We start from the raw sequence: 131132 nt of genomic DNA on the forward strand, positions 1-131132 counted from the left end.
ATGGACCAAAACATCAGAAGCCTTTAATTTAACATCAAAAAAACCTGCAAAGTCTTCATATTAATGTGCCAAAATGTCAAAAACCTCAATATTCATCTATAAAAATGTAAAACAAAAAACAGAACTACTTGATATTAACATGCCAATATGTCAAAATGCTCATATTAATTTACCAAAAAATCAAAAAACCTTTAACATTTAAAAAAAAACATAAAAAGCTTTAATTTCATTGTACTACAATGTCAAAAAACAGAACATTAATGTATCAAGACATCAAAAATCTTCATATTAACAGGGAAAAAGTCAAAATATTCTATATTAATGTGTATAAAATCGTGAAAAACCTGGATATTAACATTTGAAAATGTCAAAACACTCATTAATGGACCAAACCATCAAAAACATTAACAGCTGCTCTAACAACAAAATCATCAGAAAACACAGAAAATCCGCTAAACAAGCGTCTGTTCTGTTCAATTCTCAGTTTAAGACATCCATCCATCCATCCATCCATCCATCCATCATCCATCCATCCATCCATCATCCATCCATCCATCCATCCATCCATCCATCCATCATCCATCCATCCATCATCCATCCATGTTCTTCCTCGTATCCGGGGTCATGGAGGCAGCAGATGAAGCAGGTCATTCCAGATGTTCCTCCTTTCAGCAACACTTTCCAGCTCTTCCTGGAGGATCCCAAGACGTTCCCAGGCCAGATGAGATATATAATCTCTCCAGAGGGATCTGGGTCTACCCCAGGGTCTCCTCCCAGGAGGACATGTTCAGAAAACCTCCAAAGGAAGTCTCCCTGGAGGATCTGAATCAGATGTCCAAACCACCTCCACTGGTTCCTTTAGAGGTGAAGGATCAGCAGCTCCCTCTTCACCACGACATTTCGATACAGCGCCTTCATCACTGCTGACACTGCACCGATCCTCCTGTCCATCGATAGCTCCATTTTCCCAGACTGGCAGGTCACGTGACCTGCCAGTCTACATGTGTTTTGTGGATCAGTCCATAGAAGAGCAGATCCACCATTCCATGATCAGGACGGAATCATTGCTCCTCCTGAATCTGAGGTTTTACAATTGGTCAGAGCCTCCCTTCCAGCACCCTGGAGTAAACTTTCCTGAGGAGGCTGAGAGATGTGATACTCTGGTAGTTGGAACTCACTCTCCAGTCCCCCTTGTTAAAAATGGGAACCACCACCCCAGTCTGCCACTCCACAGGTACGGTACCTGATGTCCACTGGCACTGTAGAGACGTGTCAGCCACGGCAGTCCAACAATGTCCACAGCCTTCAGGAGATCTATGGAGTCCCCAGGCAGTCCCCCTTCCAGGATCCACCCAGAGACTCCAAGAAGGCCGAATACTCTGAGCTGCTGTTGGGTGCATCAGAACAGACAACAGTCTGAGTTTTCCCTCAGAGAGGCGACCCTCTGGTTCTCCAGGGAGAACTCCAACAAAGCGGCGCTCAGCCGGTGCTCCTGAGTCCAACCCCTCTCCAGGATTCTGGTTCCAGAACACTTGCTGTGTGTGGAGGTGAGCCCAACTATATCTAGCCGGTATCGCTCCACCTCCACCACCTCAGGTTCCTTCCCCCCAGTGAGGTGATGTTCCACATCCCCAGAGCTAGTGCACGCCACCAGGGGGCGGTGTGCCTAGACACCTGCCTGGTGGACACAGCAACTGACCCCGGCTTCTGGCCCTGCAGGTGGTGGGCCTACTGGGTGGTGGCCCCAAGCTTGGCCACCAGACACTCTCTGATGAGCTCCCCCCACCCAGACCTGGATCCAGGGGAAGGCCACGGTTTCCATAACCCAGGCGAGGCAGCAGCTCCTCCTTTTTGTGCTGTCATTGAGGTTTTCTGAATTGCTCCTTGTCTGGTCCCTCCCCCAGGCCCAGTTTGCCTTGGGAGACACCAGGGGCCCTGGACAACAGAGCCTCTAGGATCACAGAGACACTAAAACCCCTCCACCGCGATAAGGTGGCGATTTGACAAGGGGCAGTTGAAAACAACTTCACTATATTCATTAGCATTTATTGTATTTAAATCAGCTAAAAAATAAGATTATTGTAAAGAAAATGAAGCACATAAAGAGTTTGTTTAAACATCTGTTTTAGAATATTTTTGTTGCACTCTTGCTGCCGCATCAGACCAGAGGCTCCATCTCCACACACTGGCTTACATAAAGACATGAAATGACTAAAGTAAGATGCAGCATGACTGTTAAAAGACAGAAAACAATCAAATTGTGATACAAAATTATTAAAAGTGGCACAAAACCAGCACACTGAGATCTCTCTGAGGATCCACCAATCATCTGTCTGACGCTTCATCTCCTCTCAGTCACTTTATATTTTATTTATTAACCTGAAGAGGAGTTTGAGGGAAATCCAAGCGCTGAAGGAGAGAAAACAGTGACTAATGACTGCAGACAAGGAACAGAAGAAGAAAGAGTCTAAAATGAGACAGAAAACAGCAAGGGTGTTTTTTTTTTTTTTACCTGCGATCACAGATGGAGGATGAAACAGCAACAGGAAGCAGCAGCCAGTAAACAGGTTAATGAGCTCCCGTTAATTAAACATCTGACCTGAGAGGAGCAAGTGGAGCTGCTACACCTCTGCTGCCTCCACCAATCAGATTGCTGCAGCAGCAGGAACTTCTTTGGTGTTCCAACATTAAACATCTGAGGAACGTTCTCCTAAATTTAGCAGCAACTTCTGACAGCAGAACAACAATCAGTCCTCTGAAATCTTTAAATGAAACCAGACAGACTTGGTCCTTCTAACCCTCTGAGGAACATCTCTTTTTGAAAAAATACACTAGTGGCAGGTTTTAGAGACAAACCACCACAAAACAATGGAAAATTACTTAAATATGCCACAAAACCACCACAAAACAATGGAAAATTACCTAAATATGCCACAAAACTGTTAGGTGTGCTGATGCTGGCTCTGGATAGGGCCCCTCCTTCCTCTTGTTTTCTTTTTTTCAGGAATGCTGAGCACTGTGGCAACGGCAGGTGAGGGCAATCCGGGATCAATCAGCAGAAGCAGGAGCAGGTGTGCCAGAGCCAATCGGTTGACTTCTCCTACTCAATATAACCTGACTCCACTCTTCAGTCGACGCTGGATCGTGAATTCCCAACAGTCAGTTTTCTGATCACTTCACTCTAGCCATTGTTCCTGTGAACCTCTAGTAAAGCTGTTCTGCTCTTTCATAGTTCGGACCAACCACCTGCTCCCGCTGCTAACCCATTCCTACCCACCAGGATTCATCTACACCCCCGTCCTCTGTCTACATCTCTGGAAATCTCCTGGAACTTCTCCACCACCTCCCAACCTCCGTCTAAGCCTCCACCGCCGTCGCAGCAGTGACCGTCTGACACAGCTCAACAGAACCCTCCTGCCTCGTCTGGTTCTCTGCCTCCCAGCTTCCTGGCTGTCTGCCGTCAGTCAGTCTCAGTTATGAGCAGTCTCAGTCTTAGTTTATTATTATCATAGGTTTGTATAGGTTTTCTGGTTCATTCTAAGTTGTGGAGTAATGTATCTCCGGATTTCTAGTTTTGGTTATTTGCGGATAGTTTGCTAATTCTTGTATTTTTCTTAGAGCAATCTTGTTTCATAGTAGTATCTGTTTTCACTGACTCCTAGTTTCATATTCTGGGATCCGTGTGAGCATAATCGCGCTTTAGTTTAGGAAATTCTTGTAGTTGTTTTCACTGTCCTGCCCAGGTGTTACCTGCCGTGGGTCAGTTCTCTTGTTGGTAAATACTCTTTGTTTTGTCTTCCAGCCACTAGAGGCCCTGTAGTTCTCAGTAGTTGTTACTGTTTCCGTTTCCCCGTTCTGGGAACACACTTCTGTTGGGAGTTGGGGTATTTGTGTATTTTTTGTGGTAAATAAACCATTGAATCTGCAACTGCTCAACTCCTTCTTTTTCCTGTGCCTGAGCCTCAGAGAAAACCTAACAAAAACCACTACAAAACAATGGAAAATTACCTAAATATGCCACAAAACCACCACAAAACAATGGAAAACTACCTAAATATGACATAAAATTATCAAAATATGACATCAAACAAGCAAAACATGACAAAAAACAAGTAAAACGTGGTGCAAAATTACCTAAATATGACACAAAATGATCAAAATGTGACACAAAACCGCCACAAAATGATAGAAAATCACCAAATGTGACATAAAATGACCAAAATGTGATGAAAAATTACTTAAACACTTAAAATGACTAAAATGTGGAGCAAAGCTATCACGAAGGTCATAAAACAAATAAAAAGTGACACAAAACCACCACAAAAATACATAAAATGACCAAAATGTGATGCAAAATTATCTAAATATGACACGACAATCAAAAATGACACAAAAACACCACAAAAAGCCATAAAATGACCAAAATGTGATGCAAAATTATCTAAATGTGACACAAAATGATCAAAAATGACACAAAACCACCACAAAAATACATTAAATGACCAAAATGTGATTCACCGTGGCTGTAAAATGATATAAAACAACCAAAATGTGAAATATTTAGTGAAAACTAAATAAATCAGGCTGATCTCCATGATCAATAAATCCATAGAGTCTCAGCATTTACATGTATGACAGTCAGATCATGTAGTATTTTTATATTAACATGTATGATGGTCAGATCATGTATGTATTTTATATTTTATATTTTTGTAGTGTTTTAATGCTTCATATTTAATTTATTCTGCTAAAATCATGGTAAACTTCCTCTCTGGTCCACTGGACATGTATGAAATAATTCATCACATTAATGGATGATTTATTGATGTGGCCTTAATATGTTCCTGTTTTCATTATTCATACAAAAGCCAACACGGACTCAGCAGCCATGTTCACATGACCTCGGCCATCTTGGTTTAGCATGTTAGTGTGCTAAAAGCTGCAGCAGTAAACAGCTGGTTCTGATGGACACATGTTGGACACGTGTTGATGATATGTTGGAGACATGTTGGAGATGTGTTGGTGATATGTTGGAGACGTGTTGGAGACATGTTGATGATATGTTGGAGACGTGTTGGAGACATGATGATATGTTGGAGACGTGTTGGAGGCATGTTGATGATGAGTTGGAGACGTGTTGGAGACATGTTGATGATATGTTGGAGATGTGTTGATGATATGTTGGAGACATGTTGGAGATGTGTTGGTGATATGTTGGAAACGTGTTGGAGACATGATGATATGTTGGAGATGTGTTGGTGATATGTTGGAAATGCATTGGAGACATGTTGATGACATGTTGGAGACATGTTGATGATATGTTGGAGACATGTTGATGATATGTTGGAGACATGTTGATGATATGTTGGAGATGTGTTGGAGACATGATGACATGTTGGAGACGTGTTGGAGACATGTTGATGATATGTTGGAGACGTGTTGATGATATGTTGGAGATGTGTTGGAGACATGCTGATGATATGTTGGAGACGTGTTGATGATATGTTGGAGACATGTTGGAGACATGATGATATGTTGGAGACGTGTTGATGATATGTTGGAGACATGTTGATGACATGTTGGAGATGTGTCGATGATATGTTGGAGACATTTTGGAGACATGTTGATGATATGTTGGAAACGTGTTGGAGACATGGAGATGTGTTGGTGATATGTTAGAAACGTGTTGGAGACATGGTGATGACATGTTGGAGACGTGTTGTTGATATGTTGGAGACGTGTTGGAGACATGTTGATGATATGGTGGAGATGTGTTGATGATATGTTGGAGACGTGTTGGAGACGTGTTGATGATATGTTGGACATGTGTTGATGATATGTTGGAGACATGTTGGAGATGTGTTGGTGATATGTTGGAGATGTGTTGATGATATGTTGGAGATGTGTCGATGATATGTTGGAGACATTTTGGAGACATGTTGATGATATGTTGGAAACGTGTTGGAGACATGTTGATGATGTGTTGGAGACATGTTGTAGATGTGTTGATGATATGTTAGAAACGTGTTGGAGACATGGTGATGACATGTTGGAGACGTGTTGATGATATGTTGGAGACGTGTTGGAGACATGTTGATGATATGTTGGAGACGTGTTGATGATATGTTGGAGACATGTTGGAGACATGTTGATGATATGTTGGAGACGTGTTGATGATATGTTGGAGACATGTTGATAATATGTTGGTGACATGTTGATATGTTGGAGACGTGTTGGAGACATGTTGAAGATATGTTGGAGATGCGTTCATGATTTGTTGGCAACGTGTTGATGATATGTTGGAGACATGTTGGAGACATGTTGGAGACGTGTTTATGATGTGTTTGAGACGTGTCGATGATATGTTGGAGACATTTTGGAGACATGTTGATGATATGTTGGAAACGTGTTGGAGACATGATGATATGTTGGAGATGTGTTGGAGACGTGTTGATGATATGTTGGAGATGCGTTCATGATTTGTTGGCAACGTGTTGATGATATGTTGGAGACGTATTGATGATATGTAGGAGACATGTTGGAGACATGTTGGAGATGTGTTGATGATGTGTTTGAGACATGTTGATGATGTGTTGGAGACATGTTGATGATGTGTTGATGATATGCTGGAGACGCGTTGATGATATGTTGGAGACGTGTTGGAGACATGTTGATGATATGTTGGAGACGTGTTGATGATGTGTTGGAGACGTATTGATGATATGTTGGAGACATGTTGGAGACATGTTGGAGACGTGTTGATGAGGTGTTTGAGACATGATGATGTGTTGGAGACGTTGATGATACATTAATGATATGTTGGAGAGGTGTTGATGATGTGTTGGAGACGTGTTGATGATGTGTTGATGATATGTTGGAGACGTGTTGATGATGTGTTGATGATATGTTGGAGACGTGTTGGAGACATGTTGATGATATGTTGGAGACGTGTTGGAGACATGTTGATGATATGTTGGAGACGTGTTGATGATGTGTTTGAGACATGTTGATGATGTGTTGGGGACATGTTGATGATACGTTAATGATATGTTGAAGACATGTTGATGATGTGTTGGAGACGTGTTGATTATATGTTGGAGACGTGTTGGAGACATGTTGATGATATGTTGGAGATGTGTTGGACATATTTTATGAGACATGTTGGGGACAGGACGATTTGTTCAACACATGTTGGACACATGTTGAACACATGTTGGGGACATGATTATATGTTAGACACATGTTAGACACATGTTGAACACATGTTGGGGACATGATGATATGCTGGACACATGTTGGCGACATTTTGGAGACATGTTGAGATGGATTGGGGACATGTTGATAATATTTTGAGGACATGCTGAGGAGATGTTGGAGATGTGTTGGAGACATTTTGGACACATGTTGGAGACATGTTGGGGACACATTTGGGACATGTTGGACACTCTCTGAGCCGTGTGTCGCTATGTAAACGCTTGTCCCCAGCACGTCTCCGGGCTGCAGAGGCTCACGGCTGATTAACCCCGAGAGGAGATGAAGACCAACAGACTCCAACAGGAAACTCATGAATATTAATGAGCTGCTTATTGTTCTCAGAAAAGAGTCGCGTTAGTCGCTGCATCACTGCTTCAACTCAGGAAAAACAAATCTGTAGGAAAAATTACTGCAACGTTCAGCAGCCGGGCACCAAAGATGGCGTCTCATTAAAAAAACAACTTTATAGCCTGAATCCTGCATGATGTTTAATAAAGATATTTATTCACTGGAAAAACAACGATGTTACTAATAAATATGTTTTAATGGTGTCTGAATGTAAACTATACACTAAATACTGCAGAGAACTGTCTTTATTAGTCAAGATTTATTTTATAATTTTATGTTTTGTAAAATAATCTAAATAAAGAAAAACAAACTAGTTATTTAGCATCAAGTTGTAAGAATCTGCTGTTAATTATTTCAGTATTATTTCCTATAAACTGAGTTTACGTCAGTAATAATGTGAAACAACAGCTATTGAACAAACAGTAATGATATATTTTATTCGATATATTATAAATAATAAATTATACATTTTAGAATTTTACAGTACAATTGTAAACTCTGCATATATTGTAAGAAATGTGGAAAAAAATCAGGAAAATAAAAAATTCTGTAAAATTGCAGCTTGTGTCTCCTTGTGGTTTTTTGCGTGCCTTTGTGGTAGTTGTGTGTCTCTTTGTGGTAGTTTTGTGTCTCTGTGTGGTTGTTTTGTGTCTCTGTGTGGTTGTTTTCTGTCTCTTTGTGGTTGTTTTGTGTCTCTTTGTATGTGTTTGTTGTCTCTGTGGTAATTTTGTGTCTCTTTGTATGTGTTTGTTGTCTCTGTGATTATTTTGTGTGTCTTTGTGGTTGTTTTGTCTCTTTGTGGTCATTTTATTTCTCTTTGTGGTTGTTTTGTTTCTATTTGTGGTTGTTTTGTGTCTCTTTGTGGCTGTTTTGTCTCTTTGTGGTCGTTTTGCGTCTCATTGTTATTTTGTGAAACTACACAAATCAGATAATAATAACTAACTGACTGTATTTCGACCTGAACAACCTGCAGCAGTCAACAAGTCGTACCTTCATGGTGGTATAAAGTTACAACCATCCAATCTCAATGAAGGTGAAGCAGCTGTGGCCTGATGTCACAATGAAGCTGCAGGAAACCTTCAGGAAAACGTCCAAACACCAACACAGACTGAAGGAAACAGCTTGGTTTGGTTGTTTTGGCCCTTTGTTGGTGATTTGGTTTCTTCCTGTGAATATTTTCCAGCTTTTTTAGTCGTCTTCATTGCAGCTTTTTATCAGAACTCATTTGTGCTTCTCCTCCTAAATGTCATGGTTCTATCTGCTGGACTGATGAAGTTCTGGAAAAGTCCATTAAAAAGTGATAAATCTCGAACCGCCTCCATGGACTTCAAGGACCTGGAATGTTCTAAGTGAGACTAAACTGAAAGACTGGAAGCAGGAAAGGAGAACGTCCCCTGGAGAAAGTTCTAGAGTAGACCTACTGACAACTGGAGAAAGTTCTAGAGTAGACCTACCGACAACTGGAGAAAGTTCTAGAGTAGACCTACCGACAACTGGAGAAAGTTCTAGAGTAGACCTACCGACAACTGGAGAAAGTTCTAGAGTAGACCTACCGACAACTGGAGAAAGTTCTAGAGTAGACCTACTGACTCCATTTTTGATTGTTTTCAGTTGATTTCTTCCCGTTATTTTCCGTCACTGTTTTCTGTTTCTGTTGTTTTCAGCTACTGTTGTTTGTTGTTTTAAGTCACTGTTTTCAGTTGTTTTCTTTCATTTCTGGTCACTGTTTACTGTTGTTTTCTGTGGTTTTTAGTTTCTGTTTTCTGTGGTTTTAGTTTCTGTTTTCTGTGGTTTTTAGTTTCTGTTTTCTGTGGTTTTAGTTTCTGTTTTCTGTGTTTTTAGTTTCTGTTTTCTGTGTTTTTATTTTCTGTTTTCTGTGGTTTTAGTTTTTGTTTCTGTGGTTATTAGTTTTCTGTGGTTTTTAGTTTCTGTTTTTTGTGGTTTTAGTTTCTGTTTTTTGTGGTTTTTAGTTTCTGTTTTTTGTGGTTTTAGTTTCTGTTTTTTGTGGTTTTTAGTTTCTGTTTTTTGTGTTTTTTTGTTTCTGTTTTTTGTGTTTTTTTGTTTCTATTTTCTGTGGCTTCAGTTTTTGTTTTTATTGTTTTTTATTTTCTGTTTTTTGTGGGCTTTAGTTTCTGTTTTCTGTAGTTTTTAGTTTCTGTTTGCTGTTTTTAGTTTCTGTTGTCTGTGGCTTTAGTCTTTGTTTAGGTAGTTTTTAGTTTTCTGTGTTTTTTTGTTTCTGTTTTTTCTGGGTTTTAGTTTCTGTTTTCTGTAGTTTTAGTTTCTGTTTTCTGTGGTTTTAGTTTCTGTTTTCTGTGGTTTAAGTTTTATTTCTGTTTTTTTTTTGTTTGTTTTTTGTTGGTTTTAGTTTCTGTTTTCTTTGTTTTTAGTTCCTGTTTTCTGTGTTTTTAGTTTCTGTTTTCTGTGTTTTTAGTTCCTGTTTTCTGTGTTTTTAGTTTCTGTTTTCTGTGCTTTTAGTTTCTGTTTTCTGTGGTTTTTAGTTCCTGTTTTCTGTGTTTTTAGTTTCTGTTTTCTGTGTTTTTAGTTCCTGTTTTCTGTGTTTTTAGTTTCTGTTTTCTGTGCTTTTAGTTTCTGTTTTCTGTGGTTTTTAGTTCCTGTTTTCTGTGTTTTTAGTTTCTGTTTTCTGTGTTTATAGTTTCTGATTTTTGTGTGTTTAGTTTCTGTTTTTTGTGGTTTTAGTTTCTGTTTTCTGTGGTTTTAGTATTTATTTCTGTGTTTTTTTGTTTCTGTTTTTTGTGTTTTTTTGTTTCTATTTTCTGTGGCTTCAGTTTTTGTTTTTATTGTTTTTTATTTTCTGTTTTTTGTGGGCTTTAGTTTCTGTTTTCTGTAGTTTTTAGTTTCTGTTTGCTGTTTTTAGTTTCTGTTGTCTGTGGCTTTAGTCTTTGTTTAGGTAGTTTTTAGTTTTCTGTGTTTTTTTTGTTTCTGTTTTTTCTGGGTTTTAGTTTCTGTTTTCTGTAGTTTTAGTTTCTGTTTTCTGTGGTTTTAGTTTCTGTTTTCTGTGGTTTAAGTTTTATTTCTGTTTTTTTTGTTTGTTTTTTGTTGGTTTTAGTTTCTGTTTTCTTTGTTTTTAGTTCCTGTTTTCTGTGTTTTTAGTTTCTGTTTTCTGTGTTTTTAGTTCCTGTTTTCTGTGTTTTTAGTTTCTGTTTTCTGTGCTTTTAGTTTCTGTTTTCTGTGGTTTTTAGTTCCTGTTTTCTGTGTTTTTAGTTTCTGTTTTCTGTGTTTTTAGTTCCTGTTTTCTGTGTTTTTAGTTTCTGTTTTCTGTGCTTTTAGTTTCTGTTTTCTGTGGTTTTTAGTTCCTGTTTTCTGTGTTTTTAGTTTCTGTTTTCTGTGTTTATAGTTTCTGATTTTTGTGTGTTTAGTTTCTGTTTTTTGTGGTTTTAGTTTCTGTTTTCTGTGGTTTTAGTATTTATTTCTGTGTTTTTTTGTTTCTGTTTTTTGTGTTTTTTTGTTTCTATTTTCTGTGGCTTCAGTTTTTGTTTTTATTGTTTTTTATTTTCTGTTTTTTGTGGGCTTTAGTTTCTGTTTTCTGTAGTTTTTAGTTTCTGTTTGCTGTTTTTAGTTTCTGTTGTCTGTGGCTTTAGTCTTTGTTTAGGTAGTTTTTAGTTTTCTGTGTTTTTTTTGTTTCTGTTTTTTCTGGGTTTTAGTTTCTGTTTTCTGTAGTTTTAGTTTCTGTTTTCTGTGGTTTTAGTTTCTGTTTTCTGTGGTTTAAGTTTTATTTCTGTTTTTTTTTGTTTGTTTTTTGTTGGTTTTAGTTTCTGTTTTCTTTGTTTTTAGTTCCTGTTTTCTGTGTTTTTAGTTTCTGTTTTCTGTGTTTTTAGTTCCTGTTTTCTGTGTTTTTAGTTTCTGTTTTCTGTGCTTTTAGTTTCTGTTTTCTGTGGTTTTTAGTTCCTGTTTTCTGTGTTTTTAGTTTCTGTTTTCTGTGTTTTTAGTTCCTGTTTTCTGTGTTTTTAGTTTCTGTTTTCTGTGCTTTTAGTTTCTGTTTTCTGTGGTTTTTAGTTCCTGTTTTCTGTGTTTTTAGTTTCTGTGGTTGTCATTTGCTGTTTCCTTTCGTTTTCCCTCCAAACATACAAAAGAACCCCTTTCCACATACATGAAGGAAATGATGATAGTTAATTCCATACAAATACCAAAACTCAGAGTATGTGTTTTCTGTGTTGCTATGGTGACGACACATTTGTGTTTTTTGTTTCTGACAGCAGAAACATTAAAGAGAAACCTGAATGAGGCAGAAGGATCCTTTAAGGATGAGTTTTATCAGGATGAAGACGTCGCCTCTGGGATAAAAACGCTCCGATCACATGAAGGACTGACAGACTGCTGCTGCTTTTAGATAGAATATGATAAAAACGCTCTGAGAAAACAGCCTGATGCAGAAACACCATGTTTAAGATCATATTTAAACCACAGAAAAGGAAGAAACGCTTCAGCTTCAGGAGAGAAACTTCTGGTCACTGAGTAAACGCTACAGTAAAAACACATCGAGCAAAGGTTCTCTCATTGTTATCTGTTATTTTCAGTCGTTTTCAGACACTGTTTTGTGCTGTTTTCAGTTGCAGTAGTAGCAATAATGTAGCTAATATTAGCTTTGATAGTGTGTGTGTGTGTGTGTGTGTCATCAGAGATTTGAGGACTAATGAACAGCGACATCTCCCTCCATCAGCATTTCATCAGCTCCTCCATTAAACAGTGTGTGTGTGCGTGTGTGTGTGTGTGTGTGTGTGTGTGTGTGTGTGTGTGTGTGTGTGTGTGTGTGTGTGTGCTGCTCTGACAGGAAACACTTAAGGATCAACATGTTGTTGTTGTTGTTTATGAGCCAGTAAACAATGATCTGCTGTGACATCATCATCCTCTGACATCACACTACATAAGCTCTGAGGTCAGTTTAAATCACTTCCTGTTTCTAGTTTCAGTCGTAGAAATGATTCTGATTCCAGCTGTTATAGGTGTGTTAACATGTTCTGTTGGCGTGTTCATGTGTTTTGTTGTCATGTTCACGTTTTGTTGTCATGTTCACAGGTTTTCTTGATGTGTTTACAAGTTTTGTTGGCGTTTTTACATGTTTTGTTGGCATGTTCACGTTTTGTTGCTGTGTTCACATTTTGTTGGTGTTCATGTTTTATTGGCATGTTCATGCTTTATTGTTGTGTTCACATGTTTTGTTAGCATGTTCACATGTGTTGGCGTATTCACGTGTTTTTTTGGCGTGTTCACATGTTTGTCTCTGTGCTGGTGTACATGTTTTGTTGGTATTTTTATGATTTAGTGTGTTTTGGGGATGATTTTGTGTGTTTTTATCATGACTTGGCATGTTTTCGTGGTGATTTTGTGTGTTCTTATGATGATTTAGTGTGTTTTGGAGATGATTTTGTGTGTTTTTATGATGATTTTGTATGTTTTCATGATAATTTTGTGATGATTCTGTGTGTTTTTTTGATGATTTGGTGTGTTTTGGGGATGATTTTGTGTGTTTTTATGATGATTTAGTGTGTTTTGGGGATGATTTTGTGTGTTTTTATGATGACTTAGTGTGTTTGTGTGGTAATTGTGTGTGCTTGTGGTAATTTTTTGTCTTTTTATGGTGATTTTGTGTGTTTTCGTGGTGATTTTTTGTGTTCTTATGTGTGTTTTGTGCGTTTTTACGAGGATTTTCTGTTTTTGTGGCATATCTGCATGTTTCTCAGGTGATTTTGCATCTCTTCATTGTTTGCTGTTGTAGCTTCATACTTTAGTTTTCTCTTTCCAGTCCTGATGCTAAGCTAGGCTAATCCCTGCTGGATGTGCAGTGATTGTCTCATCAGACTCTCAGTGAGACGATCATTAATCTTATTTCCTTTGCCTCATTATCAGCGAGTGCCAGAACTGTTTCCTGGGGAGCCGTTTGGTATAAGCCATCAAACAGAACAACAGGAGGAGTAATGGAGCTCCTCTGGTTCAGCCCTGAAGAGCTAAATGAGTTTTAGAGAGCATTTGTGACTCACTGCATCCCAGTAGGGCAGCACCTGGAAACGCCTCCTCCAGGATCATCATCAGGAAGAAGAGCTGGGAGGAATCTGAACTACAGCTGACGTGCAGGATAAAATTGGAGCAAATCAGAGGCAGTAACTGTCAGACAAAAGACTCACAAAGAGCTTCAGAAGATGAAACCTCACACACCACATCCAGGGAGCTTCATCTTTAAAGGAGGACGGTCGTATTTATAGGTCTGACAGCGTTTGACTCCTCAACAAATCAGCTTCATTAGTGGAAGAAGAAGATGTGAGATCCTCCAACACACTCAGACATTACCGGGTCGACTGACTGACGTTATTCTGAACGATTCATCAGGAGATGCTGCTCATTTCATTAAAAACCCAGAGGGTCCAATCAAGTCCTCCAGAGGGTCCAATCAAGTCCTCCAGAGGGTCCAGTAGGTCCTCCAAAGGGTCCAATCAGGTCCTCCAGAGGGTCCAATCAGGTCCTCCAGAGGGTCCAGTAGGTCCTCCAGAGGGTCCAATCAGGTCCTCCAGAGGGTCCAGTAGGTCCTCCAGAGGGTCCAATCAGGTCCTCCAGAGGGTCCAATCAGGTCCTCCAGAGGGTCCAGTAGGTCCTCCAGAGGGTCCAATCAGGTCCTCCAGAGGGTCCAATCAGGTCCTCCAGAGGGTCCAATCAAGTCCTCCAGAGGGTCCAGTAGGTCCTCCAGAGGGTCCAATCAGGTCCTCCAGAGGGTCCAATCAGGTCCTCCAGAGGGTCCAATCAGGTCCTCCAGAGGGTCCAATCAAGTCCTCCAGAGGGTCCAGTAGGTCCTCCAGAGGGTCCAGTAGGTCCTCCGGAGGGTCCAGTAGGTCCTCTAGAGGGTCCAGTAGGTCCTCCAGAGGGTCCAATCAAGTCCTCCAGAGGGTCCAGTAGGTCCTCCAGAGGGTCCAATCAGGTCCTCCAGAGGGTCCAATCAGGTCCTCCAGAGGGTCCAATCAGGTCCTCCAGAGGGTCCAATCAAGTCCTCCAGAGGGTCCAGTAGGTCCTCCAGAGGGTCCAGTAGGTCCTCCGGAGGGTCCAGTAGGTCCTCTAGAGGGTCCAGTAGGTCCTCCAGAGGGTCCAATCAAGTCCTCCAGAGGGTCCAGTAGGTCCTCCAGAGGGTCCAATCAGGTCCTCCAGAGGGTCCAATCAGGTCCTCCAGAGGGTCCAATCAAGTCCTCCAGAGGGTCAAATCAAGTCCTCCAGAGGGTCCAGTAGGTCCTCCAGAGGGTCCAGTAGGTCCTCCAGAGGGTCCAATCAGGTCCTCCAGAGGGTCCAGTAGGTCCTCCAGAGGGTTCAATAGGTCCTCCAGAGAGTCCAGTAGGTCCTCCAGAGGGTCCAATCAGGTCCTCCAGAGGGTCCAATCAGGTCCTCCAGAGGGTCCAATCAGGTCCTCCAGAGGGTCCAATCAAGTCCTCCAGAGGGTCCAATCAGGTCCTCCGGAGGGTCCAGTAGGTCCTCTAGAGGGTCCAGTAGGTCCTCCAGAGGGTCCAATCAGGTCCTCCAGAGGGTCCAATCAGGTCCTCCAGAGGGTCCAATCAGGTCCTCCAGAGGGTCCAATCAAGTCCTCCAGAGGGTCCAGTAGGTCCTCCAGAGGGTCCAGTAGGTTCTCCAGAGGGTTCAATAGGTCCTCCAGAGGGTCCAGTAGGTCCTCCAGAGGGTCCAGTAGGTCTTCCAGAGGGTCCAATCCGGTCCTCCAGAGGGTCCAGTGAAGTCCTCCAGAGGGTCCAGTAGGTCCTCCAGAGGGTCCAATCAGGTCCTCCAGAGGGTCCAGTAGGTCCTCCAGAGTGTCGGACTTTTGTTGTTTGATGTTTTCGCCATTTTTGTCTAGTTTTTGTCATTGTGTGTCTTGTTTTTTTTGTCATTTTGTGTCTCGTTTTTGTCATTTTGTGTCTTATTTTGTAATATTTTGTCTTGTATTTTCTGCTGCTTTTTGTCTTTTTTGTCTCATTTTTGTTGTTTCTCTCTTGTTTTTGTCATTTTATGTGTAATTTTTGTCCATTTTGTCTAGTTTTGTCATTTTTTTTGTCTTGTTTTTGTTATCTTTTGTAACTTTTTGTATTTTTGTTTTCATTTGTGCAGTTTTCTGTCCTTTTGTCAAATTTTGTTCATTTTTTTTGTCATTTTGTCCCTTTTGCTGTCATTTTGTGTCATTTTCTTGTCATTTTGTTCAGTTTCATGTATTTTTATTGTCATTTTGTGTCGTTGTGTTTGTTTTTCTTGTCATTTTGTTCCGTTTCGTGTGTGTTTGTGTTTTTGTTCTTGCGTTCATTGCTGCTCTACATCTGATTGTGTTCCACTCCTCCCATCTGATGTCGTCATGAACCAGATATGTGAACTGATGAACCTGCTTCAGTGTTTCTGGGTCTAATTCTATGTTACAGGTTGGGATGATGGCTTTTATTTCTGTTTTCTTTTTGTTCAAAGACACACCAAGTTATTGTCTCTCTGCATTAATTGTAGATATTATGGTTTGGAAGTTTTCTTAACTGTTGGCTAACAGCACTGTCATCTGCATAACGTGTGATATTTATGTTATAACCTCTGATGGATGCTCCCGGTAAACCTCATATTTTCCTCATGATGTTTCCACTCTACAAGGACTCGAGGTTTTTTTTTTATCATTTGTAAATCCTTCCCATCTATGTTCATGTCCTTCAGCATATGGATTATTGCTTGATCATAAACTCCAGTTAATGTTTTTCTAAGTAATTAATATTTATAATAACACCAGATTTAAACGTTGAGATGACTTGAACAATTCGTCCGTCTTCTGCTGCACCAGTATGCGATCATCAGTTTATTTTCATATCTTTCTCCTGAAAATTCACCTGAAATTTCAGTGTTTGAACATTGTCAGAATTATTTTCATCTATTCAGGATTTCTCACTGACAGTCGATTATTTCCTCATCCATCAGTTATGGAGCAACAAGATCATTTTAATGTCCAATATGTCCTCTTTTTAGGTCAGTTTTTAGTCTCCACCTCATACTTCTGCACAGTGTTGTTTTGTGTCTTTTTGTGGTTGTTTTGTGTCTCTTTGTGGTTGTTTTGTGTCTCTTTGTGGTCATTTTGTGTCTCTTTGTGGTTGTTTTGTGTCTCTTTGTGGTTGTTTTGTGTGTCTTTGTGGTCATTTTGTGTCTCTTTGTGGTTGTTTTTAAATGTTTGTGTTTGTTTTCTGTCTCTTTGTGGTCATTTTGTGTCTCTTTGTGGTTGTTTTGTGTCTCTTTGTGATTGTCTTTAATTTCTTTGTGGTTTGTTTTGTGTCTTTTTGTGTCTCTTTGTGGTCGTTTTGCATCTCCTTGTGGTCACTTTGTGTCTCTTTGTGGTTGTTTTGCATCTCTTTGAGGTCATTTTGTGTCTCTTTGTGGTTGTTTCATGTCTCTTCTAGAACCTAGAACCCGTCTTCATCCTGATCATCACCAGACCGACTGCATGGAGGAAATAAAAGCGTCTGAATCAACCTGAAGAGGAAATTAATTCAACCTTAATCCGACCTCATCGACTCGCTGCTGATTTGTGGCAATTAGAGTCTGATTTTACACAAGAGAAGCGTCTGATTGCTTCGCTTCCTGTTGGACTTGAGTCAGCGTAAAGCCTCGACTTCACCCTGAAGAAGGAAAGGTCTGGAGGAAAGTCTGGACTTCCTGCTAATGGAGCAGAAGATGCAACGACTCCAGAGTAGACAGGTTACCTCCAGACTGATGCTCACTGACAGCTCACATGTTTTATTAACATTCTGGACTGGAGCGTCAATGGGAAGTTCCACTGGGTTTGCACACACAACGACACACAACACCAACACAAAGGAGATGCTGACGGACAACACAAAGACCCAACCGACTGAAAACCAACACAAATAGATGAAAAACATCCACAAAATGAAACACAACAACAGCAAAGACACCTAAAATGACAACAAACTGACGAGAGCCAGTAAAAGAAAGGTTCTACATGACTGCGAGGATGTAAACAGACGACAACTTAAAATAGCACAAAATGAACACAAATAGATTCAAAGCTTCTGCAACGAGATGAAGCAATGACACAAACACACAACAAAAGAGATGAGAACTGAAGGAGAAACAAACTAATGAATAAGAGAGATGTGTAGAGAACACAAATAGATGAAGAAAAAACAACAAAGAACAAAAAGACACTAAACATCACAAAAGACACCAACTGACTTCAAAGAAACACAAAATTACTATAAAGAGACACAAAACAGCCAAAAATAAACACAAACTGACTTCAAAGAGACACAAAACAACCGCAAAAAGACACAAAACAACCACAAAAAGACACAAAACAACCATAAAGACACATTAAACAACCACAAAGAGAAACAAAACAATGACAAAGAGACATAAAACAACACAAAGAGACACAAAACAACCACAAAGAGACATAAAACAACACAAAGAGACACAAAACGATCACAAAAAGACACTAAACAACCAAAAAGAGAAACAAAACAACCACAGAGATACAAAACAACACAGAGACACAAAATGACCACAAAGAGACACAAAACAACCACAAAGAGACACAAAACAACCACACAAAATGACACAAAACAACCTCAAAGAGACACAAAGCAACCACAAAGAGACACGAAACAACCTCAAATAGACACAAAACAACCACAAAGAGACACAAAATGACCACAAATAGAAACAAAACAACCACAAAGAGAAACAAAACAACCACAAAGAGACACAAAACAACCACAAAGAGACACAAAACAACCACAAGGGGAAACAAAACAACACAGAGACACAAAATGACCACAAAGAGACACAAAACAACCACAAAGAGACACAAAACAACAACAAAGAGACACAAAACAACCTCAAATAGACAAAACAACCACAGAGACACAAAGCAACCACAAAGAGACACAAAACAACAGCTGTTCTGTCTCTTTGTGTTTGTTCTGTGTCTCTTTGTTGTTGTTTTCTGTTTCTTTGTGGTTGTTTTGTGTCTCTTTGTTGTTGTTTTCTGTGTCTTTGTGGTTGTTGCATCTCTTGTGTCTCTAATTCTTGGTTTTGTCGTCTGGTGCAGTTTTCTGCTGGTAGGTCGTTTTCCGTTGAGATTTTTGGTCTGTTTCTTGATGCTAATGATGCTAAAGCGAAGCTAAGCATCACATTTTGGAACAATCTGGAACCAGGAAGCTCTGGACGAGCATAAAAATGTTTGTGCCGCTCTGAAGTGACGTGTCTCTTGAAGGAATAAACTCGTCTTGTTCTGGTCCTCTATAAACTGTGTTCAAATCAAAATTTCATGCCGGCTTCATTATGTCGTGCGCGGCGTTGTCTGACATGAATGTGAATCCAGCTGCTGCCGTTTGAAGCCTTGTTGTTGCCTTCAGCCGCCACATTTGCTGTGTCTTTACATTAAATCATGACAAACTGCCCGCGGGCTGCTGGAAGAATGATGTTTTTAATCTTTTCCATAAAGGATGACGGAGGATGAATAAATGATGAGAGCATTGTGCCTACACAGCAGAGAGGATGGAAAGAGTGTAAAAGCTGCTTAAACACTCGCCTCCTGTGAGCCTAAATCATAGATGGAGGGGAGGCGAGCGAACAATGCTGATGTGGAGGCTTGTTGTTCTGACCCTCACCCTCCTCACCTGTCAGCTGCATTCACATTACAGCTGCTGCCACCTGCACATCTGGGAAACAAAACCTGCACATTTGCATGCAGGGAAACAAAACCTGCACCAGAGCCACCAGAAAATGCTCAGAAAACTCAGATTATCTCCTCATTTCTCTGATTTCACACGTTGTGGTTAATTAAGATTCTGTAGGGAGGAGGTTGGGGCGAGTGGACAGGTCCAAATAACATCAGGTTCTCTTTTTAAATCCCCTTTCCTCGTCTGTCTCTGGATCTGAAGTCCTGTTTCTGTTCATCACGTTTGTCTGCCCCCTGATGAATCGCCACCTTATGGAGGGGTTTCAGTGTCCCTGTGATCCTGGGAGCTCTGTTGTCCAGGGCCCCAGGTATGTTCTCCCAAGGCCAATTGGTCCTAGAGGAGGGACCAGACCAGACTAAGAGTGATTCAGAAAACCTTGAAGACAGCAAAAGAGGAGGAGCCTCCACCTCGCTTAGCTTGTGGGGGAGTCGTCAGAGAGTGTCTGGTGACCAAGCTTGGGGCCACCACCCAGTAGGCCCACCACCTGCAGGGCCAGAAGCCGGGGTCAGTTGCTGTGTCCACCAGGCAGGCGTCTAGGCACACCACCCCCTGGTGGCGTGCACTAGCTCTGGGGATGTGGAACATCACCTCACTGGCGGGGAAGGAACCTGAGGTGGTGGAGGTGGAGCGATACCGGCTAGATATAGTTGGGCTCACCTCCACACACAGCAAGTGTTCTGGAACCAGAATCCTGGAGAGGGGTTGGACTCAGGAGTACCGGCTGAGCGCCGCTTTGTTGGAGTTCTCCCTGGAGAACCAGAGGGTCGCCTCTCTGAGGGGAAAACTCAGACTGTTGTCTGTTCTGATGCACCCAACAGCAGCTCAGAGTATTCGGCCTTCTTGGAGTCTCTGGGTGGATCCTGGAAGGGGGACTGCCTGGGGACTCCACAGATCTCCTGAAGGCTGTGGACAATGTTGGACTGTCTTGGCTGACACGTCTCTACAATGTCGCATGGACATCGGGTACCGTACCTGTGGAGTGGCAGACTGGGGTGGTGGTACCCATCTTCATAAAGGGGGACCGGAGTATCACACTTCTCAGCCTCCTCAGGAAAGTTTATTCCAGGGTGCTGGAAGGGAGGCTCCCACTGATTGTTGAACCTCAGATTCAGGAGGGACAATGTGGATTTCATCCTGGTCGTGGAACGGTGGATCAGATCTTTACCCTTGTGGAGCTGCTGAGGGAGTCATGGGAGTTCGACTTGCCAGTCCACATGTGGATCGGGAGAAAGCCTATGACCGTGTCCCCTGAGGGGCTCTGTGGGGGTACTGAGGGAGTATGGAGTACCGGGTTCATTGATACGAGCCGTTCGGTCCCAAAGTACTAGGTACCAAGTCAGACTCCTCCAGGGCTGTCCCTTGTCTCTGATCCTGTTTGTGTTCATCATGGACAGGATCTGAAGGATCAGTCGGGGTGAGGAGGGTCTCTGGTTTGGGGGCCTCAGGATCATATCTCTGCTTTTTGCAGATGATGTGGTTCTGTTGGTTCATCAGACCTTCAGCAGCACTGGAGCAGTTTGCAGCAAAGTGTGGAGTGGTGGGGATGTGGATCAGAACCTCCAAGTCTGAGGCCATGATTCTCTGATGGAAACCGGTGGATTGCTCCCTCTGGGTTTGGGGGGGAGTTGCTTCCCCAATTGAAGGAGTTCAAGTATCTCAGGATCTTGTTCATGAGTGATGGGAAAACTGAGCTAGAGATGGACAGAAGGATTGGTGCAGCATCAGCAGTAATGAAGGCGTTGGACCGAACCATCGTGGTGAAGAGGGAGCTGAGCCTCAAGGAGAAGCTCTCAGTTTACCATCCGTCTATGTTCCAGCCCTCACCTATCTTTTTCATGTTTATTTACGACACCCAGACAAGTCAGATTTAAAACCTTTGTTGTTTTTTTGTTTTTACAAGACATTATCTTATGTTTATCTTTTTTTACAGTGTGAGGGAGTAAAAATTGTTTACAACATTTTATTTTATTTTAATCTATTTTTACAGTGTAGGTGTACTTTTTGTTCTTTTAATTGTTTTTATAAAATTTCATTCTTATCTTATATTTTACAGTGTAGGATGATTTTTGTTTGTTTTTTGTTTTTACATGACTTTTTTTTACATCTTATTTTTTACATTGTGAATGGGGTTTAAATTTTTTACAGGATTTTTGCTGCATAAAGGATTATTTTTACAAGATTTTTAAAATCTTATTTTTAAAGTGTATGGGGATTTTTTTTTTTTATTTTTACAAGGTTTTATGAAATTTTGATGTCATTTTTTACAGTGTAGGGGGATTTTATTATTGTTGTTATTATTTTTGCAAGATAATGCTCTATTTTAATCTTATTTTTACAGTATGGGGGGATTTTTTAAAATTTCCAGATAGTTTAATCTTTTTTTTTACAGTGTATAGGGTTATTTTATTTTTTATGGGATTTTAAAAATCCTATTATCTTACAGTGTATGAGGAATTTTTTAATTTACTGAATTTTTAAACCCTATTTTTACCGTGTATGGGGTTATTTTTATTTTACAGGATTTTTTAAGTCTCATGATTTTACTTTGCATGATTATTTTTAAATGTTCTTACAGGATTTTTAAAATCTCATTATTTTACAGTGTTTGTGCTTTTTTTTAACTTACAGAATTTTTAATCCTATTTTTTTTACAGTGCATGGGTTTATTTCATTTTTACAGGATTATTAAAATCTTATTATTTTACAGTGTAAAGGGTTTTTTTACGATGTTATATCAATTTTACAGTGTAGGGGGATTTTGTTATTGTTGTTATTTTGCAAGATTTTACTCTATTTTAATCTTCTTTTTATAGTGTAGGGGACTTTATTATTGTTCTTATTTTACATTATTTTACTCTATTTTATCTCATTTTTACAGTGTAGGGGGACTTTTTTTAATTTTTGAAATTTTTACTACTTTAATTTATATCAATATTTTTAGTGTCGAGAGATTTTGTTATTATTGTTATTATTTTGCAAGATTTTACTAAATTTTAATCTCATTTTTTACAGTGTACGGGGTTATTTTTATTTTTACAGGATTTTTACAATCTTAGTTTTTTTTTACACTGTAGGGATTTAAGAAAATATTTTTAGAATTATTTTTGCAAGATACCATTACATTTTTGTGTCATTTTTTATAGTGTAGGAGGATTTTTATTTATTTATTTTTGAAATTTTTTCCAAATTTGACTGAAATGCTCATTTTACCTCAGATCTGCATCCAGTGAGGACAGACTGGAGAATTCAGCTGAAGACGAATCATTTATAACAATATCTAATAATCTATAATAATCTGTAATAATAATAATAATATACTATAATAATAATATATAATCTAGAAGCAGGTTGGTGTGAACTCCAGACAGACAGTTTCCAGTCAAACAGACGGAGGGAGGACCCAGACCTCCACCAAAGCCTCCAGCTGCCTCCTCTCAGTCCGACCGGAGCAGCGGAGCTGGGCGGATGTGTGACCGGAGGAGCCGCTCCGAGCCGCCGGTGGATGTGTGAGCGTGAGTCCGGGCTGCGGTGGACCTGAGCCGGCCCGGTGTGGATGGGATTCCCGCTACCGGAGGAGGAAACATGCGGCTGCAGAGCTTCGTGCCGGTCCCGTCGGTCCGGTCCGTCCGGTCCGTCCGCCTCCCGCCGCCGCTGCTGCTGCTGCTGTTCGGGCTCTGCAGCGGAACAAGTTTCCCAACAAACATCAACATCGGTGAGTGTTTGGATCTCTGCTTCTACCTGATAAATAATAATAATAATAATAATAATAATAATAATAATAATAATGATAATAATAATAAATAAATAATGGAAATAAATGTTATAAATAATAACAACAACAACAACAACAATAATCATCATCATCATCATAATCATAATAATAATAACAACCAGCAGCTCTCTCTGACTCTATATTAATGTTTCTATATTTATTTTTGCTGCATTTTAATATCAGATAGTTTGTTGTTGTTCAGGGGACTGGAATATTATTGATTATTATTAATATCAGTTATTAATCTGTAAAATTACTGATTATTATTGATTATTATAATTATTTTCAATAAGTTTCCAATCACAGGAACAGTCATACATAAATATTTTTGATTATTATCAATAAATGTGATTATTAATGAATGGTTGTATTAAAATAGGCATCAGCACCATGGACAGGGCTATAGATGATTATTATTGATCATTATTGATTATTAGAACATACACCTTAGACTTACTCACAATAGATTATTATTGATTATTGCTGTAGTTATATATTATTGCAATCAAAATAATTAGAGACAATAATTAAAGAATCAGAAATTCAGACAGTCACATGACTGTTATTGATTATTATTGATTATTAGTGATCATTATGATTAATAAGGTTCCTAACGCTAGAATCTTATAAATGATCATTGATTTGGATTATTATTGATTATTATGATAAAGAAGAAGATTCCTGAAATCAGTGAATCAGAACCTCAAACAGATGATCAATAATAATTGTAATTGATTATGGATGTAAGGAATCAGCACCATGGACAGAGCTGTAGGTGTATATTATTGATGATTAGTGATTATTATTGATTGCTGTGATGATTGAAATATTAATTTAGATTATAATTAATGCGAGTCACAGAATACTATGACTCACTGATCAGAATAATTAATATTTATTGTTAGAATATAGATATTATATGATCATAAGTCACATTTATTAATAAAATCTGCTTATATTTATGTTTTTAATGTGTTTAAGGTGTTTAGTGGTAAATAATCATTGAGCTGTAATACATGTTGTTATATGCATGAATCACATGAGATTATTATTGACTGTTGTTGTAAAACATATTCTTATTGATGCATCCTCTGGTTGTTTTAAACTGATTTCTGATCCATCAGTGATCAGTTTATTCAATTAAATCTGAGAAACATTAAAAACAAGCTCAGCTGACCGACTTTGATAAGAATTATTTTTTGCCCAAATGATTCCAAATTGTGACGTTTGAGAAGCTGAAACCAGAAAATGTTTGTTTGAAAGATGTCAGAACCTGTCAGTGTCCCAGTAAAAGTGAAGTTAAAAAAAAGATTCACATGAGAAAAACAAGACACGAAATGAGAGAAATGAGACACAAAATAAGAAAAATAAGATGCAAAATTAGAAAATCAGGACAAGAAAATGAAAAATGAGACAAAAATGAGAAAAATAAGAAGAAACGTGCGAAAAATTAGAAAATTAGAAAAGTACGATGCAAAATGAGAAAAACAGCAAAAATGAGACACAAAATGAGGAAAAATAACATGAAAAATAAGACACAAATGACAAAAATGAGACACAAAATCAGAAATATAAGGTGAAAAAATGAGGAAAATTAGACAAAAATGAGAAAAGTAAGACACATATGAGAAAAATGAGACAAAATATGTGAAAAATGGGAAAAATAAGACAAAAATGAAATGAAAAATGAGATAAAATTAAAAAACGAGAAAAAGTGAGAAATTAATGAGATGAAAAAAGACAAAAATAAGACACGAGAAAAGTAAGATTAAAAATGAGAAAAGTGAGAAACAAAATGAGAAATATCAAAAACAGTGAGAAAAATAAGGTAAAAAATGAGAAAAATGAGACACAAAATGAGAAAAATGAGACAAAATGAGAAAAATAAGATAGAAAATGAGTAAAATAAGACACGCAATGAGAATAAAAATGAAAAATGAGGAAAAACAAGAAATAAAATAAGAAATATTAGGCAAAAATGAGAAAAATAGAAAACTAGACACGAATAAGACACAAAATGAGAAAAGTAAGACAAAATGAGAAAAACATGATTAAAAATGAGAAAAATAAGATTAAAAATGAGAAAAATGAGATGAAAAGTGAGAAAAATAAGACTGAAAACTAATAAAAGAGAAAATGAGATGCAAAATGAGAGAAATAAGCTACAAAATGACAAAAATAAGATGAAAAATTAGGAAAAACATGTAATAAAATTCAAAAAATAAGACAAAAACGGGAAAAATGAGATGAAAAGTGAGAAAAATGACATGAAAATGAGAAAAATAAGACAAAAAAGAAATGAAAAATGAGAAAAATGAGAAAAATAAGATTAAATTGAGAAAAATAAGACCAAAAAATGAGGAAAATTAGATGCCAAATGAGAAAAATGAGACAAAATGAGAAAAATAACACTAAAAATGAGAAAAATGAAACACAAAATGAAAGAAATGAGACACAAAATGAGATATATAAGATAAAAATGAAAAAAATAAGAAATAAAATGAAAAACATTTGGCAAAAATTTAGAAAAATAAGACACAAAATGAGAAGCTGAAACCAGAACAGAATGTTAGAACCTGTCAGTCAAGAGAACATAATTAATAAATGAGAGCTGCAGCAGAAATACTACTAGAAATACTACCACCAGATACTGGAGATAAAACAGAAATACTACCACCAGATACTGGAGATAATATAGAAATACTACCATCAGATACTGGAGATAAAACAGAAATACTACCACCAGATACTGGAGATAATATAGAAATACTACCACCAGATACTGGAGATAAAACAGAAATACTACCACCAGATACTGGAGATAATATAGAAATACTACCATCAGATACTGGAGATAAAACAGAAATACTACCACCAGATACTGGAGATAATATAGAAATACTACCATCAGATACTGGAGATAAAACAGAAATACTACCACCAGATACTGGAGATAATATAGAAATACTACCACCAGATACTGGAGATAAAACAGAAATACTACCACCAGATACTGGAGATAATATAGAAATACTACCACCAGATACTGGAGATAAAACAGAAATACTACCACCAGATACTGGAGATAATATAGAAATACTACCATCAGATACTGGAGATAATATAGAAATACTACCATCAGATAAAACAAAAATACTACCATCAGATACTGGAGATAAAACAGAAATACTACCATCAGATTTTTCAGAATTTTGTCATTTTGTGCCTTATTTTTGTCGTTGTATGTCTCGTTTTTGTCGTTTTGCATCTAATTTTTGTCATTTTGTGTCTCATCTGTCATTTCTTTCTCGTTTTTGTCATTTTGTGTCTCGTTTTTGTCGTTTTGTGTCTCATTCTTGTCGTTTTGTGTCTAGTTTTTGTCGTTTTGTCGCTAGTTTTTGTCATTTTGTGCCTCGTTTTTGTCATTTTGTGTCTCGTTTTTGTCATTTTGTGTCTCATTTTTGTAATTTTTGTCTCGTTTTTGTCCTTTTGTGTCTAGTTTTTTGTCATTTTGTGTCTCATTTTTGTCATTTTGTGTCTCATTTTTGTAATTTTTTGTCTCGTTTTTGTCCTTTGGTGTCAATTTTTTTTCCATTTTGTGTCTCATTTTTGTCATTTTACGTCTCATTTTTGTCGTTTGTCATTTTTGTCATTTTTATTGTTTTCGTCGTTTGTCAATTTTTTGAAACATTTTTGTCATTTTGTGTGTCATTTTTGAGACATTTTGTCTCATTTGTGTAACGTTTTAGTCATTTTGTAACTTTTTCATCAAATTTTAGTCTTTTTTGTTTTACTTCATGCCATTTGTACTTTGTACACTCTTTGGAAGTGGAAATGACAAACTGAGGTTATTCTGCTGTGGTTTTACTGGTCCGGTCCACTGGAGGTCAGACTGGACTGGATGTGGTCCTGGACTAAGATTTTTCTGATCTCCTGGTCCAGACGAACCTCCTCGGAGTCTTTTCTTCCCGTGGATCAGAGTGAAGCTTTAATGGGATCGGGTTCCTCTAAGCGAAGTTCCTAATGAAGTCGCTGCTGCAGCGTTAAAAAGCACCAACACTGGTTGTTCCTGTTGCATTAGAGAAAGTTTCTGTCTCAGCAGATGGATTCCTTCCAGCCGCTGATGAATAAATCATCTACTATTCCAATAATGTCGGCACTTTTAGACACGCGAGGTCAAACATGGATAGAACTGGGATTGTTTACCACCGCTGTTTGAACTAATCTGACCTGTTTTTACTTTATTTCCTGTCCTAAAGCTTCACGACGCTCCTCCTGCTGCTTTATCTGACAGATTCTCATCAACCCCCCAAACTCTCTGTTTTAAAATGTACGAATCAAGAAACAGATAAACATCATCAGTGGCTCCTAAAACCAGTTCTAAAACCACAGAAACCACAAAAACAAGAGAAAGTAGTCAAAAATCACACAGAACAAGAAAAACTAGACACAAACCGACAAAAACGACACACAAAAGGACAAAAATGAGACAAATGTCACAGAGCAGACAAAAAACAAAACAAAAATTTAACAAAAAAAATTACAAAGCAACCAAAAAAATGGACAAATGACATAAACGAGACAAAAAATGACTAAAAAGCAGAAAAACAACACAACAAAAAAGCAGTAATACAAAGACAAAAAACCCCACAAAACGACAAATAGGTACACAAAACAATGAATAAAGCAAAAAACAAAATAACAAAAATAAGAAACAAAATGACAACAACATGAGACAAACGACATGAAACAAAACAAAAAAGAGACAAAAAATAAGACAAAAAAGTTCTAAGCGACAAATCAATGGACAAACGACAAAAACGAGACAAAAACTGACAACAGTGAGAAACAAAGCTACAAAAGTCAAACAAAAAAAATCCAAAAAACAACAAAAACGAGACACAAAACGACAAAAGAACAATGAACAATCTAGTATTTTACTTCATGACCAAAACAACTTGTCATGGTCTAGAAATTATTTTAAATTTATAGTTTTACTAATTTACAATCCTCAGAAATGATGCTTTCATGAACTGCTCTGTCGGTGTCACTCCTCCTGATATCAGTAAACCTTCCTCACAGAAACAAACAAAAAGATGAGGGAATTGTCCCAAAGACAAACACAACATCACTAAACTGACAAACAGGACAGACGGGAGAGAAAAAAAATGAGCAAAAAAATACTCAGAACAAGAAAAGCGAGACGTAAAAGAACCGACCAGCTGTCAGTTGTTATCCACGATCTAAAGACTGCATCTGGTTTTTGTTGGGCGCCGTGTTTTCTAGAATCTGGACAGTTTTTATATCAATTCTATGTTTTTCTAAATGTCATTCTGAATTTTAGATCAAACTTTATTCATTGGGAGCCATCTTGAAAATAATTTGCGTCATCATCAACACATTTAGAGTCATTGTTTTATGATTTGACTGATTCTGGACACATTTTAAGAAATTTGGGTAAAACTTTGAGTCACGGAGGTTTGAGAACAAATTTCATCTTCTTTTGAAAGAAAGACGGAGACAGTTTCTTTCAAGATAAGACAGAGATGCTTCATTCCTTCAAGGTTTTATTCTAAACTTCTCTGTAGCTTTAAATGAGCTGCTGCTGGCCCTGCCCCCTTCAGGAAGAAGACTCTCTGTCTGACAGATGAATGGGACTTTCTCTCTGAAGATAATTTTCCAGTTAATCTGCGTGAATGTTTTTAACTGCTGCGTTTGTTGTTGGACGACATTATAAAATCAGTATTTAAATGAAGCTAACGCTGATTAGTATGTTAGCATGTCTGTTTCTCCGTTTCATCCTCATTCTGCTGTCTGACAACAGAAACATCTGGAAATGAGAGCAGCTGCTTAAACTGCAGATAAAATAGAATAAAATCACATAAAATAAAGTACTAATGTGGTCTGAATGTCATCATCTGACGAATGATTTAAGGATTAAAACCAACAACGTTCTAATTAACAAATATTGCAGCTTTTGTCACATTAATGTCATTTTAACAAAGTATTTTCAGTTTTTGGGAACAAAACATTTTAGATTGTCAATGTTGGTTCTGTAAAGGTGTGGCAGACACTTTTGAAATGGAAAAACGACTTTATGAGGAATAAAAACTTTGCTGCACAGAGATGAGTTTCTAGACTCTAAACCAGAAAAGGACTTTAAAATGTTCTCCAGCTTCTGCTTGTTTTCATGTTTTATGTTTAGCAGGAAAAACCCTCAATACCTGAGGCATGATAAAATCCATCCAGGGAGTTCTCTGCTTTTCATTTGATCACATTTCCTGAGTTTCTATTCACGTAAACACCGGAGCTTTTATTTTGAAGGCTCCGTCAGTAGCAAGTGTCGTTTAGTCATTAGCTGTTAGCTGGTTCGTGTTTATCCTCCAGACGACGGTAAAGTTGGAGTGAAACCGGTGAATGATGAAGGTACAGAGTCTGTGACCGTCTGGTGGTGAGTTCTCTCTAATATTAGGCGACAACGTGGCGGATTTTTACGGTTTTAAAGTGACGATGCGGCAGCTAGCACGACGGCTACTTAGCTTAGCCGCTAGCTGCTAGCTCCGGAGCTAGCGGCGAGCTGCGCTAAAAACACAGCAGGATAAACCATGTTAATTTTTTACTTTTGTGGGTATATTTTGTAGTATTGTGGGTATGCTTTGTAGTTTTGTGGTATATTTTGTAGTTTTGTGTGTATATTTTGTAGTTTTATGTGCATATTTTGTAGTTTGTGGGTATATTTAGTAGTTTTGTGTGTATATTTTGTAGTTTTCTAGTATATTTTGTAATTTTGTATGTATAATTTTTTAGTTTTGTGATATATTGTGTAGTTTTATGTGTATATTTTGTAGTTTTGTGTGTATATTTTGTAATTTTGTGTGTTTACTCTGCAGTTTTATTTGTATATTTTGTAGTTTTATGATAGATTTTGTGGTTTTGTGTGCATATTTTGTAATTGTGTGTATATTTTTTAGTTTTGTGTGTATATTTTTTAGTTTTGTGGTATATTTTGTAGTTTTGTGGTATGTTTTGTAGTTTTGTGGGTATATTTTTTTTTAGCTTTCTGTGCATATTTTGTAGTTTAGTGGTAAATTGTTGTAATTTTGTGGTAGAATTAGTAGTTTTGTTTGTAGTTTTGTGTGTATATTTTGTAGTTTTGTATTTATATTTTGTAGTTGTGTGGGATATAAATGTCCTCTATTACAACAGTTAAGGCGTTAAAATGAACAACACACTACTAAATAATTATCCAGCCTCCTAAAGAGATGGGTTAGCAGCTTTTCTTCATCACATCAAGTCATTTACACAAACTTTTTGGGTTTTTTTTAGTCTTTTTGTTGTCTATGTTCAGACGTATTCTTTGGTTCTGTAATGTTTTTGCATCCGTTTTTGAACCAGAAAATCAATTATCTGATCAACTGATCATAAAAGACCAGACTTCTGGAATATTTATTAATATCCATGAATGTTCAACTTCAATCTAATTGTCTTCAGACTGTATTTTAGGTTTGTTTATTTCTTTAAACGTGTCTGCCGGCTGGTCCTGGAGATCTGAGAGGAGCTAAAACTGGAGTGAATTTGTTTCCTCGACGTCTTTAGACCACCTGATTCTGGAGAGTCTCGGCAGTTTTTCCTAAATGAACGCTGGAGTTTGTGCAGAGACAGAAGAGGGTCAATCAGTTGAAGTGTTCAGATCATTTATCTCTCAAAGCGTTGCGCTGAAAATAACTCCAGAGGAGAGGCTTTCAGCAGCAATCACAGCAAGAGAAGAGATTCTGATTTTATTCACAGCCCTGTGGAGACTACCGCACAAACTGAGCACAATATGACACAAAACCGCCACACAAAGACATGAAATCATCACAATATGATGCAAGGTGACCACAAAAAGACATAAAACAACTAAAATGTGATGCAGAATTACCAAAATATGACAAAAACTGACACACAAAGATGTGAAATGACTAAAGTATGACATGAGGTCATCAAAATGTGACACAAAATTATCAAAATCACACAAAACCACCACAAAAGATGTAAAATGACCAAAAGTGACACAAACCAACCATAAAAAGATATAAAACAATTAAACAATGACACAAAACTGACACACAAAGATGCAAAATGACCAAAATGTGACTCAAAATGACCAAAAGTGACACAAACCAACCATAAAAAGACATAAGACAATTCAAATGTGATGCAGAATTACCAAAATGTGACAGAAAATGGTCAGAAGTGACACAAAACAACCACAAAAAGACATAAAATCACTAAACTATTGTGTGTCTCTGGAGGTTCTTCTCAGTGTTTAGTTCCTTCTTGGTTCTCTGGAGGTTCTTCTTGGTTCCTCTGTGGTTCCTCTAACTCTGTGGTTTTCCAACAGGAGGTCTTTTCCCCACCGGTTCTCATGAGTATGAGGTGTTTCGGTTTGCTCTGGCCCAGAACCAGGACGTTCCCAAACTGGTTCCCCAGGTGGACATGGTGGACACCAGCAGCAGCTTCGCCATGACCTACGCCTGTAAGTCCTGCAGCCAATCACAATACAGCTGCTCTGATGTCACTTCCTGCTGCTGACTGGTTTTTTGTTTTTCTCAGTTTTTTGTTGATGTGTCCATGTTTGTCATTTTTTGTCTCCATTCTGTGATTTTATGTCAGTTTTGTGTTGTTTTGTTTGTCTTTGGGACAGTTTTTTTTTCATCACTGTGATCTTTTTTTGTCTCATTTTTGTTGTTTTCTGTCTCATTTTTGTTGTTTTCTGTCACGTTTTTGTTGTTTTCTGTCATGTTTTTGTTGTTTTGTCTCGTTTTTGTCGTTTTGTGTCTCGTTTTTGTCATTTTGTGTCTCGTTTTTGTTCTGTTTTGTCTCATTTTTGTCATTTTCCGTCTTGTTTTTGTCGTTTTGTGTCTCGGTTTTGTCATTTTGTGTCTCGTTTTTGTCATTTTGTGCCTCATTTTTGTCATTTTGTGACTCGTTTTTGTCGTTTTGTCTCATTTTTGTCATTTTGTGTCTTGTTTTTTCATTTTGTGTGTCATTTTTGTTGTTTTGTGTATCATTTTTGTAATTTTTTGTCTCGATTCTGTGATTTTACGTCAGTTTCTTCTTGTTTTTCTCCCTATGGTCGTTTTGTTTGTCTTTTTGTCATTTTCCTTCTCTCCTTTGACATTTTGTGTCTCATTTGTCTTGTTTTGTGTGATTTTGCGTCTCTTTTTCTTGGTTTCTGTCATTTTGTTGTATGAATTCAGCCAAATAACCTCCTTTTTACCCTCGTTCAGCTTCATTTAGTTTGTCTTTCTGCTGGTGTTGGTTCACATTTTAACTATATGGTTTAGTCCTTTACATGAGACGGTAAACTCGATGTTTGGATGTGAGAACGAGGCCGATGCAGGTTTGAAGGGCAGAATGTCGTGATTTCTTCTTATCAGACAGAAAGGTCCTTTAGTTTCCTAACTGTGACTTCTTGTTCTATCCTGAAGCTGTTTTCAGTTACTTCTACCGTCCAGCTGGATGTCGGGTCCAGACCTGAGGTTTTTCCTTTAATTTGTCCCCTTCATGATGCTGCTGGATGTTTGACTGAGCTACAGGTTCAGTCTGTTTGTTTATTCATGTTTAGTGGAACCAGGGTGAGAACAAACCAAACCACGGAGCTTCTCTACAAAAACCACTCACATTTTATCACGTCTGCCTCCAGGATCAACACGTTTGATCTCCTGGTTTGGAAAAACATCTACAGGATGAGGAGACGACATCAGTTCAGTTTAACATCTCAGGAAACATGACGTAAAACAGCCAAAGTGTGACACAAAACACCACAGAAACATGTAAAATGACCAAATGTGACCAAAAATAACCACAAAAAGGTGTAAAATAAAAATTTTAAAATATAACATGAAATTATCAAAATGTGATGTAACATGATTATAATATGACATAAAACAATTAAAATACCATGCAAAATTACCAAAATGTGACACAAAATGACCAAAAGTGACGCCAAACAACCACACAAAGATGTATAATACCAAAAAATGTGACACAAAACGATCAAAATGTGATGCAAAATGACGACGAGACACGAAACCATCGCAGAAAGACGGAAAATGACCAAAATATGGCACAAAGCATTTTGATCAAAGGATTTACAGTTTCATTCGGTTTTATTTTGGTCGTAAATTCATTTTTATTCTCTGAAACTTTACTAAATATTGTCCATCATTTAAGTCAATCCCACGGAGCTGCTTTGGTGTGATCTGAGGATCTCCAGCAGGTGGAACGTGTTGATTATGGTCTGTTTTTGGTCTTCATGAACTGTCAGAATACAGCTCAGGGGATTTACAGTCGACCCTCATATCGCGCTCTTTTCAGTCGTACATATCTGATTTTGTGTGGCGACTTAAGACAATTCTCAAGTGGAACTAGTTGGTGGGTGGAGCGGATGAATACATCGTCACGTGGTTGCTGTACGAGGAAGAGGTTGTACGCCACCTACATGACAGGATATGAGTTCTGACTTAGAGTGAAATGGAGTTCCGTGGCGCCACAGGAAGGGGAAGGTAAAGATCTAGAAGTACTTTTCCGTTTATTTGTGTGAACGCTGTGAAGCTTAGAGGATCTTTATTCTAGTTCATTTAGCGTTTAGTGAAATATTCTGTTGATCAGATGTGTTGGCTGTAAATCCAGCAGGAAGATTTAGTGATGGAGAGGAGGAGGAAGGAACATTTCAAGGTTAAAATCTGGATAAACAGCGATGATTGTACGATAAGGAGAGACCTGCTGGGAGACGGAGGACAGAAGAGTTGAGTCTGAACGTAGAGAACGTCTGTTTCTGCAGAATCAGCAGCTCTGTCTTCTTCTGTCTCTAATTAATTTCCTCCTGAAGCTTCAGCTTCTAGGAGATAACATCTGGACACAGAGGAATGTTCCTCTCAGGTGGTTTTACTCTGCTCAGCAAAATGTTCTGTATTCTGAAAAAAAGCAATCTGTGATGTTGGATCAACAGTTTATCTTCAATTTAGTGACTTTTATCTACAAATAATGTTTAGAAACATGACAGCTTTGTACGTGATGCAACGTGACAAAAAAGACATAAAACTATTAAAATGGGATGCAAAATGGCTATAAAAAGACATAAAACACTGAAAATGTGGTGCAAAATGAACGCAAGTGACACAAAACCAGTACAAAAAGATGTTAAATGGCCAAAATGTGACAAAAAAATAAGCATTAGAAAGACTTAAAACCACCACAAAGACACAAAACTATTAAAATATGATGCAAAATTACCTGAATGTTGCATGAAATGATCAAAAGTGACACAAAAAGATGTAAAATGACCAAAATATGACAAAAAATAACCATTAAAATGACTAAAAACAAAACGACAAAAACTAAACACAAGCGAGACAACAAAAAGACAAAACGACAAAAACAAGAAACAAAACAACAAAAACATGAGACAAACGACAAGAAACAAAACCAAAAAGAGACAAAAAAAATTAGACAAAAAAAGTTACAAAGCCCCAAAGAATTTGACAAATGACAAAAATGAGACACAAAATGACAAAAACATGCAACAAACGTCAGACAAAAAAGACTAAAAACAACAAAAACAAGACAAAATATGATAAAACAAGACACAAAACGACAAAAATGAGACAAACGACAAGAAACAAAACCAAAAAGAAATAAAAAATTTGACAAAATTTGCAAAGCGACGAAAAATGGACAAATGCCAAAAATTTGACAAAAAATGACAAAAACGAGAAACAAAACAACAAAAAAGTAGACCAACAACACAAGCGAGACAAAACGGAAACACAAAATGACAAAAGTCAGACGAAAAACAACAAAAACATGACAAAATATGACAAAAATGAGACACAAAACGACCAGATTGGGTCCTGTGAAGGACTGGATTTGGACTCCGTCTCAGCTGTCCTCAGGTGTCCCTCGTCCTGTCAGAAGACAGAACATGTTGTCGTTCTTCAGGTTTCTCCATCCAGGACCGTCTCCTCCGGTTGTAGTTTTCTGGTGTTGTTTCCATGGAAACCTCTGCATGACATCACCTGGAAACACTGACTCTGCAATATTTAGCTCCTTTGTGAGCTGAAATGTCTTCAGCAAATACCTGGATTTTATCAGGTTTGTTGTTTTTTCCAGATTAAACTGAAAGTCACACGAGACATTTAAGGACTGTTGGAAAGTAGAAAATCTGGCTAGTTTTTCTGTTTTTTTAGTTTCTTTCTCTGATAAATGTTGTCATTTTGATGATTTTTTTTTTTAAACCCGCTGTATCCTGTCACCTCTCAGACTGTTTGGTCTTCAGGTTAAACTAATTCTGGGCTTCTGTTGGTCGGCATGTCGGCTTGTTTTTCCTCCACTGGCTCGTCTCTCGGACTAATTCCTGAGCTGAACTATGCTGCAGCTCTGAGGCGTTTGTTTTTGTGAGTCTCACAGGAGGCTGAGCTGCTTTCCATTTCACACAGCAGCCTGCAGCAAACAGAAAGAGGAGGAAGCTGCAGGAACACCAGGAATCCTCACCTGGAACCTCAAACAACACAACAAATCTGGCAGAAAAAAAAACATTAACCCTCCTCTTGCCTTCATTTACCGGCACAAAAAAATATTGTTTCCTTGTCTGAAAAAAATCCAAAATTCCGCAAAAAAAATGCCCAAATTTTTGGAAATTTGTAAAACCTTCAGAAAGAAAATTCCAATAATTCCTTAAAAGTTTCCCTTAAAAGTTTTATTTTAAAAAAATCCCCCAAATTTGGCAAAAATATTTTTGTAAATAATTTCAAAAAATTTGCAGAAATCTTCCAAACAAAATCCTAAAAATATCAAAAGTGATTCCATATATATCAGCAAAACTTCTAATACTTCAACCCAAATCCAGCGAGTTTCGCTGGATTTGGGTTGATTTTTATGTGAATGTTCTTAAAAAACATTTTTTTTAACATTTCTTTTTTTCCATCAAAAAATGTTGAAAAAATTTCAAAAATGTTCAAGTTTCACTGTGAAAATATATTTTTTTTCCATATTTTAAAATGGGTCAATTTGATGACACAAGGGTTAAGACACAGTTTAGACAGATTTAAGTCATTTAGAACAAATTTATGAGTCATTTTGAACATCATTTGTGTCATTTTAGACTGATTTTACACGATTTATGACACATTTTTGTAATTTTAAACAAGATTTTGCTGTTTTACCTGAGTGTGGAGTCATTTTACACAGTTTCTGAGTCATTTTGAACACCTCATTAAGGCAGTTTTCAACCCATAAGCTGGTCTTAAACTCCTCAGAGGTGAGCAGGAACCTCTGGATTCTGGTGTCCAGATGAAGGGATCATCTCGTGTTCGATCTGGAGGTCAAACCGTGGATCAGCGTCTGCTTCAGTGGACCTGCAGCTCTTTTGTGTTCTGATCGGTCTTATTGTAGCACAAACTGAAAAGCCGCAGATGTTACAGGCCACATACGTGTTCCTGTGAGGTCACGTCTGAACCATGTGCACTGAATCATTTCCTCCACAACAGAGAGGCCCTCAGGCTTCATGCTTTCTGATGTCCATTTCATCTGCAGACATCAGCGGAACCATCGCCCCGACTGGAGGGACTCTAATGGTTCCTACCACCATGTCCACAGGGGAGGTTTTTATGGAAACCAGCCGCTTGGTGGGCGGTCAGTAGTGGGTCACTAGTGGGTCACTAATGGTCAGTAGTGGGTCACTAGTGGGTCACTAATGGGTCAGTAGTGGGTCACTAGTGGGTCAGTAGTGGGTCAGTAGTGGATCACATGACCGCCACTTTAGCTAAAGTCCGGTACAAGGGTCGAACCAACAAACACAAAATTACAACAATAAGATAAAAAAACACAAGAGAGACAAAAAGGAAACACAAAACGGCAAAAACGAGACACAAAATGACAAAAAAATGAGACGTGACAAAACTAAATAAAGAGACTAAAAATTAGACAAAAAAGTTACAAAAAGACAAAAAATGGACAAAAAAAGGAGACAAAAATGACAAAAGCGAGAAATTTACAAAAAAATAGACAAACGACGCAAGCAAGACAAAAACCCACAAAATAACAAAAACACTACACAAAACAATGAATAAAGCCAAACACGGAATGAAAAAAAACAAAAAGCGAGACAAACAGGAAACACGAAATGACACAAAACATGACAAAAAGAGACAAAAAATTAGACAAAAAAGTTACAAAATGACAAAAACATGAAACAAATGACAAAAGTCAGACAAAAAATAACAAAAAGCCAAAATATAACAAAAATGAGACACAAAATGACAAAAAAATCAGTGAAGAATCCAGTATTTTACTTTCTGATCAAAACAACTCGTCATGGTCTAGAAATTATTTGCAGAACTGCACCGTATGTTGTTCACATGTTGGTGTGTCAGCCACAGTTACAGGTATTGGATTGTTTTTGATCTCGTCATAAGTGTACAGGAGGTCCTCGACTTACGTTAGAGTTCTGTTCCTATGGATCTATGGAAGTCGAGTTTCACCATAAGTCAGACGAAAGTGTAACCAAAGCCGTTCCGATATTGATAAGCTCTTCAACAACTTTCATTCATGTATGAATCATTTTACTAGAAGATACCAGAATATGTTGACCTGTTTTTACAACTTGACCCATGTTGGTCGGTGTTTCTTCCTGTTCCCAGCGTTTTATTCTATCTAATTTCACTTCCATGGAGATGGCTTTCCTTTTCTTCCAAGCATCAGAAGAGTCTGACTTACGCTGGGAGCCATAATGAAGGTTAAGTTAGTGAACGTTGCACAATCCAAGGTGGAGTACAACCGGAGAATGGAAACAAAGCCGTCTGATAGTGCCATGTGACAACGTACTCATCTGCTCCGCTTGTCAACTAGTTCCATCTATCCGTTTCTGAAGTAACGATGAAATGCCGTAGGTTGAGGACGTCGTAAACCATGGACTTCCTGTATTCTGAATACATCTGAGCAGAGAAATAATCTGTTAAATCTGTCCTGGTTTTAGTTCAACCACGGCCAGTTTAGATGTTTTATAGAAGTTTCGTGATGCGTTGGACCTCCACACTCCGCGCCTCATTAGCATGCATTTTTGCATCCATTCATTGTCTATTGTGTTGCAGCACGTTGCAATGACTTCTACTTCAATCGACAACCAATCGACTTATATCTATAATAAATTTAGATTTATAATATACTAAATATATATCTAGATATGTTATCTACCATAATGGTACGTACCATTATATATATGGTCTATAATTTATCGAGATATTTATTTAAATACGTTGAAATAGTGTAATTTTACTGTCAAACGTTGTACAAAATGCTCTTTTTTTAACCGTGAACATGTAAACCAGTAGACATTATCTGTGATTTAGCTAAACAGGAGTAAAAGCGGCTGTAAATGGATCCTAGAATCAGCGGTAAACAGGATTTATTTCTGCAGGGAGAAATGCAGATGAAGGTATAAACCCTAAATCCTGCTCTTTTCTGTGCTTTCTGACGTGCTGCTGATAAACTGCAGTGGGATTACTGCGTGAGCTCCTTTAATGAGTTAATCCATCCATTTTTGTGCTGCGCTGCGTTAATTAAATCAATGATTGTGGATTACTCGTGGGTCAGTTAAATTTACCTCACTGGACGGGGGGATGGTGGGAGCAGCTGAGCTCCACTGGGGTTCGCATTTTCACTTCGGCTGCATGAGTGGAGGACAGAAAAAAGGAAAAAAAACAAACCTGCAGCTGCGTCTCTGCAGCAACGCGACAACATCTGCAGCAACGCGACAACATGAGCAGCGACGCAACATCTGCAGCAACGCAACATCAGCAGCAACGCAACATCTGAAGCAACACATCTGCAGCAACACAACATCATTTGCAGCAACACATCATTTGCAGCAACGCAACATCAGCAGCAACGCAACATCAGCAGCAATGCAGCAACATCAGCAGCAATGCAGCAACATCTGCAGCAACGTAACAACATCTGCAGCAACGTAACAACATCTGCAGCAACTCAATATCTGCAACAACACAATAACATCAGCAACGACACAAGAACATCTGCAGCGACGCAACAACATCTGCAGCGACGCAACATCAGCAGCAAAGCAACAACATCTGCAACAACGCAACATCAGCAGCGACACATCAGCAGCGACACATTAACAGCGACGTAGCAACATCAGCAGCAGATGTTGTTGCACCAACGCAACAACATCTGCAGCAACTCAACAACATCAGCAGTAACGCAACATCTGCAGCGACGCAACAACATCTGCAGCGATGCAACAACATCAACAGCAACGCAACAACATCAGCAGTAACGCAACAACATCAGCAGCGATGCAACAACATCAGCAGCGACGTAACAATATCTGCAACAACGCAACAACATCTGCAGCGACGCAGGAACATCAACAGTGACGCAACAACATCAGCAACGATGCAACAACATCTGCAGCGACGCAACAACATCAACAGCAATGCAGCAACATCAGCAGCGACGCAAACACATCTGCAGCAATGCAGGAACATCAACAGCAATGCAGCAACATCAGCGGCCACGCAACATCTGCAGCGACACAGCAACATCAGCAACAACGCAACATCAGCAGCAACGCAACAACATCAGCAGCAACGCAACATCAGCAGCAACGCAACATGAGCAGCAACGCAACATGAGCAGCAACGCAACATGAGCAGCGACGCAACAACATCTGCAGCGACTGTAAAAGTCCTAAACGGCCCAGAAACATGTTCCACATGTTCCACATCGCTTCACATCCAGATCACAGCACAGATAATAATAATAATACTGTAAATAATGTTAACATCCAGACACTGTATGGCTTTAAATAACTCTACAAATAATAATAAAAGAATAATAATAATACTGTAAATAATGTAAACATCCAGACCACTGTATGGCTTTAAATAACTCTACAAATAATAATAATAATAATAATAATAATAATAATAATAATAATAATACTGTAAATAATGTTAACATCCAGGCCACTGTACGGCTTTAAATAACTCTACAAATAATAATAAAATAATAATACTGTAAATAATGTAAACATCTAGACCACTTTACAGCTTTAAATAAGTCTACAAATAATAATAATGATAATAATAATAATAATAATAATAATAATAATAATAATACTGTAAATAATGTTAACATCCAGACCACTGTATGGCTTTAAATGACTCTATAAATAATAGTAATAATAATAATAATAATAATAATAATAATAATAATACTGTAAATAATGTTGACATCCTGACCACTGTACGGCTTTAAATGACTATAAATAATAATAAAATAATAATAATACTGTAAATACTGTTAACATCCAGACCACTGTACAGCTTTATCCATCCATCCATCCATCCATCCATCTTCTACCACTGGTCCGGGTTGGGTCGCGGGGGCAGCAGCTTTAGGAGGGAAGCCCAGACCTCCCTCTCCCCGGCCACATCATCTAGCTCCTCCCGGGGGACCCCAAGGCGTTCCCAGGCCAGCTGAGAGACAGTCTCTCCAGCGTGTCCTGGGTCTTCCCCGGGGCCTCCTCCCGGTGGGACGTGCCCTAAACACCTCACCAGGGAGGCGTCCGGGGGGCATCCTAATTAGATGCCCAAGCCACCTCATCTGGCTCCTCTCTATGCGGAGGAGCAGCGGCTCTACTCTGAGATCCTCCCGGATGGCCGAGCTTCTCACCCTATCTCTAAGGGAGAGTCCAGCCACCCTGCGGAGGAAACTCATTTCAGCCGCTTGTACCCGCGATCTTGTTCTTTCGGTCACTACCCAAAGCTCGTGACCATAGGTGAGGGTAGGAACGTAGATCGACCGGTAAATTGAGAGCTTCGCCTTTCGGCTCAGCTCCCTCTTTACCACGACGGACCTGTACAGCGCCTGCATTACTGCGGACGCCGCAGCAATCCACCGGTCGATCTCTCGCTCCATCCTTCCCTCACTCTTGAACAAGACCCCGAGGTACTTAAACTCCTCCACTTCGGGCAGGACCTCATCCCTGACCCGGAGAGTGCACTCCACCCTTTTCTGGCTGAGGACCATGGACTCGGATTTGGAGGTGCTGATCCTCATCCCAACCGCTTCACACTCGACTGCGAACCGATCCAGTGAGAGTTGGAGGTCCTGGCATGATGAAGCCAACAGGACCACATCATCCGCGAAAAGCAGTGATGGAATCCTGAGGTCACCAAACCGGACTCCCTTAACACCCTGGCTGCGCCTAGATATTGTGTCCATAAAAATTATGAACCGAATCGGTGACAAAGGGCAGCCCTGGCGGAGTCCAACTCTCACTGGAAACGAGTTCGACTTATTGCAGGAGATGCGGACCAAGCTCTGGCACCGGTCATACAGGGAACGGACAGCCTGTATTAGGTGGTCCGTTACCCCGTACTCCCGGAGCACTCCCCAGAGGATTCCCCAAGGGACACGGTTGAAAGCCTTCTCCAGATCCACAAAACACATGTGGACTGGTTGGGCAAACTCCCATGCACCCTCAAGGACCCTGCTGAGGGTGTAGAGCTGGTCCACAGTTCCACGGCCGGGACGAAAACCACATTGCTCCTCCTGAATCCGAGGTTCGACTATCCGGCGGACCCTCCTCTCCAGTACCCCTGAGTAGACCTTCCCGGGGAGGCTGAGGAGTGTGATCCCCCTATAGTTGGAACACACCCTCCGGTCCCCCTTTTTGAAAAGAGGGACCACCACCCCGGTCTGCCAATCCAGAGGCACTACCCCCGATGTCCACGCGATGTTGCAGAGACGTGTCAACCAGGACAGCCCCACAACATCCAGGGCCTTGAGGAACTCCGGGCGGATCTCATCCACCCCCGGGGCCTTGCCACCGAGGAGCTTTTTAACTACCTCGGCAACTTCGACCCCAGAGATGGGAGAATCTACACCCGAGACCCCAGGCCCTGCTTCTGAATCAGAAGACGTGTCGGTGGGATTGAGGAGGTCTTCGAAGTATTCCTTCCACTGATTCACAATGTCCCGAGTTGAGGTCAGCAGTGCACCATCCCCACTATACACAGTGTTGACAGTGCACCGCTTTCCCCCCCTGAGACGCCGATGGTGGACCAGAATCTCTTCGAAGCCGTCCGGAAGTCGTTTTCCATGGCCTCGCCAAACTCCTCCCGTACCCGAGTTTTTGCCTCGGCGACAGCCGCAGCCACAGCCCGCTTGGCCAGCCGATACCTGTCAGCTGCCTCCGGAGTCCCACAGGCCAAAAAGGCCCGGTAGGACTCCTTCTTCAGCTTGACGGCATCCCTTACCGCCGGTGTCCACCAACGGGTTCGGGGATTGCCGCCGCGACAGGCACCGACCACCTTACGGCCACAGCAACGATCGGCCGCCTCAGCAATGGAGGCACGGAACGTGGTCCACTCGGACTCAATGTCCCCCACCTCCCTCGGGACATGGTTGAAGCTTGACCGGAGGTGGGAGTTGAAACTCCTTCTGACAGGGGACTCCGCCAGATGTTCCCAGCACACCCTCACGATCCGTTTGGGTCTGCCAGGTCTGACTGGCATCCTCCCCCACCATCGGAGACAACTCACCACCAGGTGGTGATCAGTTGACAGCTCCGCCCCTCTCTACACCCTAGTGTTCAGGACATGCGACCGCAAGTCTGACGATACGACAACAAAGTCGATCATCGAACTGCGGCCTAGGGTGTCCTGGTGCCAAGTGCACATATGGACACCCTTATGCCTGAACATGGTGTTCGTTATGGACAATCTGTGACGAGCACAGAAGTCCAATAACAGAACACCACTCGGGTTCAGATCGGGGGGGCCGTTCCTCCCAATCACGCCTCTCCAGGTCTCACTGTCACTGCCAACGTGAGCGTTGAAGTCCCCCAGCAGAACTATGGAATCCCCAGAAGGGGCGCTCTCCAGCACCCCCTCCAAGGACTCCAGAAAGGGCGGATACTCCAAACTGCTGTTCGGCCCATAGGCGCAAACAACAGTATGAACCGTCCCCCCACCCGAAGGCGAAGGGAGGCCACCCTCTCATCCACCGGGGTAAACTTCAACACACAGTCACCGAGCCGAGGCGCAATGAGTATTGACACCCCTGCTCGGCGCCTCTCACCATTGGCAACTCCAGAGTGGAAGAGAGTCCAACCCCTCTCGAGAGGGCTGGTTCCAGAGCCCCTGCTGTGTGTCGAGGTGAGGCCGACTATATCAAGTCGGAACTTCTCAACCTCGCACACCAGCTCAGGCTCCTTCCCCACCAGAGAGGTGACGTTCCACGTCCCTAGAGCCAGCTTGTGTAGCCGGGGGTCGGTACGCCAGGCTCCCCGCCCCTGGCCGCCGCCCAACACACATTGCACTGGACCCCTATGGCCCCTCCTGCGGGTGGTGAGTCTACTGGAGGGGGGTCCCACGCCTCTTTTTCGGGCTGTGCCTGGCCGGGCCCCGTGGGAAGAAGCCCGGCCACCAGATGCTCGCCAACGAGCCCCACCCCCGGGCCTGGCTCCAGGGGGGGGCCCCGGTGACCCGCGTCCGGGCAAGGGACTCGTGGTTCCAACGTTATTACTCATCATTGGGGTCTTCTGGGCTGCTGTTTGTCTGGTCCCTCACCCAGGACCTGTCTGTCATGGCAGACCCTACCAGGGGCATAAAGCCCCCGACAACATAGCTCCTGGGATCATTGGGACACGCAAACCCCTCCACCACGATAAGGTCGCAGCCCAGGGAGGGGATTTAAATAACTACAAATAATAATAATAATAATAATAATAATAATAATAATAATAATAATAATAATAATAATAATAATAATAATACTGTAAATAATGTTAACATCCAGACCACTGTATGCCTTTAAATAACTCTGTAAATAATAATAATAATAATAATAATAATAATAATAATAATAATACTGTAAATAATTTTAACATCCAGACCACTGTACGGCTTTAAATAACTCTATAAATAATAAAACATTAATACTGTAGATAATGTTAACATCCAGACCACTGTACAGCTTTAAATAACTCTACAAATAATAATAAAATAATAATACTGTAAATAATGTTAACATCCAGACCACTGTACGGCTTTAAATAACTACAAATAATAATAATAATAATAATAATAATACTGTAGATAATGTTAACATCCAGACCACTGTACGGCTTTAAATAACTCTACAAATAATTATAAAATAATATTGTAAATAATGTTAACATCCAGACCACTCTACGGCTTTAAATAACTCAACAAATAATAATAAAATAATAAGAATAATACTGTAAATAACGTTAACATCCAGACCACTGTACAGCTTTAAATAACTCTACAAATAATAATAAAATAATAATAATAATACTGTAAATAATGTTAACATCCAGACCACTGTACGGCTTTAAATGACTATAAATAATAATAAAATAATAATAATAATAATACTATGCATGCGTACGTTATGCACAGATACCGAGTCACATGACCTAAATATGTAGCGGGTGGCAGGAATCGATGGAACACCTTTCCAGCATTTCAGTTTTTTTGTAGAATTTAAATCAGCCCAACATGTTATTTGAGAGAAGCAACAGATCACAACCACAAATATTTAATCTGTATTTTTTTCTATCAGACGTTCTGAATATCCAAAGTTTATCCTCATATGAATGAACTCTGATGAGAAGTTCCTGTTTTGTTTTCTGATATTTTTATTGATGTTTAATGTGAGATAATAATTCTGCTTTCTGATATTTTTTTTGTTTGTTAAATGTGAGATAATAATCCTGCTTTCTGGTATTTTATTTTGTTAATGTGAGATAATGATCCTGCTTTCTGGTATTTTATTTTGTTAATGTGAGATAATGATCCTGCTTTCTGGTATTTTATTTTGTTAAATGTGAGATAATAATCCTGCTAGCTGGTATTTTATTTTTTTAAATGTGAGATAATAATCCTGCTAGCTGTTATATTATTTTGTTAAATGTGAGATAATAATCCTGCTTTCTGGTATTTTATTTAGTTAAATCTGAGATAATATTCCTGCTTTCTGGTATTTTATTTTGTTAATGTGAGATAATAATCCTGCTTTCTGGTATTTTATTTTGTTAAATGAGATAATAATCCTGCTTTCTGGTATTTTATTTTGTTAAATGTGAGATAATAATCCTGCTTTCTGGTATTTTATTTTGTTAATGTGAGATAATGATCCTGCTTTCTGGTATTTTATTTTGTTAATGTGAGATAATGATCCTGCTTTCTGGTATTTTATTTGGTTAATGTGAGATAATAATCCTTCTTTCTGGTATTTTATTTTGTTACATGTGAGATAATAATCCTGCATTCTGTCTCCACTGCTGACGTCTCATTATTCTGCATCTTCTCCATGTTTTAATATAATATTTAATATCGCTGCTGAGCTCCTGCTTGGTTTTCCGTCTGACTCAGACTTTTCTTTTTCTGCAGCTGCTGCATCTCTTCGCCTCTTTATTTCCTCCTGCTTTATTTATTGTTCATCAGCAGCGCTGCAGGTTTTTCATTACAGAACGTTTTCTTCTGATTTCTGCTCCGTCAGACGCTGCTGCTGATCGACACATTCAGATCCACTGATAATCCAATTATTAAATCCATTAGCATCCACTGTCCTGATAGCTGATTATTAATCCATTAGCATTGGCATCCACTGTCCTGATAACCGATTGATAAATCCATTAGCATTGGCGTCCACTGTCCTGATAACCGATTGATAAATCCATTAGCATTAGTGTCCACTGTCCTGATAACCGATTATTAAATCCATTAGCTTTGGCATCCACTGTCCTGATAGCCGATTATTAATCCATTAGCATTAGTGTCCACTGTCCTGATAACTGATTGATAAATCTATTAGCATTAGCATCCACTGTCCTGATAACCCATTATTAAATCCATTAGCATTAGCATCCACTATCCTGATAGCTGATTATTAATCCATTAGCATTGGCATCCACTGTCCTGATAACCGATTATTAAATCCATTAGCATTAGCGTCCACTGTCCTGATAACTGATTATTAAATCCTTAGCTTTGGCATCCACTGTCCTGATAAGCGATTCATAAATCTATTAGCATTAGCATCCACTGTCTTGATAACTGATTATTAATCCATTAGCATTAGCAATAGCATCCACTGTCCTGATAGTTGATTATTAAATCCATTAGCAGTAAAGGTCTAAATTCTCTTCTTAAATGTGATATTTTTAGTTTTCTTCCTCTTTTATGACAGTAAACTGTAGATCTTTGGGAAACATGGATCAACATTCAGTGTTTCTGGACTGGGCAAAGTCAACGCTAAATTTATTTTAGCTGAATATTGATTGAGATCAATGATCAATAACATCCATCTGTTGTTCCTGTTGTCTTTCTCTTTATTTCCCTCTGAGGTCCAGATCTTAAGGCTTTTTTATTAGTTGTTTTCCAGACTCTGTTTCAGGTTAATCTGTGGCTGCCTGCTAGCTTAGCCACTAGCTGTTAGCATAGGATTAGCCACTGTAGAAGCGGCTAATGTCCTGATTTGTGTTGATGTTTGTACTTCTTCAGTTTCTGTAGGTTGATTTAACAGTGCTAAAGTTAATCTCACTTTAGTACATGCTGTATGGCTACAGATAGCGTTAGCTTCAATGCTAACCTCTCAGTGTTAGCATTAGCTAACCCTAACATAACCCTAACCCTAACCCTAGCTCACTACGGATGTTAGCTAACGTTTAAAAAGTTGGTATTGGGTGGAACTAACGCTGCTAAATGATGTAGGCTAGTTGTTTTGAAAGTGACACCATAGCTTTTTGCTAATGTTAGCTGATTAAATGACTGATTTCAAGGCATTTTTGACTACTTTTGATACATATTGGACAGAATTAGGTCAATTTCTGAGCTTTTTGAGTTATTTTTTGACAATTTTTGAGCCATTTTGGACAAATTTTGATTGATTGAAGCCACGTTTCAAGGCTTTCTGGACATATTGTAAGGTATTTTAGACAATATTTGAGTCATTTTGAACAAATATTGAGACATTTTATGCAGTTTTCGAGTCATTTTGAGTAATTGTGGACAAATTTTAATTGATGTAAGCCAGGTTTCAAGACATTCAGGCCATATTTTGGACAGATTTTAAATCATTTTAGGAACTTTTGAGTCATTTTGGAAAAAATTTGTGATATTTTATGCAGTTTTTTGAGTCATCTTGGACAAATCTGGAGTCATACTGGGAAAATTTTGTCATTTTGGGAATCTTTTGAGTAAATTTGGACAAATTTTGAATCATTTTGGGAAAATTCTGAGTCTTTCTGGACATTCAAGGTTTCAAAATATTCAGTGAATAAAATAAAATAAATGACAAAATAAATGTTATTTTTTTCTTATTCCTATAATTTTCTGTCATACTGACAGAAGACATCTCTGAGTTCTCTCTTTATGATGTTCTGGTTCCTCAGGACTTTAAAATGAACCACAGTGACGAAAAATGAGACAATTAAAAACACTACTTGTGGTTTTGTCTCTGTTCCTTTACTTTGTATCATTTTTGGTCATTTTTTTGTCTCATTTTCTTGTTGTGTCTTTTTTTGGGTTATTTTAGTTGTTTGGAGCGGTTTTGTTTCTTTGTGGTATGTTTGTCATGTTTAGTTTCAATTTTTTTCACTTAAAACTAAACGTTTAAAGAAGTTATTAATCAAAACAAGCAAAGAAATTACATTTTAACTAATTTTGAGTTGCTTTGGACGATCTGTTAGTCATTTTGGATGATTTACTTTGATCATTTTAGACTCATTTCATGTCATGTTGGTGTTCATAGAGGTCTAGATGTTCATAGAGGTCTAGGTGTTCATAGAGGTCTAGATGTTAGTGTTCATAGGGGTCTAGATGTTGGTGTTCATGGGGTCTAGATGTTCATAGAGGTCTAGATGTTAGTGTTTAGAGGGGTCTAGATGTTGGTGTTCATAGGGGTCGAGATGTTGGTGTTCATAGAGGTCTAGATGTTAGTGTTTGTTAATAGGGGTCTAGATGTTGGTGTTCATAGGGGTCTAGATGTTGGTGTTCATAGGGTCTAGATGTTCATAGAGGTCTAGAGGTTCATAGAGGTCTAGATGTTGGTGTTCATAGAGGTCTAAATATTCATAGAGGTCTAGATGGTGGTGTTCAGAGAGGTCCAGATGTTGGTGTTCATAGAGGTCTAGATGTTGGTGTTCATAGGGGTCTAGATGTTCATAGAGGTCTAGATGTTCATAGAGGTCTAGATGTTGGTGTTCATACACAAAAAGAATGATCTCTGATCTGGTTTCTAATCAAATGCTGGGCTCTATAGGGTTAATATGCACAAAATAAATAGGTTCTAAATGGTCTCCTGGTGTTGGCAGCAGAGGTCCTGACCTCCAGATCCGTCCTGTGAATGTTCTGCTGCAGTAATGATGAACATTCAGATGGTGTCTCTGCATCACAACGCTGCATTAATGGCAGCAAACCAGCTGAACTGAGCGGAGGTCGACTGACTGGGAGTGAAATGAGGCAGCATGTAGCCGCGGTCCATCCCCTCCATGACCTCCCGTTAACACCACCCACGGTCCAGGACTCCACCAGGCTCCTTCCACAGGAATGGCTTCATCCATCCGTCAGCAGAGTTGGAGTGAAATGAAACGGGAGGAACAGTCCTCGGAGTGCCGCTGTTATTTTCAGTCCAGGTCATTCCTCGTGTCGTTAAATCGTGACGGCGTGGAGGCAGAATTAAACCAGATGAAGCCTACAGATGTACAAACTCACTGGGGCGGTTTGTTTACTACTTGTTTCTACAAGGACTGACAGACGTTCCTCAGATGTTCTCTTTACGTTACCATCACATATTAAACTAACGCTGTGACTGTCTTTAAAATCAGATCAACCTCTGTAGGGCTGAGGGATTATTCATGGTTAGAATCCTGATTATCACAAGTCTCTGGTTTTACAGCGAAATATTTCATCAAACTTTCACACGGAAACGTACAAAACTTTGCTTCAAAATAAAATTCAATTCAGTTTTATTTATATAGTGCCAATTACAGTCAAATTGTCTCAAGACGCTTTACAGAACCCATATGCCTGAACTTTAAACCTCAGTCTCAAACTGTTTCTGGGTGTTCTTTGCTCAAAACATCTCAGTTATCAATGGATGCTGTAGTTTCCAGATGTTCCCTAAACACCTCACAGTTATCAATGGATGCTGTAGTTTCCAGATGTTCCCTAAACACCTCACAGTTATCAATGGATGCTGTAGTTTCCAGATGTTCCCTGAACGCCTTACAGTCTTCAGTTTTCCGTCGCTCAGATCAAACGGATGGTTTTTCTGTGACTCGTTAAATCCAGACGTTGGTTCAGAGCACCAGCTGGTCCCTGAGGTCTGGACGGAGGACGAGGAGGACGTTAATCAGTTTGTCTTCTGTCTGGCTGCCAGGAGGTCCCTTATCAGGAGGTCACAGAAGGAAGGAACCGTGGTTGTTTGTTGTTTATTATGTTGTTTGTTGTTTATGGTGTTGTTCAAGCAGGAAGCCGGTGAACAGGTGATTGTTGACGTCTCGTCCTTCAGGACTCTTGTAGTTTCTCTGAACTCCTCCGATGTGGAACGAGGAGAAACAAAGACGTTTATCTGCAGAATATAAAGAAAGAGACAGGAAGCCTGAGAGAGAGATTATCTCTAATTAATAATCTGAATCAGATAAACAGCAGCGCTATCAGGTGCTGTTCTCTCTAAACTGAAGCAACAAAGGAGAACATGAAGGAAGCCCTGGAGTAAAGCTGGAGAACAGCCAGCTGGACAGAGTTTAATTTATCAGTCCAGACCTCACAGCTTCCTGTAGGTCCTTTAAATTAGAACCTTCCAGACCGGGGTGGAGAGTTTAGTTAGTGGTTACTTGTGACCCAAAACTAAGTTCTGTAAAATATTTTGAACAGATTTTCAGAATTTTGTGATTCCAGACCTTGAAATTGTCGCATTAGGTTTAATATCTGCAGAAATAAAACCATATTTCTACTAAAATCCAGTCTTTGGTTGACATTTCTCCAACTTTTGAGGCTCTAACACCAGTAGAATGTGATGTGTTAGTTTGTTCCAGTTTTTTGTTATTTTTACTTGAAAGTTGATCAAAATGAGTCCAAATTGGTCCAAAATATGACAAATATTGTGCAAAATGTCTTAAAATCTGCCCAGAATGACTCGAACGTTTCCCTAAATGACTCCAAATTGGTTCAAAGTGTCTGAAACTGGTTCAATATAACACAAATCCTGTCCAAAATGACTCATAATTGTCTAAAATGTCAATAATGGATAATTATTGGTTCTTGAAAATAGCTAGTGGCTGGTCTAGTTTCTCCATAAAGTTCCTGTCAGTGTTTATCTATGGATGGATCCATATTTCTACTAAAATACAGTCTCTGGTTGACATTTCTCCAACTTTTATTTTTCTAACATCAGTAGAATCTGATGGGTTAAAGTTGGACCAGACAAGGTTCCAATTTCACTTATTTAGGTCTGATAAAACGATGAGTCTAATTGGACAGTTCATGAGTTGTTTTGGAGAACTTTAGGTCCTTTTGGAAACGTTTTAAATTGTCAAGGGTCATTGTGGAGTCGTTTACAACAAAATTGGAGTCATTTTGGACGATTTTAATTGTTTTTGACTCATTTCTAGAAATTTTAAACAAACTCTGAGTCATTCTGAACAGATTTTTAGTCATTTTAGTCACATTTCAACTTATTAGTTCATTTAGGACATTTTTACTCATTTTAGACGACTTTCAATCAGTCAGGACACATTTTCAGTCATGTTGAATTTGTTTGGACAGATTTGAGGTTTTCTGCTAGATTAAAGTCTGAATTTTCTGTACGATGCGCAGTCCTGTTGAGTAGAAATTTGAGCCAAAAGTGGGAAAAAAAATCAAACACCACTTCAAAAATCTGTATTTTTACAAGCATTTCTCCAACTGTAGAGGCTCTGACATCAGTAGAAGCTGATGGGTTAAAGTTGGACCAGACAAAGTTCCAGTTTTCAGATATTTAGACTAAATGTTGATGCAGACTCGTTGGTAGGAACCAGAACCTAGTGTTCTAGAGGTCTAGATGTTGGTATTCATAGAGGCTTAGATGTTGGTGTTCTAGAGGTCTAGATGTTGGTGTTCATAGAGGTCTAGCTGTTCATAGAGGTCTAGCTGTTCATAGAGGTCTAGATGTTGGTGTTCATAGAGGTCTAGATGTTGGTGTTCATAGGGGTCTAGATGTTGGTGTTCATAGAGGTCTAGATGTTGGTGTTCATAGGGGTCTAGATGTTGGTGTTCATAGAGGTCTAGATGTTCATAGAGGTCTAGATGTTGGTGTTCATAGGGGTCTAGATGTTGGTGTTCATAGGGGTCTAGATGTTGGTGTTCTAGAGGTCTAGATGATGGTGTTCATAGAGGTCTAGATGTTCAAGAGGTCTAGATGTTCATAGAGGTCTAGGTGTTCATAGAGGTCTAGATGTTCAAGAGGTCTACATGTTCATAGAGGTCTAGGTGTTCATAGAGGTCTAGATGGTCATAGAGGTCTAGGTGTTCATAGAGGTCTAGATGTTCATAAAGGTCTAGGTGTTCATAGAGGTCTAGGTGTTCATAGAGGTCTAGGTGTTCATAGAGGTCTAGGTGTTCATAGAGGTCTAGATGTTCATAGAGGTCTAGGTGTTCATAGAGGTCTAGATGTTCATAGAGGTCTAGGTGTTCATAGAGGTCTAGGTGTTCATAGAGGTCTAGGTGTTCATAGAGGTCTAAATGTTCATAGAGGTCTAGGTGTTCATAGAGGTCTAGGTGTTCATAGAGGTCTAGATGTTCATAGAGGTCTAGATGATCCAGTAATTTCCAGAGTGAATTCTGGGTAAAATCTCTGTGGATGCCTGAAATGTAAATGTAGACATGGAGGCAGCAGAGAAACTGAAACCTGTGTGTCTGTTGTGTGTTTCAGTGTGTCTGTCGTGTGTTTCAGTGTGTGTCTGTTGTGTGTTTCAGTGTGTGTCTGTTGTGTGTTAGAGCTGCGTACTCAGCAGCAGATTATTGCAGTGATGCCTTGGAGGCAGGAGTCGCCTAAATGACTTTACACTCAGTGTGTGTGTGTGTGTGTGTATGTGTGTGTGTAGGTGTGTGTGTCTGTGTGTGTGTGTGTGTGTGTGTGTGTGTGTGTGTCTGTGTGTGTCGCCTCCAGGAAGGCTTCTATTTAATGTATTATTCAGCGTTGCTACTAAACACATTAATTAGAGCCTGAGGTGGAGGCGGCTGCTCGGCTCTGTGGGAGTTTAAATCCTCCAATCAGCTTCTTTTATTCAAACTGAAGCTTCCATCACGGACCTGCTGACTTCCTCTTTGAAGAACCTTTGTTGGACCGTGAGCGGACAGCAGTTTGGGGCTTTTAGTTCAGCATGAGTCACTTATTTTAACATCTAGACCTCTATGAACACCAGCATCTAGACCCCTATAAAGACCTGTCTTCTGAGATATTTTAATAAAATTAACTAAACCACAAACATATTAATTTACATGTTGACTGTGGAAAGCAAACAAAAAAAAAACAAATGGTCTTAACTGTAAACAACATCAATATTCTGTATTTTTATAAATGATTTATTTGACTGTATAACCCGTTTAATCCCAAATTTTTCCCTGCAAAATAAGTACGTGTATTTTACTCCTTAGACCTTCCTAACACATGTATAATTTTTTTCATTTCATGTTGGTTTTGTTTGTGAAAATGTAGATTTTATACTCGGCAACAATTGTTTCCAGTGGGATTAAATGGTATAATATCACAGATTTACTGGATTTAAATCTGATAAAGATCTCCTCGTGTTCCAGATACTTGCGCTTATTTTCACTCTTTTGACTGTATTTGAACGTTCTGTCATTTTTTCTGTATTTTTTGCTGCAATTTTTTAAGTATTTCTTCGTATTTTTCCATTAAAAAGTGAGACGTCAGTGAAACAGTGGCTGAGAATGAGACTGATACCCTGGGTAACATTCAGATAAATGAACGGAGGAGGAGACTCTCTGATCTTCACACTTGAACCGGTCAGACTGGAGGCTGAATCTGGACGTCACTTCAGATCAGACAGAGGAGAGCGGAGATGTCACAGCGGTGGAGGGCTCACAAAATCACCGAAAAAGATCTCGATTAAAAGATGCAAAATCAACACAAAACCATGGAGAAGTTAGTCGAAAAAGACCAAGGAGGAGAAGAACCTCCTCCTGGTCCGGACCAGGAGCAGGTTCTCCTCCGTCCTCCTCCTGGCCTCCAGATGTGGTCTTGGTGGGTCTCAGCTGTGGAGCCGGAGGTCGTGTATAAATAAAGCTCCTTCTAAAGGCCTCCAGACGTCTGAAGGAGGTCGGCTCGGCCTCCATCCTCCTTCAACACATCAGCTGGTGTAGAAGGACGATCACAGGGACCTTTTACATCTCTGACTGTCTTCAGGTTTTATCATCAGAAACTCTGGATGATTAAAAGAGTGTCTGAGAAAATTTAGCTTCACGCATCAAATACTTTCTGAGACAAACATACAGTCAAACCTGAAATTATTCATACCCCTGGAAAATTCTGACTGAACCCTCGTGTCGTCCTGCGGGTCAGATTGACATATTTTAAAGTTTGAAAATGTGGGAAAAAAATACCTTCTGATGTCCACATTTTCAACAGTTTTGGGAAATTTTTCAACATTTTTTTGGTGGAAAAAAATGTGGAAAAAATATGTCTTTATGAACATTCACATAAAAATCAACCAAAATCCAGCGAATTTCACTGGATTTCTGTAGATTTTTTTCTGAATGTTCTTAAAGAAAATATCAGAAGTTTTACTGCTATATATGGAATCACTTTAGATGTTTTTGGGATTTTTTTTTGAAGATTTTTACTCATTTTTAGAAAATATTTACAAGAATTTTGTTGCCAAATTTGAGCTCCAACTCTTTCAGGTTGGAGGGTCTCCTTGCCATCATCCTGATCTTTAGCCTCCCTCCACAGATTCAGGACTCTGACTGGACCACTCCAAAACGTTCGTGTTTTTATAACCGTTTCTTCACAACCTTTTTGGGGGTTTTGGGTTGTTGTTGTGCTGAAATTTCCAGTGGTGCCCAGAGCCAAGTTCCTCTGCAGACTACCTGATGTTGTTGTTGAGAATCTTGATGTATTCATCTTTTTTCATGGTTCCGCTTACTGTGGTTAGGTTCCCTGGTCTTTTAGGTCTCCTGGTCCTTTAGGTCTCCTGTTCCATTAGGTCTCCTGGCCCATTTGGTTTCACCACCGTGTTGGACAGTGGGGATGGTGTTCTTAGGGTTGGAGGCTTCTACTTTTTGACACCAGATGAAGGCTACATCATCGTGGCCAAACACTCAACTTTTGTTCCATTTGCCCATAAAGCAGAAGACCAGAAGTCTTCTGGTTTGTCCAGATGAGCATCAGCAAAGGCTAAGTGATCTTTGTGTTCCTTGTTTGGAGATGTGGCGTCTTCCTTGGTCTGCGTCGTGGAACCCAGCAGTGTGTCCGTTGGACCGTCTGCCTGGAGACGTTGCCACCAGCAGGGTCCAGATTCTCCAGGATGGCCTTAGTGTATCCTTGGATCCTTTTTCACGTCTCTCACTGTCCTCCCAGCCTGCACAGGTGTCCCTTCTGGCTTCCGACCACGTCCTCTGAGATTCTCTATGGTGTCAAGCATCTTGTATTGTAGCCACTGGAACTTGAAAACCTTTAGATACGACCTTAGTGAGTAGTGACAGGTCCTCAGTGAGCTCCTTTGTCTCAACCATGACTGTCCACAAACCGAGATGACGAAAACAGCTGTTCCCAATGAATGAGGGAACCAGGACACTTTAGAACAGCTTGGACTATCTGGAATGGTGTGGAACCTTGGATTCCCCTGTAGACGGTGACAGTTTGCGATGGGTATGAATAATTTCAGGCTTGACTGTATATATATAAATATACATAAATAGATAGACATATATGGACATGTTGTTGTCCAGACTCAGATTTAATGTGAGAATAAACCTGCTGAAGGTGATTTTGTTCTTAAATTGTATCCTAGATATTCTCTGATATGTTGATTTAGAAGTTCCCAGATGTTTAAGGATCTACATTTAATGATGATTCAGGTTTTACCAACACATCCTCAGTCTCTATATTTTACAGCCTTTACAAACCTTCTCACAGCTTTTGTTGTTTTTGTCGTCTGTCTGGCATTTAGTTGTTTTGTGTCTCATTTCTGTCAGTTTGCGTCTCACTTGTGTTTGGTTTTTCTGATGTCTTCTTTCTGTCATCTTTGGACCGTTTTTTGCAGTTTTATGAGTCTCTTTGTGGTCGTTTTATGTCTTTGTGGTTGTGTAAAGCTGTTTATTCTCTCAGTGCTGAAGCTTTACTGTTTTGGTAAACAGGACATAAAGGCGTAGAATCCGTTAATTACTGACAACAAACACACACTAGCGTGGGTTTAATGAGGCTGATTGGTAACGGAGACATATGTTTGCGTGTTTGCCGTCACCTCTCCGCTTTGCTGCACATCTGGACGCCATCCTGAGTCCCAGGGCTGCCAGCATCTGGCGGCTCTGACCTCTGATGGAGGAGCTGCTGTCGTCCCAGCGGGGCGCTGACGCTAACAGACAGATAGCTCGTTAGCATCCGCCTGCAGCACACGGCTATAGTTAGCATGTTAGCACTGATAGCATGGCCCCACAGAGAGCAGCTATTTAGAGGGTTGTAATTAGCATGTTAGCACTGATAGCATGGCCCCACAGGGAGCAGCTATTTAGAGGGTTGTAGTTAGCATGTTAGCGCTGATAGCAAGGCCCCACAGGGAGCAGCTATTTAGAGGGTTGTAGTTAGCATGTTAGTGCTGATAGCATGGTCCCACGGGGAGCAGATATTTAGAGGGTTGTAGTTAGCATATTAGCGCTAATAGCACAGCCCCACAGGGAGCAGATATTTAGAGGGTTGTAGTTAGCATATTAGCGCTGATAGCATGGTCCCACAGAGAGCAGCTATTTAGAGGGTTGTTGTTAGCATGTTAGCACTGGAAAAACGCTTTATCTGAGTTTAGTTTTGAAATGAGACGTTTAGAATCCGTCCGTTTTGATTAAATATCAGAACTTTCAGCTCAGATCTGTTGTTTTCCTGTTAAAGTTTAGAATACTTTTTTTTTTAAACAGTTTTTACAGTTGCTCTCTGATGAATGGACTGATTTTTATTTGTTTTGTTCTTTTCATTTAAAACAGGATCCTGAGGGTTAAATTTATTCGACTGGTTTCATCAGAGTTCAGTAAAGAATTAACATTTTGCCTGATGAGAACATAAAACAAACGTCCAAAGGTTCTGGAGCAGCTGGAGTTCTGGTTTAGTTCTGGTTTGGTTCTGGTTTAGTTCTGGTTTAGTTTTGGTTTGGTTCTGGTTTGGTTCTGGTTTAGTTCTGGTTTGGTTCTAGTTTAGTTCTGGTTTGGTTCTGGTTTGGTTCTGGTTTAGTTCTGGTTTGGTTCTTGAGGTTTTTAGAGAGTTCCTCTCCAACCAGCTGCTGCCAGATGTTACGGTTTATAGAAACCGTGCAGCTGAGTTCTATTGGGTTCTACTGAGTCCTACTGAGTTCTGCTGGGTTCTACTGAGTTCCGCTGGGTTCTACTGGGTTCTGCTGAGTTCTACTGGGTTCTACTGATGAGTTCTACTGGGTTCTACTGGGGTCTACTGGGTTCTGCTGGGTTCTGCTGGGTTCTGTTCTGTTCTACTGACTTCTACTGGGTTTCACTGGGTTCTACTGGGTTCTACTGATGAGATCTACTGGGTTCTACTGAGTTCTACTGAGTTCTGCTGAGTTCTACTGGGTTCTACTGAGTTCTGCTGAGTCCTACTGAGTTCTACTGGGTACTACTGAGTTCTGCTGGGTTCTACTGGGTTCTGCTGAGTTTTGTTGAATTCTACTGGGTTCTACTGAGTTCTACTGGGTTCTACTGATGAGTTCTACTGGGTTCTACTGGGGTCTACTGGGTTCTGCTGGGTTCTGTTCTGTTCTACTGACTTCTACTGGGTTTCACTGGGTTCTACTGGGTTCTACTGATGAGATCTACTGGGTACTACTGAGTTCTACTGAGTTCTGTTGGGTTCTACTGAGTTCTACTGGGTTCTACTGAGTTCTACTGGGTTCTACTGACTCAGCTCCTGGTTCTCCTGTCCTGGTAGAACGTCTGACGGCAGCTGCTGATGTTTATTCGGCCTCCAGCTTTAACCTACTTTTGGTGATTTCTGCCTGAAAAAACAAATTCAATCAGCAGCTCCAGAATAAACAGCCTCCAGCTTCCAGACACAATAAACGTGAAGTAAGTTTCCTCGTCTTCCTGGAACTCACATTAACGGAATCCACTCAGACTGGAACGTTCTCCATATTTAGATGGAAATAGAAGCCGAAGGACGTTAAAACCACATCTCAGGAAAACACCGGTGGAGATTAGAGATGACAAAAACGGGTTTAATTAAAAAAATACAGATACAGAACCATCTAATGAGAACAACTGTAGTTATACATCTAGATACACTATGATCAACTACGATTAACCCTGAAAAACCCAGAGAAATCCGGATGAATCCAGAAAACCCAGAAACACCCAGATAAACCCAGATAAATCCAGATAAACTGTGATTAACCCAGAAAACCCAGATAAATCCAAATAAATCCAAGTAAATCCAGATAAATCCAAATAAATCCAAACAAATACAGATAAATCCAAATAAATACAGATAAATCCAAATAAATCCAGATAAATCCAAGCAAATCCAGATAAATCCAAGTAAATACAGATAAATCCAAACAAATACAGATAAATCCAAGTAAATCCAGATGAATACAAGTAAATCCAGATAAATCCAAACAAATACAGATAAATCCAAATAAATACAGATAAATCCAAATAAGTACAGATCCATCTAGAAAACCCAGATTAATCCAGATAAATCCAAATTAATCCCAATAAATCCAGATAAATCAAAAAAATCAAGATAAATCCAAATAAATTCATATGAACCCAGATAAATCCAGATCAGTCCAGAAAAAAAACAGCAAAATCCAGATAAATCCTAATAAATCCAGATATATTTTATTAAATCCAGATAAATCAGGACAAATAAAAATAAATCCAAATAAATCCAGATACATTTAGATAAATCCAACTAAATTCAAATAAATCCAGATAAATTGAGATAAATCCAAATGAATCCAGATAAATCCAGATTAAAAAAAAAAAACACGAACAAATAAGACGAATAAATTATCATTTTTAAAACTAATGTTTCTTTTGATGCTATTTGCAGTTCTTGCCTGCATTTTTAAGGTAAAAGTGGAAACCAATAAAATAAAATTTGTGCGCCAGTTAATGGCTAATTAATTATTAATTCACCAATTTTTTGCCAAATTTCAGCCCTTTAAATTTTCTTTAACGTGAAGCCAAATGTCTGTAAAATAAAACTATTTTAGCTGATTTAAATACAGTTCTTCAGTTTCATTTAGTGACGTACGTCTGGGAGCAGATTATTTACATTAGAGATTTATTTAACACTGCATAGTGTTAAATAAATAAAATAAATATAGTACACACCCTCAGGTCAGCTAGAAATGTTTACTGGTTAATTCATTATTAATTCACTCATTATTTTCCAGTTTTTAGTCCTTAATATATGTGATTTTTCTTTAAAATGAAGCCAAATGTCTGTAAAAATAACAATATTCAGCTGATGAAAAGATGTTATAATAGTGTTAAATAAAACTAAATAAATATGATATTCAAGTCAGTTTTAAAAAAATTAGTTTAATATTTTTACACTGTATGATATATATGTTTTTAAATTATTTTTTCCATTCTGATGGTGGGCTAATGCACCAAAATTTCACTATTATATTATGTTGTATTATATTTTTGTTTTATTTTGTATTATATTGTGTTATTAATTTTTTTCCTTTATTTTATTTTGTATTATGTTTTATTATTTTATTTTATATTATTTTTTTATTTTTTGTATTATATTATTTTATATTATGTCATATTATTTTATTCTATTTTATATTCTAATAAACTGATCTGGTTTTCAGTCTAATGTTCTGTTTCACTTTTAATTGTAATTATTTTCTCTCCTGTCTTTAGCGTCTCTGAACCTCATTACCAGTGAAACCAGTGCCTAACTGCTCTGTGTTCCTGTGTGTTTCCAGTCTGCTCCCAGTTCTCCAAAGGCGTGTACGCCATCATGGGTCTGTACGACCGGAGGACCGTCAACATGCTGATGTCTTTCTGCGGCTCGCTGCACGTCTGCTTCGTCACTCCGTCCTTCCCCGTCCTCACCAACAACCAGTTCGTCCTGCAGCTCCGTCCTCAGCTGCAGGAGCCTCTGATGGCGCTGCTGGAGCACTTCTACTGGAACCACTTCGTCTACATGTACAGCTCCAATTCAGGTAAAACAAAACCTAAAATAAAGCAAAAATAAACACTTCTGCTGGAGCCGCTTCGTCTACATGTACAGCTCCAATTCAGGTAAAACAAAACCTAAAATAAAGCAAAAATAAACACTTCTGCTGGAGCCGCTTCGTCTACATGTACAGCTCCGATTCAGGTAAAATAAAAACTAAAATAAACCTAAAATAAACACTTCCACTGGAGCCGCTTCGTCTACATGTACAGCTCCGATTCAGGTAAAATAAAACCTAAAATAAACCTAAAATAAACACTTCTACTGGAGCCGCTTCGTCTACATGTACAACTCCGATTGAGGTAAAATAAAACCTAAAATAAACCAGAAAAAAAAACTAAAATAAACCTAAAATAAACACTTCTACTGGAGCCACTTCGTCTACATGGACAGCTCCGACTCAGGTGAAGTAAACCTAGAATAAACCTAAAACTAATCTAAAATGAATCTAAAACTAATCTAAAATGAACACTTCTACTGGAGCCGCTTCATCTACATGTACATCGCTGATTCAGGTAAAAAAATATATCCAGATAAATCAAAAATAAATTCTCCTAAATCCAGATAAGTTCAGATAAATACAAATGGACCATGGAGATCTAGCTCGTCAGCATCAGTTACCATGGACATCTAACTCCTCAGCATCAGTTACCATGGAGATCTAGCTCCACAGCATCAGTTACCATGGAGATCTAGCACCACAGCATCAGTTACCATGGAGATCTAGCTCCCCAGCATCAGTTACCATGGAGATCTAGCTCCCCCGCATCAGTTACCATGGTACCAGGTAACCTAACCTTCTCCGTAGGTCAGACCTCTGGTTTCCTCCATCAGTCCAGATGTTTGTATTCCTTCATTCAACACAAAGACATGAAAACTCACCCATAATACTCCTCCTGTCCTGTTGCCATGGATACGGAGCCTCTGAGTCTTTGTTCCTCCTCCTCCTCTTCCTCCTCTTCCTCCTCCTCCTCTTCCTCCTCCTCCTTCTTCCTCCTCCTCCTCCTCCTCTTCCTCCTCCTCTTCTTCCTCCTCCTCCTCTTCCTCCTCCTCCTCTTCCTTCTCCTCCTCCTCCTCTTCTTCCTCCTCCTCTTCCTCCTCCTCCTCCTCCTCCTCCTCTTCTTCCTCCTCCTCCTCTTCCTCCTCCTCCTCTTCCTCCTTCTCCAGAGGTCTCAGAAAGCTTTTCCATGTTCCCCAGCCTGTTCTGATGTGTTCTCCTCTGGGTTCTTCTGAGGTTCCTCTGAGGTTCCTCTGGTCTCCTGCAGTGTTTAGAACCGGACGGAGTGATGCTCGGTGGACTGTCCTCTGATTTAAACCCAGAACCGAGGACAGATGGACGGACGGTAACCGTGGAGACGAGAGCTCGCCTCGCATGAGCTGACAGCGTGGCTAACTGAGCTGAGCTAATGTCTGCTAATGCACCGCTGCAAAACACAACTGCACACACAAACACGCTTATTCACACGCTCACGCACCGACGCACACGCTAAGAACACGCAGAGTTTCTGGGGTGAACGAGAACTTTAGCAGCTCGGGTCCACGTTCTGTTCTCTGATGTTCCTGAGGTTTTAATTCTCCGGTGATTTTTATGGACGGCCGTTTTCTGAAAATAAACAAGATGAGCTGACTGAAAGCTAACAGAATGTTGTTGGTTCTAAGTTGGTTCTAAGGTTGGTTTTAAGTCGGTCTAATGTTGGTTCTAAGTTGGTTCTAATGTTGGTTCTCTGTGGGTCCAGATGTTTTGTGACCTCAGTTTTAATTAAATCTCATCTTTCAGCTCAGACCTGGTTCATAGATCAGTTAGTTGGAGGATTCTTCTTGTCCTAAACTTTCTGGCTTCATCACAGGTTCAGATTTTGGACGTTTTCTTACAGACAACATTCCTTCTCAAGCTGCAGGTGTTTCAGATTTAAATGTGGACCACTGAGAGGGGTCATGTTCTCTACCTGGAACTCTTCTGGAGGCGTCTCGTTCTGACAGAATGGACTCTAAAAAGCTCTTTAATTCCTGTTCTTTATGTTCTTCATGATCTCCGTCCTGTTGCTGTTGGAGCTTTTTCCAGGGCAGCAGATCGACTTTAGATCTGTAGATGTTTTAGCTTCAGACGTGACGTTGGAGCCTCCATGGAGTCGTTTTTAGTCCTGATTCTCCTGATGTTGGAGCCTCCATGGAGTCGTCTTTAGTCCTGGTTCTCCTGATGTTGGAGCCTCCATGGAGTCGTCTTTGGTCCTGATTCTCCTGACGTTGGAGCTTCCATGGAGTCATCTTTGGTCCTGATTCTCCTGACGTTGGAGCTTCCATGGAGTCATCTTTGGTCCTGATTCTCCTAATGTTGGAGTCTCCATGGAGTCCTGTTTGGTCCTGGTTCTTCAGATGTTGGCGCCTCCATGGAGTCGTGTTTGGTCTTGGTTCTTCAGATGTTGGAGCCTCCATGGAGTCGTCTTTCGTCCTGGTTCTCCTGATGTTAGAGCCTCCATGGAGTCGTGTTTGGTCCTGGTTCTCCTGATGTTAGAGCCTCCATGGAGTCGTGTTTGGTCCTGGTTCTTCTGATGTTGGAGCCTCCATGGAGTCGTCTTTAGTCCTGATTCTCCTGATGTTGGAGCCTCCATGGAGTCGTCTTTAGTCCTGGTTCTTCTGATGTTGGAGCCTCCATGGAGTCATGTTTAGTCCTTGTTCTGGCCACAGTGAGAGTAAATCTCTGTATTCCTGTAGATCCAGTCTGATGGAGGTTAGAAGTGAGGAGGCGTCGCTCTGCAGCTCTAATGTCTTTGAAGTCTCTCTTCAGTCTCGGCTCTTTGAAGTGTCTGACTTCATTTTGCTGACTTCATTTTGCTGACTTCATTTTGCTGACTCGTCTTCAGATGAATTTGCAGGTGATGAGGTCAGCATCTCCGCTCTGAGATAATGAAGCATCACACAGACGTCTTTCAACATTTATTTCCTCCTCAGTCAGCCAACGCTGTGAAAACTAGGAGCATAAAGACACACAAACATTTCAGAAACACACAAAGTTTCACAAAAAGTGTCTCTAATTAGACAGATTCCAAAAGGAAGTCTTTGAAGCTGGTTTTCTGTGGTTAGACGGGTCCAATATTTTAGCTTACCGTCCATACGAAGCACTTTCACAAATATGAAACAAGTAAAACTTAAAGATCACATTGACCATGTTTACTTCAGACTAGCAGAATAGTTCTGTTTTTATTCCACATGGTTTCCTCTGCAGCTGGACTGCATTACCCACAATCCCACAGGTGTGACCCAGAACTGAACGGTGGTCGTGTGACGTGTTTCATTCTCCATCAGATGAACTTTGTGTCAAACAGCGTTAGATTTTAAACCAAACATCAGGTTTCAAAGTTATCTTTCTGATCATCCTATTTATTGAGCTTTTAATTAGTTTTAATGACCGAAGTCACACATTTATTAAATAACCACAAAAATAATAACTAACCTGAAACTAAAGGTCTCAAAACGACTGTCTGGTGGACAGTTATCAATGAGGCTAACTGTTTCCTGTCTGTCAGATTGGAAAGTAAAACTGGAAAAAATTGTTTTATTTTTGAAAGCTTTCTGCAGAGATACTTCCTGTTCTGTGGGACTCCTGGTTTCCCTGAATGTGTTTTATATTTGTGCAGTGTCTTAGAATCTGCCCAGAATGAGTCAAAATTATTTCTTAAATGACTCAAAACTGATTCAAAATTATTCAAAATGGTCTAAAATGTCAATAATTAACAATAGTCTGCCATTAAAAATTCAACCCAGGCTGGTCTAGTGTCTCCATAAAGTTCCTGTCACTGTTTATCTATGGATGGATCCATGTTTCTACTAAAATACAGTCTCTGGTCCACATTTCTCCAACTTTCATTTCTCTAACATCAGTAGAATCTGATGGGTTAACTGATCCTGGTATCATTTCTAGCTGAGCTGAGCTCTGCAATAAACAGAGTTTACAATAAACTTTTCTCTCCTGGCCTTTATTAAACTACGGAACTCCACCTTCCCACAAAGACCTGAAGATCCAGGAGAAGGTCTGTATGTTCAGTTAAACTGTGTTCACTCCAAACCCTCATCTCTGATCTTTATTTTCTCTCTCCCTAATGACTAGAAAACATCCCATAATAATGAGATCTCTCAGTTCCTCTGCAGGACAGAAAGCAGCAGCAGGATTGGGTTTTTTTGTCTCAGTGAAATGAGTTCTGGAGCAGAGCTGTAATTTATCTTCTGATTCTGAGTTCAGTTCCAGCTGAGGAACATGTTGGTCTGGATCCAGTAGAGATGCAGATAAACGTTCTGACAGAGCACAGTTAGTGTTTCCCTAGGGGACAGCATGTTAGTACTGCTAGCATCACACCATGCTAGCACCGTTAGCATCACATCATTAACATCACACCATGCTAGCACCATTAGCATCACACCATTAGCATCTCATCGTTGGCATCAGATGCCAGATGTTTGGTGGCTGGTCGCAGTAGAACTGAAATACAGGACGTCCTCCACTTACATCAGAGTTCCGTTCTTACAGATCTACGTGAGTCGATTGTCACCATAAGTTTGAACTCCGACAAAAATGTAAACAAAGCCGTTCCGTGCATCACAATATGATCAATTCTTCATAAAGTCCTGAATACCAATGACTTTCTTGCATGTATGAATCATTTTACTAGACGATAACAGAATATTGAAACACAGTAGCCTGTGTGAAGGTTCAACAAACCAGCAGAGAAGCAGATAAAGTCTCACTCATTCATCACAGAGGGTCGCTACAATATGTTGACCTGTTTTTACAACTTGACCCTTGTTAGTCAGTGTTTCTTCCTGTTCCCAGCATTTTATTCTATCTAATTTCACTTCCATGGAGACGGCTTTCCTTTTCTTCCAAGCATCAGAAGAGTCTGACTTACGCTGGGAGCCATAATGAAGGACAAAAAGTTAGTGAATGTAGCACAATCCAAGGTGACGTACAACCAGAGAATGGAGACAAAGCCGTCTTAGAGGCGCCCCATGACGATGTATTCATCCGCTCTGTTAGTCAACTAGTTCCACATAACCAGTTCTGATGTAACGATGAAACGCTGTAGGTCAAGGACGTCGTAAACCGTGGACCTCCTGTACTGTGATGAATCCATTTTACTGTTGAAGCTTTTATTTGCCGTTTTGTGTTGTGTGTAGATCCATCCAGCACGGTGAAATCAGAAAACTATACCATTAATGTTGACTGGAAACATGTTCAAAACTACTGAAGGACTGTCCACACAGATGGAAAATGTGTCAGAAGTAACAAATAAAATGTCGAAATGACTTGAAACTTGTTCAGAATGACTCAGAATTCAAATAATAAATTAATGGGAAAAACACAGCATGGCTCAGAACCAGTGAACAGGGCAGCACGATGTTGGAGATCCATTCAGAATGTGGAGAAACATCTGGAAAACAATGTCCCAAATGACATGAAACATTCATCAATAATGTCCTCATTTAACACCTGATCCAGGATGGTGATGAAGATCTAAATCTGTGATGTAAAACTCTCATCATGTCAGAGATGTTTTTATTCTCTCCTGTGGTTCTCCTGCTGCCCACCAGGACCGTCCATATGGTCTCTAATTTTAGACTCAGCGTTGAGGGATCATCTGGACACAGAACATTCACCCTCAAACACACCCTAACCCGACAGAACGGAGAAGAAATGAGCTGAAACCACGTCAGCTTTCTCATGCTCCAACACCGTCTGCTTCTTCTACACCCGTTTTATGTCGCGTTTAATCCCCGGTTCCCACGTCTAAGTTGGAATCCCGGTACGGGGGGTCCTCGATGGAATTCCATTCCTACGGCACGACGGAATGCGATTTTCAAGTCGGAACTCAGCAGTGATGAGAATAGTGGTGTTAAAGTAAACAGCGTTAAAATAAACGGTGTTACTAATGGCGTTATTTTTTTCAGTAACAGGTAATCTAATTACTGTTTCCATCATTACAATGCTGTTACCGTTTGCGACAGTGAAATGGGCCGTTAAAAACTAAAGCTACTCATTGGAGCTCTCGTCATCAGACTGGACTCTAAGACTCAGGAGCTGCAAAGCTGTTTTTTTTTATTTTTTGGTGAGGGAGGAGGCGGGACGAGACCACCGCATGAGAGATGATGATTGGCTAAGGTAGAGTGAGCTTTCACAGTAAGCCAATCAGAGGCAGTGTTCAATTTACACTCTAATTAGCAGAGGTCAGCTGCAGCAGGAGCGAGTCTGGAGGGAAAATTGGTGTTTTCAAAGTGGAAGTCCAGAAACTACTTCATTCTCCTTGAGGTAAAATCAAGAACGTGCATGTGAAGTGTTCATTATGGAGCGAAGTGTTTGTCCATGTCTCTTGTAAGAAACTGTAGTCTAATGACGCATCACTTAACAGTAGAAACAAAACTAGTGTCCAGAAACACCGTTAATGATGCTAGCAGGACAGGTGTGGCTAACCTGAGCTAATGGGAGCCACGCCGTCCAAGCAGCTAAAGCTGGATTTTTCTGCTTTACAAACACTTGTGCCACAGACTGAACTGGATGGAATGATGGGCAGGTATGTTGTAGAGAACATGAATGTTATCAACAGTCGACTCCTTCAGAGCCGTCATGGGCAAAATATCCGAGAGAGCAGATACTGGTCCGCCACGCACAAAGACATTTGTAAACACAGTGATGCCGAGTAGCTAAAATAAATGCTGAGCTCAAAAAGGGGATTTGAAGAATTAGAAGATGTAACTCAATGCAACTGGCTTACAAAAAAAAAAAAAAAAATCATAGTTCTTAGACAAATTTAAACTAAAAAAGTAATGCAATGGTTATTTTCCCTGGTAACTAGTTACTTTTATAGTGGAGTTATTCAGTTAATAACTCAGTTACTTTTTGGGAGAAGTAACTAGTAACTATACCTAATTTCTTTTAAAAGTAACGTGTTGAACACTGGAACTCTCATATGTACATTAGTCCCTACGTCCTCCCCTACGCTGACAGAGGTATCTACCATCTGAAGAGTTGGACTAATGCTGGGAGCTGTGACGAAGGGCCAAAAGTTTCCAAAAAACAACACAAACAAAAGAAAGTGAATGCAGCACAATCCAAGGTGGCGTACAACCGGAGAATGGAAACAATGAGTTTTCCTCTTATAGCGCCGCCTGACCATGTATTCCTCCGCTCCGTTAACCAACTAGTTCCCACACAAAATTAGTTTTAACATCACAAACGGAGTACAGTGTTCCCTCGTATATCGAGGGGGTTACATTCCAGACCCTCCCGCGATAGACGAAAATCCGTGCTATAGGGATCATATTGTAACCCTTAAATATTGGTCGACTCACCCATCTCCAGGGCTGTGGGTCAGGCGGGTTAAAATTATTTTGCGTTTTTATGCTCATGTCTTTTGCTGTCTTCCATGCTAAACATCCCCAGCAAGACAGGACAGTTTTCTGCAGGTTTTATTCACCGCTCAGCACCGCTCTTACCGGCACAACATAAATAAACACAAAAATAATAAACAAAATAAAGTAAATGCAAATGAACACAATCATACACAAATCTGATACTAGAATATTTAGTTTATTATAACTCCGCCAAGGAACGCGGAGGAGTTATGTGACGATCAGCTACGTTTCTCTGTGAATCTGTCTATCCTGTGCAACATTACTCAAAACAGACCAACGGATTTGGATGAAATTTTCAGGGAAGGTCAGAAATGACATTAGGACCAAGTGGTTAGATTTTGGCAGTGATGCGGCTTATAGTCTGGATCCACGGATTAGTTAAAGATTTCCCATTGCGACATATAGCTGCCGGCATGGCGTCACTGTAACCATGACAACAGGTGAACGCTGCATCAGCTCCCTGCTGACAATCATGTGATCCTACTACAAATCTGCCGACTTATCGGAATTGATACAATGAACAACTGATTGATTAAACTCTGGGGGTGTTTCTGAGTCCCATCACGTGTCCCGCTACATATTTAGGTCAGGCGATTCATGTACACATGCATAACACACGCCTGTGTTCAGCGCCAGGTCAGAGAATGAACAGTCTTGGCAGAGTATTGCACTCTGAGTGTTTTTCTTGTTGATACATATGTTAAGGCTTTATAAATCCTCCCCACACACCTCACATCACCACAGAGCAACACTATGCAGCGATCAGGTGTCTGTGTGAGACGGACAGACCAGATACTGAATGCTGCTATACCATATATAATATAATATAATATAATATAATATAATATAATATAATATAATATAATATAATATAATATAATATAATATAATCAGGGGAGACTGACTACAGTCACTGAACCAATCAGAGCCCAGCGCTGGACGCTAGTCACTATGACTGACTGTTGTGCTGCAATGTACCATGGGAGTTCGGGGTGTTGGGGCTTTAAATGTCATTATTGTTGTTTATGTTAGTGTTCCAGTGTTATTAGTATTTATGTTTTAGCGTGTTTTTGTGGCTTAGTCAGCCTAGTTTGATTATGTGTCATGTCAGGACCGTGAGTGTGAAGTGTAGTGTGTTTGATGACTTCCTGCCACATTTATACTGTAGTCAGCGCTTAGCTCTCGTAGGAGGCGGTCGCAGTTTTCCTCGCTCTGCTATCTCTGTTCCTCCCTACCCTCATGTCTGCCTGCTTGCAGCATTTCTTCGTCTTCATCTCGTCTGTCTGACTTGGAGCGATCGCTTGGCACTGGACCTTTGAAACACCGATCATGGAATTGATTAACTGGTCTCTCAACGCAATTGACAAGATTGTCACCACAAAGAGCACAGGCCTAGGGGAGCCTACCTGCCCGGATGGGAGTTTCGCCTCTGGTTACGTGATCGACGCCTGGGGGAAGTGGAAGGGGATCATGTGCCTGGCACCCCTATCCATGGAGGATGTGGAAGATGTTTATATATTCGGATTTATGATGACAGACCTGCTGATAATTGGCTTGTTCACTGGCCTGAGCTTCTGGAAAATCAGGAAGACCGCAGACAGAAACGACGTCCAAACTCTGCTGGTCTATGCAAACGATCGGATCACGGCTGCCGATGCTCGGTATGACGAACTCAATCGTAAGATGAACAATTTGCTTGGTGTGACTGTTGATTTGAGTCGCAGATTGGAAGCCATCAGGGTGAGAATCGCTACAGCTGAGGTCTAAAATTGTTGAGAGCAGTAGGGGGAAGGTGAAATTACTTCTCTCCCGCCCAAACATGAGAATAACTGATTACATTCTGGCGCCCCTGGAACAATAACAAACTCCTCTGGAAGTTCCATGGCCAAGAGATAGCTCTCCTACACCCCCCCCCCCCAACCTTCCCAAGGACACCTGTTGACTTTTGGACCGGGCCAACCGAGGACGTCTCCATAGCAACCTGCTGTGTTATCCCGCTTCCACCCTCGCGAACTGAGACACCGGAGGTCTGAGACGGAAGAAGATGGGCTACACGCATACACAAACATTCGGAGGACTGAGCTAAACATTCGCACACACATTCCCATATCCCCCCTCCTCCCCACCTCCACAAGCTTCCCTTGCTATGCACAGGTGCCAGGAATCCGTGCACCTGCACAGGAACCGGCTAATTGTGCGGTGCTCCCCCCTCCACCACCCCACATCCTTATCCCAACTATCCTTGTCTTATGTCATGCTTCGCCTGTTTGCGGGTTTGTTTGTTTTTTAGGTTCCTTCTCAAATTGAATTTCCCAACATTGGAGGTTTCATTTGGTACGAGCCTTTTTTTTTCTTTTACCCTCTGCTATCCCTACCCAGATCCCAACGTGTCCTTTTTCTTTTTTTTCTTCAAGAAAGGTGTGTGCAGCACTGCGCAGCAGCCGGAGCTGTCATTAGCAGGGCAGCTCAAATGAAATTTCGTTGTATATGAAAATGTGCAATGACCAATAAAGATTGATTGATTGATAGTCTGTGTCAAAATAAAAGCCCTAGGCAATTATAATGTTCCTAAAGAGTAGGTACATCTTGTCTAGTGTAACCTTTTAATGCAATTTACCACAGTAAGAACAACAGAAAAAAATATCTGTACTGAAAAATTCTGTGATATAATGAAACATCCATGGAACCAAACCCAATCCAAAAATCCGCAATATAGTGAGACCGCGAGAAGTGAACCACGATATAGTGAGGGACCACTGTACATCACAATGATGGAACAAGACTTCCTGCATAAATGAATGTGAGATGGAGACAGAACCAGGAAGATGGAGGATGTGGTGAACCGAGGACCTGGTCTATCTGTGAATGGGAAATGGAATAAATCTGCAATGTTCTTGATTCATTTTGAAGCCCTGCATGAACAAAAGTACCAAGAATGGAGACAAATCAGACCAGACAGTTTCCCAGAAATGTCCTGGAAGCTACTTCCTGTTTGTTCTTAGGTTCTGTCTGAAATTGAAGAAGCATCGATGAGTCGCCGTCATAGTCGGCTAATTAAACCAAATACTGGTCAGAAGAAGCAAACACAATCCCTGATGTTCCGTAAACGTCTGGAGAGCCCTGTAGAACATGACCTCTCAACAGAACGCCTCACTGGAGCGGTCCTTCTTCATTCACCAGGGTGGGGACAAAGCTAAGAGATGTTCTAAGATCTAGCCGACGTCAGGAGGATCAACAGGAGGCTCTGAAGACGGTTCAGGATGTGGACAGGAAGCATCAACTTCACAAGATTCACACGATCAAACATCAGTTCATTCAAGCTTTTTGATGCCAACAAGAAACGCCTCCCAGTTTGGACTTCCTGTACCAGGAACCGCCAACAGCTAATGGCTAACTGCCTATGGTTAACACACCGACCTGGATCACAGCGAAGCTTCTCTGATGAAAGTTTGTGACCAAAATCTGATCAGGACTTGGAGATGAGGCTTTGAAAGACCTCATGTTCCTCCAGAACCACTTCCAGAAGAGAAGACCTAGAAGAGCTGGGTGAAGTCTTTGGAGGTAGCGTCGCACACGCTGGAACTAAACAGATCAAAGTTCTAACTTTTCCTGGAGTCCCTGCATTTCCTCCGCTGTCTATTGTGTTCTGTAAACACCGAGGGAACATGAGTTTAGAATAAATTGATTTATCTCTGAGTCCTTGTTGGTCTTTTAGCACTCCATGAAGGCAGCCGACTCCAAAACTCACGGCGAACAAATTCTGTGCTGTTTATGAAATTCCTGGTTTCCAGTTTGTCGTTTTGTGTCTCATTTTTGTTGTTTTGTGTCTCGTTCTTGTAATTTTGTGTCTGGTTTTTGTCATTTTGTATCTGGCTTTCGTCATTTTATGTATTGTTTTTGCAGTTTTGTGTCTAGATTTCTCATTTTGTGTCTCGTTTTTGTAGTTTGGTGTCTCGTTATTGTCATTTTGTGTCTGGTTTTTGTCATTTTGTATCTGGCTTTCGTCATTTTATGTCTTGTTTTTGCAGTTTTGTGTCTAGATTTGTCATTTTGTGTCTAGTTTCTGTCATTTTGTGTCTAATTTTGGTCATTTTGTGTCTCATTTTTGTCATTTTGTGTCTGGTTTTTGTCATTTTGTGTGTGATTTTTGTCATTTTGTGTCATTTTGTGTCCTGTTTTTGTCGTTTTGTGTCATGTTTTTGTCATTTTCTGTCTCATTTTTGTCATTTCATGTCTGGTTTTTGTTGTTTTGTATCTCGTTTTTGTCATTTTGTGTCTCATTTTTGTCATTCTGTGTCTCGTTTTTGTCATTTTGTGTCTAGTCTTTGCAGTTTTGTGTCTAGTTTGTGTTGTTTTGTGTCTCATTTTGGTAATTTTGTCTAGTTTTTGTTGTTTTGTCACGTTTTTGTCGTTTTGTTTTTTGTGTAGTTGTTTTCTTTTTGTATCTTGTTTTTGTCGTTTTGTGTCTTTTTTTGCTTTTTCAATATGAACCCCTAGTTTTGTGTGTTTTTTGTCGTTTTGTGTCAGTTTTTTGTCATTTTGTGTCTAGTTTTGGTTGTTTTGTGTCTAATTTTGGTCATTTTGTGTCTGGTTTTTGTCATTTTGTGCCTGGTTTTTGTCATTTTGTGTCCGGTTTTTGTCATTTTGTGTCGTTTTTGTCATTTTGTGTCGTGTTTTTGTAGTTTTGTCGTGTTTTTGTCATTTTCTCTCATTTTTGTAGTTTCATGTCTCGTTTTTGTTTGGTGTCTCGTTTTTGTCATTTTGTGTCTGGTTTTTGTCATTTTGTATCTGGCTTTCATCATTTTATGTCTTGTTTTTGCAGTTTTGTGTCTAGATTTGTCATTTTGTGTCTCGTTTTTGTCATTTTGTGTCTCATATTTGTCATTTGGTGTCTAGATTTGGTCATTTTGTGTCTCGTTTTTGTCATTTTGTGTCTGGTTTTTGTCATTTTGTGTCTGATTTTTGTTATCTTGTGTCGTTTTGTGTCCTGTTTTTGTCGTTTTGTGTCATGTTTTTGTCATTTTCTGTCTCATTTTTGTCATTTCGTGTCTGGTTTTTGTTGTTTTGTGTCTCGTTTTTGTCATTTTGTGTCTCATTTTTGTCATTCCGTGTCTCGTTTTTGTCATTTTGTGTCTAGTCTTTGCAGTTTTGTGTCTAGTTTGTGTTGTTTTGTGTCTCATTTTGGTAATTTTGTTTCTAGTTTTTGTTGTTTTGTCTTTTTTTTGTCGTTTTGTGTCTGTTTTTTGTGTAGTGATTTTCTTTTTGTATCTTGTTTTTGTCGTTTTGTGTCTTTTTGCTTTTTCAATATGAACCCCTAGCTTTGTGTGTTTTTTGTCGTTTTGTGTCAGTTTTTTGTCATTTTGTGTCTAGTTTTGGTTGTTTTGTGTCTACTTTTGGTCATTTTGTGTCTGGTTTTTGTCATTTTGTGCCTGGTTTTTGTTATTTTGTGTCTGGTTTTTGTCATTTTGTGCCTGGTTTTTGTTATTTTGTGTCTAGTTTTTGTCATTTTGTGTCGTTTTTGTCATTTTGTGTCGTGTTTTTGTTGTTTTGTGTCTCGTTTTCGTCATTTTGTGTCTCGTTTTTGTCATTTTGTGTCTAATTTTGGTCATTTTGTGTCTGGTGTCGTTTTTGTCATTTTGTGTCTAGTCTTTGCAGAGTGTGTCTAGTTTGTGTTGTTTTGTGTCTGTTTTTTGTCTAGTTATTGTCATTTTGTGTCTTGTTTTTGTCGTTTTGTGTCTATTTTTTGTGGCTTTTTCAATATGAACCCCTAGTTTTTTGTGTTTTTTTGTCGTTTTGTGTGTGTTTTTTGTCATTTTGTGTCTAGGTTTGGTAGTTTTGTGTCTAGTTTTTGTCGTTTGTGTCTAATTTTGGTCATTTTGTGTCGCGTTTTTGTCATTTTGTGTCTGGTTTTATTCATGTCATGTCTCGTTTTTATTTTGTGTCTAGTCTGCAGTTTTGTGTCTAGTTTGTCGTTTTGTGTCTCATTTTGGTAATTTTGTGTCTAGTTTTTGTTGTTTTGTGTCTTGTTTTTGTAGTTTTGTGTCTATTTTTTTATCTTTTTAAATATGAACCCCTGGTTTTGTATGAAGAACCCCCAGACGGGCCTGTTAGAACGGTTCTAGAGCAGGTCTGGAGCTCATGGGAGGTGTTGTGGTGTTTCTCAGGTCTGTCGGTTCTTCAGAGGATCCTGGACACGGCGGCTGAGCGGAGCTGGCAGGTGACCTCGGTGAACCTGGACACTCTGACAGAGGTCTCCTTCATCAAGCTGCTGGCCGACCTAGACTACAAGAAGGAGTTCCAGATCATCATCGACTGCGAGCTGGAGCGCCTCAACTCCATCATCAACCTGGTAAAAGCCGATGTGTGCGTCTGAAGCTGAAGCAGAGAACACAGTTAGAGAAGGATGCTGTAGTTGCTGGGTACAGGTTAAAGTCCTGCAGCTCTGATTAAGTCCACCAGCAGCTCCGTTTACACCCAGGAAACATCCAGAACATCAAATATCTAAAACCCAAGGATACACTTTAACAACCAGAAAGCAAACAACAAAAACAAGACACAAAACAACAAACACGAGACACAAAGTGACAAAAACGAGACATAAAACCAATAAAACTAGACACAACAGGACAAAAACGAGACACAAAAGGACAAGTACAAGACACAAAAGAACAAATACGAGACACAAAACGACAAATACGAGACACAAAAGGACAAAAACGAGACACAAAATTACCAAAACAAGAAACAAAACGACAAAAACGAGGCACAAAGCGACAAAAACGAGACAAAACCAGAAAAACTGGACACAACAGGACAAAAACAAGACACAAAAGGACAAGTACGAGACAAAAGGACAAAAACGAGAAACAAACTGACAAAAACGAGACACAAAACAAAAAAAAAAAAAAAAAACCACACAAAACGACAAAAAGCGACAAAAATGAGACCCAAAACCACAAAAATGAGACCTTTTTAGCTAAAGGAGCTTCATCAGATCTGGAGCTTCTAGATCTGGAGCTTCATTAGATCTGGGGCTTCATTGGATCTGGAGCTTCTAGATCTGGAGCTTCATCAGATCTGGAGCTTCTAGATCTGGAGCTTCTAGATCTGGAGCTTCATCAGATCTGGAGCTTCTAGATCTGGAGCTTCTAGATCTGGAGCTTCATCAGATCTGGAGCTTCTAGATCTGGAGCTTCATTAGATCTGGAGCTTCATTAGATCTGGAGCTTCTAGATCTGGAGCTTCATTAGATCTGGAGCTTCTAGATCTGGAGCTTCATCAGATCTGGAGCTTCATCAGACCTGGAGCTTCATCAGATCTGGAGCTTCATCGGATCTGGAGCTTCATCGGATCTGGGGCTTCATCGGATCTGGAGCTTCTAGATCTGGAGCTTCATCAGATCTGGGGCTTCATTGGATCTGGAGCGTCTAGATCTGGAGCTTCTAGATCTACGGCTTCATTAGATCTGCGGCTTCATTAGATCTGGAGCTTCATTAGATCTGGAGCTTCATCAGATCTGGAGCTTCATTAGATCTGGAGCTTCTGGATCTGGAGCTTCATTAGATCTGGAGCTTCTAGATCTGGAGCTTCATCAGATCTGGAGCTTCATCAGATCTGGAGCTTCTAAATCTGGAGGTTCATTAAATCTGGGGCTTCATCAGATCTGGAGCTTCTAGATCTGGAGCTTCATTAGATCTGGGGCTTCATCAGATCTGGAGCTTCTAGATCTGGAGCTTCATCAGATCTGGAGCTTCATTAGATCTGGAGCTTCATCAGATCTGGAGCTTCATCGGATCTGGAGCTTCATCGGATCTGGAGCTTCATCGGATCTGGGGCTTCATCGGATCTGGAGCTTCTAGATCTGGAGCTTCTAGATCTACGGCTTCATTAGATCTGCGGCTTCATTAGATCTGGAGCTTCATTAGATCTGGAGCTTCATCAGATCTGGAGCTTCATTAGATCTGGAGCTTCTGGATCTGGAGCTTCATTAGATCTGGAGCTTCTAGATCTGGAGCTTCATCAGATCTGGAGCTTCATCAGATCTGGAGCTTCTAAATCTGGAGCTTCATTAGATCTGGGGCTTCATCAGATCTGGAGCTTCTAGATCTGGAGCTTCATTAGATCTGGGGCTTCATCAGATCTGGAGCTTCTAGATCTGGAGCTTCATCAGATCTGGAGCTTCTAGATCTGGAGCTTCATTAGATCTGGAGCTTCATTAGATCTGGAGCTTCATTAGATCTGGAGCTTCTAGATCTGGAGCTTCATCGGATCTGGAGCTTCATCAGACCTGGAGCTTCATCAGATCTGGAGCTTCATCGGATCTGGGGCTTCATCGGATCTGGAGCTTCTAGATCTGGAGCTTCATCAGATCTGGAGCTTCATTAGATCTGGAGCTTCTAGATCTGGAGCTTCATTAGATCTGGAGCTTCTAGATCTGGAGCTTCATTAGATCTGGAGCTTCATCAGACCTGGAGCTTCATCCGATCTGGAGCTTCATCGGATCTAGAGCTTCATCGGATCTGGGGCTTCATTGGATCTGGAGCTTCATCGGATCTGGGGCTTCATTGGATCTGGAGCTTCTAGATCTGCAGCTTCATCTGATCTGGAGCTTCATTAGATCTGGAGCTTCTAGATCTGGAGCTTCATTAGATCTGGAGCTTCATCAGACCTGGAGCTTCATCAGACCTGGAGCTTCATCAGATCTGGAGCTTCATCAGATCTGGAGCTTCATCGGATCTGGGGCTTCATTGGATCTGGAGCGTCTAGATCTGGAGCTTCTAGATCTACGGCTTCATTAGATCTGCGGCTTCATTAGATCTGGAGCTTCATTAGATCTGGAGCTTCATCAGATCTGGAGCTTCATTAGATCTGGAGCTTCTGGATCTGGAGCTTCATTAGATCTGGAGCTTCTAGATCTGGAGCTTCATCAGATCTGGAGCTTCTAAATCTGGAGCTTCATTAGATCTGGGGCTTCATCAGATCTGGAGCTTCTAGATCTGGAGCTTCATTAGATCTGGGGCTTCATCAGATCTGGAGCTTCTAGATCTGGAGGTTCATTAGATCTGGGGCTTCATTAGATCTAGAGCTTCTAGAAGCAGGACCAGCTGCTTCCTCTTCCTTCATCCTCATCAGTGGAGGATTCAGACGTAGTTATCGGTGAACCACCAGCAGCTGATTTTTTCGTTTGTTCCTCAGATCGCTGCTCAGAAGAGGAACCTGAAGAACTACCACTACATCCTCAACAACTTGGTGAGTCCATCCATCAGGAGACAGACTAGAGAACCATCAGCTAGAGAACCATCAGCTAGAGAATGATCACCTTGAGAACCACCAACTAGAGAACCATCAGCTAGAAAACCATCAGCTGGAAAACCATCAGCTAGAGAACCATCGCCTAGAGAACCATTAGCTGGAAAACCATCACCCAGAGAACCATCAGCTAGAGAACCATCAGCTAGAGAACCATCAGCTGGAAAACCATCAGCTAGAGAACATCAGCTGGAAAACCATCAGCTAGAGAACCATCAGCTAGAGAACATCAGCTGGAAAACCATCAGCTAGAGAACCATCAGCTAGAGAACCATCAGCTAGAGAACATCAGCTGGAAAACCATCACCCAGAGAACCATCAGCTAGAGAACCATCACCTAGAGAACCATCAGCTAGAGAACCATCAGCTGAAAAACCATCACCTTGAGAACCATCACCTAGAGAACCATCAGCTAGAGAACCATCAGCTGGAAAACCATCACCTTGAGAACCATCAGCTAGAGAACCATCACCTAGAGAACCATCAGCTAGAGAACCATCAGCTGGAAAACCATCACCTTGAGAACCATCAGCTAGAGAACATCAGCTGGAAAACCATCAGCTAGAGAACCATCAGCCAGACCAGTGGTTCCCAACTTGTTAATGTAGAAATAAAAAAACTAAATAATGAATAAATTTAAAAATATAGAAACATGCAGGTGTAGAAATAACACAATAAAAGCAAATATAGAAATACAGAGATTTTTAAAAAATGTAGGCATACAAAAAATCTTTGTAAAAATAAATAAGTAAATAAATGCAGAATAAATATAGGAGAAATGCCAAAATAAATTAATTAATATAGAAGCAAAAAAAGAGCAAAATAATAAATAAATGTAAAAATACAGAAATAAGGTGTGGGTGTAGAAATAAAAAAATAAAGAAGAAATAAATATGGAAATACAGAAATATAAAAAATAAATATACAGGTAGAGAAATTTTAAATAAAAATGTAGTCATACAAAGAATAAATGTAAAAAGCAATAAATAAATACATAAATGTAGAAATAAGTAAATAAATAAATGTAGGATTGCATAAATATATCAAGAAAACAAAAAGGAAGAAATTCATTAATATAGAAGAAAATAAATAAGTAATAAATTAATTAATTAAATTAATTTTAAATACATAAATAAACTAATGTATGAATTAATAGATTTATAAATATATAAATGATGCAGTTTAATGGAAATAAACCAAAACAGAAAATAGGAAAATACAGGATTTAATAATAAATACAGAAATAAAATATATTTATATAAATGTAAAAGCCTCTGTAAAAATACATAAATAATAAAACAGGACCACGTATAAATACAGGGAAATACAGGATTTAATAAATAAAATGAAATGTATTTACATATGTATAAAAACCTCTGTAAAAATACATAAATAATAAAACAGAAAAAAACTTTAAAAACATTAATCCAGTGATTCAATAATAAACTTTTTCATTTTAATGTGTTTGTTTATTTGTTTGTTTGTGTGTGTTTGTGTTTGTTTGTATGTGTTTATGTGTGTGTGTCTCAGGGTTTCCTGGACCTGAACGTCACTGAGTTCCAGAATCTGGGTCCAAACGTAACCGGCTTCCAGCTGATGAACCGAAGTGACCCGTTAGTTCAGAAAATCAACCAGGAGTGGATGGAGTTCGATAGTAGAGACCTGAAGCTGGTCAGGAGGAGGCTGAAGGTACACAACTACAGCTGCACAACTACTACACAACCATCTATAGTAGAGACCTGAAGCTGGTCAGGAGGAGGTTAAAGGTACACAACTACAGCTACATAACCACTACACAACTACAGCTACACACCTACAGTATATTACCAGTCAAAGGTTTTAGAACTCCAGAGTTTCTCCAGTTTTTTTTTTAATTGAAATTCCAGTAGTTCAGTCCACTGAAGAGCTTGAAATGGTCTACAGGTAAGAGGTGAACCGCCAGAGGTTAATGAAGGTCAGGTCACCCAGAACTGAACAATAATCTACATTTCAGAATTCTACTAAAAGGCCTTTTTCAGGGAACAGAAATAGGTTAACAACTTAAAGCTGTTCTGCAGCAATGGAGGCTGATGAAGCCTTGAAAGTTGGAGCTACCAAATCCTACAGGTGTCCCAACGTTTCTAGATTCCTTCCAACCCCTTCTGTCTGCATAAAGTAGCGTTGGAACACACCATGGAACCCTCCAGAACATTATTAGAACAGGAAGTACTGCAGAAAGTAGTGTGTTGCTCTAAAATGGAGAGGAAAAGATAATTAACAATAGAACAGACAGACCATCAGAACACTAAACATGGAGGTCTTTATGCAGAGAAGAAGGAAGTCCAGGTGTCAGAGAGTCCAGTTTTCTTCTCCATCAAAAGGTTCAGAAACTGGAGGAAACTCTGACAGGAAGAGATCTGGAAGACCTAAAGCCACAACAGAACCAGAAGACCAGTTTATGAGAGTCAGCAGCTCGGTGATAGAAGCTCAGAGGACAACAGCTTCAGTCAGCTTCATAGAGGTTGTAGGAAGAAGTTTAACTGTGGAGAGAAGACTTGGAGCTGCAGGTTTGACAGGTGGAGCTGCAGCAGAAAGCCGTTGTTAGACGTCAGAATCAGGAAAAGAGGCTTCCTGGACCATGAAACACCACCAATGGACTACTGAAGACTGGAAGAAGGTATCATGGACCGATGGATCTAAATCTGAAATCTTTGGTTCATCAGCAGGATATTTGTAGCCATCAAGTTGCAGAATGGACGGTTCCTCAGTGTGGAACATCAACTTTCCAACATGGAGGAGGATCTTTTGGGGTCATTTTTCCATCTTTAAAGTCTTTTTTTTTTTGTCTTTTAGTGCCGTTCGTCATTCTTGGATCTTTTAATGTAATTTTTGCATCTTTTGTGGTAATTTCTGGATCTTTTCATGTTCCCTTTCTTTGTGTATTTTTTGGATTTTTTAGTGTAATTTTTTTCATCTTTTAGTGTCATTTTTGGGTAATTTTTATGTCTTTCAGCGTAATTTTTTGAGGTAATTTTTGGATCTTTTAGTGTCGTTTAACATCAACTGTCCAACATGGAGGAGGAGAACCAGATGGTTGAGAACATGGAGTGGCAGCACAGTCTCCAGACTTAACTCCTATGAAGCTGCTTTGGATGAACTGGACAGAAGAGTGAAAGCACAGCACCTACAAGAACCACACATTTATGGGAACTTCTGCTGCAGAGCTGGAAGAACTTTCTGAAGAACATTGAGGAAAGAATGCCACGAGTGCAAATGTGTCTGTAGGGTTCTACAATCCTACAGTTTCATTTATGAGACGCTTTTATCCAAAGACGTCCATCTGAGAGTAGAACAACACCAGCAAAGATCTGGTCAGGAGGAAACCACCTGGAGAAGAACCATAAAAGTAGGTCAACAGTCATATTAGGATTTTGATAATTATTTGTTGCAGTCTGTCAAGTGCAAAGGTAAAAGTAGTTGTGTGTCTGTTGTTGTGTGTTTGCATGTCTAGTCACAGTTTATTGCTCCTTTATTGTGAAAACCCACTTCCTGTCTGTGTCCAGTACACCGGAGCTCTGACCTATGACGGGGTCATCGTCATGGCGACAGCCTTCAACAACCTGCGGCGGCAACGGATCGACATCTCTCGCCGTGGCAACGCTGGAGAGTGTCTGGCCAATCCGCCGGCTCCGTGGGGGCAGGGCATCGACATCCAGAGAGCCCTGCAGCAGGTACACAACCACAGACACACACAGACACACAACCACACAACCACAGACACACGACCACAGACACACACAGACACACAACCACAGACACACAACTACAGATACACAACCACAGACACACAACCACAGACACACACAGACACACAACCACAGACACACAACCACAGACACACAACTACAGACACACAACCACAGAGACACAACCACAGACACACACAGACACACAACCACAGACACACAACCACAGACACACACAACCACAGACACACACAACTACAGACACACAACCACAGACAGACTTAATAAATGATTGTTTTTTCTGAGGTGAACTCAGAGACGTCCAGGAAGTAGAATTCAGTCAAACAGGAAGTTGTCAGACTGTAGATTATTACTGGCTCTTTCTGACCTCTGCTGTTCATCCTCAGGTCCGTCTGGATGGTCTGACAGGTCGAATCCAGTTCGATGAGCGAGGACATCGGACCAACTACACCCTGACAGTGATGGAGCTGAGCCCAGCTGGACCCAGGAAGGTCTGGTTCTGTTAGTGATCTGGTTCTATTAGAGGTCTGGTTCTGTTAGTGATCCAGTTCTGTTAGAGGTCTGGTTCTGGTAGGGATATGGTTCTGTTAGAGGTCTGGTTCTGTTAGGGATATGGTTCTGTTAGAGACCTGGTTCTGTTAGAGGTCTGGTTCTGTTAGAGATCCTCTCAGGAACCATTTAGCTCCCGGTTCTCTGAAACCTGCAGCGTTTGTTTGAGGTCTCAGCTTTCTGAGTTTCCAGTTTGTTAAATAGTACAGAACAGAACAGAACCTACGTGGTCCTTTTCCAGCAGAGGAAAATTTCTGAAGAACCAGAACCTCATTTTAACAGGAACATTTCTGAGCATGAAAAAGACTCAAAACAACCTAAACATGGAGATGAAGAACCAACAAGAGAGTTCCTATAGACAGAGAGCAAACACCTAGGAACCCATAAAGACCAGAACCTGATCAGAAATAAAAGAACCAGAAGAGTTGGAGAAGAGACGAAGCAGACGGAACCGACAAAAACAGATCCAAGAAAGAAACAAAAGAGATAGAAGACGGCCAGAAATAGACACATAACATCAGAGACTGACTGAAGGGGACGCAACAAGAACAGAAGACTCAGAACCCTAGAGGTGTAGATCCAACAAGACCAGAACCAGCTTCAGAGAGATTTCTGAAGTTCCACAGAGACATGAGGGGCTAAAAATAGCTAGACATCCTGATTAATAATGAATGGTTGTGGGTGGCACCGTAGATCAGTGGTTAGTACTGTCACCTCACAGCTAGAAGATCCCTGGTTCTGGATGGAGTGTCCATGTTCTCCCTGGTGTGTTCTCCGGGTTCCTCCCACAGTCCAAAAGCATGCTGAGGTTAACTGATGTGATTGTTTATCTCTATGTGATTGACTGTTACCTGTCCAGGTGAACCTTCACCCTCAGTCAGCTGGATAGACTGCAGCCCCCATGACCCTGATGAGGATGGATGGATGGATGTGTGGATGGGTGGATGGATGGTGGTTGGATGGATAGATGGATAAATGGTTGGATGATGGATGGATGGATGGATGGTTGAATGATGATGATGGAGGATGGATGGAGGATGATGGATGGATGGATGATGGATGGATGGATGGATGGATGGATGATGAATGTAGGATAATGGATGGATGGATGGTTGAATGATGGTTGAATGATGGATGGTTGGATGGATGATAGATGATGGATGAATGGATGATGGATGGATGGATGGATGGAGGATGATGGATGGATGATGGTTGAATTATGGATGGATGGATGGATGGATGGTGGATGGATGGATGGATGGATGGATGGATGGATGGATGGATGGATGAGGATGATGGATGGATGGATGGATGATGATGATGATGGATGGATGGATGGATGATGGTTGATGGATGGATGGATGGTTGGATGGATGTTGGACGGATGGATGGATGGTTGAATGATGGATGGATGGATGGATGGATGGATGGATGATGAACGAATGATGGTTGAATGATGGATGGATGGTTGGATAGATGTTGGACAGATGGATGGATGGTTGAATGATGGATGGATGGATGATGGGTGTTTGAATGATGAATGATGGATGAATGGATGGATGGATGGATGGATGATGGATGAATGGATGGATGGATGTTGGACAGATGGATGGATGGTTCAATGATGGATGGATGGATGGATGGATGAATGATGGATGGATGGATGGATGGATGGATGGATGGATGGTTGAATGATGGATGGATGGATGGATGGATGGATGGATGGATGGATGGATGGTTGAATGATGGATGAATGATGGATGGATAGATGGTTGAATGATGGATGGATGGATGGATGGATGGATGGATGGATGGATGGATGGATGGATGGATGGATGTCTTCTAAACCTCTACCTGTGGTTCTGCTCAGATGGGCTACTGGAACGAGAAGCAAGGCTACGTCAACACGGCCGTCTACAAGCCGGTTCTGGAGGAGTTCCACGGTCTGCAGAACAGAACCTATGTGGTCACCACCATCCTGGTACGGTTCTGCTTACCTGAACGCTGAGTTATAGAGAAATCCAGCAGAGGAACAACCACTGCAGCTCCAATAGCAGAACAATAGAACAGAAATGAATAACAGAACAGCAGAACAATAGAACAGAACCAAACTAAAGAAGCCCTCAGAGAGAGCAGTACTCCATTAAGGTTGAAACTGAACTTTCAGATCAGGAGAATCGACTGTAAAACCTCCATCGTTCTATTGAAGCCTGAAGTTAATGCATTCAGGAATATTTCCACTGCAGGACGTTCTACTGGGTTCTTCATCTAATTAACAAACACTGAATATCTACGTGATTTAATATGAATTTATTCAGCTGTGAATCCATGAGAACAACAGTTACTGAAACTTGAGTCACTATAAAGTTCTCTTAGATGAAACTAGATGAACCTCATCGATCCTCAGAGGTTCATTTCCATGTTAGAACCGCTAGAAGCAGATGAGGAATAAAAGAGGAAGAATTACAATAAATACAAAAATACAGAAATGATGTTTACATTACCGTTCAAGAGTCTGGGGTCACCTAGAAATGTCCTTATTGCTGAAAGAGAAGCAGTTATTTTTTCCAATGAAGATAACATTAAATGAATGATAAATCCAGTCTAGACGTTGTTAATGTGGTAAATGACTGGTTTTTAAGGGAATATCTCCATAGGGGTACAGATGAACATTTCCAGAAACCATCACTTCTGTGTTCTACATCTTGTTGTCCGTCTGTCCTGCAGGAGGCGCCGTACATGATGCTGAAGACGAACCATGAGAAGCTGGAGGGGAATGATAAATACGAAGGGTACTGTGCAGAACTCGCCTCGGAAATCGCCAAACACGTGGGCTTCAGCTACCGACTGCAGCTGGTGGGCGACGGGAAGTATGGCGCCAGAGACTCTGAGACCAAGATGTGGAACGGCATGGTGGGAGAACTGGTGTACGGGGTGAGAACCGTTCTATTACCGAGAACGTTCCGGACACAAACCTTAAAGTCTGGTCTACATTCTGCTGAGAACAAACTCAGGAAAACACCAAAATGTTCCCACAACATCAGCTAACGTTAGCTACAGGTTCTAGTCACATTTCAGAGTTCTATTCCAATGTTAAAGGAATGTTTTAGGAATATTTATCTTTTCAAGTAATGTTCCTATGAGGTTAAAAGTGAAATATGACGAAACGTTTTTAAGTTCTGAGGATGTTTGGAGGATTCTATCGGTTTATGTTTCATGACAACGAAGGAAGAACGTTCTCAAAGCAACATTCTAACAACAAACATTTTTGGCCTTTATGAAGAACATTCTATGAACTATAAACAAAAGTCCTCTTGAGAACACTGCTAGAACTCTGCAGAACTACTCGGAACATTTTAAAAATGTTAACAAATATGTTCTTGTGAGGTTAAACGTGAACCAAGATAGAACATTATGTTCCATGACAACGAAGGAAGAACGTTCTCAAAGCAACATTCTAAAAATGTTTTCCAGATGTTGCGGTGCTGTAATGTGATGTGTTAACAGAGGAGAAATGTTCTGAGGACATTTTGGGGAAACACATTATATGACCTTCTTCTGTAAAACATTCCATTAATGTTCTGTGACAACAGAGGAAGAACGTTCTTAATGCAACATACAGTTCTAAGAACACTGCTACAAACAGTCCAACAGTGTTATGATCAAACATTTTTAGAACGCCATTCGGCTTTTATGAAGAACGTTCTATGAACTATAGACAAATCTCTGCTGACAGCATTACTAGAACCCTGCAGAACCTTCTCAGAACATTTTAAAAACATTTACAAACATGTTCCTGTGAGGTTAAAAGTGAACTAAGACAGAACCTTTTAAGAACATTCTCCAGATGTTGTGGAGGCCTCAGATGGTGTTTTATAAAACGTTCCTGTAATGTGACATGTTAACACAGATGGAACATTTATCCTCTAATGTTCTGAGGAAACACATCATATGACGTTCTTCTATAAAACATTCTTAAAACGTTCTGTGTCAACACAGGCAGAACGTTCTTAATGCAGCGTACAGTTTTAAGAACGTTAGTAGAAAACAGTCCAACACTTCTGACCAAACATTTTTTGACGGAACGTTCTGAGGATGTTTGGAGGATGTCAGATGTGTTCCATGATCATAAAAGAATGTTCTCAAAGCAACATTCTAAAGATGTTTTCCAGATGTTATCAAGACCTCAGATGACAGAACATTCTTTTAAAACCTTCCTGATATATGAGATATTAACAAAGGTGGAACATTTTGCCTCCAATGTTCTGAGGAAATACATTATATGATGTTCTTCTATAAAATGTTCCCACAACGTTCCATGGTAACAAAGGAACTCAACACAACATAAAGTTTTAAGAACGTCTTTATAGAACGTTATTCTACCTTTAAGAACAGCATCCTGGGAACTAAAGACAAAGTTCCCGCTGAAAGCATTCATAGAACCTAACTAGAACTATTTCCAACGGAACATTTTATTAAAATAAAACCAAAGACTGACGGACTCCTGAAGAGACAAGAAGGTGAGCAAACATCTGGAGGTCCGGTTGGGTTAGTCGGTCCGTCTGAGCTCCAGATGTTTAAAGAAACTGTCCAGTCAAGTGAACAGAACTGGGAGGGTTTGGTTCTAGAAACATCTGTCCTACTGAGCCTCCATGATGAGATGAGCAGACAGCTGTCCAGGTGTTTCCACAGGGTAAAACGTGTTGTGGTTCTGCAGAGTGCTGACGTGGCCGTGGCTCCGCTCACCATCACGCTGGTCCGAGAGCAGGTCATCGACTTCACCAAACCCTTCATGTCTCTGGGGATCTCCATCATGATCAAGAAGCCCACCAAGTCCAAACCGGGGGTCTTTTCCTTCCTGGACCCACTGGCCTACGAGATCTGGATGTGCATCGTGTTCGCCTACATTGGTGTCAGCGTGGTTCTGTTCCTGGTGAGGTTCTTCTCCTCTGTTCTGTTCACTGTGAGGAAAACTGTGCATAAATAATTCACGTTTAAACTGGTTTGAACTTCTAGATACGTTCTACTGAACGGAACAGAAACATCTAGAGTCAGGAACCAAAGTTTGCTGGTACCGTCAATGTTTATTGTTCCGTCTTCCTAGAACTCAGAATTTATGATGGAATCATTGAAACACTAAAACCATCCCGTATTTTGGTTCTTTTATAGATTTATTAAAGTTCTTTTGGAAATATGGCAGAATCTGCTGGATCATAAATACTCAGTAACTTGAATGATCAGGTTTGGTGATGGAGAAAGTTGAGTTAATCAGATTTCCTTAGTTTCATAACCTCTTAACTCCTCCTGAGTGATTCCAGTCGACTACGGCTGCTGACTCCTCTGATCCAGTTTAAATAGAACCATTAGATCCACTCATTAGACTCAAACACTACAGGGGGAAAGTCTGAGGAGCTCAGCAAAGATCTGAAGAAGAAAATCAGTGACTTGAACTCAAAAGTTGCCTAGGTTGGTACAAAAATTGCCCAAAATTGACTCAAAAACTGTCACGATGTGGGGGTGAACCCGAGCAGAGAGCACACAGACGAGGGACTGCGGCAAGAACAAAGGTGGATTTTATTGTTTTTAAACAGAAGTTAAGGGAGTGCTGGATGGGGTGGAAAACTGATGTCTGAGTAACTGAACTAAAAGGGGAGGGTGAGGGGGTGACTGTACCAGGAACCGCAGCCCGGTTGGCGTTCTCTGTGGTGGGGGTAGGTTGGCGGCGGAGAGCGGGCAGGAGAGCCTCGTTCCAGGGGGGTGACAGGTGGGGTGTTTTCCAGAGCCGACGGGGACGCACGGCAGGCAGAGACCCTCCACGACGAGTAGGGGATCCAGGAGCAGGTGGCAGGTCCAAGGTGAGGGAGGCAGGGTGGGGAGGTCTGGTCAGGGCTGGATCCAGAGTGCAGGAGATGGGGGGACAGAGCAGGTGGGACTGGGCAGCTGGGTCAGCGGAGCTAGACAAGAGAAGCAGGGTTAGACAAGGCAAGGCTTTTTCAACAGTGAAAGAAGGTGCTAGGTGAGACAACTGACTGCGTGAGCAGAATTTACTGTCTGGCAGGGTGTGGAGTGTGCGGCCGGCTTTTATGGTGGAGATGATCAGCAGGTGTGCTGCACCGCAGCTGTCAGGAGTTCCGTTGATGAGTGATTGGTGATGAACAGCAGCTCGACAGAGCAGGAAGGTGGAGAGAGGAATAGGAGGAAGGAGGGGGAGAGGGAGGATGAGGGAGGTCAGGTGGGGGCTGAAGCTGGGACCGAGGAGGGAGCCCTGACAAAAACAGCCTAAACTGTCTGAAGAGATGTCTACATGGACATAAATTCACTCAACAACTGTCCAAAGAGCCTAAAAATATGTCTAAAATGATTAAAAACCTGCCCAAACTGGTACAAAAAATGATCAGATTACCTCAAAAATTGCCCAAATTGACTCAAAAATAGTCGCAGGTGGCCGGAAATGTGTCTAAAATATTAAAAAGTTGCCTGGCAAGGTGCAAAATGGTCCAAACTGACTGATGGAGTTGTCCACATTGACTCATGAATTCACTCAACAATTGTCCAAATTGACTAAAAATAATTCAAAATTTGCCCAAATTGACACAAAAACTGTTAAAATTGTCTCAGAATTTGTCCAGATTTCTGCAAAACTATTCCACAGTGACTGAAAACATCCAGAAGGACTGAAAAAAAGGAAGAAATTGACTCAAAAATAGTCCAAAGTGGCTGGAAATATCCACAGGGTTTTACATGAGCACGAGCTGAGAGTCTAGAAGCAGAACCTTAAAGCTCCGCTCATCACATGGACAAACAAAAGGTTCTGGAGGAAAGTTCTGTGGTCAGATGAAGCAAAAACTGAAGGTGAGGACTTTAACCCCAAGAACACCAAGCCTATCATCAAGCATGGAGGTGGCAGTATCATGCTCTGGAGCTTTCTAGAAGAGCTTCTGGACTGGTTTCAGACTGGACGTTGAACTGGTTCTGGACTTTCTTGGGACTGGTTTATGTTTGGTTTCAGTCTTGGTTCTCCTGGTTTTGGATGTGATTTAAAGTTGGTTTAGAATTTATTTTACTCTGGATCTGGTCCTGGATGAGGACTGGTTTCAGACTGTCCTGGGCAGGTCTTGGACGGGTCTTGAACTTTCTTTAGGAGTACTTTAGGTTTGGTTTTGGTCCTGATTCCTTCTGGTTTAAGACGTTTTTAGGACTGGTTTGGGACTGTTACAGATTTTTTTAGGACTGGTTCTGGACTTTCCTGGTCCTGTTTTTTGAGTTTTTTAGGACTGGGTTCAGACTGTTTCTAGGACTGGTTTTTATGACCAGTTAAGGACTGGTTTCAGACTGTAGATTTGGCAGTTTTTGGACTTTTTTTTAAGAAGAAGTTTAGGTTTTGTTTTGGTCCTGGTTTTAGTCCTTTTTGGGACTGGTTTCAGACTGTTTTCTGACTGGTTCTGAACAATTTTTTACTGGTTTAGGTTTGATTTTGGTCCTGGTTCTAGATTTTTTGAGTACTGGTTTTAGACTGTCTTTGGTGGGTCTTAGACTTTTTTAACCCTAAGACCACCAAACCTACGATTAGGCATGGTGGCGGCAGTATCATGCTATGTGGAACTGGAGCTTTCCACAAACTAAATGGAATAATGAAGGAGGAGGATCACCTCCACGTTCTTCAGGAAAATCTAAAACCATCAGCAGAAGGTTGATCTTGGACACAGTTGGATGTTTCAACCAGAAAATGAGCCCAAACACACATCAGACGTGGTAAAGAAATGGTTCCATCAGGCTGGAATGAAGGTTCTAGACTGGTCTCCCCAAAGTCCTGACTTAGACTTTACAAGAACCTGAGGACTGATGGAGAAACAAATCTGAGTTAGTTAAACTGATAGTATAATGATACTACCACCTCCGTGCTTGACAGTAGGTATAGAGTCCAGAAGAGTCAAAGATAAACCAGAAGGTTGAAACCAGAAGAACCAAACTGAGGCGGAAATGGATGAATTTAACCAAATATCAACATTTCTGTTTGTTTATTCATGATCCAGCAGATGTTGTCATATTTCTAGAAGATCTTTGATAAATTTCTGAAGGAACCAGAATCCAGGATTGATTTGGAGACATTCATGATCTGCTGGTTTCAGGTGAGTCGCTTCAGTCCTTATGAGTGGCAGGGAGACGACTCTGATGATGAAGATGAAACTCTGCCCTCCTCTTCCTCACGAAGACCTCCACCGACTTCATCCTCTGAACTCACCCAGTCTCCAGGTATCTTCATCATCTTCACCATCTTCATCATCTTCACCATCATCATCTTCATCTTCACCATCTTCATCCTCTAAACTCACCCAGTCTCTAGGTATCTTCATCATCCTCACCTTCATCTTCATCATTACCACCACAATCTTCATCATCTTCACCATCTTCACCATCATCTTCATTATCTTCATCTTCACCATCTTCACCATCATCTTCATTATTTTCATCTTCATCATCTTCACCATCATCATCTTCACCATTTTCATCTTCAACATCTTCATCTTCATCACCATCATCTTCACCATCTCCATCATTTTCGTCCTCATCGTCTTCATCCTCATTATTTCCTTGTGTTCTGAGGCTCCTTGGTGTGTTCTGTTCTCTTTGTGTCTCTCAGGGAACCAGAACCAGCAGAAGGAGAAGGAGGCTCCAGAACACACCAATGACTTTGGGATCTTCAACTCTCTGTGGTTCTCTCTGGGAGCCTTCATGCAGCAGGGCTGTGACATCTCGCCCAGGTAGGAGCCCTGCGTCCACGGACCGGTCTGGTTCTGAGGTTCTTCCAGTCTGTGGGCCAAGACCAGGAGCTCAAAATGGACTTCTTCTTCTCATTTAGGAGACGTTCCACCACTTAACAATAAGACAGAAAAGAAACCATGGGAGCTGCGGTTCTTTAAATATCTGGTTGGTTCTCCACAGGTCTCTGTCGGGTCGGATTGTGGGAGGAGTTTGGTGGTTCTTCACCCTCATCATCATCTCCTCGTATACGGCCAACCTGGCAGCCTTCCTCACCGTGGAGAGGATGGTCTCCCCCATAGAGAGTGCAGAAGACCTGGCCAAGCAGACGGAGATCGCCTACGGGACCCTGGACGGAGGTTCCACCAAAGAGTTCTTCAAGGTGAGAACGCTCTTCTTCCTGACTGCAGTCAGCTGGTCAGAAGATCTGCGGTGTTCCTTCCATCAGGAGGAAGGTTCTACGTCAGCAGGACCAGACTGTAGAACCGTTTCACCAGCTGTTAATGAACATTTACTGGAGTCCACTCATGAAACGAAACAAAAAAAGAGACAAAAAAGTTACAAAGCAACAAAAAAACAGACAACACAAGCGAGACTACAAAACACAAAACTAAAGCGATGCAAAACAACGAATAAAGCAAAACATAAAACAACAAAAATGAGAAACAAAATGAAATGACAAAAAAATTAGACAACCGACACGAAACAAAACAAAAGTGACAAAAAATGGACAAATGACAAAAATGAGACACAAAACAACGAATAAAACAAAACACAAAATGACAAAAATATGACAAATACACAAGCAAGACAAAAAGGAAACACAAAACAACAAAAAATGAGACAAAAAAGTTACAAAGCAACAAAAACAAGAAACAAAACAATAAAAAAAGACAAAAACACAACAAAATATTACAAAAATGAGACACAACAACCAAAAATTAGACAAACTATGCGAAACAAACAAAAAAGAACCCTCTGGAGGACCAGTTTGGACCCTCTGGAGGACCAGTTTGGACCCTCTGGAGGACCAGATTAGACCATCTGGAGGACCAGATTAGACCCTCTGGAGGGCCGGTTTTGGACCACGGGCCTCATGTTGGACACCCCTGGTCTAGTTCTTAAGAGACTGGGTTAGCTATTAGAGTATGAACGGAGCAGTTTCAGGGTTCTACCTGGAACCCTGCAGGTTGTTCTTCTCCTGTTTATCTCCATGAATGACATTTGTTTGTTCCCTCAGCGCTCCAAGATCGCCGTGTTCGAGAAGATGTGGTCGTACATGCGCAGCGCCGACCCCACGGTGTTCGTGAAGAACACCAACGAGGGCGTGGTGCGGGTCCGCAAGTCGAAGGGGAAGTACGCCTACCTGCTGGAGTCGTCCATGAACGAGTACATCGAGCAGAGGAAGCCCTGCGACACCATGAAGGTGGGAGGAAACCTGGACTCCAAGGGCTACGGGGTGGCCACGCCCAAAGGATCTCCACTCAGGTACCACCTAGAGGCCTCATGTGTTCATGTTGTCCTGCGTCTGTTTCTGTCAGAGAAGTCCTTCAAAACCAGCGGCACTAGAACTCCTGAACCAGGTCTTCAGATTCACGTTCCACACCGGTGGATGTAACCAGGTCCTAAGGAGAACTTCAAAGTACAAGAAGAAGGAACAGGAGCAGAAACAAGAACCAGAGAGTTTATAGAACCTGCTGTAGACTCAGACAGGTCCATCAGATGATCATAACTTCAAGACCAAAAAACCCAAAACAGGACTAAAAGCGTGAGAAAAGGTCCCAGTAGTGAGGAACATCAACGATCTTCTTGATCACTCCAAGACCTGGTTTAGGCGTGCTTGATGTTTCAGGATGTTGGAGGAACCATGTGGAGAAAATGACTTCATGAAGGACTTCCACAGTCTGGACCTGACCTCCGTTTCTGTAAAGTCCCCCAAACATTCTCAACGGGATTTAGATCAGAGGAACATGAACGATGGTCCAAAAGAACAACAATGTTCTCCAGGAAGAAGTTCTTCATCAGTGTCCTGCTGACAGAACAGGTCATTACCGACCAGACTGCTGCAACATCTCCACATCTCCAGCCGTCTGACGTCCTACACAACCTGCAGCTCCGTTGTTCCACTGAAGGAAAAAGATCATGATGGACCCTCGTGGAAAACATCTCCAGTGGATCTGCTCGTCATGTCAGTAACGTTGGAAACCATCAGGACCGTCCAGGTTCAGAGTTTTCTCATCAGATAATAAAACTTTCTTCCATGTTTGGAGCTCCTTCCAAAGTCCAGATGGGTCGGTCTGGTCTGGGAGGAGACGTGAGTTCTGAAGATGTTTTTGTTCGTTAAGTTCTTCTGCAGATGTTTCCAGGCTGCTGTCAGCATCAGTGAAGGCTTTAATCTGGTCCAGGATTTTCCCGTCAGAACCTCCAGCTCGCTGCAGGTGAACTTTTTTGGGTCCACCACTTGACTTTTTTGTCCCTCCGGATCTTGTAAGAACTTTAAACTGACCGTCTGACTGAGTCCAACCTTCTGCAGCTCAACAGGAAGACCTTCTGCCACCAGGAGGTCATGACTGTGAGAACCTGACATGGAGTGATTCTGTCTTGTAAAGGTTCTGGTCGTAAAGTTCTGATCAGCTGAAGAACCAGTCTGAGGTTCTATTAACTCTCTGGTTGTTTCTGCTCCTGTTTCTTCATCTTGTATTTTGAAGTTCTGCTTCCATCCACCGCTGTGAAGCTTCTTCTGGTCTGGTCTGGTTCAGGAGTTTGTTCTTAGTGTTGTTCTGATGGTGACCTCTGCAGCGCCCCCTGCTGTGTGGACGTGAAACCTGCTGCTCCTCAACCAGAACTAGTCTGTGAAACGTAGATTTAGTTTAGATTGATAGAAATCTAACGACACTCAGATGTTTGATTCATCTCCTTCATCTTCTTCTTCTGGATGAGCATGAAGATAAAAACATTCCTCCATCTTCTTCTGGAGGACAAGGAACATGAGGACGATTGTTCTTCTCCGTCTTTGTACTTAAAGAATTTAGAAGATGGTTCTTCCTCTTGATTCTCCTAAAGAAGATGGACGATAAAAACAGAGGAGCATTTCCCTCCTTCCTCATCCTCCAGAAGAAGATCCAGAAGAACATTCCTCCTCTTGGTCTTCTTCTGGAGGAGGTAATTGAAACTTTCTAATTCCTCCAGAGGAACATTCTGTTTAATCCTGAAGGAGAGAATTCACTCCTTCGTCCTGGAGATCCCTCAGGAGGAACAAAAAGATTCCTCATCTTCTACATGTCCTTCCAGAAGAGATGAGGAGGAATCTTCATTGTACCGAAGTCCTCCTTTAGAGTAGATCAATCTAGACAGAGAAACACTACTGCAGGAATGAATGCAGTAAAACAGGAATAAATGCAGTAAAACAGGAATAAATGCAGTAAAACTGGAGTAAATGCAGTAAAACAGGAATAAACGCAGTAAAACAGGAAGGAATGCAGTAAAACGGGAGTAAATGCAGTAAAACAGGAAGGAACGCAGTAAAACAGGAATGAATGCAGTAAAACAAGAATGAATGCAGTAAAACAGGAATAAACATAGTAAAACAGCAATAAACGCAGTAAAACAGGAATGAACACAGTAAAACAGGAATAAACGCAGTAAAACAGGAATGAACACAGTAAAACAGGAATAAACACAGTAAAACAGGAATGATTGTAGTAAAACAGGAATAAACTCAGTAAAACAGGAATGAACACAGTAAAACAGGAAGGAATGCAGTAAAACAGGAATAAACGCAGTAAAACAGGAATAAACGCAGTAAAATAGGAATAAATGCAGTATTCCAGAGGTCTGGAGTCTGAACAAAAGAACTAAACATCCAGTAAATAAAACTTTAATAAGACTGAAGGGAAATTATTAAACATGAAGGTTGATTAATATTATTGTTATTATTGTTATTGTTGTTTATTATTATTTATGTATTGTTTATTTATTTATTGTGCTAGTTAGAAGTGAAACGTCTGCACAGCTCGGAGCTGCTTCACTTTAGATTTATTCTAAAAATCAAAGATTTCAAATACAGTCTGTTTACTGTCTGTCTGTCTGTCTGTCTGTTAACCTGTCTTCCTGTCTGTCTGTCTCTCTCTCTTGTGTTTGTCTTTGTCAATATGTCTGTCTGTCTGTCATTAACCTGTCTGCCTGTCTGTCTGTCTGTCTGTCTGTCTGTCTGTCTGTCTGTCTGTCATTAACCTGTCTGTCATTAACCTGTCTGTCTGTCTGTCTGTTATTAACCTGTCTGTCTGTCTGTCATTAACCTGTCTCTCTGTACCTGTCTGTCTGTTATTAACCTGTCTCTCTGTACCTGTCTGTCTGTCTGTTATTAACCTGTCTGTCTGTCTGTCCTTCTGTCTCTCTGTCTGTCTGTCTGTCTGTTATTAACCTGTCTGTCTGTCTGTCTGTCTGTCTGTCGTTAACCTGTCTGTCTGTCTGTCTGTTATTAACCTGTCTCTCTGTACCTGTCTGTCATTAACCTGTCTGTCTGTCTGTCTGTCTGTCTGTCTGTTATTAACCTGTCTCTCTGTACCTGTCTGTCTGTCATTAACCTGTCTGTCTCTCTATACCTGTCTGTCCATCACCAGACCACTCACCAACTCTACTCTTCAGTTTTTGTCTCTGAGCTGCTTTCAGATAGAACTTCATTTTAATAAATTCGTTCGAAGGTAAAAATGATTTCTGTGTTTTGAACTTCAATAATAAAATAAATTCAGCCGCTCTGCTGCTAAACCAACACTTCCCACCTTTATTTATTTTATCATCATTATTTGTTTTATCTCATTATTTATTTTATCATCTCATTATTTATTTTATCATCTCATTCATTATTCATCTCATTATTAATTTATCATCTCATTATTTATTTTATCATCATTATTTGTTTTCTCATTATTTTCTCATTATTTATTTTATCTCATTATTTTATCATCGCATTATTTTATCATCTCATTATTTATTTTATCATCTCATTTGTTTGAAGGTGAAGAAATACTCGACTAAAAGATGGTTAAAACAGGAATGATCCAATGTCCTGGAGATGAGAAACTGAACAAACACATCCAGAAATAGAAGCAATCCAACAGTTCAGCTGATTATATGTGTGGTTGTTTTAATAATTTAACTCATTATTATTTTACCAACAACTTTTTCAGACATTTATTCAATATTTTCAGTCATTTTTTAAAATTATGTTCCTACATTTGCTGAATATTCTCCATTTTCAGAATGTTATTCATGTTTTCTGTCATATTATTGACATTTTAATGTGACCGGAGATTTTAGGAATATTTTTCTGATGTTTTGTTAATATTTTATGTGATTTTATTCATATTTTTGGTCATTTTAATAATATTTATCACATCAGTCCTCTGCAGATCAGCATAAAGTCGATACATCTGAATAAACACCAGAAATAAATGATTTTAAACAACAGGCGGTCAAAAATAAATGGCTTCAGTTAGTTTTAGTTGTTTCATAGATTATTCTATGAAAATTCTGGTAATGTTTGCAGAATATTTTCTGGTTTCTTTGCTCCTCTGTGAACTGAAGACCTTTAATGAGTTAATTCTGTTCTAAATGTCAGTTTGATGGAAGTTGTTGGTTTGGCAGCTTCAGAGCTGAATGAATGTGAACATTTCTGCTCACCAGAAGCTGCTCTGTAGCATCCAGGATTAATGCATTCAGTTAATTAGCTGTTGTTTTACTGGATAGAAGATGAATGTTTTTCCTGACAGCAGCTTCTCTCCTCGTCTTTGTTCCATCAGTGCACCGATGTTCTTATCAGATGTTCTCTTAGAGAACATCTCGTTCTGCCTCCCATCAGCGTTTTCCAGCCTGAGAAAGACTCCGCTTAGCGTCTGAACCGTCGTTTAGCTCCTCTGTGTGATCCAGAAACTAAATCATTCACTATTTTAAATGAAACCACAAGAAGCAGGCCATTAGTGATCGGTTGCTTAGCAACACGGTGTAGCGTAACCAATGTCAGAACATCTGAGCGGAGTCTGTCTGTGGGTCGGTCAGCTTCATTTCATCTGCTTTAGGAGAGTCTCGTTCCAGAATGAATCACTGTGGGTCTAAACGGACGAGGATTCATCCAATCAGACTCCTGCATTCTGTCCAGCAGCCAGCAGGGGGTGGTGCCTCTCCTCCTCACCATCTGTAGCTCAGTGGAGGTTCTCCTGATGAGTATCTGATCGCAATCTGTAGTTTAAAGCCTCCTTTGATACGACACGATGTTAGTTTAGTGAATTGTAATCGATAAAGCCGGAGATCTCACCTTGCTAAACTCCCACATTAGTCTTTGTCATGGTGCCCACTGCTAGCTAAACTCATCCAGGTCCTAGAGGTCATAGGAGCTTCTGTAGGAACCAGCTGGACTTTTCTGGAAGACGTTTCTTGAAAGCCCAGTGGGTTTCTACTGAAGCTCCTACAATTAAAAGGTGGAACATTTCAGGTCATGAACCTCCTCAGTAGTCTTTGTCATGGTGCCCGTTGCTGCTAAACTCCCACAGTTTCAAGAAACGTCTTTGAAAGACTTTCAAGAAACATCTTCCAGAGAAGTCTGGTGGGTTTCTCCTGAAGCTCCTACTATCTCCAGGATCTGGATGAGTTTAGCAATGGACACATGACAAAGACTTCTGAGGAGGTTCATGACTTCTGGAGGAGGCTGTTGGATGAACTGCTGGACTCGGTTGGATCGTCCAGAACATTTCTGTCATTCAGAGATAAAACCACCAAAGTTTAGAGAATAATCTGATCCAGGTGACCACTTACTTCTAGAAACAGCTGGAACTGGATTCTCTTAAATGTTCAGGTTTCTGTAAATGTCGACATCTTCAGATACAAGATGCACCTCAGAACAAAACTGTCATCACATGAGCCGTCCATCGAATATGGTATTGGTCAGCCATCGCCATAGAAACATCCAGCTACCGTCCAGTCATCGCTGGTCAGTAAAGAGGAACAGCAGCAGAAAAGTTCTCAGAAGTCTTGGTTCCACCCTGAAACGTTCTGAACACGTGGCTGCTGTTCCTCCTTTATTTACCAGAACATAAATTTAATCTGCAGCCACCAGGAACACGATTCATTTTGCTGCTTTTCAGCCCAGACCAGAATAAAATGTTCCTCAAACCACTGGAGCTACTGGGACCAAACCAGTGACACTATTCCTGACAGAACTAAACAAGAAACAAAGCTTTTGTGGAACATTTACGGGTCTGGATTGCATCTGAGCTCTGTGGTTTTATAAAGGAGATTAGTTCTGATAACTGAAGAGTCCCAGATAACTCCAGAGTTCTTTAGTAAATCTTATTACTTCATCACTGACATAACAGTTTATGCAACAGACACCGGCTCTATTATTGGACATAAAACTCACAGAGGTTTATTAATGTTTTGACCAACAGATTTATTCTGTCTGGAAAACACTCAAACATGTAACAAAAGACACTAAACTACAGCTGCATCTTTACTAAAACACCCTGAGAATTATCCACACTGCTTTAAACTGGACAGATACGAGACAAGAGGCAGCTTCTATGCATTTCCACATGTTCCTGTTGAGTTCTACCATGTTCTACAGCGTTCTGTACACAGGGAGAACATCTGGTGCAGTGGTTCAACAGTTGGTCTAGTCTTGGCTGAAACCAAAGAGCTCAGTGAGAACCTCCCACTGCTCAGACCAGAAGCTTCACCCTGAAAGATCTGGAGATCAACAGAGAAAAACACAAACCAAGTGGAGACACAAAGAGACACAAAACAGCTACAAAGAAATGCAAAACAACTACAAAGAGACACAAAACAGCTACAAAGAGATGCAAAACCACCACAAAGAGACACAAAACTACCACAAAGAGGCACTAAACAACCACAAAGAGACACAAAACAACTGCAAAGAGACACAAAATTACCACAGACACAAAACAACCACAAAGAGACACATAAAACACAGAGACACAAAACTACCACAAAAAGACACTAAACAACCACAAAGAAACGCAAAACAACTACAAAGAGACACAAAACAGCTACAAAGAGATGCAAAACAACCACAAAGAGACACAAAACTACCACAAAGAGACACAAAGAGACACAGACACAAAACAACCAAGAGACACAAAACAACCACAAAGCTTGTTAGAGAGGAAACGTTTGATGGCAGCAAACGGAGACGACTGAGAAAATGAACGTTTCATTAGTTTCCAGTCTGTTGTTTCTTGTTCTTGTCATTTCCAGTCAGTAAAAACACAGTGAAGCATCATCTGTAAACACAGTCAATTCTTTTTCCAACAACAAACCACAGAATGATGATCAGACAAACTTCAGTCTGGGACTACCTGGATGTTGGACTTTAGATAATTCTGAAGGTTTTGCTGACAGAAGTGGTGATTTTTGTTAAATTACATACAGAACCTTTTCATTTAGGTGATTAGAACAAGTTGTTAACGTCCACATCAGAAGTCTATTTTTACAGCTGATAGTGTAATATTTCCCCGTTTGACTTGAAAATTATAAATCATTTCACAGACATTTACCAAACAGAAAAAAACTCCTCACTGGAAACTAATCCCAGTTTAGTTTCTTTTTTCATTCCTTGACAAAATAAAGCAAAAAACACCTCAATTCAACACAAAAACAAACGTTTCCAAACTTCTGAATGAAAGGAGCAGAAAGAAGAATAAACTGATGTAACTTGTCCCTTTATAACAAACAGTTTATTTTTTTTTTATTATAATCAGTTTATATCAAACATTCAGTTTATAATGAGCATTAAAAACAAACTAAATGACTACAGTCTGAGCGGCTGCACACACTGTTACTGTCAGGGGTTTCTCTCATAACAACACGATGGAACTCTGACTTCATTTCTTTATATTTTAATAACATCCAGGTTTTAATTCTGTATTTAAACCTTGCTGTGATTTAGATTCTTTTGATTCCTTGTCTGGATTGTTCCATAAATTGACCACTTTTACAGAAACATTCCATTAATTTGGTCCTAAAGTTTAAAAGCAAAAACAATCAGACAAACTTCAGTCCAGTAGCAGCTGGATGTTTATCTAACTGGTAGAAGTCACTGGTCTGGTCCTTTAACTCCAGCAGGAACTGGATCTGTCTGGATGAAGAGCAGCGCCTCTGACTAACCGCCATCATCACATGGAGAACACGGCTGCTGTCATGTTTCTGCCTTTAACACGCCTCCTTGTTGTCACTATCGCCCTGTAGAAACCCCGTTAACTTGGCAGTGTTAAAACTGAACGAGCAGGGCCTGTTGGACAAATTGAAAAACAGATGGTGGTATGACAAGGGCGAGTGCGGCACCGGGGGAGGGGACTCCAAGGTCAGATCACCGTGACCCCGACGGGTAACGACAGCCAATGAAACGCCGGGGTAACCGGCAGCGACGCAGCGACGCAAACACCGCAAACACTCCGGACACATGTCTGGACGCATCGCCCGCTGATCCACAGGCCGTTTAACTGAACCGACCAGGAACGTTCAGGTCCCAGTCAGTCCAGAAACCGTACATACCCTGACCCGACATGTCAGGAAAGACCAGAAACATTAAAATAACCTTAAATACAGCAGGTCAAAGTGGGATGGATTATAAATTATTATTAAAAATGTAATATCATTAACTGAAGCACTAACTGTAATTTATTGTCGTCATGTTGAGGTCCGATAACAGCAGAACCACATGAAGAGTTTTAGGTGGAGGCGTTTTAACTGCAGCTTTATGAACAATCTACTAGTATTCTACTGATTTTCAGTTCTGTTAAAGGGATAGTTCGGGATTTTTGACATGAATCTCTATGGCATCCCTATCATTAGTAACGTACACTCTCACTGTCTTACCCCCGACAGTGTCCCGTGAGCCGAGTTCTGGTCCGGTTCTGGTCGCGGCGAAAGTAGTCCGGCAGGATTCCAGGGTCACTTAAATAAAACGTATTTCTTCTAAAAACAGCATGTGTTCAAAAGAGTGATTTATTTGCATCACAAAACCCATTTCCACGAAAAAGTCACACCACGTAATCATTTGGCACTACTTCCTGTCCCGTCGTATCAATGCGCGCTGCCGTAAGCTGACTGCTGCGTACCTGTGTTGATATCAACACATGTACGCAGCAGTCAGCTGGAGGACAGCGCGCATTGATACGACGGGACAGGAAGTAGTGCCAAGTGATTACGTGGTGTGACTTTTTCGTGGAAATGGGTTTTGTGATGCAAATAAATCACTCTTTTGAACACATGCTGTTTTTAGAAGAAATACGTTTTATTTAAGTGACCCTGGAAACCTGCCGGACTTACTTTCGCCGCGACCAGAACCGGACCAGAACTCGGCTCACGGGACACTGTCGGGGGTAAGACAGTGAGAGTGTACGTTACTAATGATAGGGATGCCATAGAGATTCATGTCAAAAATCCCGAACTATCCCTTTAAATGACAAATATCAAGTAAAAGTACAGAAAATACTATTAATGAACGCATTAACATTTATGTGTTGGCTGTAAAAACTAATATCCACTTTAAAAAAAATCTTTAACAGTGTTTACATGTAAAATGAAACCATTTTACTGTATTTTAATCAGTGAAAAATAATGATTTACAGATTCTAACAACAGTACAGAAGTCTGCCATTTATTATTTTTTTCTGTTACACTAAAAAGATTTTTCCACAAAAATTTCATGATATTTGAGATTGTGTAAAATTTTAAGGCAGTCTGAAAACTTTTTTCCACCCAGACCTAATCCTGAAATAAATTCTTGTGCCAGATGTTGATCAGAAAAGACTGAATGACGTCAGAAGTTACGAAGTTATTCAAACAACTGAAGGGAGAAAATAAATCAACTGCATCCTCAGCTAATGTTAGTTTTCTGTTGAAGTAAACAAACTTATCAGTGGAACAGAATAAACAAGTACACAAACGTCTTCATAAACAGCTCTTAGGACAGTTTAGAAAACTAGACAAATATCATGTGTGACACCTGATTATCATGTTTTAGTACTTTTTACTCTTCTATTCCTGCCTCATTTTAGCTTTTTTATTTGATTTCAGTTTTGTGTCTTACTTGTATCTCATCCATTTTCTACTTTCTGGGCTACATTTCTGATTTTATGTTGTTTTCTGAGCAACTTCTGGCAAAAAAAAGTCCTTTGGTTCATTGAATACATTTGGTCTGATCACAGTTTTGCAGGACGGTGTCGTCGATGAACAATCGAAGTCACAACACAAAAAATAAGAGTTTTACTCAGTTCAGCATCGCAGTAAAACTTCAGTTCATCACAGTAAAACTTCAGTACTTCAGATCATCGCAGTAAAACTTCAATACTTCAAACAACAGCATAAACCAGGGGTGTCCAACATGCGGCCCGCGGGCCAAAAGCGGTCCTCCAGAGGGTCCAATCCGGCCCTCAAAGTGTAAAAATTCCAGAGAAGACATTAACTGCAGATTGTAAATTAGTAAAACTATAAATGTAAAATAATTGTAGACCATGACAAGTTGTTGTCTCATTTGTGTCATTGGTGTAATTTTTTTGTCTCGTTTTTGTCGTTTTGTGTCCTTTTTTGTCGCTTTGTAACGTTTTTGTCTAATTTTTATATTTTGTTTCATGTCGTTTGTCTCATTTTTTGCCGTTTGGTTTCTCACTTTTGTTGTTTTGTGTCTCATTTTTGTAATATTTTTGTTGTTTGTTGTCTTTTTTTCCGACTTTTGTCATTTGTCTCATGTTTTTGTCGTCTTGTTTCTCGTTTTTGTCATTTTGTTTCCTTTCTGTCTTGCTTGTGTTTTTTGTCTTATTTTGCCATTTTGTGTTTACTTTATTCATTGTTTTGTGCCTACTTTTTGGTCATTTTTCTCACTACTGTCATTTTTTTCTCTTTTTTGTGGTTTGTCCATTTTTTGCCACTTTGGATTTTTTTTGTCTAATTTCTTCTCTCTTGCTTTCTTTTGTGTCGTTTTTCTCACTTTTGTCATTTTGTGTCTTGTTTTTGTAATATTTTGTCTTGTTTTTGTTGTTTTTTTATCTTTTTGTTTTTTTTTGTGGTTTTGATTCTCCAGTAAATCTTCTATGGTTCAGTTCCAGATGACTAAATGTTGTGTTCCTTTGTCGACACTGTGTGATCTGGAAGTTGTAATGTGGAAATGATAAACTGAGGATGAATGTTGATGAAACTGAACTTATTTTTCTTCATAAATTTCAGGTCGTTCATGATGTTTAGTAAAAAGATAATTCCTTAAATGTGAACATTTCTAAACATTACGAGTTGTGGTTATTTATGGATTAATTTGCTGTGGTTTTACTGGAGATCAGATCCTGGACTAAGATGATTCTGACACCACTAGTATAAAGTAATGCTGGTTATTATACTGAAGTCATAATGATAGTGGAATAATTCACATTACATAGATAATCCAGACGTAAAATAGCTGAATTCTTTGACTTCCTGTTTAGTAAAACTCCCTGTCTGATCAGTGGGCTCCTTATTTCTGGACTCCAAACCCTAAAACGCTAGAATCCAGGTTCCTGGTTGGTGTCTCAGACCCCGGAGTGTTTCCAGCTCTTGCCGGTTACCCAAAGTGATATAGTAATACACATCTCGCATGTAGGGAGTCAGGCCAGAGCAGCTAGATGGAGTATTAACGCATATCACTTTACCGCTCACATTCTACACTGAGACTGTTTGTGTGTTTGTGGCTGTTTTTGGTTGTTTCTGGTTCTGTTGTTGAGCTGACGCTTCTCTTAGCAAAGCCGCTGCCGTAGCTGCAGCCGCTGATCAATAACATAAGATAACATGGAGCTGATAATGTTATTTATGTTATTCTCACCCCCAACCCCTCCTCTGAAGAATCCCAGTAAACCTAGCAGTACTGAAGCTCAATGAACAAGCCGTCTTAGACAAGTTGAAAAACAAGTGGTGGTATGACAAGGGGGAGTGTGGACACAAGGACTCCGGCAGAAAGGTCAGTTCTGGAGGTCACCCGGCCTCGGCCAAGGTCATGTGTTGGTTCTACCCCACCTCCTGCATACCCACCCTCTACCTGCAATCTATCTACCCCCTACCTGTCCTCTACCTGTCCGCTACATGCCCTCTACCTGTTCTCTACCTGTCCTCTACCTGCCCCTCTACCTGCAATCTACCTGCCCCTCTACCTGTCCTCTACATGCCCTTATCCTGCAATCTACCTGCCCCTCTACCTGTCCTCTACATGCCCTTATCCTGCAATCTACCTGCCCCTCTACCCACCCTCTACCTGCAATCTATCTACCCCTCTACCTGTCCTCTACCTGCCCTCTACGTGCCCCTCTACCTGCAATCTACCTGCAATCTACCCACCCTCTACCTGCAATCTATCTACCCCTCTACCTGTCCTCTGCCTGCCCCTCTACCTGCTCTCTACCTGCCCCTCTACCTGCAATCTACCTGCAATCTACCCACCCTCTACCTGCAATCTATCTACCCCTACCTGTCATCTACCTGTCCGCTACATGCCCTCTACCTGCCCCTCTACCTGCCCCCTACCTGCAATCTACCTGCAATCTATCTACCCCCTACCTGTCCTCTACCTGTCCGCTACATGCCCTCTACCTGTTCTCTACCTGTCCTCTACCTGCCCCTCTACCTGCAATCTACCTGCCCCTCTACCTGTCCTCTACATGCCCTTATCCTGCAATCTACCTGCCCCTCTACCTGTCCTCTACATGCCCTTATCCTGCAATCTACCTGCCCCTCTACCCACCCTCTACCTGCAATCTATCTACCCCTCTACCTGTCCTCTACCTGCCCTCTACGTGCCCCTCTACCTGCAATCTACCCACCCTCTACCTGCAATCTATCTACCCCTCTACCTGTCCTCTGCCTGCCCCTCTACCTGCTCTCTACCTGCCCCTCTACCTGCAATCTACCTGCAATCTACCCACCCTCTACCTGCAATCTATCTACCCCCTACCTGTCATCTACCTGTCCGCTACATGCCCTCTACCTGCCCCTCTACCTGCCCCCTACCTGCAATCTACCTGCAATCTATCTACCTCCTACCTGTCCTCTACCTGTCCGCTACATGCCCTCTACCTGTCCTCTACCTGCAATCTACCTGCCCTCTACCTGCAATCTACCTGCCCCTCTACCTGTCCTCTACATGCCATTTTGCTGCAATCTACCTGCCCTCTACCTGCAATCCAGCTGCCCCTCTACCTGTCTTCTACATGCCCTTTTCCTGCAATCTACCTGCCCTCTACCTGCAATCTACCTGCCCGTCTACCTGCCCTCTACCTGCAATTTACCTGCCCCTCTACCTGCAATCTACCTGCCCCTCTACCTGCAATCTACCTGCCCCTCTACCTGCAATCTACGTGCCCCTCTACCTGTCCTCTACATGCCCTTTTCCTGCAATCTACCTGCGTTCTACGTGCAATCTACCTGCCCCGTCCTCCATCAGACCCCAGCAGATACACTCTGAAAGAAAAAGTCTTTGTTCTGGTTTTATTAACTGGTTTTTATTAACTGGTTTCTATTAACTGGTTTTTATTAACTGGTTTCTCTTAACTGGTTTTTATTAACTGGTTTTATTAACTGGTTTTATTAACTACAGTTTCTGTTTTGTATCTCTAATAATTTTTCAAGTTTCAAGAATAATTAGGATTTTTGTGAAACGTTATTTTGCAGTTTAGACAAACGGATTGGAGCTGATGAGTGAAATCTGAGGTTAGAGTCGGCAGCCGGTTGGTTTTATTAAAGACTGGAAGCAGGAAGACTAGAAACAGGAAGACTAGAAACAGAAAACAGGAAGACTAGAAACAGGAAGCAGGAAGACTAGAAACAGAAAACAGGAAGACTAGAAACAGGAAGCAGGAAGACTAGAAACAGGAACGAGGAAGACTAGAAACAGGAAGACTAGAAACAGGAAGACTAGAAACAGGAAACAGGAAGACTAGAAACACGAAGCAGGAAGACTAGAAACAGGAAGCAGGAAGACCAGAAACAGGAAGCAGGAAGACTAGAAGCAGGGAGACTAGAAACAGGAAGCAGGAAGACTAGAAACAGGAAGCAGGAAGACTAGAAACAGGAAGCACAAAGACGAGAAACAGGAAGCAGGAAGACTAGAAACAGGAAACAGGAAGACTAGAAACGGGAAGCAGGAAGACTAGAAGCAGGAAGACTAGAAACAGGAAGCAGGAAGACTAGAAACAGGAAGACTAGAAACGAAGCAGGAAGACAAGAAACAGGAAGCAGGAAGACTAGAAACAGGAAGCAGGAAACTAGAAACAGGAAGCAGGAAGACTAGAAACAGAAACATCTGGTTTCATCCTAACTTTAATCTGCTGGTCTTCACTACTTCAGAGTTTGAACATCCTAAAACCAGTTGTAGTTGAAACCTTTAGTCATGTTTTAGTCTGAACAGGAACAGAGCCTGATTGGTTGGGCCGGTCACATGACCAAAGTAAACACGTTGACCTCAGCGACCAGAAATGATCCAACACAGAAGATGAGTTCTGTGTTTTATCGTACTTAGTTAATGTTCATGTGATGTTTTATTAAAGCTGTTGATTATTTTCTGGATTCACTGATTAGAAGTTTGGTCTCAAAAATGTCAGAAAACATTTTAAAAATATTTCCCAGATATGTTCAGAGGAAGGAAACTAGAAAATATCCACAATGAAGAAGCTGAAATCACAGAATTTGACTGTTTCTCTTTAAAAGTTACTCAAAGTGATTCATTGATTATCAGAAACTGAAATAATCGATGAATCATTGCAGTTCTAGTCGGGTTATTTCTGAATATCTGGACAGATTAGTCATATCTACGGATTAAAAGTTTTTTTTTAGAGTGAGGAACGAGGAGAACTATAGATTTGCTGCTGCTTTAGCATTAATGCAGAATGAATGAAACCCTTAAAACTCGTTACAGACAAAGGTAAAGGAGGTTTATTCTAACTAGACGTTTCTGATTCTTTAAAAACATTCAGCTGATGGAATCATTTTCTCATTGTTTTCTTCCTGCTAGTTCTCGCTGTAACTGGACAGAACCGGTCCAGACTAGTTTTAGTTTGGTCCAGACTGAACATGTTTTCTGTTTCTTTGTCTTCCGTTCGGCTGCAGCTGTAGCTTCTTATTTCAGATCCGTTAAACTGGTGGACATGTTTGTGGAGGTTTTTGTTTCAGAGTGTGTCTCTGCTGCAGAACTGAAGGTTAAACCGATCAGAAGGACTTCTGGAGGCTGCAAAAACCTCCACTCCAGTCTGCACGTCCACAGGCTTTTAAAAGTTGCTTCAAAGATAAATTTATGCAAATTGCTGAGAGACGGACCTCTTTGGAGATAAGGGGTTTTGGTGTCTCCAGATCAGGAACCATCAGAGGATTTTCTCTGCTCGGCTTCCTTCTGTTCTGCAGAATAATCAGCGGTCAGCAGTTGGTGGAAGCAGCCGCAGACGGACGATGATAAATCAGCTTTAGACGTCCAGATCTCCATCCTTTTCTGTCTGCGGCTGCTGATGAAGCCGAACTGACCACAGCTTCACCTCCTCCCTCTGCTGCCCTCATCAATCTGTCATGTTCCTCCTGTTCCTCCTTTTCCCTCTGAACTCGCTGAGCAGCAGACCGTCACTAACTAACAGAGAGATAATGTTCATCAGGCCGGACAAACAGCAACTTTAACGTCACACTGAAGCCTCACAAACCAGATTCATCTTCAAGCCCTCAGATTTAGGCATGGGGCCGATCCGATCGGGTATCGGGTTCCAATACTGACGTAATTGTGTTAAATGTTAAGATAATTAGAGAATTTACTCAACATTTGTCCAGTTTTCAAGAGATTTTATTCAGGTGCAGCTGCTTAAATGTGTTCAAAATTGAGAAATTAGCTGTTTTATAGATACTTAAAATTTCGAACCAGCAGTTTTTCATTTGCAGCGAACACCAAACAAACTGTGCCAACAAGATGATTAAATATCTTTCTGGACTTCTGGAGTTTCATAGATTCTCGAACAAAATCTTTGAAGGTTTCGATGCCTTCAGACCAAAATGTGTAGAGGACGCTGAAAACGTCATGTTAATTTCATAGAAAAAATCGTTAAGTATGAGAAAAAACAAAAGACGCGGATCATGTATTTAGAGACGTTAAACACTGAATGGAGTCAAAGATAGCAGGCAGGTTAAGATAATTAGAGAATTTAGTCAACATTTGTCCGGTTTTGAAGCGGTTTTATTCACTTCCAGCTGCTAAAATGTGTTTAAAATGTAGAAATTAGTCCTTTTCTGAAGAGATGAAAAGTCTTCGGCAAACACCGGACATTTTTATCTTCTAGCAAATTGTGTTCGAGAAGTTTACCCTTGCTTTGTCTCAGTCAATTTGAAACCCTTACAGCTGAATGTGTTTTCAGGATGGGATTTTTCCTGTTAGCAGGATTTTTCTGACTTCTTTTTCTGACCTTATACTACTATATACTACTATATATTACTATATACTACTAAGAATAGTGTTGGTTCGGCAGATATCCAAATTCAGGTATCGGGATCAGATCGGAAGTGAAAAAATGTGGATCGGATACTGATGATCTGTTCCATCTACCACATAATCTGCAGATTATTAATATTATTAAATACTGAAACATTTAAAAACATCCAATTTACTATCAACGCCATCAGAATTTAGACAAATATAAAAGCATCCTGTGTAAAACTAACCATCTACAGAATCCAGAGAAGTCTATTCATCCGTCTGAAGGCCGACTTCACCCGACGCTGTGACCACTGGACAACTTTAAAGATTCAAAAAGACAAAACCAGAGAACCTTAAATAATAAAAAAAAGTACCAGAATTACTGTAAATATTTCAGATTTCCAGCAACACGTTTCCTCCTCATGTAAGGAGTTTAAAGACTAGTGGAGCTGGGAAACATGCTGAAGACGGTTTTCTTTTAAAGACTAGTGGAGCTGGGAAACATGTTGGAAGTGTTTTATTTCGGAATCATTAGCGATTAGCGACTGGGGAACTTTCGCATTTTAAGCAGTGAGGTGACATCAGCTCCGCTTTGCTTCCAGAATCTGAAGCACATCAGAGTTCAGTGCAGAAAGAGCTTCATTTATATGGTCTGGGGTCCGTTTCACGAAGCAGGTTCAACAAACTCTGCCGCAGCACAACACACAATATCTGCTGGGATGTGAGAGCATGACTGTGGTTGGTCATGTTGTAAATGTAAGGACGGATGAAGTTGTGGATGTAGATTATGGACTGTGATGTGAAACGGTACCGTTCAAAAAGATAATTGTCCGGAAATGCAAGAACATCTATGCGTGGTCTGATAACAATCTCCCGATGAATATTTAATTCTCTGTGCAGTAATTCTGCTCCTTCATCTACTGGATCATTAATAAAAGGACATGACGTTTACAGACGGCAGAACTAGACTTCGCCAAAACTCGCCAGCTGACTGAATGAATGAGGAAATGAAATAAAGTGTGTGGCTGAAAGAGGAAGGAGACAGAGAGAAACTCGAGGTTTACTGAGATAAACCTGGTCCTGACCAGGTTAGATTCATAGAGTCTGTTACTATGGTAACTGACCGAGAGTTTAAGTTACCTCTCTTTGTGAAACAGGCTAGAGTTACCCCTCTGTCTCTGGTTTGAGTTACCTCCCTTTGTGAAACGGAAAACTCTGAGTTTCCCTCATTTCAGGGTTAACAAACTCAGAGTTTTCACTAAACCTGCTTCGTGAAATGGACCCTTGATCTATTAGAATCCACCTTTAGGAAGGAAAGAACTCAGAAAATGACAAAAAAGATGAACGACACCGACTTCATCTACCAGAGGATCCACTCATTGATCAGTTTAATCCTCTGATCAGAGCGTTAAACTTTGGTTCAAACATTCAGCAATCCAATCAGACGCTGTCAGATTAACTGTTTAGTGAAACTAAACTGGATCCAGATGTTCCGTCAGTAAAAAACATCTTCAGTTCTCACGTTTTAAACTCATTTCAGCTGATCTCAGTCTGACGTTAAAGTGTGACTTCACAGCAGCCGATTGGCCGAGGTAAACATGATGGTGTGGAGAGGAAAGCCCTCTGATAGGCTCACAGCGAGGCCCCGCCCACTCTGCATGCGCTGATGTCATGAGAGACGAGCTCAGTGGCCAATCAAATCCCCAGAAATGTTTCGGAGATGACAGCATAAAACTTTATTTGCTTTTAGATCGAGACCGAAGTGAAGCTGAATCAAGCCTGAAACAAACGTTCTGAATGTTCTAGAGTTCCTCTTTGGTTTCTGTTTGCATTTTTCTGCATGAAGCTGCATGAGATGAATCTGGACGGTGGAAGGCTGTGACCGCAGGATCAAAGGGAAGCTTTTAAACAAAACTACGTTTCCCACCATGCAGCGGGGTGTTATTGTTGAGACATTTACAGATTTTTTTTCTTCCATTATTTGAATGTTTTCTTTAAATTACATCTAGAATGTTTCTGAATATGGAATCCAAGAGAGGAAAATATTAAAAACATGATTTGTTCACACTGAAGTTATTAAATATTGTGGTGTCTTGGAGTGAACGTAGCATTGTTAGCTGAGCAGAGAGATTGAAACAGTTAGCTTAAAGCTCTAATGCATGAATAAACAGAATGAACTAAATTAATTATAAAAACTGTTGGAATAAATGCTAAAAAATCTGAATTAACATTTATATGGATCAAATGTTTGTATTTTACTAACTGCACTGAGTAGACAGCTGAATTAGGCTAAAGGTCATGAATAATAGTAATTTATAAAATAAAAAATGCTTTCAGGAACAGGAGAATAGTTGGAATGAACAGCTGTAACAGTTAGCAATGAATTAGCATTAAAACAGCAAAAAATAATGGATAGAACTATGGAATAGATGCTATAACTAATAGCTAGCCATCAGTTAGCCGTCAAAAGACAAAAAATGAAGAATAGAGCTATGGAATAGAAGCTGTGCTAATAGCTAGCAATGAATTAGCATCCAAATAGATAGAAAATAATGGTAAATACATGCTAAAAGAAAAAACAAAGCTGTAAATTAGAAGTCATTAAAAGTTTTTTTTTGCAGAATTCTGCATTTAAGTAGAACCACCTTTTATTGATGCTTCAGGTGTTGTTGCTCCTGCAGTTATATAATATATAATATTATATAATAATACTGATGGTTAAATGCTCGTATTATTGCACAAGCTCTACCTTTACAAATACAAAAACATCTCCTATTCTGTATTTAGTGTTTTAAAAACAGTTTAGTAATGAACTGAAGCTCCTCTATGAAACGTTTACAGCCACTTGTTGCCTCTGGAAGCAGCCTTCGACCAGAACCAGAACCAGAACCCTACGCTCCTCTTAGCCAGAGACTGTTCAGCTTTTGGGGATTTTTACTCAGTTTTACTCAGCTTGAATCCAAACTGTAGTGATGTCATGTCTCACTGTGCCACGATTGGTCATCCCTGACCCAGCCTCTCTGTGCTGACAGGACAAGACGAGCGCGCTCAGTCTGAGCAACGTGGCAGGAGTGTTCTACATCCTGATTGGAGGGCTGGGGCTGGCCATGATGGTGGCTCTGGTGGAGTTCTGCTACAAGTCCAGGATCGAGTCGAGGAGGATGAAGGTAAACAAACGGAGATTTAACAGTTCCAGGCTGTTCTAAGGTAACCGCAGTATTACTGGATAAATGTAGTACTAGAGGGTAAATGTAGTAGTACAGGGTAAATGTAGTAGTACAGGGTAAATGTAGTACTAGAGGGGAAATGTAATACTACAGGGTAAATGTAGTAGTACAGGGTAAATGTAGTACTAGAGGGTAAATGTAGTAGTACAGGGTAAATGTAGTACTAGAGGGGAAATGTAATACTACAGGGTAAATGTAGTAGTACAGGGTAAATGTAGTACTAGAGGGGAAATGTAGTAGTACAGGGTAAGTGTAGTACTAGAGGAGAAATGTAATACTACAGGGTAAATGTAGTAGTACAGGGTAAGTGTAGTACTAGAGGGGAAATGTAATACTACAGGGTAAATGTAGTAGTACAGGGTAAGTGTAGTACTAGAGGGGAAATGTAATACTACAGGGTAAATGTAGTAGTACAGGGTAAGTGTAGTACTAGAGGGGAAATGTAATACTACAGGGTAAATGTAGTAGTACAGGGTAAGTGTAGTACTAGAGGGGAAATGTAATACTACAGGGTAAATGTAGTAGTACAGGGTAAGTGTAGTACTAGAGGGGAAATGTAATACTACAGGATAAATGTAGTAGTACAGGGTAAGTGTAGTACTAGAGGGGAAATGTAATACTACAGGATAAATGTAGTAGTACAGGGTAAATGTAGTACTAGAGGGTAAATGTAGTAGTACAGGGTAAATGTAATACTACAGGATAAATGTAGTAGTACAGGGTAAATGTAGTACTAGAGGGTAAGTGTAATACTATAAGGAACATGTATTGTTAGGAGATAATTGTAGTATTAGAGAGTAAATGTAGATCAGCTGTAGCTCCTGGTTGTTCCACCAGGTGGAGCCTCTTCCTGTTTAATCCTGTAGAGACCAGAGGAGGTGTCACTCAGACTACAGTTAAAGCAGAGAGCATTGTGGGAGTTTAGCAGCAACCTGTACCATGACAAAGACTTCTGAGGAGGTTAATGAAATGGTTCACTTTTAAATCATAGGAGCTTCAGGAGAAACCAGCCGGACTTCTCTGGAAGACATTTCTTGAAATGTCTAGAACTAGTTTTACGGCTCTCTATAAAGAAACCAGCCAGAGAAGTCTGGCTGGTTTCTACTGAAGCTCCTATGAAAACTTCTGAGGAGGTGCACCGGTGGATGTAAACCAGGTTCCTGCTGATGTGTGAGATGAGGGCTTCCATCTTTAGCTGCATTTTTTTCTTAAACTTGGTGAAGCCGTCCGTTCTATCATTCACAATGTTTTCAATCGTCTGTCTGAGCCGTGGGGCAGGAACGCCAGCCTTTTAGAGAAGATCAGCTGATTATCTCCCGCTCCTCTCCGTCGTCTGGATGTGATGAAACGACTGCCTCATTACGGAGCTCAGACTTTGATGGGCTGCTCAGAAGGAACAAACAAGTCATTAGAGGGACGTCTGATCCCTGTGGACGCCACTGTTCCCTCCACATGGGCTGAAGGCTGCGCTGATGCAACACGTCTGGAGGGTTTCATCATGGAGCTCCACTGCAGATACCTGCTGCAGAGGCGTTCTCCATCAATACCTGCTCCTCATGCATTATTCACTCAGCCAGAAATACTACAGAGCTCTGCTTGAAGGCTGGAGCTGAGGTTTGTCTCCACTCTGCTGCTGCCTTCATTCAGTTCACGGCTGGTAGTCAACGACTTTTCATCTAAAAGTTCCAGGAAGCTGTGGTCAGTTTCAGCTCCTGTCTACGGCAGAGTCTCTGTTCACATCTGTGGTTAGGTTGAAACAGTTTCATTTATGAGACGCTTTTATCCAAAGAGACGAACATCTGAGAGTAGAAACACACAAACAGGGATCTATTCAGGAGAAAACAACCTGGAGCAGAGCTGTAAAACTATTTCTAGTGTGAGAACAGGACCGTGGTGTCTACAGGAAGTGCAGACGTAGTAGGATTTTTATTTATTTAGACCACAGACCATAAAAAGAAATAAACAAAATGTGATGAAAAAACTTCCTTGAAAAGACAAAAAACAACTCAAATTTAAGGTAAAACAACCTCAGAAAGATGTACAACCAAAATGTGAGGCAAATCAATCATGGAATGACATCAAACAACCAAAATGTGAGTCAAAACAGCCATAAAAAGATGTAAAACAACCTAAACGTGACACAAAATGAGATCAGAAAGACAAAACAACCAAAATGTGATGCAGGAAAAACTATAAGACGACGTAAACCAACAAAATATGATGTAAAATAACCATAAAATGGAATAAAACAACCAAAATGTGATTAAAAACAACCATAAAAAGACAAAAAACCAACTAAAATGTAATGGAAAATTACCAGGAAAAGACGTCACATTCATGGTCGTTTTTCATCTCATTTAGGTTGTTTTGTCTTTTATGGTTTTTGTGCCTCATTTTGGTTGTTTTACCTTAAATTTTAGTTGTTTTCTGTCTTTTCATGCTAATTTTCCATCACATTTTGGTTGTTTTATGTCTTTTTATGATTGTTTTGCTTCATATTTTGGTTGTTTTACATCTTTTTCAGGTTGTTTTACGTTACATATTAGTTGTTTTTGTCTTTACATGGTAGCTTTTCATCTCATTTTGGCTGTTTTATGTCTTTTTATGGTAGTTTCACCTTAAATTTTAGTTGTTTTTGGTCTTATCATGGTAGCTTTCCATTTCATTTTGGTTGCTGTACATCTTTTTCTGGTTGTTTTACATCATTTTTAGTTCAATTCAATTCAATTCAATTCAATTTTATTTATATAGCGCCAATTACAGTCAAATTGTCTCGAGACGCTTTACAGAACCCATATGCCTGACCCCCAGAGCAAGCCAAAAGGCGACAGTGGCAGGAAAACACCCTTTTAACAGGGAAAAAAAAACCTCGAGCAGAACCCGGCTCTAATGTGGGGGGACCCATCTGCCTGCTGGCCGGGCGGGTTGAGAGGGACAGAAGAGGTAGAAAGGTAGAGATAGAGGGGTAGAGATAGAGATAGAGGGATACAGATAGAGGGGTAGAGATAGAGAGGTGGGGGGTGGGACACAAGGACCATAAAACACAGCCACACATCTGAAGCATCCAGCATCCAGCTCTGGGACCAGGGACACTCAGAGAAAGGACACAGAAAGAAACAGAGTGAATGTAATGCAATAATGGTATATATAGTAAATACATAGGTAGTTAGAGAAGGGCTCAGTGCATCAAGAGAGGTTCCCCAGCAGCCTAGGCCTATAGCAGCATAACTAGGGGCAGAACTAAAGGGACGTCAAGAGGGGAAGTCAGTTGTGCAAATGAAAACACCAGCTCACCCCGTCAGGGTCACCCAGTCAGCCCTAACTATAAGCTTTGTCGAAAAGGAAGGTTTTAAGCCTGGTCTTAAAAATAGAGAGGGTGTCCGCCTCCCGAACCCAAGCTGGGAGCTGGTTCCACAGGAGAGGAGCTGATAACTGAAGGCTCTGCCTCCCATTCTACTTTTAGAGATTCTAGGAACAACAAGTAAGCCTGCAGTCTGAGAGCGAAGAGTTCTGCTAGGGTAATATGGTACTATCAGGTCTTTAAGATATGACGGAGACTGGTTGTTAAGAGCTTTATATGTCAGAAGAAGGATTTTGAATTTTGAATTGTTGGCTTACATCTTCTTACAGTTTTTCTTGTATTACATTTTGATTGTTAAGTTTTTTGTTCTCATTTTGGTTGTTATAGATCTTTTACAACTCTTTGCCTCAGATATAAACTAGAGCCTGGGTTGGTTAGCGTTGACGGGTTGTTGATCAGACTGAAACACAGACAGCAGAACGTCCTGCTGTAGAAGATCTTTAACATTCAGGATGTTCTAACAGGTGGTTGTGTTTTTATAATGAAACTTGGTTCAGAGCGTTCAGAAGTGGACCGTCAGCTGCTAGTTTCCCTCCATGGGGGCCGGGGCAGATGGGAGTTGGTGTTTGCTGCCAGGCCGCTCGCTCGGAGCTGTTTGAGTAAATGAATAAACCTGGGATTTATTTGGACTAATCTGCCCGACAACTGTCGACACTCGGAGAACGATGAGGCAGCGATGAAACCTCCAAGGCCCGATCCAGGATACAAACTGGATCCACATCATTAGTTTTGCTGAGAGGAGGGACAGATTCAGTCTGCTGGTGGCTGAATTAGACTCATACTGGATATTATCTTCTTCATCACAACTCTGAACGTACAGACATGATGAACACTCTTCTATATCCAGTGATTACTGTCCTAGTTCATCATTAAAACTGTTTATTCTTCACTGACAAAAATGACAAAAATTAGACACAAAATGACAAAAACAAGACATGATATGACAAAAGTTAGACACACAATGATAAAAACGAGACAGGAAATGACAAAAATTAGACACAAAATTGCAAAAACGAGACAGGAAATGACAAAAATTAGACACAAAATGACAAAAATTAGACACAAAATGACCAAAACGAGACACGAAATGACAAAAATTAGACACAAAATGACAAAAATTAGACACAAAATGACCAAAACGAGACACGAAATGACAAAAATTAGACACAAAATGACAAAAACGAGACACGAAATGACAAAAATTAGACACAAAATGACAAAAACGAGACACGAAATGACAAAAATTAGACACAAAATTGCAAAAACGAGACAGGAAATGACAAAAATTAGACACAATTGCAAAAGCGAGACAAAAAAATTCCTCATTAGCATAAATGAAACTACTTTATGCAAATTAGCTTCAGGACAACACACTATACGTTAGCTAGGACAGTCCTGGTACCGGCTAACAGTGTAGCCATCCCATAATAGACCACTTTAGAAGACATTGAAAACTGAGTTTAGAAAAAGTCTTAAAATGTTGAATCTAATCGCTGCAGTGGCTCTTTGAGTTTGCAGGAATCTGTTCATCCATTCAGTCGACCAGAAACGATTTGAGTTGAAAAACTTTGTTGTGTTAAATATTGATGTGACAAAAATACGATTCATCACAATTAATCAATGACAAAGCCTTTAATTAATTAGGTTAACTTTTTTAATCACATCCCACCACTAATAAAACTCACCTAAACAGACTTTAAACTAGAGGACTTGAAGTGTGAAATGATTCTGAGACGTCGTCTTAATTCTGAACCATGAAGTGGATTTTACTCAGACTTTGCTTTCTGTTGTTATGGAAACTGGAAGTTGAACTACAGGATGCTGCTGTGTGTCAAACATGCATAAAGTTTCTGGATTACAAAATAAATAAATTACCGATCACCTCCAGGACTTCCTGTAGACGCCACGGTCCTGTTCTCACACTAGAACCTGTTCTAGCTTCTCCAGGTAGTTTGTTCTCAGGGTTGTTTGTTCTCCGGGTTGTTTGTTCTCCGGGTTGTTTGTTCTCCGGGTTGTTTGTTCTCCACGTAGTTTGTTCTCCAGGTAGTATGTTCTCCGAGTTGTTTTTCTCCAGGTAGTTTGTTCTCTGGGTAGTTTGTTCTCCAGGTTGTTTGTTCTCCGGGTAGTTTGTTCTCCGGGTTGTTTGTTCTCCACGTAGTTTGTTCTCCAGGTAGTATGTTCTCCGAGTTGTTTTTCTCCAGGTAGTTTGTTCTCTGGGTAGTTTGTTCTCCAGGTTGTTTGTTCTCCGGGTAGTTTGTTCTCCGGGTTGTTTGTTCTCCACGTAGTTTGTTCTCCAGGTAGTATGTTCTCCGAGTTGTTTTTCTCCAGGTAGTTTGTTCTCTGGGTAGTTTGTTCTCCAGGTTGTTTGTTCTCCGGGTAGTTTGTTCTCCGGGTTGTTTGTTCTCCGGGTAGTTTGTTCTCCGGGTTGTTTGTTCTCCGCGTAGTTTGTTCTCCGTGTAGTTTGTTCTCCAGTTAGTTTGTTCTCCAGGTTGTTTGTTCTCCAGGTAGTTTCATCTCCAGGTTATTTGTTCTCCAGGTAGTTTGTTCTCCGGGTTGTTTGTTCTCCAGGTAGTTTTCTCCTGACCAGGTCCTTGCTGGTGTTTCTACTCTCAGATGTTCGTCTCTTTGGATTAAAGCTTCTGATAAATGAATCTAGAACTGTAATTTTGGATGAATTTTGCCTTATTTTGGACAGAGTGTGCGGTTATTTTGAAACTTCAGAGTCGTAGCTGTGCTGACCTTTTGTCCTCTCTCCGTCTTGCAGGAGCTCATCGACGCTGCCATGATGAGCACCACGCTGGGCGGGATGGCGGTCGCTGGCGGAGGCGTGGCGGCCGGCGGTCTGGGAGGAGCGTCGGGACTCGGCGGTGAAAACGGCCGAGTGGTGGCTCACGACTTCCCTAAAGCCGGAGCTCAGGGTTTACCCTGCATGAGCAAGGCTGCCGGGCTGGGACTGTCCTCCACCGGCATGTGACCAAACCCTGCCTCCTGACTGGACGAGGACCAGAAGATTTCACTCTAACAGAACTCTGAGAAACAGAGAGCACCTGAACACAACACTTGGGCTGAACTAATCCTTTTTCTGCGAGCGCTGTCTGAAGCTGCTCCTCTTCTGCAACAGCCGCACCTGAGGAAGGTTTGATTTATGAGCAGCCCTCGTCACTCCTCCTCGGTCACGTTCTCACTAAACGTCACGTCGATACGGCGGACGGTCGAGCATGTTGGAACTTTTCTACTCACAGATGAACACCTGGTCCTGATGGATGCTCTGAGAGATACCCGGGGCTCTGATCAGGTTTTAGTGTTTGAGCATGTAAACTCCTGAAACCTGGATGTAAACTAAACATTAGCTTCAGTGTGAAATGTGATGCTTGATGGTTGTACGGTTGGACTGATGCTCCTCAGATCTACTCCGTCTACATGTTCTCATCCGGTTCCTTCACTCACATCTTTAGGTTCCAATCAGCAGCTTTAACAGATTAACAAAACATTCTGTAAAGTTTCTAGTCTGCTAGATGAAACAGATCAGTTAAACCAGGAGAGTCAGAATCACCTTAGTCCAGGACCTGATCTCCAGTGGACCGGACCAGTAGAACCAGTAAAACCACAGCAGAACAACCCATAAATAACCACAACTTCTAATGTTTAGAAATGTTCACATTTAAGGAATTATCTTTTCACTAAACATCGCGAACAACCTGAAATTTATCCAGAAAAAGAAATTCGGTTTCATCAACGTTCATCCTCAGTTTATCATTAACACATTACAACTTCCAGATCACAGAGTGTCGACAAAGGAACACAACATTTAGTCATCTGGAACTGAACCATAGACGATTTACTGGAGGATCAAAACGACAAAAAAAGCAACAAAAACAAGACAAAATATTACAAAAACGAGACACAAAATGACAAAAACTGAAACAAACGACACAAAACTAAACAAAAAAAAGACAAAAAATTAGAAAGTTACAAAGTGACAAAAAAACGGACAAATGCCAATGAGACAAAAAATGACAAAAAAAACGGTTCACAAACCAACGAATAAAGCAAAACACAAAGTGACAAAAATAAGACAAAAAACACAAGCGAGACAAAAAGGAAACACAAAACGACAAAAACATGAGACAGACGAGAAAAATCAGACAAAAAAACAAAGTATTAGAAAATTAGACACAAAACAACAAAAGAACAATGAACAACCTAGTATTTTACTTTCTGATCCAAACAACTTGTCATGGTCTAGAAATGATTTTAAATTTATAGTTTTACTAATTTACAATCTGCAGTTAATGTCTTCTCTGGAATTTTTACAGTTTGAGAGCTGGATTGGACCCTCTGGTCCAATCCAGTCCTCCAGAGGGTCCAGTCCTCCAGAGGGTCCAGTCCTCCAGAGGGTATATCATTTTACAGACGCTGGTTAAAAATGTGGTTAATTTGATTTATTTCATTTCAATAAGAAAAAGGAATTAAACTGTCTTCTGTTGCTTGTTAAAGACCATCCTGATCATGGTCCTGTTGGTTCCTGATGCAGCTCTACTGAAAACACTGAGCCGGTCCTGGTCGTGGTCCTAGTCCTGGTACTGGTCCTGGTCCTAGTTCTACTTCTGGTTCTGGGTCTGATTCTGGTCCTGCTACTGGTTCTGGACTATCAGGACTCACCCTCTGTATGCTATGAATGAAACTCCTGTCTGTCTGCTTTATTTTATCCTGGTCCTGGTCCTGGTCCTGATCCTGATCCTGATCCTGATCCTGATCCTGATCCTGATCCTGGTCCTGGTCCTGATCCTGATCCTGGGTCTAGTCCTGGTCCTGGGTCTGGTCCTGGGTCTAGTCCTGGTCCTGGGTCTGGTCCTAGTTCTGGTCCTGGTACTGGTTCTGGCCCTGGTCCTGGTCATGGTCCTGGTTCTAGTCCTGGTCTTGGCTCTGGCCCTGGGCCTGGGCCTGGGTCTGGGTCTGGGTCTGGGTCTGGCCCTGGCCCTGGTCCTGGTCCTGGTCCTGGTTCTAGTCCTGGTCCTGGTCCTGGCTCTGGTCCTGATCCTGGGCCTGAGTCTGCTTCTGGTCCTGGTCCTGGGCCTTGGTCTGGTCTTGGTCCTGGTTCTAGTCCTAGTCCTGGTCCTGGTCCTGGGTCTAGTCCTGGTCCTGGTACTGGGTCTACTCCTGGTCCTGGGTCTGGTCCTAGTTCTGGTTCTGGTCCTGGTCCTAGTCCTGGTCATGGTTCTAGTCCTGGTCCTGGGTCTGGTCCTAGTTCTGGTTCTGGTCCAGGTCCTGGTCCTGGGCATGGGTATGGTCCTGGTCCTGGTCCTGGGCATGGGCATGGGTCTCGTCCTGGTCCTGGTCCTGGCTCTGGTCCTGGCTCTGGTCCTGGTCCTGGCTCTGGTCCTGGTGCTGGTCTTGGTTTTGGTCCTGGTCCTGGTTCTAGTCCTGGTCCTGGTTCTAGTCATGGTCCTGGTCCTGGTTCTCATCCTGGTTCTGGTCTTGGTCCTGGTTCTGGTCCATCAGGACTAACCCTGAATGAATCTGTGCTTTATTTTATCTGTTTATAATCTTTGGATTTTAATTGTTATTTAATAAAAACTATTCAGATCCACGCTGTGGTTTTTTTCTGGTTCCATAAACTTCAGATCCACGTTGTGGTTTTTCTCTGGTTCCATAAACTTCAGATCCACGTTGTGGTTTTTGTTAGATCCAGCAGACTTTCAGCTGAATCCATGGAGCTCAGAGACCAGGTCCACTCTGCCCCGACCCCGATCCTCAGAATCCAGATTAAACTTCAGCCCAGAGTCAGACAGTAGAAATAAACCTTTCAGCTTCTTGATGGTTTATTCTTAAAATCTCGACTCAAGGTTCTGCTTACTTGGTTTTTCTGGAGCTTTTGACTAAATCATGAGGTGGAGATAAGTCTATTGTCATTTATGTTTCCTTCAAAATTAAACTTTAGCCCAAAATCAGGCAGTTAAAATAAATGTTGGAGCTTCTGAACAGTTCATTCTTGCAATAATCTCCACTCAAGGTCCACTTATTTGGTTTTCTGGAGCTTTTGACCAGATCACAGGAAGTGGAGTTTAGTAAATTCTCCTTTACGTCTCCTTGACAATAAAACTAAAACAACCAGAATCTCTGAGCCTGCAGACGATTGATTCTTGACAGAATCTCCACTCTCCGTCTGTTTACTGCTGGTTCCAGAGCTTTTGACTGAATCCCAGGTGGTGGAGTTAAATAAGTGGTCGTCTACGTTTCCTTCTTCAGCTCCGTGATGGATTTCCTCGTCAGTCTCAACCAATCAGAAGCTCTCAGACTCTGAAGACTTTGATTTGTTCTGATGGATTTTGTCATTTTGTGTCTCATTTCTGTCATTTTGTCTCATTTTTGTCATTTTGTCTCATTTTTGTTGTTTTCTGTCTCATTTTTGCCATTTTCTGTCTTCTTTTTGTGGTTTTGTGTCTAGTCAGCGGTCTTGTTTAGTATTGAGTGTTTCATCAGATTTGAACTTCTCTCTGCAGCTTCTTCGGCCATCATGTTCTGGAACATCATGAAGTCATCTGCTGATGCTCTGAAGCCGCGAGGCGACGCCAGATGGAGGTTAAATCAGATCCAGTTTATTCAGGATAAAGATCTGCTCTATCTCCAGCTGATGGAGGATAAAGATCTGCTGTATCTCCAGCTGATGGAGGATAAAGATCTGCTGTATCTCCAGCTGATGGAGGATAAAGATCTGCTGTATCTCCAGCTGATGGAGGATGAAGATCTGCTGTATCTCCAGCTGATGAGGATGAATATCTGTTATATCTCCAGCTGATGGAGGATAAAGATCTGCTGTATCTCCAGCTGATGAGGATGAATATCTGCTCCATCTCCAGCTGATGGAGGAGATCAATCTAGCAAACGTCTCAATAACCCAGCGGAGAAACTGCTTTTCAAAGATGTGACAACTGGAAACAACAGTTTCATGTTGGTCTCTAGAAAACATCAGCGGTAAAAAGAAAGTGAACTCTGACACAGGAAGCAGTAACATCTACCAGACTTCTGATCTACTGACCCCTAGTGGAGGGTTTACAACGCAACCTGAGAAAAACTCACCTGAAACCACTCATCAAAACCCTGCAGCGCCATGATCTATAGATTTATGTTTTTAAAATACCAAATAAGTCTGGAGTTCCCCTAAAATACCATTTTTCTCTGGTCCCACCCCCCAAAGACCAAACTGAGTATCTAATAAAATAGTTCAAATTTAAATCTCATTTTCATGGTTTTATTTTTTCATTGATTCTCTTGTAATTATGGAAACATTTTTTAAACAACATATTTTAAATAATAATTATTATTCATGGAACAAGTCCCACAACATGTTAGCAGAACCTGGTGATGACATTTTTGTCGTTTTGTCTCGTTTCTGTTGTTTTGTCTTCTTTTTTGTCATTTTGTGTCTTGTTTCTGTCGTTTCCATCATCCAACAGTGTTCCTATAGAATGGGTAAAGCAAAGCTATGTCCTCTCTTCTATTTTCCATCTTTTCATCCCATTGTCAGCCTTGATTGAATGTCTCCCTCCAGCTCATATTATCAGGATAAGATTGTTTTCCATCAGTCAGTTTGTCCTCTTGGTCAGCAGTAACAGCAGCTAAATATCTAGCTTCTACTGCTGAGAAAAAGATCACATTAGCATGGATTAGAGTAGGGTTAGCAAACAACACAGAAAACATGGAATAAAATGGTAATTCAAACAGGGTAACTCCAACAGAGCTGAGATTTGGCCAGGATGTACTCCTGTCATGGATGATCAAAAGTTATCAGAATGCTCCACAAAAGTCAGAGGAAGTGGAAATGACGGCTGGCGGAATTTTGACGCTTCACCATGAAACAGGAAGTGATGTATAACTGGTCTGTACGTGCTCCAATCTGCCTCAAACTTTATATGTATGATCAGAGCCCGGTCCTCATCATATCCAGAGACCTAAATACACTCTTGGTCGCAGCGCCACCAGGTGGACATGCTTGGATTTGCTGACCAGAAAGGATGCGAGGACCCATTTAATGCTGCCTGCAGATTTAAATGGACCATCCAACCCTACTTGAAGCTTTAATGTATATTGTATTAACTCAGTAAAAGTGGAAAATAACACGAATATATAATATTTTGAGAGGTTTTGGTCCTAACTGTCGTCTGTAACTTCTTTAATTGTCATATGCAGGTGAATTGTTGGAGTGAAACTGCTGCAGTTTCCAAAGCAGCAGACAGTGTCAAGGCTCCCTCCTCAGTCCTTGCCTCAACTCCCTCCTGATCACCTCCTCCTCCTCACCTGGCCTCCACTCACTCCCTGCAGCAGCTGCCTGCAATAACCAATCACCGTCATCAGAACTGTGGGCAGCCGTGATGCAGCACACCTGTTCTCCATCTCCCTCCATAAAAGCCAGCTCCACACTCCACACCCTGCCAGATAGTTGCTTCAGCTCCAAGCAGTTAGGTTGGCCTCAGCACGTTCTGTTTGTGTTCACCTGCAGCTGAGAGCTAATCTTTTCTCCTGTACCTGCAGTCTCAGCTAGTCACGCTGCCTGGGCTCCTCGGTCACTCCTGTCCACCACCAAACTCTGAACCAGCGTTCACCTCTGGAGGAGGAGGTGTCTCGTCCCTGCCTGCCTCAGCCTGTCCTCGCTGCCCCAGCCTCTGGATCTCCAGGACTGCCACAACCACTCTCTGCCGCCCATCCACCCCAGCGGAGAACAAACCTGGACCGCCGGTCTCCGGTAGCCTGTCTGCCCCTCTTCCAGTCCGTAGTGAGTTTCTTAGTTAGCGTTTTTCCTGGGTTTAGTTTCACGTTGATTTAGTCCTTAGTTCAGTCACTCACTCCCCCTTAATTCTGTTTGCATACCTAATTTGTAGCAAAATAAAATTACTTTCTGCCTGATCCTGCTGTGAGTCGGTGTGTTCTCTGCCTGGGTTCACCACCTCCCCGTGACAGACAGACAAAAGCTTTTCTTGTTTTAACTGCTTGGTCCTGGAGAGTTCAGTAAATTCAGCATCTTTGTCGTTGTCCTTTACGGCTCTTTCACCTTTTCTTCTCTTATCGATCTTTCTAACTTCTAACTTTTCTTCCGCCCCCTCCCGTGTCAAAGCCCAGACTTCCTCTAATGATCTGGTCTTCGTTTCTCTCCATTAGCATCTTCTCTGAGGACTTTCCATCGAACGGTTTGTCATCCTGAGGGGGGACGCCGTCCAACCAAACGCCTCATTACTCCCCAGGCTGTGGGGACGACGGGTCCACAATTAGCCCCACAAAGACCCTGATTGGAAGTTTGTGGCCCATTACCTTTCAAGAAGCTTCCAGAGAGCAGCAACGAGGAGGAGGAGGAGGAGGAGTGGATCCTTGAGGGGAAACACCAGATCACCGCTGAGACGTCTGAAATAAAACAGAAGAAAATAAAGATAAAGATAAAGTTCTTTATTTCTCCCCGCTCCAGGGGAAATTTACATTGTTACAGCAGCTTTATTTACAATATATACAAGGGTGGCAAAATTTTTTAACAGTAAAAATAAAAATAAAGTTTAAAAGTGCAGAGATGTGCAGTGCAAGAATGTCAGTGCAAAATGAGCTGAAGGAGAACCAGACCTGGGAGTCCTCTGAGTAGAAGGAGAAGAGGAAATGTAACCAACCGTTTATCATCACTGATGAAGCCGACACACAACGCTCTGGTTTCACTTTGCTTTAGAACTCATTCTGAAGGCTGTTATCTTCCACATTATCTGACAATGGGCCGATCTCTGCTGATGACTTTAGACTGACGATGAAACATTCAGAGAGTCACGACATGTTGTTCTGTTTGTTAGTGGTCCGGAGGGAACTTGTAAAATCGGTTTGCTTAATGAGGCTGTAGGACCTGAAAGTCTGCTAGCATCTCTGTCAGGGGTTAGCATCGGTTGGATCCAGATAAACAGTTTGTCCCCCGAAAGATATCAGCCAAGATGAAAAATAAAGGCCAAACAATTCGTTAAGATATTATTGAAATCACAACATAACCAACCCTAAACCTTGAACCTAAAATGGAAAGAAGAAAGTTTTTTTTTTTTTTTTGTGTAACTGTACGTTTTCATGGCTTAAAGCACTAATGCACCGGGTCAGGATTGTGGCTTTGGCTCAAAAAAAAGCAAAGATAGGACTACATTGCCAATCTCATTAGTATATTTTGCGATAATCTGTCGATTAAAAAAATAACGACACTTATAATCTAAAAATGCCAAAAATCAGCCTCAGTAATGAGATGAACTGATAATCAGTCGTCATTCACTCTGATGTCAAACCGCTGTGAACAGATCATTAATGTTCTGGGTTGTTTATCGGGAAGACTTCAGCTCGTGTGCTGTGCTCAATACTTTAGATTTCATCGAACCAATCTGTGATCAGCAGTTGAAGTCATTATTTTTAACACACAGCCGGTCCAAAAGAAATGTCCACACACTAATGTTTCATTGGACCGTCTTTAGCTCTGAGAACTACAAACGTTCACCACAGCATCATTTCAATAAACTTCTGCAAAGTCACAGCATTTATTTCTGTCCAGATGCATTAATTTTCTACCAAGATGAGACCAACTATTGATGATGGGAGAGTTGGACCAAAGTCATCTCCTGCTCCCTGATCCACTCATTCTCAATGTGAGCCCATGAATCCTGGTCATCAGGGAAGAAGAACTCCACTGATGGAAAGACCTGGTCCTTCAGTGTCTTCAGGTATCAGCTGTCCCAGTCCTTGGAGGTTTTTTTTTTTTAATTTAATGGATCACAATCAGTGATGATGTGGATCTGTTTAATCAGGTTTCTGTCTCCATGTTGGTCTCCATCAGAGCTACAGGAGGCAGATTCATTCAGGTTCATGTCTAATTAGAATTAATAAGAATCAATAGCAGCAGGTCCTGCCTTCAGGAGGCTTACAGACACATTAAACCCTCTCAGTCCAGGATGTCTGTTGTTCTGCTTGTTGGCGTAATAACAGCTCCAGTCCTGCCCCCCGTGGGGTTTTTAAATAGGAGGACTGCTGCTGGAAGTGGATCTGATCAGACCTCCTCCTCTCCTCTTTCAGTTCTCTGAAGCTATGAAATGGTTTCTGAGGTGACAGGAGGTTTATTTGAACTGGATCAGACGACCTGACGGAAGACAAAGTGTTGTAAAAAAACAGACGAATAAAAAATGAGTTTAATATACACGTTTCCAACACATTTACTCAGAACCCATTAGTTTGTCATTTTGTTCCAGCTCTTGTCATTTTTTGTCTCGCTTTTGTCATTTGTCCATTTTTTTGTCACTTTTTTGTGTTATTTTGTGATGTACATCTCATTTTTTGTAATAATTTTGTCATGTTTTTGTTAATTTTTGTCTGACTTTTGACATTTGTCATGTTTTTGTAGTTTTTTTATGTTGTTGTTTAGTGTTTCCTTTTTGTGTCGCTTGTTTTTTTTGTCATATTTTTGTCATTTGGTGTTTTTCTTTAGTCATTGTTTTGTTTTCGTTTTGTCATTTTTGGTCTCCCTTGTGTCTTTTCCCCATTTTTTGTCACTTTGTATCTTTTTTGTCTAATTTCTTGTGTATTTTTTTGTTTCGTGTCGTGTGTCATTTTTTGTAATTTTGCATTGAAGTACTGCACTTTACCTCAACAGTCTGTATAAGATCTGTGCTGTTAGAGACCTGTCACACAGAATCTGCTGTTAACTACAACATACATGTGACTAAGTAAGCTGCCTTAGTAGCTGGGACGTGTTCTGAAGCTAATGCTAGCATCTAACGGATTAACCATTTAACGTGGTGCTATTTCTAATCAGCCAACAGCTGGTGATTAGTTTAGTAGGAAACTGGTCAACAACTCAAGTCTTAGATTAATTGAAGTTTCCTCCTGATGATGGAAAACTAACATGAAAACTATGGTTCAATAATAACAGGAAGAAGTCATGCTGGCATTATTTAGACAGATAATAAATAACTGAAATATTTAAAGCCATTAATACTTCAACCCAATTATAAATCTAGAAAAGTATTCAGAGAGTAGTCCTCCTTCAAGGCTGCTCAGTCCTCCTCTAAAGCTGCTCAGTCCTCCTCCAAAGCTACTCAGTCCTCCTCTAAAGCTGCTCAGTCCTCCTCCAAGGCTGTTCAGTCTCCTCTAAAGCTACTCAGTCCTCCTCCAAAGCTGCTCAGTCCTCCTCTAAAGCTGCTCAGTCCTCCTCTAAAGCTACTCAGTCCTCCTCCAAAGCTGCTCAGTCCTCCTCCAAAGCTGTTCAGTCTCCTCTAAAGCTACTCAGTCCTCCTCTAAAGCAGCTCAATCCCCCTCTAAAGCTGTTCAGTCTCTTCTAAAGCTGCTCAGTCCTCCTCTAAAGCTGCTCAGTCCTCCTCTAAAGCTGCTCAGTCCTCCTCCAAGGCTGTTCAGTCTCCTCTAAAGCTACTCAGTCCTCCTCTAAAGCTGCTCAATCCCCCTCTAAAGCTGTTCAGTCTCTTCTAAAGCTACTCAGTCCTCCTCTAAAGCTGCTCAGTCCTCCTCCAAGGCTGTTCAGTTGTTGGATCATTTCTGATGGATAAGTCCTGATAAGTCCTCAGCGGTGGATTTGTAGCAGGATCACAATCATGTGATCATCAGCAGGCAGCTGATTTAGTGTTCACTTGTTGTCATGGTTACAGTGACGCCGTGGTACTATCTGGCAATGATACAGAAATCTTTAACCAATCCGTGGATCCAGACTATAAGCTGCATCACTGCCAGGATCTCATCACTTGGTCCTTGTGTTTCTCGTTTTTGTAATTTTTGACTCGTTTGTCCATTTTTTGTCGCCTTCTGACTTTTTTTTTGTCTCTTTTTTGTTTTGTTCTGTGTCGTTTGTCTTGTTTTTGTTGTTTTGTGTTCCCTTTTTGTCTCGCTTGTGTTTTTTTGTCTTATTTTTGTCATTTGCTGTTTTGCTTTATTCGTTGTTTTGTGTCTCGCTTTTGTCGCTTTGTCATTTTTGGTCTCCCTTGTGTTGTGTCTTTTCCTAATTTTTTGTAACTTTCTAACTTTTTCTGTCTAATTTTTTGTGTCTTTTTTGTGTCGAGTTTGTCTTGTTTTTGTAGTTTTGTGTTTCCTTTCTGTGTCGCTTGTGTTTTTTATCTAATTTTTTTTGTCACTTTCTAGCTTTTTTTGGCCTATTTTTTGTCTTGTTTTTGTTTTGTTTTGTGTTGTCTTGTTTTTGTCATTTTGTGTCTCATTTTTGTAGTTCTTTGTCTTTTTTAAGTAAAATGTTCTATGGTTCAGTTCGGGGTGACTAAATGTTGTGTTCCTTTGTAGACACTCTGTGATCTGGAAGTTGTAATGTGGAAATGATAAACTGAGGCTGAATGTTAATGAAACTGAATTGATTTTCTTCATAAATTTCAGGTTGTTTGTGATGTTTAGTAAAAAGATAATTCCTCAAATGTGAACATTTTTGCACTAAAACAAAGGAACCATAGGATTTGTGGTTATTTATATGTTATTATGCTGTGGTTTTACTGGTTTTCCTGGTTTTACTGGAGGTCAGACCCTCTGCTGGTCTACAGAGTGTAGAATCACCTGTGGAGACTTGGAAACCTGATGGACGCATCGATTCCAGGTTGGTTTTTCCCAACTTTAGTAAAATAATCAGAGAAATTCAACTTTTTTAGGATTTCTGTTTCTCTTAATTTAGTTCTTTAGTGAAGAAGAATGAGTGTTGCAGAAATAAAATGAAGTTAAACAGCAGAGTTGATGTTCTTCAGGAGGAACCCTCATCTTTACTACTATTATACACATTTACAGCCCAGAAACAACAACACGGTGGAGCTCTGGTCTGCATTGAAGGATTAGGAAATTGACAACATAAAGACAGATGGACGATTTGTGGAGGAATTAGGAGGAACATGTTGAAGGTTGTCAGATAAGCAGAAGAAGAAGAGCGTAAACGACAGCGGAGCACCGCAGGAAACAGGACAAAGGAAGGTTTGTGTGTCAGCGTCTGTAGGCGGCCGTCCAGCCTCTCAGAGAGGATTATGGGGCTTTAAAATGATCATCAAACGAGGAGGAGGCGAGCTGATTGGCTGTCAGGGAATTAACAAAAGCCAATCAAAGCGTGGAAGATGTAATTACGGCTGAGGGTTTACAGTAGTTACAGCAGAGATGCCTTATCAGCAGCAGCAGATAGAGCCGTGATTAGAATTACTATCATCATCATGAGCTGAATAAGTCATTACTGAGCAGCAGAGACGATGGGAGGAGCCCTGTGACAGAACAAAGACGTAAAAACAGCATCTTCACTGTCAATTTCACACAATACAGGGAGAAAGTTACAAAGTTGAGTTAATCTATTCTCCAATTTAACCTTCAAACCTCCAAGTTAAAACCCAACAAAACTGAATTACAAAAACCTGAGATCTCTGGTAAGAAGCCAAAATGTGCGATTCAATTAAAGCTGCAAGCAGTGTTGGATGGTCTAATTAAGGCTGCAAGCAGCGTTGGATGGTCTGATTAAAGCTGCAAGCAACGTTGGATGATCTGATTAAAGCTGCAAGCAGCGTTGGATGGTCTAATTAAAGGTGCAAGCAGCGTTGGATGGTCTAATTAAAGCTGCAAGTAGCGTTGGATGGTCTAATTAAAGCTGCAAGCAGTGTTGGATGGTCTAATTATAGCTGCAAGCAGCGTTGGATGGTCTAATTAAAGCTGCAAGCAGTGTTGGATGGTCTAATTATAGCTGCAAGCAGCGTTGGATGGTCTAATTAAAGCTGCAAGCAGTGTTGGATGGTCTAATTATAGCTGCAAGCAGCGTTGGATGGTCTAATTAAAGGTGCAAGCAGTGTTGGATGGTCTAATTAAGGCTGCAAGCAGCGTTGGATGGTCTGATTAAAGCTGCAAGCAACGTTGGATGATCTGATTAAAGCTGCAAGCAGCGTTGGATGGTCTAATCAAAGGTGCAAGCAGTGTTGGATGGTCTAATTAAAGCTGCAAGTAGCGTTGGATGGTCTAATTAAAGCTGCAAGCAGTGTTGGATGGTCTAATTATAGCTGCAAGCAGCGTTGGATGGTCTAATCAAAGCTGCAAGCAGCGTTGGATGGTCTAATCAAAGGTGCAAGCAGCGTTGGATGGTCTAATTAAAGCTGCAAGCAGTGTTGGATGGTCTAATTACAGCTGCAAGCAGCGTTGGATGGTCTAATTAAAGCTGCAAGTAGCGTTGGATGGTCTAATCAAAGGTGCAAGCAGTGTTGGATGGTCTAATTAAAGCTGCAAGTAGCGTTGGATGGTCTAATTAAAGCTGCAAGCAGTGTTGGATGGTCTAATTATAGCTGCAAGCAGCGTTGGATGGTCTAATCAAAGCTGCAAGTAGCGTTGGATGGTCTAATTAAAGCTGCAAGCAGTGTTGGATGTTTTTTAATTTAAACATGTACAGGGTACAGCACTTCCTGTTTCATTGTAAAAGTTTTGACTTTTGCAGAGCATTTTGATAACTTTTGATCATCCGTGCTTGCTGTACATCCTGACCAAATTTCAACTCCATCAGGGTTACCCTGTTTGAATTTATAGCTTTGAAAATGTGCAAAAACGACCCAAAATCGTCCAAAATATGGCACATAATTCAAACCGGCCGACTTCCTGTTGTGTTTTGGGCATGGGTGTCAATTACATTTTTGTGCGTCTTGACGACGTACTTACACAAACCAAATTCCATAGCAGTAGGTCACACATTCTCCCCTAGAATATCACATTTTTCACCGGTCCTGATATCTGATATGTGTAAATTTCCATGCATTTTCGAGTGTTTTTGGGCCTTCAAAACTGCAATTTCAAACGAATAATAACTCCATGGGTTTTGGACTAAAAGGAAGCGAAGGAGCAACACACTGGATCAATCTGATCACAGACGACGGTTCTCCAAAGCACCGTTTACTAGAACCTCTGTACACTAATAAGGACATTTCCTACGTTTTCCCAAAGAGCTGATCCACAGTCTGCTCTGACCATTTCTAGCCGTACAAGGACATGAATAAAGTCATCACGTTTGAAGTGAGGCATCTTTCAGTGTTACTGACAGCTGCTCTGCGGCTCCGTCCCACGCTGCCCAAACTAATCTCACACCACATTAAGAAGAAGCCTCAAATCCCCGCCTTCATGGAAAATATAGGTTAAAGTAGCTTCCCATGCAGACAGCACAAAGTCTGAACATGAGGTTTACCACGTTTACCTCCAACACTGGTCTGCAAAGACTAGACACAAAATGACAAAAACTAGACATAAAATGACAAAAACTAGACATAAAATGACAAAAACTAGACACAAAATGAGAAAAACGACATAAAATGACATAAAGTGACAAAAACTAGACATAAAATGACAAAAACTAGACATAAAATGACAAAAACTAGACACAAAATGAGAAAAACGACATAAAATGACAAAAACTAGACATAAAATGACAAAAACTAGACACAAAATGAGAAAAACGACATGAAATGACACAAACTAGACATAAAATGACAAAAACTAGATACAAAATGACAAACACAAGACACAAAACTACAAAAACGAGAAATAAAATGGCAAAAATGAGACACAATGACAAAAAGAAACTGCTTAAAGCTCAGAAGCTGCTGCTGTCTGATGTCTTTTACCACAGCGACCCCAGGTGGACGTCTGAGGAGCAGCAGTCAGGGTCACTGTTATTATCTGGTGGGTTTAAAATGGGAAGAATAAATGCTGATTTTTTTTTTACAGTCAGCAGGAACAAATTATCCTCCTGAAAATGTGAATTAAAATGTAAAAAAATAAAATAAAATAAAAAATAACTGGCAGTAAGAGTACCAGAAAAACTGCATTAAAAATACTGGAACACTACAATGTTTAATAGATGTTAAAATGACAGCAAATGTCTGTAAAATAATAGATTATTGTGATTTAAATTCAGTGTTTTGTTGTTTTGTTTTAAGCAAATTCTACAGTAAAAGAACAAATGACTGCTTATACAAATACTGATATTTTTATGACCTTATTTACAGTTTGGGCCTGTTTTTTTTTTTTTAGTGTTTTTTAATTTTTAATTTTATTTTACAGTCTTTATGTAAATTACTGCTTTTATTGTATTTACCACTGTTTTACCACTGTTGCAAAGCGTCTCGAGACAATTTGACTGTAATTGGCGCTATATAAATAAAATTGAACTGAATTGAATTGAATTATCTGTATGTCAACATAACTGAGAAAATCTGTAGAATAACAGTTAACAACTGATTTAACATTATTAATCATTAAGATACTTGAATTAGTGATTTTTTAAGCTGATCTAATTACAGTTACAGGATTTGTTACAAAATAAATCAACAGAACAATTCGGGGAAATGAGCACTAACTTGAACTAAGGGGGTGTGACTCACTGGGAGAACCTAAAGAGGGGGGAAACTGAACTGACTCGCTATGGGCTGGAACGAGTGTAGGGTGGCGGCTGGTCCTGGGATTCAGTGGTCCAGAGGCGCAGCCGCTGGATGAAGGGAGCTGACGGCAGGCAGTGGCAGTAGCAGTGGTTGGGAGGGAGCCGGTCTGCTTTAGGCGGGGGAGAACAGGACGAACCGGTGGGCAGGACAGAGCAGGATCCTCCAGCGGTTCCGGCTGGGCCGTTTTCCGGAGGTTAAACAGGCGTTTTCTTTTGAGGTTTGGGGAGGTAGGACTGCAGGGCGCACAGGCAGCTTGAC

The 131132-nt window shown here is 40.6% G+C and overlaps 2 protein-coding genes across 9 annotated transcripts; both read left to right on the plus strand.

Annotated features, from left to right (window-relative positions):
* Positions 1-22525: 22525 nt before the first annotated feature.
* Positions 22526-117474, plus strand: LOC111585856 (glutamate receptor 1-like). 8 transcript variants are annotated; one of them, XM_035941601.2, is made up of 19 exons: positions 22527-23022; positions 31466-31600; positions 59351-59590; positions 73170-73354; positions 76201-76254; positions 77845-78003; positions 79857-80024; positions 80447-80551; positions 82480-82590; positions 83337-83543; positions 85327-85542; positions 88739-88862; positions 89251-89371; positions 89553-89751; positions 90610-90857; positions 93992-94072; positions 98631-98745; positions 109878-110012; positions 116198-117474. In XM_035941601.2, the coding sequence occupies exons 1-19, from the start codon at positions 22893-22895 to the stop codon at positions 116405-116407; spliced, it is 2943 nt and encodes a 980-aa protein (XP_035797494.1). In that variant the 5' UTR covers positions 22527-22892; the 3' UTR covers positions 116408-117474. The 8 variants fall into 8 exon arrangements, 7 of the variants coding, with proteins under 7 accessions (XP_054873255.1, XP_035797494.1, XP_035797493.1 ...); XM_035941600.2 differs by lacking the exon at positions 98631-98745 and adding an exon at positions 102255-102369; XM_055017280.1 differs by lacking the exon at positions 116198-117474 and having other exon boundaries at positions 22526-23022; positions 98631-98769; positions 109878-110000.
* Positions 117475-118121: 647 nt separating this feature from the next.
* LOC129350494 (tetra-peptide repeat homeobox protein 1-like) lies at positions 118122-119023 on the plus strand (the record flags this gene model as incomplete). The annotated part of the gene is made up of 1 exon (XM_055017080.1): positions 118122-119023. A coding segment is annotated over one exon (858 nt), but the record flags the coding sequence as incomplete, so codon positions are not given.
* Positions 119024-131132: the final 12109 nt, after the last annotated feature.

This window comes from Amphiprion ocellaris, chromosome 14 (assembly GCF_022539595.1).
Source record: "Amphiprion ocellaris isolate individual 3 ecotype Okinawa chromosome 14, ASM2253959v1, whole genome shotgun sequence".
NCBI lineage: Eukaryota > Metazoa > Chordata > Actinopteri > Pomacentridae > Amphiprion > Amphiprion ocellaris.

Excerpts from the sequence above, each read along its gene's own strand:
- LOC111585856 (XM_035941601.2), top strand. The coding sequence starts at position 22,893 with ATGCGGCTGCAGAGCTTCGTGCCGGTCCCGTCGGTCCGGTCCGTCCGG. Across the intron at positions 31,601-59,350 it reads CTTCGCCATGACCTACGCCT|TCTGCTCCCAGTTCTCCAAA; the intron begins GTAAGTCCTGCA and ends GTGTGTTTCCAG. Across the intron at positions 80,025-80,446 it reads TCCAGAGAGCCCTGCAGCAG|GTCCGTCTGGATGGTCTGAC; the intron begins GTACACAACCAC and ends GTTCATCCTCAG.